Raw genomic sequence first — 144179 nt, forward strand, 5'->3', positions numbered from 1 at the left:
TTGGTACTTTTCTACTTACAGTTATCAAGTCAAAGTCCCTCCAGTTCCACTTTGCAGTCATGGAGAAAGAGGATTTTTAAATGCCTGCATCTTGTTGAGTCACTGGAGAAAACCAGTTTGGCTTTAACATTGCCTATAGGCTGTTAATGGTTTTCTGAAGAGCATTAAGTCCCCCTCTCTCTCCCTCCCCCTCCTCTTTTTGGTTATTCCTTTAAATATTACAATCCCTGTTTCCTGCCTATGCCCCTATACTTCTTCAGCAGCAGCATAGGGTTTACCCTCATAGCCTCAATACTAGCTACAGAGTTCTTTAGATAAACCAGCTGGACTTTTGGCACCTTTGCAGGGCTATGAAGATCTTAAAACCTTATGTTGCCACAAGACATATTCAAGAAATAAGATCCATTATGAAATTCAAACCACCCTGGCACATATTAATAAAATTCTTCCCTGAGTTCCAAATGAATTTGCTCTCTTTGCATCTTAAAAAAAAATGCAATAAACATTTGCTCAACCATAAAAAGGTGGAATGAATGCAATTAGGCCATTTAAATATCAATCATTTAGACAAACAAAACACACAAGTGCCCAAGTGTTCAGCCAGTCAATTTTATAACCACACAGAAAAGAATAAACTAGGAGTATTTTAATGGAAAAGCAAGCTAATTTGTAGTCTGCTACAACGCAGCACTAAGCTTCTTGGGTATACTGTGATTAGACATGGATTGCAGTAAAATAGCTACCTAGAAGCCACAAACTCTGATGGTATTAGTGAGAAGTCTAACTTTCCCACAGCCACATATAGGAGAAACAATAGTTGTGAAGGGGGAGTGGTGTTAATACTGAAGCTTAATGGGGCAAGACATGTTCATCAGAGAAGTTGGCTTTTGGATTAGCTCCAAACCCATTAAAATCTTCCCAAGAACATTTGAAACCTGACACAGAAGATGTCTCCATATTTTAAAAATGTAGTGCAATCACTGCAAAGTTGTTTGGGCATTTTGGTATCAAGGAATAACGGTAAAGAAACCAGAAAAATGTGTTTCTTCAGAATCCCCTTGATGCCATCTACAGCTAATGTACCAAATGCCATTCTGAATGCTTTGCAGCCACAAGGTGACAAAGTAGCTATCAGTGAGATAAGGCTTGTTCTGCTTGGAGCCGTTCTTGCAGTTACAACAGGGAAGTGATAAATTACAGACTTCAGTGGTCTTTCTGGACGAAAGGAAATGTTTGAGACAGTTACAGCTGAGATTAGCACTTTGGATAAGAGAGTGACAGGAGATGAAAGAAGACCAGAAGCCTGCAAGAAAGATCACAAGATGTAAAAGAAAAGACTAAAATATTCTGCTCATACAAATGCAAATGATCATGGAATAATGAACTGAGCACCTGCAGGACAAAATTAAAGCAAGAAAAAATTGCAAACTGGATAAATTAGCTGGTTTAAAACTACTTGAGTTTTTACTGTGGTCTGTGAATGAAACCTTTTGTTTTCAAATACCATGAAAAGTGTAAAGGAAAAGAAGGAAGTCCAGGAATGGAGATGAATTTTTTTCCTTCTCTAAGGATCTTAAACATACTCTAAGCAAAACCCACATGCTATTAGATTTGGGAATATGTCAAATATGCCTGATTTCTAGAAGGATCCAGAGGCAAAAATTGACTAAAATGAATATCAGGGTAATAGCTTATGAAATAGCTGTGGAGTGTTTGTAAATATAGGTGCAAGTACTTGGCAGTGGGCAGCTCTGTCTGATAGAGTCTGCTTGTTCATGGTAACAGCCTCAATGCCTGCACTGACATTTTGGGCAGAATCCAACTGCCCTTTCCTTGCAGTGTTTCTGCTTTCAGTATGAAGCTAACTTAAGCCATAAACCAGCATGTTGATTTTGAAGTTGTGGGAGGTTTCCATATGCAAAGGACTGGTCTGTCAGTTACTTTAATATAAACACTGTAAGTGTTTTGTAACATATCACAGTGTTTAGTGCTCCTGGTAACGTTCTCAAATGAGTGGTAATACAATCTTTCTTTTAATGAAGCTGAGTCTATCTTCAAATAAGAACATTAACTTGGAGATTTAGCTTGAATCTGTGGCTAGCAGACTCTTGAGGTATTTCCTAATAAAATGATCAATTTTTCTATGCAGTAATACATTGTGTGGAAAATCAGATTTTGTAGATGTGTGCTGGATGAAACAATGGAAGCTTCAGAGGCATAATCTGCCCGTGCTTCCAAGGGAGACTCTTTCAGCTTTAAGGATGCCAATGGTTAAGCAGGAATGTAGACAAAGAGAAAAACTTAGGGCCCAGCTGCTTTCCTGGCAGGACGAATGCATTAGATATTGTGCACCAACACAAATTGTGCTGGTTGAGTGTACCAACACAGCTTGCTACTTATTGATCTGTCTGGTAACAGAAAGTTAATCGTTGCTTGGGAGGTTTTGGGGATATATGAATTTGTGAGAAGCTTGTTGTATTTTTTCACATCCCCAGGAATCTAAGAAAAAGCTACCATTGAAAAATATAACTTAATTCTTCCTCTTCCAGAGAAGACCTGGTAAATATGACAGTCTACATTCCAAACACAACGGCAAAGAAAAATACTTCCCCAGTTCTCATCACTTGGTGAGTGGAAGAGTTAGAAATAGGTCATGATTTTTGGGTATTGGGATTTGACAGTATCGTTGGAGATAAGATGCAGAATACATCTGCTGAGTTGAGAAATACCATTCCACTGAGGAAAATCTCAGGCTTTGAGACCAGGTCTTTTATATCAGTCTCAAAGTCATTCTATGGCTGGAGAAATTTCAGGGATTTTGAGTTCTAGTCACATGCCTTAACCACAAAACTTCAAGTGTGTGGTCCTATGGCATCTCATCCCCTTGAATCACTGCTTTTTTATCTGCTTAACTGGACAGATGAAGATATTGAAAACTTTATTAATGTTAACAACACGCTTTCAAAGGAAGACTGTGACCTTCCAGTTGAATTATAGTTGTGAGTATCTCTTCTCCAGATTATTGCATTTAATTTGGTCAGTGTGTGTTCAAACATAACTTGGTCAATATTCTGTGTGCAGCTCTTGGAGATCCCAATTGCAATTGTTTCTTTGCTTACTTTGGTACCTCACAGCTACACAGTGATATTTTCCTTTAACAAGATAATCTAGTTAAAGGTAATTTAGTAAGTAATCATGAACATGGCTGGGTCTGGGTTGAATAGTCAAGCAATCCTTCAAGTCAAGGCAGGTTTTGATAATTTTTACTAATCTTGTGGACTTCTGCTTGATTTACAAATGGATGTAAATGCCAGAAGAATATGAAGAAATGCAAGAATAAAGAATAATCACTGGCACTTGCTCAATGACCATCTTGAAAAAATATTGATGAATTATTGATTTCTTATTGACCTGCCAACAGTAGCTTTTCAATTTAGTTCTGCACAGACAAAAAAAAGGTGGTTACCTCATGTTGAGAAGACTACATCTCAGACATTAAGCCATAGGCTTGGCTTCAGGATGTTTTTCATAGGCTGTGGTTGTTCCTACACTGTTCCAGTAAAGAAATAACCTATTCTGCCAGCTTCCTGGGTGGTGATTTCAATGATAGAGACTTTCATAGGATTACCTTCTCAAATTTTTTTATTTTATTCATACTTTGTCTGTGTGTCATCCTGTGAATGTCATTTTTTCCCACCTGAAATGTGTCCCCTCTTTCTAAAATTTCTTTGAACAATAGTTTGTAGATAATGTCTTTGAACTCTAAATCCAGCTTATTGGGAAGCTTTAGCAAGGTCTAGAGGACATAAATGCAAATGGAAAAAAGATAGGATTCCAGGAAGCTTTACATCATTTAGTGGTATTTTGGGACCTAAGAATTCCTGTTAGAAATACAATCTCTTTCTTGGATATTCATGTCAGGATTAGTATTGAACCCCGAATTGATGGGAGCTGTTCAGTGCACAGGAGTCTGTAAGGTTATAAAATCAGAATGCTTGATTACAAAGAAATAAAAAATGCTCTTACATGAAAAGGATTTTGTTTACAGGCCGTGAAAAATGTAAGGTTTCCTTTAGCTCTGCACAGATTGTTGAGCATTTATCAGGCTTGCCTCCATGCTTATTTATACTGAGACTTTGCAGCAGCAACTATTTAATTTATAGCAAAACATAATAGGAATGGCAAAAGAAACTTTGGAAAACAAAAGTAACTGTGTGTGTTTTTATATATCTCCTCAATTAGCTACATCCCTTATAAAACAGCCGCTGCATTTCTGCTTCTTTACTGCAATGAGGATGCCCTGGACTTTCTTCTCATGTCACTTCTGCACAAGATGATTTAAAGTTTATTGACTTATTTGTGTAATTTCATGCTGGGAATAGACTTTATATCAGTGTTTGGGAATGTGTTTGGTAATTGTGAAAATATTCTTCCTCCACTGCTTCCTTGCTTGAATATGTAACACCATTAGAGGCTGTAAAACAGAGGGCTGTGCTAGACAGCAAAAGACAAGTTTATGGAAAGGGGACAGCACCAGATACCAGCTGTGAAGGCTCCCTTGTATCTGTCTTCTGCTCCTGCTATAAAACTAACTGCCTTTTCCAAGGGTGAGAAGTAATTCACAGTCCTTACAATAGATTAATTTCTACTGACTCAAGAGTTTTCTTATAAAAGACGAATTCTAAAAGAAATGTCTACCTCACTGGGTAACACGATTTGTTCCTAATCACTATTTTGTGATACAAATAGGTAGATGTTCAGATATTCTTCTATATCTAGAAAGAAATTTCCCAGTTAATGAATCACAGAACAAGTAATTCAACAAGATAATTGGCCAGGTAATAATTACATTAATTTAAGTAAAATAGAAAGGGCATAGTAGCTTCAGTTAAACTGCAATTCACTTGCACAAACCAATTCCTGCACTGAGGAAAGAGCCAATATTTGCATTTGAACTCGCTGGATAAAGGGTCGGTTTATAATTACACTATTTAACATATGCAGATCAGACTACAGAAGATTCTGCATTGAAACTCAATGAGAAGAAATGAAAATTCCATGTCTGAATATACAGTCTGACTGTATGATTACCAATAAGTTTCTCTGTATGACAAAAATAGATCTTAATCACTTTAAAGCCTTGAATAATTTAAAGCATTACGCCAATAGAAGGGATAGCCAACAAATCATCACTTGTCTCAAAAAGATGTGGAGCACTCTTAGCCTCTTAACACTACTGAGAAATGTCATTAGCTGAGAGCTTTTCACTTTGAAAGTCAGAGGTAAAGCTCTTACTTTATTCATGTGCACCCTTCAGCTCTTACGTGACAGAGTGAGCACTAAGCATCTGAAGTTGATAGGTTCTGACCCTGGTAGGATGGAGACTAAGCTAATACCACTGAGCTAATCTGGAGAGCTACAGCCAAGCTGATGAGAGCCGTGACAAGAGCATTGTGTTACCACTGTGAATAACTGAACAACTAATTTTCTTCCACAGCCGCAACAAAAGAGTGCTTAACGTAAAATTGCCCAGGGATGAATTGGCAACATCCCCAAAAAGCAAATGCTTATGGGTCAGATTCCTGTATGCATAGCTCCACATCAGTGCTAGGCCTGTTCTTTGGAACCTTATCTTCCCAAAGAAACAGCAGCATAGTCTTTAACACTTCTGTATGGTGTTTTGCATTCAGGACTTAAAAATTCCCACAGGGTCAGATGTGATCAGGAAAGGCTTATCTGCACCGTGCCTGGTTTGATACCTGCTGGCTTGCTAATTATCAAGGAACTAAATGCCCATTTGGACTCCTTGTTATTTACTTTAAATGCAATACATTCAACATTATCTGGTATCTCCTGTGCCTACTCAAAAACACATTAGTTGCAGCCATTTCACCTTTTTTTACCATCTCTTAACACTGTAAGACTTTTGTGCCACGGCCTGTACTTTTGGCATCACAGGCAAGGTGACAGTGATTCCTGTTATTGTCCTTCCCCAGCACATATCCCCTAGCTGCCTACACAATTCATAGAAAGGCCTTTTTATAGTTGTCTGTGTAGTTTTTTGGCTTATATCCCTTATGCTATAACTTTCTGTGTCTGTCACAAGCTGGAACTTTCTTGAAAGACTTCAGGGGAAATTTTCAAGCTGTGTGCAAGAGCAAAACTAGGAAAGCTATATTATTTTGCTCATGTTAAAAAACCCTCCTGTGCCTTTTTCCTTGAGTTGCTCTAGTTCACCTAGCCTTTGGAGAAGAACTTGAAATCTAGAGATGCAAAGGGCTTTGTAGCGTAAGAGAGCGTGGACTTCAGCTGAATCAGCTAAGTCTCAAATTTGCATTTTGCACATGTTGTGTAGAGACTTGCTAGAACCTTGTAGCCAAACCACTTTGTGCTTTGGGTATCCTCTTGTCACATTTTCTCTGCTGCACCTGGCTGAACCTGAATCAGATCCTAGAGATATTTTCTGTGAGTTGCCAAAGACCCCCTTTCCCAGAACAGAGGTCTGGAAGTGTCCCCTTCTTGTCACTGAGTTTTGCTCCAGTTATTTCAGGTAACACATTCATATAAGTTCCTTTACAAACCATTATTAATGTTCTTAAAAACAACTTAAAACCAGGATGTTTTGGGTCTCTGATGCTGCTATTTGCAGCAGGTACCTCTTATGGGTAAAAATCTCCCTTTTTTACCAACCTTACTAAGATTCATAGCTGGTTTATTCCTCTCCCTCCCCCGCTTTTTTTTTTTTGTTCTATATGAAGTATGCTTCAATGTAAATCTCTTTTTGCACCTTTTTTTTTCCCCCCATGTGATAGACTCTCCATGTACTTTTTGTCCTTTGCAGCCCAAATCTATATTTTCTGTACACAGGTATGACTTCAGATTGGAGGGGGACTTCAGATAGTCTGTCTGTGTCAGATATTATTCAGCATTTTTCTTAGAACTTGAATGATGGAAGAAGAAGTACACATATTAAGCAGAGATTTGACAGTAGAAAAACAAAAGGTTCTGTAACACATTATCCAAGGAGAATGAGCCATCTTGACTGTAGGAGATCTCAGAAGAATTTTTGTTTTTAATAGTTGTCAGTTAGGAATAATGTTTCCCAGATCTGAATAGATTTGGGAGATGTAGAATTCACATGGATTTCAGATAGCCATTGCTGGCCAATTAATAGCAGTGTCTTTTTTCTGTTCCCAAAAGAATATCCTTCCTCTTAGTGTTAGGTGTCTTCATCTGATCCCTTTTATTCACTTATCGCCATTATTTCAGATAATTTCTTAATATCCTTAGCTTACTGAATGATATAGAAATCCTTTTGCGTCTCCCAATTTTGTGTGACTAGAAACTGTATTAGCACACTCCCTGCTTTTACACTGAGATGACTAAGATAAATATTAAATAAGATCAAACCAGGACAAACAATCAAGAAACTCTGCTGTATTAAAATACATCTAGAATGAGCACATAGTCTGTTTTTTGTTCTTTGTTTTTTTTTTTCTTAATATGTTCTTTCTAACAGCATTACAGTTTTTGTACAAGAGCTACATTTTCTCCCATATAAGTGATAATTTCCCATGTGGTGCTGTACTTTGCTGTAATCCAAACAGACTGACAAGCTTCTTTCCCCTTGTGTAGAAAAGCAGTTATTTTATTAAGTGAAAGTGTCAGGATAGTCTTACCAGATCTATTTGGTAAATCTACGTAATACTCTGCCTTCTGCATTTTGATTTTCTGCCTTTTCTTTTCAAAGTTAATCTTTCCTCTGAAATCTGTATGGCTTCCTTTCTGCACCATTGAAGTAAGCATAACAAATCTCTCCTGCATCTTTTAACTTTCCCCTGTAACTGTAGGGGTTTCTATATGATGACTACCACTGATGCCAGCTTTTTGTATACATCAAGTCAAATTAAGCAACCTATTGTTTCATTTGTTATCCTTTTCAGAACCCTCATAATGACGAACCTCCTCCATATGAAAGCGTTAGCCTCTGAGTTTTCCTTCCATCTTGGATGCAGAAATCTCATTTTATTTTGTCATTATTGCTAGGCAGTCTTTCTATGTTATATTGATTTGAGTCTATCCATATCTTTGCTCCACAGCTGCCAAGCTTTTTCTTCCTCTTTCCTGCCCTTCTTCTTTTCTGTATGGCTGACAAGTCTTTTATTTATATTTTTTAAATCTAATTTGTAATGTGCATGTCAGTCTAAATTTTGTACCCTTTCATACTATTGTCTGTGCAATCTTAGGTCTGTCTTTGCTGATCAGTGTTTTTTCCTTCATTCTTTGTCAGCCCTTCATATTTCCTTATTTTACTTGATGTTTTGCATACTGTGATGTTTTGCTCACCTGTTTTGTATCTGTTTTTATAATGTTCTCATTACTGCTATGAAATCTGAAAAAATAGTACCATCTGATAAAAAGGCATTTCTATTAAAAGATATTATACTGTGCACTATGGATTTGTCAAAGTGTCTTTAAAAGGTGCACTAACAAAGCTGAAATGCTGAATTTTTACATGTCATTGCAGAAGAGAAAAATATTTTAAAGTTTCTCACCTACTGCTGCTTTACTTTTGAATACACCTCTCCAGTTCATTAAAAAAGTGAATATTTTATTTTTCAAAATTATATAGAAGGGCATCAAGTTTTGTTCAAAGGAAAGAAGAAAGAGGCAGAAATATTCCAAATTAATTTTTCGTCTACTCCCTTGCAGTCAGAAAATCTCACTTAAAAGTCTGTGTTGATTTTCCATGTCCTCTACAGATGAGCACTGTGGCTGTAAGAGGACACATGACCCCTAAATGCTTATTGTGGATAGCTGGCAACATACAAGGCTCTAAATGTTTCCTGGTATTTTAAAGGTTTGTACTGGCTTATCAGCAAGGCTCTGTATTGTAATGTGGCTGTGTTTTGCAACCTGACTGGTGAGCCAGAAAATTCCAGAATTTTCTGGCTGTTTCAGAGCCAGAATGGCCATTTCAGGGTATTGGTAGTGGATAGGCCAATACTAAATAATTAGATAAAGATGCTAATTGAAATGCTCTCCACTGGCAAGAAATGAATCTTGGGCTTAAAAAATACAAAGTACTTTGAAAATGTGGAATGGTATAAGGTTGTCAGAAATAAAAGCTGAAACTAAGTGTATTTCCCTGTCAGGTAATGTACTGTATAAGATCTAAGTCTTTATAAACTTCTAAATCTAAATGAAAAAGTGTCTGAAGATGCTTAAAATTAGCAGTATTTCAAAACAATTTTTTTCAAAATATAGCAACTCATAAATAAGATCAAATTACTATTACATATTAAACTGTGATCATGTTTATAATCATGGAGGGTAACACTATTTCAGCTTAACCAAAACTTTTATTCTGTTTTCAGTATGCTGCTTAATTGCTTAATTAAGGCTTCTATTAGTATTTTAGAAAGACATATAATTTCACTAAATGCTGATATACTTCAGTATAAAAATTAAAAATTGCATTTAATGATTTTCTTTTAAAATGTTTTTGTTTTTTGATAAATACAGCAAAACTATGGCCTCAGTTTGTGAAGGATTTCAGGTTTGTCTTCAGATTGACTTTACTGTGTTGTGAATATGTACTTGAAAGTCAGTTGAGGCAAAATGTTTTACTAATAGATGGCTGAGAAAAGGTTGATATTGTGAATTAATCATCAAAGGGAGCATCTTATGATTCTGTTCCAGTGTTCACTATTGCAGTACCGGCTCGCCTTCTACACCCAACTGATGGCAGGCCTGAAGGATCACGTTTAATATTTTCCTTTCAGGAATGAAGTTCTTGAGGTCATGGGCACTGGATGTTTATTCTAAAAATGTGAGTAATGTGGTTTTATTGTTGCTGATGTTGATTTATCTTTGTTGGCTGGATGGCTAGAGTTTTTCTGTAGGAAGAGTGTTACTGCTTTGAGTATCATTGTTCAGAGAAGAGGACATAGAACAAGCACCTTCTCTACTTAATTGTGCAGTTCTTTCCAAGTCACTGGCTCTTTCTTATTCCTTGGTCACTTGAGGTGCAAAAGTGGATCAAATAAAATTCTTTTCAATAAGTGAGTGTATTAAAGTTAAGCCATCATGGATAAAAGGAAAAAATAGAAAGGAGTATGTGAGTGCTGCATTATTTAATGTGGATTCATTTCTGGGGCATGACTTTCAGAAGACTCTTGAGGCTTCAGTGCTGTTTGGATAGGTTTTGAGTACTGTATAAAACCATGTATTTCATCTTCTCATTCCTCAGGAAACCACAGGGTCATACTGGAATGTCACAACAGCCATTTATTTCTTATTTATCAGTGCATGTGTTCTTGTATTGAATTACTTGTACTTTTATTTCATTTCACAACTCAGTTTCTGAGATTCAGACTAATCATGATGGCTCTTAGTGACTATTTCCTCCTGCAAAATTCTTTGAGCTTTCCTATCCCATGAGGCAAACAGAAGTTACAGCAATTTGCATTCAGGAATAATATTACCTGTAATTTTCTAAAATGCTGTTTTAACATGGCCAAATTTCTGGGTGACTAACTGTGAAATTACTGCTTTTTTATAAATGCTTAATTTCAGCCCATAATGGAAAACCATTATAGAGTGCCCAAAGGCTGATATGGTAAGTGGTTTTCAGAGCTTTTCATTTGATAACAATTTTTGTTGAATTAGTTATAGGATATATAAAGAAATAGTAAAAAGTTGCTCTAGTCTGCCAGAAACTTTGCTTATGCATCAGAAAATCATGAAAGCTGTGCCTTCATTCCAATTGGCAGAAGATGTCCAGCCTAAACTGCCAACTGAATAAACAAATTTTGCCAGAAGGTTAAATTGCTGATCGTTTATCTGAAAGATTATTTGGCCTTTGTGTCTTACTACTTGCTAAGTGACACAGAAACAAATACCAGTGTGGAAAATTGTCTTATTTTTAAACATGGAATGAATATTTTAGGATGGTGGACTTGCTCAGTGAGAAAATGTACTTCAGGATGGGAGAGAGAGGAACTGTCAGCACTTAAGGGATAAAGGACTCCATTATTTTGCTTCCCTTTCCTGTAGCTGTCTGGTTTTATGCCTACCAAGGTCCTGAGCACCCTAGAGCTAGAACTCTCACTTCCTGAAATGTTTTGTATGCCTTTATTTTGAAGACTATTAGAAGCCAATATCCTTGCTTTACTCAAGGCTAAGCTGTATTTCTATGCCAAAGCATCCTTGCGAAGTCTGAGTGAATTGATGGACTGAGCCAACTCTAAAAACACTGGCAAGCTGAATCCCGAATTAGGAACAAAAAGGTAATAAATTGTTCATGTAAAGCCATGTTCCCAGAAGAAGAATATTCCTCTTTGACTTAGCTTACCTTAGCATGCTTACCTGAGTTGAGTTCAGAAAAGGGTGGAATTTTCTTTCAAGATAATGTGTCTCTATTAAAATATCAATTGCAAAATCCTGCTGACAGTATGTGCTGTCAGTAGATACTAATGTCTTCAGGAACTCAGTATTACATTCATGGCATTTAAAAACCTGCTTCAATGCATTAGGCTGAACAGGGTTAGCAGAAGCAAGTATGGATTACATTTCTAAAAAATATATTAATACAAAATGTTGAAGCTTGTTACTGCGTGGCAAACCAAATTGTGGTTCCTCCAAGGTCAGTGGGTATTCTTATCAATAGCTTGGAGGAATTCTCCAGACATCATAAATGTTAAGACTTTCTTTTCACTACACCAGTATTAGAAATCCTTAATTTTATGTTAATTTACCAAAAAACATCACTCAAAATTAAAATTTGGAAGTTGGACTTTTTAGGTCCATCAACAGCCATTGCTTTGAGTGTCTAAATATCGACTTATTGACACAGCTAATTCCTCCACCCCAGTATCAGGGACTCAGAGTACACGTGATCTGCCTTCTGATAATGTGCCTTGGTCCATGGTTGGAATCAAACCCAGTTCACATCCAAAGGACTTGAATCTAAGAATCTAAGCCACCCAGAAAAGAGCAGATATGTGGTGAGAAATTGGATAAGAGAGGTGACAAAGCTTTGATTCCTGGTTGCCACCAGCAAGAATTGAAGCATGCCTTAGTCTGCATGAATCAAGCCTCTCACTGTGCCTCCAGCAGTGCTCCGATGGGGCATGAAATGTCATCACACAGGAAGGGCTCTTCCTACCCCAGTGTGAAACCTGTAGGCTGAGAGCATTAGTTATGGGCGTTTTCTGGAGGGAAGCATTGTCATATGGTATGCAGATCGAGTCTTCTGCCACACTTTAATCCTCTCAACACCGAGGGCATTTAAATATAGGATTTTTTTCCTCATGCTAGTCTTGAATTTTTTCATACTTAGTTACTTAGAAGTCAGCTGAGACCAGAAGTTCTTCAGGGCTTCAGGAGGTGATAAAGACCCTAACAATACCAGGACAATACACTTTTTAGAAGAAAACACTGTTGTTTGTTTTTTTTTTTCATTGAGTTCTGGCCCTGAAATGCAGGAATGTTGTCTAAAGACCGCAGATATGTGAAAACCTCCATACTTCTAAAATGAACCCAAAACTCTGTTGCAATAGTTAAACCTAAATAAGCTTTTTTTTTCTTTTATCTTGACACCTGGTCCCATCCAGGTTAAAACAGATGTATTTACCAGAAGTGTGTGAATATAGGTTCAGAACTATTTTACATCATGTGTTCTGCCTCAAACAGTAACTAATTCAGCAAGTCCTGCTGTACAGTACTGCAAGATCACTGGAATCTCTTCTGGCCTTGTAGTGAATGAATGTATGGTTTCATGCCAGGAATAAGCTATTAATTTGGACTACTACTCTGAACATCCTTTGTCTCTTTACCTGACTAAAACAGTGAAAATGTCTCTTTAGTCTGAAGACCAGGAAAACACAGAGTAGTAATCAATATAGATGTGTATTATTACAGTGTCCCCTTGGCAGGATATATCAAATTCATTGAAGATCTTTTAAAGTATTCCCAAATATTCTCCTAATAATTTATGAAAATTACTTTCTTGTAAAATGCTGCTTTAAGCAGGGAAAAAACCCTACACCATTGGAAGCTCAATGCTATGAAAACAGCATCAATTTTCTTGATGAATTCATAGTTCAGAAGTAATTTGGTGTGAGTCTTCAATTCTGACGGTACATGTGACTTTGGCTAGATGCCTGGATATAGGCAGTGAGTAAACACAAAGTGGTGGAAATTATGTTGATCTCTTATGTTCCGTGTGCTAAGACAAATAATAGAAATACTTAAATATAGCTGCCAAAGCTATCTGTAATAAAAGTACAAGAAAAAGAAACCAAAAAAACCACCACCACCAACAACAACCAGAAAAACCCACCAAACCCCCAAAAAAACCCAAAACCAAAACAGCAGTCCCTAAATTGAAGAACCATTGATCATTGTGGGCTGCAGTAAATCTGCTGGTATTAAAATTTCCTGGAATGGGATGCCAAGGATTAAAACAAATAACTCTACGGTTTGTTAGGCCTTCTTTTTGAAGGTCTTGCCAGCCATATAGAAGAATTAAGAAAGGTCTTAGGATGCACACAAAATTTGTATTGGTCTCAATATCAAATGCACATGAAAAGACATTGGACACATATGAAGAGAGATAGGAGAGCAAGTGTGAAGTTAGATCCTTGTAACCATTTTTCTTCACCTTATTATCTAAGTAGTCTTGAGTTGGCTGTCAGGTAAAAAAACCTGCTAAAAAGATAATGCAGATATACAGTAGCTGGTGCACAGGGAGACATGAAAACAAATATTAGAAAGTGTGCAAAAAGCCTCCTTAAAAGCTTTTCTATCTCCTGAGGTTTTAAGAAGAGAATCAATTCAAATGCCTCTCCACTCTGTAAACATGGGAGAAAATAGTGGAAAATAGTTACATCTAATGCATTTTGATATTGTACATCATGTTAGTGTCTTTTAAAAGGCTGATGGCAAATTTCACAGATTTTAACAACAGTGCCTGTGGTTTTCTGTGAGACTCAATTTAGAATTTTTTAAAAAGTTTTTGCTTTTCTTTTGTTTTTGTTTTTAAGGAACGAAAGGACAAAGGCTGTGTTCACTAATGTTCTACATTTTCTCTTTAAATGCTGTACAAAATGTTGGTTTAATTTCTGTACCTGGTCTCATCAGGCAAATGCATTTCTTAATAAACATTCTTGTTTTCTTACCTCAGAGGTGCTGACCTTTTCGGGGTAACAGCAGTTTTATGTTATTGTAATTTTTTGGTTTTGAATGAAATCATTGCTTCCTTGCTTTGGACAGATTGTCAGGGTTTGTTTTATAGTCCATCATATCACTTTTTCCCTGTCTGACTTCAGTGAATTTCCCCTCACAAAGCAGCATATACCTCTACAGCTCTTCATATGCTTTTAAAATGAAGACACCATGGAAATCGGTCAGCATGTATGAGGAGAAGGGGGATAAAATGCCACAGAGAGTTCAACTCTACTTATTACAGTAGAAATCTGCATCTGTAGGAAGTAGGTCCACACATTTGTTTGACAAGTGAAGGCTGCTTTAGGAATCATTGACCAGAATATGGTTGAGAAATACTCAAATAACAATTTTGAGTTTTCTGTTCATCCAGCAAGGGTTGCCAAAAGCTACATCAAAGTTTTCATAGTCTATCCTGCAAAGCCTCAAGCTTAACTTTATGATTTTGAAAATCTTTAAAAATCCTTGAAAAATTCTTGGAAACCATTAATTTATATCTAGGAGTACTTAACATACAAGGCTTGCAACCCTTACAATAATTTACCCTTCTTCTTCCCACTTGAATGAATCTATGCAATTTTCTTTAATTCCTGATACAACCTCAGTAGACAAACTCATTGATCTTTCCCTCTAAAGAGATCTTGCTAGCTTAGAGTTCATAAAACTTGAGAAACACAGATTGCTTCAAATTATGTGCTTATTAACATTAACAGTCATTTTGCTGTGATACTGTGTAGTCTCCCAGTTCCATTCAATACATCTGGAGTGAATCATTAGCCTGCATGAGTTTTTATTAACTTTAATAGCAATGTTTTCCTCTCTTATTTCTTTGCAGGTTTTTAATTCATAGGTGTCTCCTGTCTAGAATTTCTACTTCACACACTACAATTCATATATCTGTAAAGAAATGCTGCATCCACTTCATGTTATTGTAAAGGATATATGATTCTTCAGTCTCTATTTTTCTGTTAATTTATCTAATTTTGATATCTGATTGAACCTTTCTTCTCGTGTATTCATTTTTTCTTAAAAACATCTTGCAAGGACCTTTTTCTATACCTTTTATTTGAACTTCCAAACCTAGCACATTATGTTCACTGACTCTTTTACCCACAACAGTATTCCTACTTGCAAAGAAATGTGCTGACACAGGTGCAATTTGTCTCATATACAGGAAGAATGAGGTGATCCATTGCTCTTCCCTTATACCTATTTTTGCATGTGTATAATTGCATCTACCTTGAAAAACAGATTGTTTGGTTTTCAAATGAGTATTTTTAAACCTTCAGAAGATACAAAGAATGCTTGAAAAGAAATTGAAGTTGTAACTTATGTCTTAAATTCTGTGATTCATTGTTGATCAAATCTTTCTGTAGTACTAAGGACGGCTTGTAAATTATGATCTCATTATAAGTAAGGTTGAAATATTTAATGTCAGCCAGTGCATCTCCTTAAAAAGCACTATACTTAGTAACTATTGTAATTATGCCAGGAGACATAAGAGAAGAGATTAGTGCAACAAGTGACCTAGCTTTAATTATGTCATAGGAATCTGTAATTGCAAAATTATCCACTGTGTTATGAATGTTCACTAACATAATATTCAGGTCACTCATCATTTGTAACACTTCATGAAGTAAGCAGTTATTTTTTCCAGTGTACAAATATCAAGTCCATTAGTTTTAATAAGTGCCTCACTTGCAATCCTGAGAGCTGTATATTTAAGCATAGTAAAAAATGCCTTCAGCTGTGACTGAAAAACATGTATTATAACAGACAGTGTTTGACTGCCAGCTTTCTAAATCTTGGTACTGGCCATACCTAGAAAGATTTAGAGGTCAAGTTTGAGTTAAGAACTCAGAACTGCACAAAAATGCCTGCAAACTACTCTAAAATAGATATGGACAATACGTCCCAGATTTCTTTCTTTCCAGATAGATTGTGTGCATCTATGTTCATCCATCCATCCATCCATCCATCCATCCATCCATCCATCCATCCATCCATCCATCCATCCATCCATCCATCCATCCATCCACCCATCCATGCCAATCTATCTCACAGTATTTTAATATTGTATCTTCAAGACTTAGGTCAACCTGAAAATTAAAAAGACCCCCAAAACACAGCAAACTGAATGAAAATGGAAAACTTGATAATAATCTGTGTGGGGGATTTTTTTTCTGTCCTGTAGGAAATGTTATTATTCAGAAGGATAAGGAACAGGTCTGGTTCTTTTGTTCTCTTAACTGCACTGAGCTATTGTCAAAATGAATAAAACCTCCAAATTTGCCTTGTGGATAAATCAGCTGCAACAGTAGCTTTCCTTTGAGTTCCTTGGTGTTTTCTCTCAGCGTCTACATCTGGGGGCACCTGCTGGACTGACTCAAAAAAACAGTGCGTGGTGCTTCTCCAGATCAAATAATGGCTAAGGTGTTATTATAACAGATAGAATTTCCCAGGTATTTTGTATCCCTTGCCTTTTTGCTGACTGGTATTTACCTTCATGTGTTGCTTGTTACTGTAATTTTCATTCAAAGTCTTGAGAATAGGGAATTCATTAACACATGGGAATTGAGCCAGGCACACTGTGAATCTTTCCTCTAGGTACCCTGTGAAGACAAGCAATAACATCTGTATTGTGAAATCTCAAATGAAAGAGGGCTTAAAAAAACCAAAATATGCTAGGTCTGAAAACTGGACATGCTTCAAGGTTGTATTGCCCAATTATTATCCTAATAAAAACTACATTCAGTGTGAGAAGAGAATAATTCTGTGCAAATATTTTCCTTCACTGAAAACTCTCCACCAACTAGTACTATTGTACTGGATAAAGGTGCAATTCCTCTTGCCCAACTTAGACTCTGTAATAGGTGTCTGGTGTAAGAAAGTCATTTAGACTCCCTGTACAGCTGAGAAAAGTTGAGATAGAGAAGAAACTTTAGAGAATAACTCATGTACCTTAGACAGGTTGAAATGAATTGCTTCTGAAAACACATCTTTCTTTCAAGTAACTGTAATGGAAACCTCAGTTTCTCCTTATTGTCTGTATGGTCATCCTGCTGACACTGGGCTTAGACTGGATGCCCAACTTTCAGGTAGCTGGTACGTCCGATGAACACCACCTGTATTATCTTTAGCACGGAAGTCTCTCTTGCCCTTCCTAAATAGCTCCTTACAAAAAGTCCAGCCATGAGTTTCAAAAATTTTTAAACAAAGTTATGAAATTTTCAATGATTTATATGAAAACAGGGTTAGACAAGGGCTGAATTTTGCTGAAAACATCATTCATGATGCTCATGCTGCACATCTGCTGGCTTTTTTTGGAGACTACAGAGGTGGTTTTTCAACCTCATCTGCTTGCTTCTTGTTTCCTGAATTTCCTGAATGTAAGTTCTGCCTAGTGAGGTTTTCTAGGGGTGGGAAAATAAAACATTTTGTCACACCAAACATAGGCTTAAGCTTTCTCAGTATTGTTAGCTGTTGAGAGCGATACCCTGCACTGAATTGTCAGGGAAAACAGTTTTAGAAGCGTTACCTAGAGCAGTGACTTCTCCTTTCCCATTTACTATTACCAAAGGAATTGTCTTTGCTAGCATTTCTAGGGTGTAATTTCCATGCTGTTGCTGTTTTTTCTTGCAGCCTGGGCCTAATTTCCAGTTTATATTTCATTTTCATTATCTCTTATGTTACGGTTTATTTTGGAGGCTTTGTCATTGATAAGAAATTCAGGGAAGAGAATATGACCTAATGGAAGCCTTTTGGTACCTGAAAGGGCATCACAGAAGAGCTGGAGAGGAATTTTTTACGAGGGCATGTAGAGATAGGACAAGGAGAAATGGCTCTAAACTGGCAGGGAGTAGGTTTAGATCAGATACAAATAAGAAATCCTTTATTGTGAGGGTGGTGAGGCACTGGAACATGTCGCCCAGAGAAGCTGTGGATGCTCCACCCCTGGAAGTGTTAAATGCCAGGTTTGGTGGGGTTTTGAGCAATATGGTCTAGTCAAAAGTGTCCCTGCCTATGGAACTGGATGATCTTATGTCCCTTCCAACCCAAACCATTCTACAGCTCTATCATTTCGATATTTTAACTAAGCTGTAAATTATTTTTCTATCTCTAATGCTATTCCTCTGTAATGAATCAGTCCCTAAAAGACTGCCACAGATCCCTTAATATCCACAGTGGCTAGTTTTCCATCTTATAAGTGAAAATACTACATAGCTTGGTTCAGATGATAATAAGTAAGATAACATGCTATGTTCCAGTGAAATTATTTTATATAATTGTATGCTGCTCTTAAATGATATAAAATGCATAAATGAAATTTATTATATGCTAATGAAGTGACTTACAAAAAGAATTGCTGTAAATTAAGAAATTTCTGTGTTTTATATATTTTATGAATAGAGTGCAGAAAACTGATGTTACTACAGTTTCTGTGTTTGACTTGTACTGATCTAGGGCAAATTAATTCCTGGTATAGTGCCATTAATTTCATGGGAGTTACATCAGAGATATGAACTCATTTAGTTATTCCTAGCACCATCTGGAAATTTATCATGCCACAGCAATGTTTCACCTGCTGAAGACATGTTCATCCTTTTTGTTTAGTATGGAAAGACAGGGATTAAAAATTGAAGATCATTTTAGCTTGCTCTATATCATCTTAAACTCCTTTGTAGGCTTTGTTATGTTTGGATGACAAGATGTGAATTTAAACAATATTTAAATAAATGTAATAGTGTAATCAAGAAGGGACCAAATAGGTCTCAGGAGGCAAACCATTTTCATGAATATAAACATAACCCTTTTTGCAGGGAGTAGATCTGCAGAAGTGGCATTTCTTTTGGTGTGTGCACATAGTTGTCTCTGCCTGTCCTTCCTGACACAAATTTGTATCTCTGTTTTAGCGCTGGCATGTTGGAACCTCACTCAGAGGACCAGAAAGATCTGTATCACAAAGTTCAGCTCAATTCTATCATGGCTTACGACACTGGAAAATTCTGCTAGAAATGTCAGAAACTTCATATTATCTTCTGTTTGTTTAGAAAGTTGTGTTGTTTTTTTCTCATTATTTTTATTGGCATTGTGTCCAGAAATGTATTTTTAAGTGATAAGAAATCCTTGTCTAGTTTTGAAACTATGCTTTATCCTTGTGGAAACATAAAATGACAGCCTAAGCTATTTTCTTTCTTCCCAGCCTCCTCCAGAGCACAGACAGGAATTATGCTTGTAATGACTTCTGATTTCTTGTTTTCTGTTCAGAAATGCACTGAATATACACAGGCCCAGCCATGTCAAAACCTCAGGTAGCTCAAGACCAAAGGTCCAGACACAATAGGAATAGGAACAAAGCTGTGACTACCCAGCATATGGAGATATTTGCATGCTATGTGTGCATCTTCATAACTGTGTAACAGGTAGCTCTGTGTTACACACAGCGACAACACTCCAGAGCTGGTGAATTAAAAAAAGAAAAGTTTAAAAAAAAATCAATGAACAAGTTTAATTGATTGAATACGACAGCCCAGCTTTAATGTGACATCCTTAAGAACTTCATGCAGGTGCAGAGCATAAGTCTATGTGTTGTCCCATCTGGAAAAGTGACCCTTCTGTGCTTTAAGTACCTTCTTGTCTGTGTTTCCCATGCAGAGAGCATTGCTGGACTGGGCAGCATGCCCAGCAGGGCCCTCCTGCCATGAGCCCCTCAGACAGACAGCCGCCCCCAAGGGGAGAGCCGCGGTGCCCGCTGGGGAGCGATGGAGCACAGCACTGACAGCACCATCGTCATCCTCACTCTCGTGGAGTCACATAAAGCAGGGCTAGAATTTTTGTTAAACCTAACAGCTTCACTGAAATGCAAATATTGAGGTGAGACAGTAAGTGTTTACTGTAAATTCACTGGTAATGTAATTTCATAACCCTGCCTGAAGGTTCCTATCCTTAGGGGTTCATTTTTTTTGCCTATTAGGCCCTTGTTGTTAGCATCTGGTTTGTGTTTACAAAACCAACAGTATTCCTCAAAACTGTTCATCTTTGAAATGAAATGGAAATATTGCTGTGTAGTTCACTGAAAATTACCCCCTAGGAAAATTTATATACAGAAATTTTTAGTAATTATAGTTTATTTTTGTTCAGACAGGACACAGTTAAGGAAATAAAGATTGTTTTTTTCAATGAATTTTTAATTTAAGTAAGTTGATCATGTAGTTATCTGATGCTAGGATGATGAAGTTAGATAGTCCCATAGATGTGTGTATTTATATAAAGAAAGAATTCATGCAGCATAAACCAGATAATTTATCTTTGTTGCAGTCAGCTTGGTAGACATGTTGCCTCTGGAATGCAAATAACCACCAATTTTTAGGTAGTGAGAATGGAATGCACTGTACTTAGAAATACTCAGAATTTCTTTTCAAGGACAGTAAAAGCATCAAAATGTCTAAGGGGTCACTAATAGCATAAAAAACCTCAACTTCCCCCCAGACTGATAAGCAAAAACACCCCTCTAACCAAAATACCCTATTTGAAATTGAGTTCTTTACAAGAGATTATGAAAAATATCAGTGGACCCAGTGAATCAGGAAAAGTGCATTTAGATGTATGGATGTAAAAATAAATCCAAAGAATAAAGGAGGAGGAGGGAATTGAAAAGCAAATCTGAATTTTAAAACAGATTCTGGTAAGTACATCTTCCCCAGCTGTCAGTGCTGTAATGTTTTTTTTTTTATTTGCACTTAAAGAGATGCTGAAGAGGAAACTCTGTCCATTGCAGGGATCCTTGACATATGATTGACATGGTATCACATTGTATAAACTAATAGTAGCCAGAGAGGTGATTGATAAGTCAGATCCCCTCCTATCACCCCAAATTCACTGCTGCTATGCCTTAATTTCTTTGCTCCACTTCTGAAGCTTGTGATCCACAGAATTTTACTTCTCTGTTTGCAGGTGGAGGGCATATGCTGTAGGGACTCCTTATATCAAAGAAGCAAAGCACTGTGGGGAGCCAGTTTCTGAGGTAATATTTAACATGAGCTCTGCTCCCCACAGTACTCATGTTTTGTGGTAAGCATAGAATTGCTTCTTGTTGATGCTGGGGAAGGAGAACATTTGTCCTAGGTGCTTATCAATTGGTAATCCTCATTGTCCTACACCTTGCCTTATCTGAAAGACACAATCTATCTTTCGGGCTTTGACATGTCAAAAGTCAGCAGTGTCTTCTGACTGTTCACATGGCAGCATATGGTTGTATTTAATTTTTACCACTCTTCAACCAGTGATTTCTAATGTAACATTTTTCCATTTTGAATGATACGGCATATTTGACACTAGAGACAAATTTCAATGCCCAAGACTGCAGTAGAAAAGCAAGATTTTTGGAAGATTATGCTGTCACACATCCATCAAGACCATTTTCTGTCTTTCTTCCTCTGTTGTCCAACGGCTGAACTGCTGGCAGTCAGAATATGTTTTACCAGGAGCTCTACAGGAGGTAAAGCTGAGTCATGTGAAAGTGTACCTATAGCAGAATCCTGGCTGCATTTACCCAAAGCATGAAAATCTGCAAATGAAGCCTCTAAAGATGAGGTACTAAAGGGTTTTACATTGCTGACATTCATCAAAGGCTGCAGGCATTGTGCCATCTCTCTTCTCCACAGAGAAATAAAACTCTAACAGCTTTCTGAATTCACTTTCAAGAATATGCAAGGCTCCACAATAGAGTAGTGAATTCATGATCTTACCATCTTCACCAAAAACTTATCTAATATCCAGACTTTGGACACTACATATAGCCCAAGAGAAAGGGTATTCTTTGTTCAAGAGGATGTTCCTGTGCAGAAATAAGCCTGGTTCAGAGTGAAGAAAGTAGTCTAGGTAGTACACAGTAGATTGCAGTAACTATCATGTCTTCCTCCTCTCATGTGAATAGGTCTGGAATTTTTACTTTCTGCAAGTGTATCAGCCCAAGATCCCATCTAGATCGCTGCAACCTCCTGGTAGCCTTTCTGATCGTGGCTACTTTGAAAGAATTCAGCTGCCCCTTTAAAAGCCTTCTTTACCTGCTGGGGTGGTAACCGAGATGAAGAGCACAGACCACAACTGCAGAATGTATAGGTGCATGGGTACTGATCTGGGAGCATTAGGAATGAGGCATACAATTCAAGAGCAAAGGTTTTTTGTTCCTGTTGTGTGGAAAAAGAGCATCCAAGGTTCCTAAATACTCATGGTCAAAAGGAGCAACAAAAGTCGGGGGTTCACAAAAACTCACAAAGTGTTTTTAGTAAATTACTTGGCATTTAAAGGGGTATATTAGTTGCTGACCTACTATATAAGCACAGGGCAGAGAAAAAGAAAGATATTAATTAAAGGGAAGACAGAGAAAGAGGAAAAAAAAAAGAGAAAGAAAAGAAAGAGAAAGAAAAAAAAAAAAGAAGGAAGCAAATAAGCTCCAGTTCTGGTTCCAGCCTTGATCCAGTTGATGGGATGTCCAGGGTCCTGGTGGCTCTGCCCAGGCTTGGTTGGGTTACCTCTTTACAGACAGGTTTTCCCCCCTTGGAAGATGTGTTTATCTTTCTAGGCAAATTAGTTGCTATGCACAGTCTTTTCTTTCAGACTTTTTTGGAAATGGGTCAGAAGGGCTTCGGGGGTCTTGGGTGGTTTTGATCCCCCCCTGAAGTCCATGCTCACTTCCCAGCCTCATTCCTGCACTTGCACTGTACTGTATTGTGCTTATCCCCAGGAATTAGAACAAGGAGTTTGTCCTGGACAAGTGCTGCCCTACTTCTGCATGGCCCCCTTTTCCAGCCACATCTTATTCTTTCCTGCCATGTGTTACTAGCAGCATTCTTTGTCTGCTGTTATCAACAATCCTTGGTTGGCTCCACAGCTGTCCAGCTATCAGTGTTTGAGACATTAGCTCCTTATCTTCTGGGCTGCCACACTGACATAGGGAGGAAAGAGACAACACCTTGGTTACTTTCTTATACAAGCTTCAAGATTTGTGTGGCTTTATAAATTTGTCAGCGAGTATGTGTACTCCCAAACCTGTGTAGCATTGTCTTGATGAGTTTCCATCACTTTGGACAGGTGAAAAAAACCCCAAACACAATAAACAAGCCCAGATACAATTTATTGTTGCTGAAGGATTTATTTCATTGATATTGTCAGTGTGTCTCATCTGTCCCCTTTGCAGCCTGAAAAGTTTCTGTAGTGAATTACAGACTCAAATTAATTACTCAAAATTCCTTCTCGACTGATGTTTCGACCATTGCAAACACAGAAGGAGAGGGAGAAAGTGAGATCTGCAGAAAAAAATCTGTAGAAACAGACCAAAGAAACTAGCTTGGGCAAACAGAGCTTCAGCACTGGAAAATCCAAATCAAAGACTTTTCATGTGTGGATGACAATTTAACAGTCATTAAAACAAAGTCACTTTAACAAAGGTCAGTGAAATATTTCATCTGGTGTAAATAAACTCTGATGGCTGTGAGTTTATAATAATTACTTATCTTTGTTAACTAAACGTGGCCTCTGCTTCTGAAGCATTACTCAAGTTTTGGAAAGTAAAAAGAATGAGCAGCAAATGTAATGTCTTTTCTTGTGAGATCATTTTCACTATGCACCTTCTCCCACAGAAAAAAAAAATAAAAATAACAGCCTAGTCTGTCTTTATTCCCCAGGGTTATACTTCCACATGAAGAAAGGACTCTGAGGAAACCATTCCGAGCTTTCACTGGAATTTCCAGGACATCTGGCCTCTGATCAGCTATGGCCATATCCTCAATCTTCTCGAGATAGATACTCTGTTCAGGACTGGATTCACACAGACTTTTTGAGTATTTTAGCTTAGTCCATTTCCAAAGCAGGCACTGTTGAGAAGTCTGAGGATGAAGCTACCAATGTTTTGAAAAGATGCTTTGTGCTTCACCATGATGCATAAATAAAAAAATTGTTTCTGTACTGCAGTGCTTGATGCTGGGCTTTTGAAAGAGGAGTAGTGAGGTGGGTGTTTCCAGCCCAGCTGACCTGTTCTTCAGAAGCACTGCCTCCAAACACTCCAAACAGCTCTGCTGGTGCAGGGCTGTCTTGTGCTTGCTGATGCCACAGAGTAGTGATGATACTTTATTTATATTCATAGGGTCCTCTGGAAATTTAGAAGAAATTGCAAATTGTAGATCCTTCTGAATGTTGTATCACTTTTGCACTATGGCATACAGACCTTAGGGCTCCCTGCGATTGCCCTGCTCTGTTCATGTGAGACAAGTTTTCCATGATAAAGATGCCCATATGACCCAGCAGCAGGGAGTTGTGCAGCTCTGATCCCTCTCTCTTTTCTCAGCTGCAGGGCAGGGGCATCCCAAGCTGTATTGGCAGTGCTCAGCACCTGGCTCAGCTGCTCATGGTGAGCCTTTGCTTTAAAAGCACTTATCTGCAGTGATAAAATCATACACCACCGGTGCTCTTAGTGCAGTGCTAAACATCTATTAACACTGACAGTCGAGTAATGAGGTGACTGCAATAATTAATTTCCATGTTTCCATTGAGCTATGCTCTGGAGGATTGTTACACTGATTCTTTGTGAACATCTGAGCATGGGGAGAGGGGGAAGAAAGGAAGTTCCATGTTTCAGCACTTCCACCTTTCTGCTAGACATTGCCAAAAAGCCACTGTCTTTGGAATGCTTCCCTGTTTTCAAGTCCAGAAATCTGATATAGTGTTATTTCATGGTTTGCTGAACACAGGGAGAATTGCTACCAGCAGTGGGTTTTTGCAAAATCGGTGTAACACGCACTTGATTTCATGCTGTTTCAGAAGCCAGTGAAATAGCTTCACTCTTTCTCTGTTTCATGATGGCAAGTCATTAGTAATGTTACCAGGAGACCAAAATATAGTTGGAATAGGCATTGAATATTAAGATGAATATATCTAATGTTTCATTACATGTTGGGTCTTTTTCCCAGTAAAATAATAGCCTTAAATAATACTGCAACTTTTTTTTTTAAAAAATCCAAACTCATTAAAAATGAGTGATTGTTCTAAAGACAAGAGACAAAAACCAGGTTTTCCCAAAAGGCAGGCTTTTGTCAGTCCCAGCATTTCTGTTTATTGACTTACACTTGGAATCACTGCTCTGGTTAAGGGTGTAGGAGGCTGCCCCAGTTCAATAAGGAGCTTTAGGCTGAAGAATAGTCTGTGTTGGTAACAGTAACTTACAACAGAAACCATTAAACAGACACAGCCAAAGGGTAGTGGTCTCAATGTTTTTGGAAAGCACTGGATCTGAATCTTGTGTACATGGGTATAGTTCCACTGAAAATAATGCAGTTGTATCAGTTTATGATGAGATTTGCATCTACTGCTTTCAATAGACCAGTGAGAATTTAAAGTGGGCTTGGGAATCATCTTTTCTTCTTTCAGCTGCTGACAGAAAGGCAAGAGAGGTCTTGGGAAATGGGATTTACATGGGGAGTGACAGAATTTATCTGCTCAGTACAACTGTGTGCAGAAGAAGCTCCTAAAGGAGCAGTGACAGCACTAGCTGTCACACCCAGGGCAAAATGCCACAACCACACAACATCCAGAGATAGCATGGCTGGATTGGGTTAGGGTGGCTCTACTGGGTCTGAATGCAAACAAAAGGTTAAAGTTAATTTCCAAGCACCCCAGAGACAGTCATACTCTAGTATAAAGAAAGTCTTGATAAACAAAAAATCAACTCCAAAATAAAAAATAACCATAAAGCTGCTTCTGCAACTCTGAAATTAAATTAATCCAGTCAATACTTGTATTGAATGTGATACTACAGAAAAGTATACTGAAAAGTAATTAATTATCCGACTTTCTCTACCAATCATTATTGTAGCGGTGCTGCTTAAAGCCTTTAAAGTGATGGCACTCTGCTGTGCCAGGTGCTAGAGCAATGTGTAAGAGACAGAGTGTGCCTTTAAGATCTTTGCCACAGCTGTGAGTGAAGTCCAAAAGCAGATGGATGACAGCTGAGATGGATGCCTGGGGAACTGATCCTCCATTTCACCTCCAAGGCCAGAGGTCTGGATCAGCCTCACTGTGCTACTGCCCCTGAAGCATACTGCACTCTTCTGCAGACCTTCTTCCCAAGCGTGCCTATTCCCAGGCAGGCTTGTATGCGAATTTCTAATCTGGTAGATAAGTGAAGAGAGAGAAGAGAAAATCAGCTTGTCTACAATTTGCTTCGGTTTTCCGTGGCTCCAGTGCCTTCTTCAGCCAACAGTAACTTGCAAATTCTGTTTGCAAAGGCTGACTAAGCAGCTTCTGGAGACAGCTATGCAGGAGCTAAGGAGAAACCTTTCCAGTCAGTGTGATCTCAGTCATGTTTTCTAACAGCATCCTTTGAAAGCAATATGTCCAGAATTTAAATCACTTGCTGAAGGCCACTACTCCACCAACAGAGGTGCAGCAATAGGTCTGAACTCATGGCACCAAAATCCAAAAGGTAGTTTAGCAGATTTTTGGGAGTGACAAGTAAAAATCTCCACGGATTTATTTAAAATCCTAAAAAATAAGTCTAGATGTAGATGGCAAGACAAACTGATGCATCGGAAAATATTGGCTCTCTGGCATATAGGACAAATCAACACCTTTCAGAGGCTTGTTGGCTACCACACCTGGCAGGTAACATGTACATTGCTTTTTCCTTTTAAATATTTGTTTTGCAAAACCAGAGAAATGGGATCTACCAGCTGCAGAGAGCATTCATGACATGATTTACTGCAAATAAATCTTAAGGGCAAAATTAATGCCTGGCCCCTGGTGTGGTAATCTTGCAATCAATTTTGGTGAGGTCACTCCACCTTTTTCAGTCTGCTCTCTGTCTGCTAAACAGCTTCCTATGGAGAATGTCTTTCAATGCTACATTTGTTTATGTCATGACTCTGCAGAATCTGAATTTCAAACGGTCATTGAATTTCACACCCAGATTGAAGCACTGTAGCCTGACACAAGTTTTAGCTTCATTGCTGCCAAATCCTCCAAACTGTCAAGAAGCCAAGAAGTAATATAGGAGGAACAAGCCAAGAAGTAACATAGCAAGCAAAAGTAAAATTCAGCCCAATCAATGCCTTAATTTGTTCTGGTATAGATCCACCAAAAAACTTTGCTGGCTCTAAATAAGGGAGGTGTAGACAGTCATTGTCAAAGACATTAAAAGCAGAACAAAATACATATTTACCACATGTTTATTACTACAGTTTGGGATTTTTTTAATAGCTTCATAGAACAGTGCTTGCAGACTGCATTCTGGTTACAGAACCAATTTTTCTTATACAGTTATCTCCCTACTTCCCTCTTCGGTACCTCAAGAGATTTTTCAGAGCATGTTTATCTACATGTAATTTTCTTTTTAAAAGAGAAAATGGTTTTTGGGGCTTTTTTCCCCTGTAAATTTTTTGGTGAAGCCTATCTTGAAGTTCCTCTCAAATTTCAGTTTTGCAGTGTTTCTTTTTTCTCTAATTCCTAAATTAAACATCATATCTCACCTCAGTCTCCTACTTCCCCTCTTTCAATCCTTTTGTTAGCAAATGCCTCTGTAAAAGCCATCTGCAAATGAGGAGATGCACAAAAATAATGTCAGCCCTCAATTGTTCAAGAGGGCAATTTATATTTTCTTGTAAGAGCAGAAAAATGAGGGGTTTTTTGGTTAATAATTCAAAGTGAGCAGTCCTGTAAATAGCTGGGAAGAAAATCTCTGTGTTCATTTTATCATTAAAGATTTAATTCAGTGGTTGGAAGCTAGTGGAGAGCCTGGGTCAAAAACTGGTCTGGTGCATCTGGGGAAAAGTCCAGAGGACAGATAAAAAGCCACATATAGTGTGCCTGCTCTCATCTTATAATCTATTTATCTCTGGTTAATGCACTAAGAGGAGCATGTCCCTCCAATATCTAGGGAAAGAGGAGAAAACATAGAGTTGAGCCCAGAACAACAGCTATTATCAGGCTCAAGCTAGATGTAGGATCCCACTGAGCAAAAGGTAAGTGATTAGACAATGTCCAGGGAGTTGTCTAACAGGCAGCCAATTACAAGCAGCACCATCTGGCCACCCCTGCAGTCAGTCTCTACCTTATGTTTTAAGGCTGTACCTTAAACTTCTGTCCCTTGTGGTTTTCAGAGTGGTTCCAAGTAGCTGATGGAATTAGTGGATCATCTGTTGGAATCATCACTGACTCCTTAGCAAAAAGGACTGTCTGTACATTTTGTATGGACGAATTAGCCTGCAGGAAGATCCATTCATTGTAGCAACCATCTCTTTGAAATTGGCATTTACTAGACACTTGGAATATTTGAGTGGGAAAAGTGATCTTTGGCTTTAAGAGTTGAGGTAAAAAAAATCTGACACTGTACCTTACTATTGTTTGTGCAAACCATCTGCCAGCAGAGCCTGCAAGGCTAGGAAGATAAATCTAAACTTTGTGCTACTCCCACTGCACCCCTTCCTGCCCCTTCCCCAGCTACTTAAACAACGATGCTTCTTCTCTCTCTTTTGGTACTGTCATCCAACACCAAGTAATAATTTGGCTTCTTTGCATTTGATTTGGCTGTTTTCTGCCACTCCTTTGTCCTAATATACTGGAGTGTGCTTCGGGACAAACCTGTGAGCAATTAGGCAGAACTCAGATGTCTCCAAGTGCAGAGCTGGAGAACTCAGTTATGATCAGAAAAACTCTGGTGATAGTAAAGCGGTTGGTAGCATAAGCTACCAAATTTAGCTTCAGTCTTCTGATAGCTTTGATTCTAATATTCACTTAAAAAAAAAAACAAACCTATTCAAGAGGATGAATAAATCAATTGATAAACTGGTCACCAAAAAAAAATAATCAGCTAAGATTTAACAGCAGACAGATTGTTTTCACACCCATGGCAATTGTTACATGACTGCAAAAAATTCAGCATTGAAAAGGAAACAATCCTTTCCATACCTTCTGCTGATTTATGCCTTTGAACCACAGCCTGGCTCTCAGTGCAGTGAATAAAGAGAAGGAAGAAAAGGGGTAAGAAAGGGCAGGTGGTGAGCTCTGCCAAGCGCAAAGCTTGTGACACCAGAGGGCAATGTTCTCTTGTTATATTGGTTGTGGTACAAAACCACAAGCCTGAAAAAATCTGCATCACCAGCAAAAGCTCTTTTTAAAAAAGAACACACTTTTGAAAAACTGTGGAAGTTTACTGCATTGTGTGCTGAGATAGACTATCAGTTCTGAAGCTTTGCAAGACATACAGGTACTGTGTCAATTTTTATATTGGCTCACGTGTGCAATGTCAGCAGACATGCAGTGTCAGGAAAGCTGAAAATCTCAATCACATCTGTGCTCTGGGTGAACACGGTATAACAAATTTATGTTCACTTTATTCTTTGAGTTCACAATAAAAAGATCACAAATCCTTCTTTGGCTGAAATGGAAAGCAATTGCTTGTGTAGCCACTTATAAAAATTAAGGTTCTAATAAATTAATAAGCATAAGTGACATTGAATGAAAAGTTAAAGAGTCAGTAATGCTATGCTTTTCTTTAATAAGAGTATCAAAACAAGCATGCCCCCTTTTCCCTTGTGCCATTTCTACAGTGGTCTATTAGCTTCTCCCTTCCCTCCAAATAAAATGAGACAGCACTGTTGGCTGCCTGATCAGGGCTGTGCTGGAGCTTGTTGGAGCCCTGGGAAGGTTCATGTGCCCGGGTGGAACTGGGGCCCCAGGCAATGGACAGCCCTTCTGTGCAGGCCCACTCTGGTACAGCTCCACTGTCTGGGCTGTTCATGTCTATTTGAGCTTCTTTATGCAGGATGTGAGGGGCAATTTGTCTGTAACTGGGTAATTAGATCTGTTTAGTGAAAAAACATCTTGTGCAGAAATTAAAGGTAAATCAGAAAGAAGTTATGAATGGCCTCAGGCAGGTGTGAGGGCAGTATCTCTAAAACATGATTTAAACATGGCAGTGCCAAGTGCTAATTTGCTGGTTTCTGTTTGTTACCTGCTGAACCAGAAGCAGACACCTAAAAATGGTGCTTACAAAGTTTTAAAGGGTTAGATTTTTCTGAAGGGGCAAGACCAGGAATATGGAAATTCACAGAATTACAGAATAAGCTGAGTTGGAAGGGATCCACAAGATTCATCAAGTCTAACTCCTGACCCTGCACACACATTGTGCGCCCAAGAGTGTTCTCCAAACACTTCTTGAACTCTGCCAGGCTGATGCTGCGACTGCTTCCCTGGGGAGCTGTTCCAGTGCCCAGCCACCCTCTGAGTGAAGAACCTTTTCCTAATATCCAACCTAAACCTCCCCTGACACAACTTCAGGCCATTCCCTCAGGTCCTGTCACTGGCACCACAGAGAAGAGATCAGTGCCTGTCCCTCCTCTTCCCCTCAGGAAGAAGTTGCAACTGCAGTGAGGTCTCCCTCAGTCTCCTCTTCTCCAGGCTGAACAGACCAAGTGACCTCAGCTGTTCTCATACAGCTTCTCCTCAAGGCCCTTCACCATCTTACAGCTCTGCTCTGGACACTCTCTAATAGCTTTTATATCTTTCTTATATTGCGGGGCCCAAAACTGCACACAGGACTTGAGGTGAGGCCACACCAGTGCAGAGCAAAGTGGGACATGCTGGCTGTGACCAATGAATGCACTGTCCTTCAGGTGCTTTTTGGTATCTCCCAGAGTAACCTTGGGATGGATCTGGCTGCATCCTGAAAGACCTTAAACTTTCTTCCCCTTCTGGGGATGCCCCAAGTGCTTTGGGCAAAAGTAGGATAGACATTGAGGAGGCAGAGAAAAGGCAAGACAAAGCCCAGAGGAGAGGGGCAAAGGTGCTTGAAGGTGTTCAATGGCTTGTGCCCAGAGAATACCGCCATGGGTATGGCTGCTCAGCTCCAGAAAACAGAGCTAAGAGGCAAACCAGAGGAATTGTATCTTGAAGTGGAGAAGGTGATGAGGTGTGATGGTTCGGTATTTCTCCTGGTGAAAGAACCAAAGGGCATCCAGAAGAAGCAGCTGGTAATGAACTCAAAGTCAACAAGGTTTTCATATATATTGTGACTGCTAGAATCTTACTTTGATATGTGGAAAGCAATGCGGTACAGTAAGAACTATTTAACAAATAGATGATGCCTTTTCCTCAATGATCCATTAACCACAAAACTGTGGAGCTGGGATAGTGGGAAAGCAGAACAGTGAGCTTTTCTTGTTTCTGTCCTCTTCCCTAGGTACCTGCTATGGCACCCTGATGGCAACAGCCCTGCAGGAGCAGGACTGCTGATTTGAGCTGGTAGAGGTAAAGCTTATGAATTTAATTTTACTTGTTCTTGCTTTTCCACTTTGTACTGGATAATGTCATTCTCTGATTTTATACAGGGAACACAGGGACAATATGCATAACTTAGAGGTTAGAGGTTAAGTTACTTGGATCTTCTGCCTCCCCCTGCCATCCACAGCCCCATCAAGCACATATTATCACTTTGTCTTCATTATCACATTATCTTCTGGGGGACTTAAAATATCTTCTTATGGCTTTTGAACCTTACTGACCTCGCTTGTGTGCAGGGATTATGTAGGAAACTTTGAAAGAAACACTAATTAAAACTCTGCAGATAAATGGAAAGGGGGATAAAATGTGGTAAGGCTTGGTCAGAGGCACATTGTGTCAGGCTATCCTGATGCCTGTCTAGTCAAAGATTGATAAGAATCTTCATTCATGTTTCTAGAAAAAAAAGGAAAGCTGTGATTCTGTAGACAAAAGCAGTAGATCAAATCTATCTGACCTTGAGCAAAGCAACTGATGCAGTGTCACATGGGAAATTATCAGCTAAAATGGTGAAGATGGAGATTATTACAGGAACTGAGATGTGGTAAGGAGCACTCTAAATGAGAGATGACAATGAGTCATGCTGTGAGGCAAATGATCAAGCTGAAAGAGGTTACTAGACAATTTTCTCAAGGACTCTCTGGACAAAGTTTGTTTATTATTTCTAATAAAGTCCCTGGCATAAAAGACAGGAGCATGAAAATTAAATTGACTGACACATATAGGAATCATCCGTGGCATATGCAGTATCAGAATTTGTACACTGACATGGTGTGATCTTGAGGGCAACAAGGGTAGAAATGGGTACAGCAGGACACAGGCTAAAGACACATGTCTTGGGGCTAATAGCATGGTTCTGTGCTAGGGAAAGGACATTTGGGAAAACATCTTTAACTTCAAGAAGTCAAAAGAATTTGGCTTAGTTAGGAATGTAAGATGATGTCTCGAATGGGGCTGGAGAGGGTGGTTCTCTCCCATATGCCTGTCCCAGAGGACACTGCTGGAAACTGAAGAACTAGTTAGCCCAAATGAGGTACTTATGATAAAATTATTTGGGATGAATCAGCCATAATTCAGTTGCAGCTGCAAAAAGTAAATATTTCTGAAGGTGGAGAGTATGGAGTCATATTCTAGAAGGAAAAGTAAGGAGAGGAGAATAAAAAGAAATCTCATTTTAAGATTCATCATACAATAATGTCAGCATCAATGACTGAAACTGGACTCAGTTGCTCAAAGCACTCATCCACTCCTTCCATCTTTGCAATCAGTTGGTTATAGGCAGTCTTGCTTTTATTCAAAGCATACTGAATTCTTTCAGTCAGATTGAGCAGGTTGAATGGAGAGAGTTGCTAATGTTGACACATTAACTAAGATACACACCGAAATAGGAATTCAATCAGGTCTCATACCACCCTTGGAATAATAAATAAATGGAGAAAGACAGAATTTTCATTCTTTTCATTTCTCCTTCCAAATTCTTATTCCTGCCTCTTGGTGTTGTGTTTTTGCTTTCATGCCACACTGAGATAAAAGGTGCACCAAGTGTCAGAGAGTGTAAGGGTGGACAGATTGCTTCTGCTAGCCCATGTGACCCTTGGCATTTTTCAAGGCTGTGTGGTACATCTCTTATACTACCTTATCTTATAATGTCTCATGTGTAAGGAAACTTTCCCGTCTGACTGTTCAGAGGGCACTCTGGTAGCCACACTCTCACCACCAGGGACTGCACTGCTGGGACTGAAGCCCCGTCTCAGTGGGTAGCTTGGTGAGCCCATGGATGCCCTGCTTGGCTCCCTGCATACATCCTCCACAGTCACACAGTCAGATCAGATTTTGTTGTTGGCTGGGTTTCTCTTGCATCCTTAAAGCAATTCTTGATGCAGTAACACAGGAACAGCTCAAGCTGAGTGCCTCCAGGAAGGGATACCAAATAAAGTAACCCCTGGGTTTAATGCCTTCATAGTCTGTGCACATGAAAGTCTGGGCTCTTCCTGCTGAGTGCTCAGCTTCTGCTGTGTCTCTCTCAGTCCGGTCACCTGGCTTTGCCACAGGTCTCTGTGCACTTTTTTTGTGCAAAGGGTCCAGTTCATGGCCTCTTGCCTGGGGCTCCTGCCACCCAGAGCTCAATCTGCAGCTTGCACGCTGTGCTGCCTGCACTGAATGTGTTCCTCAGCCTCTCATCTAGCACCAATGACCTGCAGGGCTTTTCATGTCCCTCAGAAGAAGAATTTGATTATTTCTATACAGCACAGAATATCAAAATCATTGTAGCTGCTTTTCATGTTTAAGAACTGTCCTTAAGTTGATTTATGTCCCTAAAATATTTCATTCAAAGTTATTCAGTGCTGCTGGCATATTTGAGACTAAGAACTTTTCATATCATATACTTATTATTCCTGCTAATCTGTAGTTTGTTAATCACAAATTATATACAGTGACACACACACACAGACACACACACACAGACACACACACATATATATGATATATAATAGGTATTTTGTTGTTGCTGTTGTTTCCTTGCTAGATGGCTCACAGACCATCCAAACACTTTGAAAGAAACTACTGACCACTTCCCAAACAGATGCTTCTGTGACTGGGTAGGGTTTTGTGACAAATTTAATTTTCTCAACTACTTTTGACCACAGAAGTGTTCTGCAGACCAGTGTTCACTGAAAATGGCTGGTGCTGTGCTGCAGGTAAAACTGGAAATGGCCCTGCATTTTAGTTTGAATATACTGCTGATAGCAGATTTAGTCAAAACTTTTAATCATCAGCTTTGGTCACTCTTAATCTTTTCAGCTCATGAGCCACTTCTAGAAATTGCTCCCTTGTGCGGAGAGTGGTCACAATTGCTGCTGGCCTGGGTAATTGCTATGTTGTATCTGACAATCATGATATGTGACCCTCATTACACCAACTTCCACTGGAGATAGTCACAGCACACAGTGAGACAAAGAAAGGGTACCTGACTTTCCCATATCTGTACAAAGTGTGTGTATGTGTGTGTTCTATGCAGACTAACGTGCACACCTACAGATACAAGTTAATCTAATTCTTCATTGTTCTCAAACTGTGGGCGTGATTAACACATTCAAAATGAGAATCTTGTTTTTTTAGTCTTACATGTGTACAGCAGAACTAGGGACAATAGAAGAAAATTACATCAAGTGCTGCTTTGCTGCATCTCCCAGGACCTCAGGAAAAAAGCCCTGCAAGGATATAGACACAGCTTCTTGTTGTGCAGGCATTCAGAACAATACTGCATACCATCTGCTGAAATATAGTAACAAGACTACATGGCACGCTTCCATGTGATTTTTGTTTATTCCAAACACTGTAGAAAAACCAGAATCCTTTGAGGAATGGGAAGAATAAAGAAGCAGTAGATATTCTGTGTGAGAAAAGCAAGATTTTCTCTATAAGCAAATGTAAGAAGGAAAGCAAATGGGAAAATGAGCTGAGAAAAGTGGTTGGAATTCCTGAGTATGGATGATTTTCCCCTTCTTTATGTAAAATTTTTAGCTGACTAGTATATTTAAAGCCTCCATGGGATATTGTCATAGTAAAGATAACCACTGAATTTAAAGATGGAGGGCTGAATGAAAATTCCCCCCAGTATATATTCTCTTGGACTGTCTGTTTGCAAACCTTAGTCCCATGTGGAATCCAAGCAAGGTGACTTCAGAGACCACCCGAAATCCTTCTTAGCAGTCACATTTGTGAACTGTGTACCTGCTTTCTGTCTGTTCCCTTAGTGGCTTATTACTTGCTGCTTGCTTTAGGTGCTCCTTAATTTCACAGATAACTGCATCTGCATGTGTAAAGTTTTACAAGAAATCTGCTCCTGACTGTGCCCAGAATGGCAAACGAAGGGTTGAGCACCTAGGTCCCAAAAGTTAAGTGAGATGCTAAGGGCACACAAGATGCAGTTATGAAAGGTTTTCCCTACATGTAGGTGGTGGCATCACTGAAGTCTCAGTTTATTTGAGAGCAGCCAACTGGCTATGCACTGTCACAGGACAAGGGAATGGTTCCACTGCCCTTGGCCGGGAGAAGTGTCAGTGATACCATGGGACTGCCGTGTCAACTACATGTGTATTTTGCCACAAAAAACAGTGGCTTGACAATTGAGGGGGTGAGGAGAGGTGGCTTTTTTCTCACACAGTTACTAACCTGCAGTACTACAGCTCTGCTGCCTTTATTGCTGCCCTGGAGATTCGGGGGGTGGGATGTGTCTGACTGTGCTGCTTTTAGCTCTGCCCCAGGTGCTTAGAGCCCACAGTAGGTACTCCTGGCGGTACAGCTTCAGGTGAGGATTTGATTGCAGGTGTCTCTCAGATGGTTGTAGGACGAGGTAGCACAAAAGGAGGAATTAATTTAAACATCTCTTGCCAATGTAGAATAATCCCCACTGCAAAGATATTGAAATGGAGGAGTAACATTCCAGGAGCCGATTTTTCTCCCTTATTCCTTCTGTTTTCTCTCCTAGTGTTCACTTTGTTGCTATATCCTTTAGTTGTTCTCATCTCCTCCTCCCTTACCATAATCCCTGGTGCAATATCCCTGGTGTTACATGCTTGAGAGTGTGACAGAGGATACTGCTGATTCCAGAATCAATCTCCTAGATGCATAAAATCCTGTAGCCATGTGTATATTGGCTGTCTGTACTAGCCACAACAGAGACCACACCAGGAGCAGAGCAAGAAAGCATCTAGGTGTTTAAGGATGTTTCAACTAACCAGAGCATATTTTCACTGTGAACAGAAGGAAAACTATTATTTTAAATCTCCCCAGAAAATATGGTTTTATTTGCAAGATTGCATAGTAACCATTAATCATGTTTTTCCTCCAACTCTTACCTGTGGGGATATACCTCTCAACAAACAACAACTGAAGCTTTCTTTGTTCTCTCATGATCTTGAGAGGCTGCAAAATGCCAAGCTTTCAGATGGCACCACTGTAAAGTCTCTGTTCTATTTGCCTTTATTTCAGTGTCTACAAGCAAAGGTTTGTGTTTATGAGAATTTATGGTTTATTCTAGGCTTCTTCTCATTATCTTAGTATCTTGTTACTTGGACACAAAGCACTAGAGATAGGACCTACAGAAAAAATGTGCAGTATGAAAAGGGAGATCTTTTTTCTTGAGAATGTTCAAATCTTGGAATATGTGGATAGCAGGTTTTTGTTCCCTGCTGGAGGGGGTACTGACTCCTTGACACAATTCATGGAGGAATTAAGCAGAGTCATGAGGCTAATATTGCCTGGTAATGGGGAAGTCATTATCACAACATATGAGCTGCTGGCAGTGGGTCTCACTACAATTGCCATCAGATCTAGGAATGTGCTCTGCAGGCCCTCCTTTTCAGTGAGGATGCTGTTTGTTTTCTCTGCTGGTTTCTTGCTTTGTTTTTTCTCCTTTTTCCTTGCCTTAAGACCTCTTTGGAATAAACAGTGACATGCCAGAAACTTTTCTTACCACAATCATACTTATAATAAAGATAGATGGCACTGAGGATCAAAAATGATGGAGCAGAACAGACAGTGGGATCATTAAGTTTGGGTTGAGAGCTGGGCAGGATGCTGCGCCTGTGGGCTGAGGCATTGAGGTGTGCAGCAAAACTGTTAACCGTGATATCCGACATTTCATCTTGAATCTTTTAGTCTATAAATGTTTGATCCAGTATATTTATCAACTCACAAAAGATCAAATACTGCTTGGTAATTAATTTGGCAAAGAGCAGGAATCCATCAATAACTTCAGTGTGTGAATATATATGTTTGTTATCGCTGTTTCTCAGAATAAAGTCACTTTGACAAGATTGATGCAGTCCTTGATCTTAAATATGAAATCTTAACTATAAAGATACTAATCTGGAAATAAGAATAAGTAAACAACAAGAAATTAAAATACAATGTAAAATTATTTTCTTATTTCTATAATTTTATTTTTGTGACCTGAAAGTATTGAAAAGCTGATTACTTTGCTAATGGTGCTGTGAGAGTTTCTTATTAGTGCAAACAGGAATTATAGTCCTAGACATTTTGTGCCTTTGGAAATATTCTCTTTCTCTACTTTGGAGCTCAGTAATAATGAGTAATTTTCTATATATGCCATAGTACAGTAATTGTGCTGTTCTGAGTCTGTTATGTTCAGATTAGATTAAACAGAGAAAATTGGTTCTTATCATAATGTTTCATTAAAATTTTAGAAGTAGGATAATACCAAATGAGAATTTGACTTTATTATCTGCAGAAATATGAAGACAGTTACATTTATGCTATTTATCATATCCAATTAGACTGTGCTTATGAAAACAGAAGAAGGGTTAGTCTTCAGTGTGACTTTTCACCAACATATGTGATGTTTTGTCATACAGACTGCCGGCTGGCAGCCTGTGTATCTCTGAGGTCAGGTTAAGCATCAGCTGGAGAGCTCATGTTATGCATACCTACTACTGGCAGTAACAAATCTCACTCCTAAAGAATTATATTGCTTTTTGTGTCTTTTTTTTGATGCTGCTGCAGCTGACTTTAAAGTCAGGGGAAGATTAGCCATTCATTTCACAGCCAGGAATGCCAGACTCTCAAAGTGTACTTTGATTTGTTCTTAGATCTGCCTCATAAGTATGAATTTCCACACTTACCCAAACCAGTCTGGAAAACTCTTGGAAGGAGAGTGCTGTGTTGTAACGATAGCTCTCACTTCTGAAAGCGAGAGGGAAGAAGCCCAAGGGATCACTCTTGGACAACAGCTCTGCCGTCTTTGCACAGCAGCAAATCTGTTAAGCAATTAAACATACATCCTTTCATCTGTGATGTGCTTTCATGTGATCTTAAATTTCATAAACTGCCAAATTAAGAATTCAATAGTAAGTGGTAAATTGCAGTCCTTATTTTAACAACCAACAATTAGTCTAGCAAGTGATGGGGTTTGATCTGCCGAAGCAAATTTGGACATTAACAAAAAAATAGTAAGATAAAATATTGGTCATAATGAGCCTCAGCTCAGAGATTTGTTTATTGTACTGCTAGTAAAAAATCTTTAGGTGATGGTAATGCTACAGTTTGGTAGTCCTAGACTGGTCTACAGGAAGCCAGGTCTCTCCCATGGTCATTATTCTCAGTAGAATGAACAAGAAAAAGCAGGAATGTTTTTCCATGGCTGTGTGGGCTTTGGCTCAGCCTGCCATGCAGCAAGAAGCTCATTTGATGTTCCAGTCTGAAGCCAGGTTTTCTGTTGGGCCTCATTTTTCTTCTGTCCCAGCCTAAAGGTTTTAGCATGTGTAGAGCTAAAGGACTCCTTTCATTAGCTCCTCACCCCCACAAATCCCGGTGGCCCAATTGGTCTCAGTCTCAGTGATCAACCAGTACTTCCCTCAATACACACCCTACCAAAAAACCCCCAAAAAACCCCAAAAACATAAAAACAAAACAAAATATCCCCAAAACCAAAACCAAACCAACCAAATGAAAAACCAACCCCAACAAATCCACAACAAAAACCCCTCAGTTCTGGAAGAGTAGACAGCTCCCTATGTGGTGTGTTATGATTATAGCTCCTTTAGATCTGTATGTTTCACAAAAACAACATTTTGCACTGCACAATAACAGTTTATGATAAGTTCTGCTAGTACTGAACAGGAGAAACACATCCTGCTATCCTGATATAAAATGACCCCATCAATGATAAACTTAATCTGTTAGAAGTTACTTACCTGCAGGGTAAAATACCTAAGATGTAAACATTTTCTTCCAAGAAGACTTCTAATAAAATGATATGTCAGAAATGTACCTAAGTAATTTTAAACACTATAAGGAAATGAGTTATTTATTAATTTTTGCTGGCACATTCCCTTTTTGTGAATGTTAACAGTAGGATATACAGTTCTCTGCATGAGAAAAAATACCTGTCCTTGCTTACTACTCTTTTCCCCCTTTCTTGGAGAATGATCTAACATTTGTAGAACAGATATTCTTGTGCATCCTTGAAGGAAGGTGGGCAGGAAAGAAAGAACCACCAAATTATGTGCATGTGTCATCACCAGAAAAATATCTTTTTAATAAAGAGACTCTGTATTGCCATTTAAAACTATAACCTTCAGCTTAGACTTACATCTTCATGACATCAAGGGATGCATTAAATATGTTACCACTAAAATATAGAGCACTAGTGAGGTTATCAAATGTACTGAAACTCAGTTTGGAGTCATGGAACTTTAATACAAGAAAGATATTTTTATCCTTTACGGGGAATAGAGATTGGAAAATTTTTCATATTTTTAAAAAAATTAGGCCAATAGGAGAAACATCCCTTAATTATAGTGACATTACATCTAATGGCTCTACTAAATCCCCTCTGGTTTCAAAAGTATAAATCACTTAGGTTGAGTTAACAGGACAAACTAATTACACTGCTCTCTCAGTTTTCAGCACAACCTGTTGATAAACCCTCACTGAATTGAATCTTGTTTCAGCTACACAGTTATAGTTTATACAAGCTATATTTTTCCCAATCCACCAATATTCACGAACTTTACTATTTTAGTAAGCAATTCAACTATCTGAAAGCCATCAGTGACATTTTGAAGGTGCCATATAAATAATTGGCTCATCTCACTTGCTTTCACCACATTTTTGTACTTTTTTTGTGTCTCTGAATCTGGTTTTTGGCTTCCTCATTCTCATCACTTCATGTCAGATGCACCTTGGCCCTGATGTGAGCTGCAGGTCACCTCTTCATCCTGCCTGCACCACCCAGGGCAGAGCAGCCCACTGTGTATAAAGTACCAGGAAGGCTCAGGATGTGCAAGAAGGCAGGAAGGCCCATCCAGCCCAAGTGAATGGATGCTCCCACTCCTGCTGGAGAAGAAGTGGGAGCAGAGCTGCCTGGCTTGGCTGTACTGGTGGCATCCAGATGGCAGATTTTTCCAGATTGACTTCTCATTCCTGTTATAAGCAATTATCAGAGACTGCTCTGTTTTTCAACACAGGTTGGAGGGTTAGGAGTTAAATTGTTGTGATTCTCTGCATATAAAAAAAATCTAATTTATTTTTTCTATCAATGAATCTCATAGGTAGTGAATGGCACCCATCTTCTTACATATCTGACCATTGTGTACATTTGGTTGAAGTCTTCTGGAAACACAACACACTTTAAAATTTTTTTTGTTTTCTAAACATATTTAGTTAAAATTATTATTTAGTATCAGCTTCATAAGGGAGCTTGCAAAGTTTAATCTTAGGCTCCATTGCAATTGAAAATGTTGGTATAAACATTGGTATAGCATCTCTAAGGTGAGATTTTTGTGATTATCATTCTACATGACTATATGAAAAGGAATTTAGCTTCAAAATGCCATTATGAATCATGAAACTAAACAAAAAGAAAGCAATCCAGTTTTGCACTAGAAAATCAGGTATAAAACAACAAAAAATCCAGGATTAGCTGTGGACATGTTTTAGTTTATCATAGTGCAAAACACAGAAGTGTGATGTACTTAGTAACATACATAATCCTGCCGCCTTCAGTGAGACTCTTGCAAAGAGTGAATTCTGATTCCACCAATACAGGGGTTGTTAGCATTTCATATACCAAAGCTCTAATAAACACATTTGTACAGGTTCTTGGGATTAAAAAAATTTTTATATCACAGTGATCTAAAATCTGTCTTGCCCAGAGAATCTGTTGGAGTTTTGTGGACAGAGAAAAATTCATTTAAATATTACAAATAACTTGTAAGCAATCATTTCTATCTATAAATAAAATTAATCTTAATAGACGAAAAGGATTTTTATTAGTATTTTTATAATATGGATACACCTACTATTTTGACATCCACTCATTCCACCAGTCTCTTCCTTATTCTTTTTCTTCATCCTTCACCCGTTATGAAACCTTCTCCTGGACTCCTGACACCCCTTTTTAATAAAGTTTTGATTGTTTGTTTTCATAGGCATAACTCTGGACATTCTCACTACTCTGACTCCTGTACAAAGGTTAATCTCTTCTGTAAACACTTCAGCTCTTTCACTCACCTCCTCCCTACACAACACCACATCCAACCACACACCAGTAGTTCCTGACTTTTTATGGCTCCCATCTCCAAATTATCAGCTGTTTTCAGCCACAAGTATGATTACAAAGTTGAGTCCTTATTGATATATGGATACAGCTTTTATGTTAGTGTTTAAATGCTATATAAATGTCCTGTTCATTGAACACAAGTTATCCCTAAGCAGCTGTGCACATCCTTTTAACTCTGCATCAGGCTGTGCAAATGTGATTTTCAGAAGAATGGTGTACAGAATGACAATATTCCTGACTCATTGATAAAGTACTTGTGTTTTTTGTTATCATACTGATACCAGATATAGGAAACACCCTCATCTCTGAGGGCTTGGAGGCATAGGCAGTGAAATGCTTTAGGTGAAGCTCAGCAGCAGCAGGAGGAACAGCCCCTGGCAATGCCAGCGCTGCAAGGAGCTGCAGGGACAGCTCCACTTGGCCAACTCCAAGCAGACTCCCAAGCACAGGGAGGAGCACAGGCACTGAAGATTTTTTGCAGTGATGTGGTGGCTGCTTGGAAACTGTCCTTGAGCTAAACGGGAGCTCCAGTCAGGCAGAAGTGCAACCCTTTGTAAGAGGTGACCAAAGTCTCGGAGGACTGAGTTTGTCCTGTGTGACTCAAAAATGTAACACTGTTTCTCTTCCAGCTCACTAACTCTGTCACATTGCCCTTTTTCCTATTTGGCACCTAAAAAGTTCACTGCCAGAGCACTGCTACAAACTTAGCATGTCATTTTTTCACTTGGTTCACAGGTTTTTACGTTTCTGTGGTGTTTCACACAGATCACCTGGATAAGATGCCTGAAACAGCTCTTGATCATATGATTAGCAAATCTTAGTCTACTTAAATATTTCATCTAATTAAATATTTTGTTGTCTGCACCATTAGAAAGTTTTTAATATTTTTTTATTTTCCAGTAGACAAAAATAGGACCTGGAGGAAAACCAAAATAAATTTTATTTAGATAACGTATCTAAATTATATTCTACCTCAGTTTTATTGCACATTTATGTTAGTTAACATGTTTAAATATTAGGCTCTTAAGAGCAACAGAAAACCAAACACTTGAATATTTCCATGTTCTTCCCTCTCTTTGCTATGGGGCTACAGACTAAATATGAGCAGAACTTGTAAGTAATTTTATTCCCCTGGGAAAGTTCATTCTTCCTGGAAAATGTTTCCTTCACTGAAAAATGGTGTCAACTCCCATTTGACCTTAGTTTGAATAGGAAAGGTAGAAAAATCAAAGTTTTCAAGCTGTGTTTTCCAGCAGTGATGGTGTCCTGTTGGTGCCTTGGGACTGAGGGACTGTGTGAGCTGCAGAGCACTGCCTTGCTCAGGCTGGCATTGAAGACATTCAGGAGCAGGATTACATGTATAAGACTAGGACAAACTAGAAATGCTCGTGAACCTGTGCCTCTGTACAGGTAATATCTCTTTTCCAGCTGTACCTTCAAGTAATGAGACCCATGGGACAGAATTGCGTTATCATCTGGTACTGCTACTGTCTGGTGCTTTAATAATAATTCACAAGATGATTTTCTTATCCTTTTAATGAGGTGTTATGTCTCTTTTTAATGTACATACAGTGCTTTTGTTCCAGACATTATGAAATACCAAAAAACAGCCTAAAGTATTGTCATTAGAAGAGATACAATTAACAAATAAGAAAGGAAATGAACGGCCTGCAAGTTTTGAATCTGAGAGAATACAAAACCCATTGTGTGCAGGAGTGACAAGGCAGTGTCAGAGCACAGGAATGACAGCAGAGCCACTCGTGTACCTGAAAGCATGCTTGTGAGACTGCAGTAGCTCATTCCATAAGAAGTGAGTGTCTGCATTGAACTTAGGATTCTGAGAAAGATGAGAAATCCTTTTTGACATGTTAGATGGGTGTCTCAGGCTTTAGGGTGAAAAGTTGCATTTGTAAGATTAAAACTTACAGCCCTCTTAGAGGCACTGAAGTGAATTACGATGACTTTTACAGGTCTCTGTCACAACTCTGTTGATCTTTTGTCAGTTTAATTGCTGACTTTAATAAACTGGCTTGTAAGAGGTTTCTTTTGTTCTCAAATATTATTTTCTCTTTCAGCTCTGATCATTAATTGCTGTAAACAGCAATAAATAAAAATCAAAATTAATTACAACCCAAAAGAGTTAATAGTTTGACTTATGTAATCAGGCTCATGATTGCACAACAAACTGCTGGCAGTCTCTGGTTCTTCATGGAAAGGTCTGTGAATTCCAAATGTTATTGCAATGCCTATTTGTTAGAAAATATTTACTGTCTATCCTCACAATTAATTGATTTTCTGCTGCTTATTCTACAAAGATTATGATTGTTGCTTGTGATGTAAAACATCATTTGGGAGTTTACTCACTGAGAGTAAACATAGTTATAGAAAATTATGCGTAAAGATAACTAGTGCCACAGAAATGCCGCACTGAAAATTCAGAGCCCATTCTTTGCTATCTAATCACTATAGACAGATTTAGACTTAATTCGAAAGTCTTCTGCTGCATCTGACTCTGGAGCTTGTGTCCATATGAAGGGATGGAGAGTGAGCGTGTGAGCAGATTTAGATGTAAGTAAGTCACAGCCTGCAAAGCATTTGCTTGGCTAGCTCTGCCATTACCAGCATCTAATTAATGCATTTACAGGAGCAGTGACCTCTGAAGAAAACGTAAACTGAAAAAGCAGAGTACCTCTATTAGGGTTTACTGACTTCCATGAGTTCTGGTTTAGGCAGACCAGGAGTATGCGGATACAGCAGGGTAAGATCCAGGCTATTGTGGAGAGCAGGGTAAGATCCAGGCTCTTGTGGGCATCTCTGCGTGCCTGGATCCTGGGAATAATTACTCATATGCAGAGTCACTGCCTGACTTGTGGACATTGGGTCTGGTATCTCAAATCCTGGACCGGTGGTAGGATTATTTTCAAAACAGGGGCCTATAGCTCTGTGTTTTAAATTTGTCCTGATTAACCTCTGAATTTGCAAGTTGAATTACCTGCTTTTCCCTTTCTGCAGCCATTATCAAGCCAATCACCACAATGCCCAGGCTGCAAGTGTAATGTGTTATGGGGAAAGGGTCTCACCTTGCACAGGTCGAGTACTTTCAAGATCCCTATTGAGGGAAGTACTTAGCACCTCACTGGTGTATTGCTAGTTGTTTTGCATTCTGTGATGAGAGTGACCTCCGTTAAGGACTGAGTAATGTCATTTTAAGATTTTGACTCTATATTTAGAGGTTAACTCAGATAGTTCTCCTAAGTGCTTTAATTAAACTGTTATTCTTAAAACATAATTTGCAGCGGGTTAGCTACAGTGGACTCTTTCCATTGCAGAGAAATCTTCAAGGTGGAAAGAATAATAGTGAAAATGACCTCGACTTTCTCCTTTTGAGTGCAGTGGTTGGTGTCTGGCTGCTGCATGGGGCCACCACTGAGTACAGCCAGAACTCAACACAATGCAATTCTCTGAGGGAAAATAACTCCATTCTGTTAAGCGCAGGCATTGTGTGTGCTTTTCTGCAGAATGAACAGCTCCTTGTTGGATTCTGCTAGAGAAACACCTTTTCTTAGAAATAATGTCATTTGCCCCCTCATTTCACTTTTAAAATCTTATTTGCAGTGAAAACTGGAAACTTTATTTTTTGAAAACACTGAAACTTTTAATCAAAGAAAAGACAACGAACAAAAAGAAAAATAGAATCAAAGCTGAAATATTTTAATGGTTGTTTTATCTCTTTTTGGTTTAAAAAAATGCTTTCTCCCTTGAGACAGACTTTCAGAAAAAAAATGTGAACAGAACCATCACTTACCTTAAAAATATAGGATGGTGACAGCAATCTTAGGCTTTACTCTATAACAGTAATTTAACAACACTGACACTCTCCTGCTGATTCACTGCTGATATGGTCTTGCTACTATGCAATTGTCTCAAGCTCAAAGCAGAGGAAAAGTTTGAGGCTTTGAGGACTGCATCATGGTGTGACAAGTCGTCTCTTTTGGTGCTGGTATTCTGCAGAAGGCCTACTGCACCTGGAAGCCTTCGGTCAGCTGGCTAGAGGAATATTTGGGTGTGTAACCATTAAAGACAGCCCTATGTCACTGGAAAACTGAAATTTACCCATGAAGACAAGGCTCATCTCTAACTTGTAGAGTTAGGTGTTTGCCTTTGAACTCCTTCTCACAAAACAAAAGGCTAATTTTCATAAGGCACAGGATAGACAAAAAAATAAGTATAGAGACTGGTACTGTACCCTTGGTGCCTGTGCCCACTTGGATACCACCATGCAGGTAGAAATATGTACAGAGTAATAAATGGTTAAACTTTAGTTTGTTTCCAAATTAATTTTGCTTCACTAGAATGTTTTCTCTATTAGGCATGGTTCTTTGAAACCAGGGCTTTATCCAGGAGAATGTTATCAGAGTTTGTTGGACTGGAAATCAAAAGAAGTGAGAGAACACTATAAATTATTAGATTATTTTTCTTTTATTTATTCTTTTTTGAAGGTATCAAACTTCTTCTGAAACAATTCCAAAACTCCTGAAATGGAATTTTCATAGGTCAATAACAGGAAATTTACAACTAATTAACTTTGGGGCAAAGAAGAAGGCAACTATTTTCTAGTATTTGATTTGTTAAAAAATAATGTGGTGAAGGAAAACTTGATAGAAATTATTTTGATTTCTTGTGTTTTATACTTTTCTGGGCTATTTTCTGATAGAAAAAAAATCTTTCTTACCCATTCAGACAACATCTTGCATAACTGTTATTTTGATAATCATACCTGGGTATGAAAACTGTTGTTACAAACCCAATGTTTTTATGGATTCCTTATTCAGCATTTTGTTCTATTGGATTCTTTCCTGTGTTTTCACTGACTGTGTTATTGTGTATGATTTAAATTTATCTCTGCTTATGCACAAAGATAGCAGAAGGTGTCTTGGCAAATGAATAAGAACTAGTCCATCACAGTACTCACTGAATAAGATACCCATGAAGATGTGTTCAGAGAATGGCAGCAGGGAAGAGCTGGGACATGATCACTGAAATCAGAGACAAATGAGCTGCTGGAAACTGATGAGAATCAAGGACTGTGGGGAAACATGCAGCGCAGGAGTGAGAGATATTCAAACCAGAGATAAGCAGGAGGATAGATACCCTCTGTGCTCACCACAGTGGAATCTAGGTGTCAAAAGCGAAAAAAAAAAACAAACCAAAAAACAACTAATGTGGATTATTAACTAAGAAAAGTACTATCAAATATTTGCAGTCAAACACTCAGGGTAAAATGAGTTTAATGAAAGAAGATTTGAATGGTTTGTTATTCCACATGCATTTCTACTGATGCTTATGAACAAAATGTTCTGTTTTAATAAACCAATGCCAAATAAGTTCTCCTACAGTCTTCAGGAGGGCTGACTAACAAGTTAGTATTCATACATGATGTATATTTTTGTCTTAAAATTTGTTTCCACAAATAATTTCCAGACTTCACTCTTGAATTTTGTTTTGTTCAGAAGAGAGGAATGACTGAGCTTAAAATTTGCCATAGATACATATGGCCCTGCCTATGAAAAATTTTGTGTCTTCATCCAATGGTAACTAATATAAGGGTTAACAGCACCTCAACTTATTGCTACAGGAGCAATCCAGGAATATCCCAATAGCAAAAGTCTTCAGGCAAACTTCGCCACTCATTGCTTTATCTCCCGCATGCAGCTATTGCTGATTTTTTCCCTTCCATCAGTCAGGTGAAGTATCCCATGCAAGTATGACTTTGCCTGCTCCTGGACATGGATCACTGTGATCTCAGGGGTTCTATGTTTGTGACTAAATGTGAGCATCTGCAATACAGGACTTACAGCTAGACTTGTCACTTAATACTCAATGGAGTTTATCTAGTTTATATAGTCAGTAATGTATCTAATGCAATCCATCTTATCCTAAAGTCAATGTCTGTGTTTTCTGAATGAATCATGCTCTTACTCTAAGGACATCAGCCTTGTTGCAGATCCCTACACTGCCATTTAAAAAAGATTAATTCTACAGTAAGATTTCATTGTATCACAAAACTGATCTATACACCTATTCATACCGCTCTTAAAACCCTGTTATGGGCAAACAGGGAACACAGCTGACATATAGACAGAATAATTTATTGTTAGTCTCATTAAATTCTTGACACGTAAAACAAATAGCTGTTATTAGCCCAGACACAATAATAAGAAGAACAGTCATAGTCTACAGGAACACAGGAAAAAACCCAAAGAAACCCACCTTATTATCAACACCTTATTAACCTTATTAACAACACCTTATTAAAATATTTAATTGAAGAACCCTAAAAACCTGCAAAGGCCAAATTTCCTCTCACCTACCTGGTTGTTTCACTATTGTTATGGTTACTCCTTCTCTGAGTCACCATGTCACAGCTTCAGAGTTCTTCCCGAAGGGGCTGAGGATATCAAGGGTCATTGATGCCCTGGAGATATTGCCCACAAGGGGTTTGATACTGGTCACAGTGACACCTTCTTTCTTGGTGCTGCAGTCTCCTAAGGGTTATTAATCTCTTGTTTCCTGGCATGACATATATGTATGTATATGCTCTTTCCTTTCCTTGCTTGTCAATTTGGTTTCAGTTTTCTTTGCTGCCCCTGATTTGCAAGGCTGCGCTCCTGCCGTGACCAGTGACAGCCGCTGTGATTTGTGTTTGCTGTAGGGGAGCTCTGATATCTACTGGTGTTGCTGCTCTTCCACAGCTTGTTTTATTCTAGAATTTCTGCCACAGAATGCAGCTACGGGTATTGTTATTAACAATAACCATTAACCACGTCGTTGCACAAGATTAAATGAAATCAAAATCAATTTAGGGAACAGTTACATAGTTGCCAGACAATTGCTATCACAGTTTAAACAAGTTAAACCCAGCTCAAGACAAGTCAACATCAGTCCTGCAGTCTATTACCACTACTAATGGCAATTTGCATTTCACGTGCTACAAAAGGGAGCCCAGGGTTGCAGGTGGAGTGGGGGTGAAACGTGGCTGCAGGAATATAAACTGCAATGAGAGCTATTGTGAAATGTCTTGGCTGTGCAAAGACTTGTGTAGGGCTCATGCTACAGCTGGGGTCGGAGTTAGGATGTTGTTCATTTTTAGTACATGTGTATAATTCAGTGGCAGCACAGCACTGAGCATGTCCACGGTTGAGAGTCCCTTGCCTTTGTGCAGCTTTGTTTTCTGGAGCAGTGCCAACCATGTAAATTCTTCACAGAAAAATATACCAAAAAATTCAGTGGGGTCAGCCTCTTCTAAAATGTCCTTGTCAAGGTTATTGAACACCAGCCAAGCCTTTCCTCTTTAATCAGTAGAAGCTGCCATTTGAGTTATGATTGTAACCTTTGCTTTACTGTGTTCAACTCCCAGTGGAATCCCATAGAAACTGTGTTAGATCCATGGGAAATTTATGTTACAATTCTTTTGGTTAAGCTTTGCTTCTTTTGGTTAAGCTTTGTTTCTTTAGGTTCTTGCTCTCTTGCATTTTAACCTCAAAATAGAAAATTATTATCCCATTTTATCTCATTCATTGTAACAGTAATTTCATCAACACTCTTATTTTTTATCTAATAGTTATAATTTAGATTTCTTCTTGCTCTAGCCAATTGCTTTTGTGAATTTGAAAAATACTGCCTGCATCTTTAATTCTCCTTGCAATAGCTATTGGCTTAAGAAATTTTCAGGAGAAATTTTTTTTGACATAAAGAAAAATCAAATCTGTTGTGAGTTTGCCAGAGTGTACAGAAAAATGTATCCCTCAAATAATACCATTCCCAAATGAGCCAAGACATTTTATTTTAGTATTTTTAGGTGCATATTTTAATTTTTTTTTCTGTTCAGAACAACTAAGAGCATTGAAATTTCTCTCAATGTAAACAGTACTGTCAATGGTGTGTAAAAGTAATAACTTAAGACAACAGCTCTCAAGCAGCTCTCAGAAGAGTCTTTGTAGCATATTTTTTATAGTCCACAACAGTCACCACATGATTCTCTTCTGTTTTATATTTCAAAAAGTAGCACTCATCTCAGGGAAGAAAGAAGCAACTGGATATCTTAGAGACAAGGGTCATCAGTGGGGCTGAGGTTCCATGAGTCATCAGCAACATATCACTTAAAGGGAAGAGAACCAAACAGGACTAGTATCCTAACTTTTTCCTGGCTTGACAAGTTTTGAAAAAAATGAACGCAAATATTTATAAAAGAAAAAAAAGTGCCACAAAGAATCATTGTATCATTAAAGACAACGAAAATGCATTGAAGCATTTTCTCGAGTCACAGATTAGTCTAAGCTATGAGAAACACTGGACAGGGTGAGGCATATGACAGTTCCCCCATTAAAAAAAAAATACAACAAACAAAACCCCTTTAGAAATGCTTAACATTTTTGCAATCCAAATAGAAAGACGTGCATCCACCTGAATACCTTCCAGTATACTCTGGTGTGTCAAAAATAAAGCCCTTTGAAATCATGCTCACAGGTGTTTCAGATTTAGATTTCTCTAAGTTTCTGTGTGAATTGTTAATCATAATACTTTCTACTATTTGCGAGAAGATATTTTGCTGTCACACAGACAGCATGAGTGACAGGTTTTTCTCCCACCTCTTTATATGTATAATGAATTGTTTCATTGCACACATAAAAAGGAGAAAATTTAGAGTTAGTTATCATTTCCAGACTGTGCTTTATCTATTTTTCACACAGTAGAAAATGATCCCATATCTTACTGCAATAGTTTCTAGTTCTAACTTATTTTTATTTTTTTTCAACATAGAGTATTTTATTTAAATCTGTCTTAGACCATGCTGTCAGTGGGTTTGGTTTTCTTTGTTTATTTGGTTGATAGGGTTGGAGGTTTTTTTTGTTTGGTTTTTGTTTGGTTTTGGTTTTTTGGTTTTTTGTTTGTTTTTTGTTTTTTGTTTGTTTGGGTTTTTGGTTTTGCTTTGTTTTATGGGATTTTTGGTTTTTTTCTGTATGCTTGCTTTTTGTTTTGGTTTCTTTTTCAATCTGGTCTAAATGAAATGTTTCTGGAAAACTGGAATTTAAATTCGAAGATTTGTGCTTTATTTTTAAGAATAAATGTAGGTTCTCAGTATCTCCATTAAGCATATGATATCTTTCTTGAGTATATCATCAAGTCAAGGGAAAATTTGTGCTTTGAATTTAAGTGGAGAAAAATGTATCAAAACTAAGGCAGAAACCCATCTGGAACTCTAAGATGTTAAAATACAAAGAAGTATTGACTATTGCAGAAGCTACATACACTGAAATGATTTCAACTTTTTTAATACTCCCACTGTTCTGAATTACTTTGTCCATTATTTATGAACTTCTTATTCATAGGTGGTGAGTTAAGGTTACCCTTTTATTGTTTAGTTTGGTGAGTAATGGACTTTGTCTCATACTCCTGCTGCAATCCCAGAAGCATGTGGAGGGAAAATGATATTTCAAATTTTTTTTCTCCTTTTTTCTTATATTTCACTCTCATTCACCACTGCTTTATGTTTTGCATAGCTAATAATAATTACACCTGTGCACCATGGGAACTTAAAATTTTGCACCAGAGCAAGAGAGTAACAGGTACAAATGATGGGAAAAAAAAATGAAAACCAAAAAAAGCACAACAAACTCCCAGAAACATTGGGCTTCAGCCTGATTTGTTTTTCACTATTTCTCCATTGTCTTCTGGTGCAACTGCTGCAGCTACCAGAACCCCTTAACATTCCGTAATTTTCCAACTGATATGAAGAAGAGTCTCATCTCTTGTCCCTCTTAAAAAAGATGATGGAGAAAGTATATAAAATGTGCTCTAACAAGTTACTTCAAAGAATCATCTAAAACTAGTGCCCTTTTGCTAGAAATTGAGTGAGGCTAGGTGCTTCTGAAGAAGATGTAAGAAACACAAGATAATGATGAACCATCTTGTTATAATGACCAATTAGTAGCTGGCTTGTGAACCTAAGCAGCAAGGTTGGTATTCAATCATATTTTTTTCAACACCTTTTTTTTCATATTGCTTTTCCCACTACTTTGTTTCTCTACAGCAGCAGTGACTGTGCTCATTATCTTCAGAAATGCCTATTGTTCTGACCCTTGAGAAATTCTTGGCCTTACTTCATCAAAGAAATATATTTATTGGCTAGTTATGAAGTATGTTAAAGTGGCAGGTTTTTTTCTCAGTTTGTCCCATGCTGGTTAATTAAGTGACAAAATTCAGTGAAAAGTAGTCAGAGGGAATGCTATACAGTATCAGGAACATCAGGAAACTCAGGAATAGACAAGCTAGAGGACATTTCTTCATATTATCCAAATATTTCCACATTTCGATACTGAAATCATATAATCACTGTCATAAACTTCAACTTTTATGCCTCTGAACTCACACAGGGATGCTGTTCTCACTTTTATGCTTGTGAGTAGAAACTGGCTTCACATTTCTAATGTAATTTTTTTTTTGTGGGGGGGTTTGGTTTTTTTTTGTTTTAAATTCTGTTTTGCTCTCAGACAATCTTGCAAAATGCTCTTGGATCCTCACTCAGTCTTTGACTTACTAAACAAATTGAGCTTTCCTAGCCTCTCGTCAAAAGATCATATACAAAGTTTATCTTTGTTTACCTGGTTAGAAAATGGTTTGTGGTAGGAACTGTGGATTTGTGCAAAATTCTGGTTAAAGCTTTATCAACATCTAACAAAATATTTCAATCACATCCACACATCTACTAGAAACAGCTTTTTAAAATAGAGTCTTCCTCTTTATCATTTTCCAGTAAGTTTATTCTTTGTGTTCTCATTGACATTATTTTGATGTCTGCAGGCCTGAAACTGTTTTGTCTCTTTTTGTTCAAGATTCAAATTTTGCATAGTTTTTTTAAAAAGTATCTATCCTAATAAAATTCTAGGTGCCCTCTCAATAGTTTCTTGATACAGTTAACTTTACATTTCTCTTCTTTAATTAAAGTTTTCTCTATTGCCTGAAAGAATATTAATTACAGATATACCCTTATTGTTTCATTTTGTTTAGATCAAGTTAATCACAGATCATTCTGACTGAATTAAGTCAATTCATCATTGACTTAATTTTCTATAGCCTTTTTTCCTTCAGTGGCCTCATTACTTTAGGTAACCAAATTTTTATTTCTTTTCAGCTAGTACCTGGTAGGAAAATATCTCATCTTATTATCTCCAGGCACATTTGCACCCAAATTACTATAATTTCTGTCTCTATACCTGGAAAGTTAGATTCTCACAAAAAAGAAAAGATTGATACTTTATTTCTTAAATTCTATTGCAGATATTTTCATCCATAAAGTAGTTCAATCCTGGGAATTCTGTACTAGAGTCCTTAACTTTGCTTTAGCAGATCAGAAATATTCCACTAAAGATTAGCTGTGGCTCTGCACCTTCCTCATTCTGGCATGATCATTCTTGTTCTCTTGCAGCTGAAATCTGGCACTAGCTTTTCTCATTGGCATGAACTGGATTCTTTCCCTCTCCCACTGCGATCCATTTCATCCTGAAGTCCAGATTCAAGCCCTCAAGTTTCAGTCTTATGGGCTCACTGAATGTCATCTTTTCTACAGCAATGAGCTTTGAAAGCACAGTGAGACCAAATTCAGATTCAGAAGCCAGGAATGTTGCATTTCCTATAGATCATTATTTCTCCAACACTTTCTATTTAATGTCATGTCTTCTTTTTATCACTCCCAAATCATGGCCAATGCCAAATAGGACTAGAAGTGATATCAAGTGATATTTTCATTATCAAGTGATATTTTCATTACAGCTGGGATCAATTATTATGGCTCATTATTTTCAGATATGTTACCTTGTCTTATTATAAAACGCTAGGTCATGTGAATGCTCCTGCTCCAGTGATTCCTAGAGAACATTGACTATCTAATATTCTATTCCATTATTTTTCATCATTATTTTCACTTAGAGTTCTTTAATTTATATTTTCCCTAAACAACAGTTCTTTGTGCCTGACTGCTGCCTTACGCTCCAGCAGCTAGCTCTCCCTTGCTGTTCCAGCACATAAAAAATCAATAGAGGTTCCACAAGGGTAGCTCATGCTACAGAGACTTTGCAAATCCTCACTTTTCCAGTCAAAATTCTCAGAAAGCAGAGTTCATGTCAGAGGTAAGGACTAGGACTAGCCTCACAGCTGCAAAGCAGTCTTCCAATTAATTTGTGCTACACTTATCACCGTGGTACATGAACACCTTGCATGCTCCCTCTGTAGATTTTTAAAGACCTATTTTACTTTGAATTGAATTGGAGAAAATACACTTGGCTTAGCTGTTAATTGTTGACAGACAAGACAAAAAAGTAGGTGAAGCAGATATAATGGGGGCACAACGTAATGTTATCTGGCTAAGGATTTTAGGAATGGTCCCTAATAAATGTGTACTCTCTCATTGAAGAACTGTTGGGAAGAAGGTTTCCCTTTTTCTGCCAAAGGAGGACTAGGCATGTGATCAAAGAGGACCCACATATTTTATTAAAGTAGTGTAACAAGCCAAATCTTTCAATTTTTCAAGGAAAATAAAAAGAACTATCATTACAAGTGTGAGAACTGCTGGTTAAAGCAAAAAAATTGGGGACAAGAGACATGGATTCTCTTCCTGTTGTCAATACAGCAGGCAGCTATGACTTCAGACTTTACCATTTATGGTCTGGTTTGTAGAGATCCCATTCACTTTATCTGGAGCAGTTATGCTCAACACCTTTGAAAATAGGCTTGCTAATTTTTACATGCTCTAATTTCCCTATTGCAAGATGAGGAAGAAAATAAGAAGATCCAATTCATGGTTTGTAAAGAGTGCTGGAAGAGGCTCTCCAGAGAAGTGTCACGCCAAGCCTGACAGAGTTCAGGAAGTATTTGGAAAATGCTCCTGGTCACATGGTGTGACTCTTGGGGAGGGGGTCTGTGCAAGGCCAGGAGTTGGACTCCATGATCCTTGTGGGTCCCTTCCAACTCAGGATACTCTCTGACTCTGTGAAAAGTCATAGCAACTACTCTGGAAAAGCTGCCCTTGCTGAGCTGAGCTACATATAACAGATGCAATATTCTAAGAATGATATAATGCCATACCCCTCCCTTCACTGATCTTGCCCTTGCCCTTGGAGTTTTCCAGGCTATAGCCTCTTCAATCCTCTGAATTGAAAGGTCCTTGATGTACTCTGCTGCAAATAGCAGGATCTCATGAAGCAGGTTTTAAAACAACAAATCAGTCTGCAATGGCTGCTCATTTCATTAAACTGTTAAATGTTTCAGGCTGTAAAATTTTTTATATTTCACAAGCCTTGCTTTTGGAGCTTTCAAGTTCCTGATTTGCAGGGAGAAGCTAGTATTCCTGTCCTAAAGCACTTGTGTAATATTAAGCTGATAAAATTGCTTTAGCTTTAATCATATATAAAAAGATAGATCATTCATCCCTATGTGCTGACTGGAAGAAATATCAACCCATCATTTGTGAAACAATATTTGTTAGCAGATTATCTATTAGTCCACAATTAACTTATTCAATTTAGGATCTGAATTCAATCTTACACTGTAAATAAGAGACAAAAATACTTTTTGTATTGGTATTTTCACAGAAATATTTTGTGGAGATTCTTTGCTGTAAGCTTCCCTATTTTGCAGGATTGTATTTACCTTGTTATGTGCTGGCACAGCACAAAACATTTAACTTTTTCAATCTCTGCAGCAGAAGCATGTTTTATATAGCATGGTGTCTTCCAGCTATCCGCTTTTCTTCTAGCTTTGCTGGGTACATCTTCCCTGATAGAGGAAGACAAGGGAAACCATCATATTGCCATCAAATTTCAGAGACCTGGTGCAGCTGGGTAGTTGCTGTCTCTCTGCAGGTTGTTTCCAACCAAGCCCCTGTCATTTTGCCACAAGTGGGCAGTAATTAACTGATAATTGAAATCTCAAGAATGTCAGCTTGCTCAGTCCTGGCTGAGAGCAGTAACCCTCAGCCTGCCCTTCCTCACTATCTGCTCTAGGAAGGAATCTGGCAGTTAGTGCCAATTTGCTCCGACATTCCTACAGAAAGTGATTTAATGTCTGCAGGGCAGTTTGGGAAGGTGCATGTTTCTGATTGAGGCTCAGCACAGAGTGACACCCAAAGCAACACCTTCCTTTCAGAGCCACTGCTATCACTGGTTCAAGCCTTGTATTCTGCTCCCAACAACTTAAATAAGAAACTTAAAAAAATATTTTATGTAACAAGATATTTGCAATATTGAAATTACTGCAGTTCTTACAAAGATAAAAAGCTCCAACAGAACAAATTTAAGCAAGCCAATTTGTCTTAAGTATGATTGACAAGGCTTTGGGGCCAATGTTGCATGGTGTTAGTATTTCTTTTTATTGCACTTGTTATCTTAAATAATGGAGTGTTTGCTTCCATTAAGCTGGATGATGTATAAAACCAATATCTTTTTAAGTCCAGGTTCTTGTCTTTTTCATTGTGGGAATATTGCCACCGTGCTGTTCTGGAAAATTGAGAATGGTTTTACCTCACTTCAGTCTCTTTTTAAACTAGGAGGTGACTTATGACTATCTCACATGACAGGTAATACTTTATAATAAAAAGTGATATGTAAACATGACATGCCTCCCTTGGCACATGCCAGCCAGGTGAATTAAATGCTAAGAGAAGTTTGTCTTATTTCAAATTAGTGCCTCTTGAAATGTGCTGACAGCAGGCATTGAAAGCTTCCAGAGTCCAGGCAGGGAGACAGAAGAACTGGAGTATGTGAGAACTGAACCTGGAAGATGACTGAGCTATGAGTGGCTGCAAAACTGTTTCTAGTAAGCCAAAATATATGTAGTCCCATTATGGAAAAAATTAGAACTCTCATGATGGTGGGAGACCTCAGTTTGGAGATTTATCCAGAAGGAAGGTCAAGGCCAGGAATAATTTCTTTCCCCTGGCCAAGCAGTGTCCACTTAGCCTCTGCAGGAACAATAACTTTTTTCCTCATCCTGTTATGGACATTTCTCTGTCACTGCTTTGCTTATGATGGTGTCAGCTGCCAAAACAGCCATCTGAAGCAGTCTGTGCACAGCCCGCACACACAGAGACAGGACACTTGAGGTGGGACCTTTCTTACCTCCTGAGGCTGCCTACATTCTCTCTCAGCCCACACAGGCCTGGGTGCATCTGGACCCCATAGGCTCCTGGAAAATGTTCCAGCAGCTGGCTGGTTTCCAAAGCTCTTCTCTGCATTGCCAGGTCCAGTGTGATCAAAAAATTCTCAGCACATCCAGAAATCAAAACAATGCTATTCTGTAGTCCCTCCCCACTGCAACCCCATGTCTCATTTGCTCTTCTGACCACCTCTGCTCGCTGAGCAGATGTCTTCAGTGATCTGTTCATGATGATGCAGCCAGTGTACTACAATTTTGCTTGGAAATAGGAAGTAACAACAGATGGTGCAAAGAAGGTAAGAGAATTATCTGCCATTAAAGGGAACAGGGCCCAAGACCAGCAAATGTGCCTCCTTTCCTTTCCTTTCCTTTCCTTTCCTTTCCTTTCCTTTCCTTTCCTTTCCTTTCCTTTCCTTTCCTTTCCTTTCCTTTCCTTTCCTTTCCTTTTTCCTTTCCTTTTCCTTTCCTTTTCCTTTCCTTTCCTTTCCTTTCCTTTCCCTTTTCCCTTTCCTTTCCTTTCCCTTTCCTTTCCTTTCCTTTCCTTTCCCTTTCCCTTTCCCTTTCCTTTTTCCTTTCCTTTTCCCTTTCCCTTTCCCTTTCCCTTTCCTTTTTCCCTTTCCCTTTTCCCTTTCCCTTTCCTTTCCCTTTCCCTTTCCCTTTCCCTTTCCCTTTCCCTTTCCCTTTCCCTTCCTTTCCCCTTTCTCTCTTTTTTCCTTTCTTCTACTCCTTTTTCCCCTTTTCCCTTCCTCCCCTTCCTTTCTATCTTCCTTCTCCTTTTCCCTTTTCCTTTATCTCCTTTTTTTACCTTTTTTTTAATTTGAAAGAAAGAAAGTCCAGGGAATTGTGAAGCCAAACACGTGGTGCAGAAATAGACAACCAGATGACAACAGGTTAGGATTAAGGAAACACTGGAAGGAAACAAAGATGTTCAGATGAAACCAGAGGGAAAAAATGAAAAAAAAAAGAAAAAATAATGTAAAAGCAAAAAAAAGTTTTAAATGTATATAGGCAGATTCTGTGCAATTTCAGGTGGCTACTCAGGAAAATGAACAAGTAATTGAAAGCAGAAATGAAATTGCAAAGGATCACAGGATTTCAAATTAAGTGAACAAATAGTATGAGGGAGGGGTACAGACCATACAATACAATAGGTTGAATTGGCAGACAGCTTATAAGAGTGGCTCTGAGTGAATGACCCTTCATCTTCTGTGACAAATTGACGATAATGCCAGCATTTCATAGTCATTTCACTTTTATTATCACCAAAAGTTTAGGCCAGTATTCTATTACCTTGAATGTCTTTATGGTGTCAAGATAAGCTGGGCAAGTAATGAACTTGATGACAAATTTGCTGACTCCAAAGAAGAGGGTGAGAGAACAAGGTAAGACATTTAGAATTATCAGAAATTTAAGCAAATAAAATAATAAAAATTATTCAAATAATGCATTTGGAATTGAACAGAAAATATTTCATTTTGTTTTGAATAATTTTTGATATTTCTAAAAATTTTTCCCAAAAACTGTATGTCAATACAGAGAGCAGCAATGCTATTTCAAGAGATCACTATTTTACATTTTAAAATATCAAAAGTTAATGACAATTTTGAAGCAAAAAATTTTTACCGATGAACAGCTTTCCTCCTGTTTCAGAAAATATTGCCTCTTTCAGTTGTCCTGGGCAGCAGTTGTTCCTGATTTGGATCATAACCTGGATTCAAAATGTGTTGGTTGTTTGTATATTCCCTGGAAATATCTCTGCCAAATTCGGTGTCAGAAGTCCAAGCTGTACCTAGGCCCTGAAGCCTCAATTTTCATGACAATGACTAGGATGTGACTGAGTCTGTCAATACACAAATCTGTGGCACAGCTATAGTAAAAATAAGTAGGAACAAATTAAAGTTGAGAGAATTCAATTAATCAAAATAAGCCAGCAGCTCCTATGGTGACTGTATTAGTATTATATTCAGTTTTCTGTATTCTTCTTCCCTCCCAAATAAACCCACTGCTTAAACTTGTGTTTGCCACATGCTCTACAACATGAAAAAGCATTTTTTGCTTCAGAATTCTGCATATTAAGAGGCAAGGTTAGTTGTGGGACAACAGCTCTTAGGCACTACCCTGCATCCAAGATTTAAAGCAAGATCCTGATTCCCTGTTCTACCCTTCTTCCTCAGCTTCCTTATGAAGGTGCTTTCCCTGGAAGTGTTGCTTCCTACTCATTGCCAATGAGTACAAGGTTTTACTCTGCAAATGGACATCAGCTCCTGTGATTTGACAGATGACTGTCAAAGACACTCAGGAACATGAGGAGAAAGTGATATAGAATATAATGAGATCATGTAAAATTTAATACAGCATATCAAATGTAATGTTTTTAAAATTCATATATTTAACTGGCAGCCAAATGCAGTTCTTTCTAGGGAGGTGATATGTGCTCCTGGCTTTTGCTTTTCTTATGAAAACTTTCAGTCACATTCTGCATCAGCCGGGGTTTATGCTTAGCTTTATCAGGCAGACCAGTCAGCACTGAATGGCATTAATGTCATCTTGGGGTAATGAAAGTGTAGATAACTATCTCAGAGACTGGTTGGGAAAAAAATACTGATTCAAGTAGCTGAAGGCTCTATTGGCCACATAATTCACATTTCTCATAGAGGAAGTTATGCTTTATAAATTGTTTTAGACTTTCTTACTGATGAAACAGCAAGAATTTTGTTGCTGATGGGCACAGGAAGCAGTAATAAATAGCCATGGGTGCATACACAGGAAAGAAAAATGGTTTGCAATTTACCAACAGATAAAAGGAATCAAAATGTAGCCCTGGATGTTTTGCAAGTTACAGCACTGTTAATGGAGAAAAGTGTGTCTTCTGTGTGACAATGATAACATGAATGATAATACAGAAGATCATTCACCCCTTCTGCACTAGGTATGTGCTGCTTGCTGTAGCTGTGGAAGCCATTCCCTGATGACAGACCACAATGAAGTGGAATAATTTCTAATGAAACAAATCTTGTCAACCTTCATGGGGATTTGACACTTTTTGGTCCTTGGGGCATTCAAGAAATGTACTACTTCTAGTGGTAGGTCCCCTGTTCACTGCTACACCACAGCACAGCTGATAAATCACTTTATAAATGGGCATCTTAGATGTTCTGCTGTGCTGGCCAGAGTACCTGGGCTCAAGGGATGCCTCACGACAAACTGTTTCAAACTTTTGGTTGAAAAGACAATAAGAAAACAGGGTAAAGCCCTTTCCTTCCTTTCCTTTTTGAACCATGTTTAAGCAATTATAAAACCAAAGGTAACATTTACACAGGCTTCATGTCTTTTTGGGAAAAATGGTGTACAAGACTAGTCTTCCCCCTCCCCTCATCACAGTCAAAATAATGTGACCAGCATGACAAATATACTCCTTGACTGCTGATAAATCATTGTTAATTGTTTGTTAAGCTATGACCCCATACTTTCATGAAAAGCAGCCCAGGAGCAGTTGCTGCTGTGTAGTTGAAGGGGGCCAATATGTATAAAGTATCCACCAAGAAGAACTTGCTGAGAATTCAACCATTGTCAGTCTTCCTTATTTTGATTACTGGGATGTTTATATATTTATGTACACCGTTATGTATATTTATATTTATAGTTTCAGAGTTGGGGTGATCTGTGATACTTTCTAAGTAAACAGTGGCTCAAGCAATAAGCCAGAGAGCTGGTGAGGACAGGGAATCAGAGAATTTCTTGAGGGAATTTTTGTGAGAAAGGCCTCTATTATATTTAGGGACAAGACTTGCCACGATAAGCTTGAGTTTGCTAAAAAATGTGCACACTGACACAGAGGTAATACAAACGTTGTTGGAAAGGTGGATTACAAGCCTCAGCCAGAGCCAGATCAATAATTCAAAACTTTCAAACTGTTGAGAAAGGTGCCAGGTATGTCACCTGGTGTGTGCAAGTGAGTAAGAGAGGAAGAGGAGCATACAGAGTGAATGGTGAATGCTGGAGACTGTCTTGCCGGAGAACAAACCTGTCCAGTCTGACACGTGAAGTGGAATTGATTTCAGTACACCCTTCTATGGTATGAATGAGTGTCAGTCAGAAGGTGAAACCCAGACAAGGGAGAACAGGGTTAGTTTCCCAAGGTTTTGGGAATTAATAACTTCATTGGGAGGTCTGTGGGTTAGTGCACAGAAAGTGCAGTGTTAAAGCCCTGATTTGTGCCAACTCCTGAGAACGTTCTCTGGTGGATGAACTGTTGAGCACAGATGCAAGGAGAGGTATGTATGGTTTTTCTTTGTTCCCTGAAATGGGGTGGTCACTACCATGCTTGGTTGAGCCAGTCAGGAGTGGCCATCATTGCCTTCTCTTTCCTTGCACTTTCCATGCAGACCCTCATCAGCATCTTCTCAGCTCCTGTATCCAGGATGTACAGATTCAATGGCTGTAGGTTTCCCATGACACAGTATGTGCAAGATATATACCCAGGGAAGACACCCTGTTAGCCCAAGCACTTGGGGTGGCAGATTCCTCCCCAGAAAGAGAAATGGCTGAGAGACCTACTTTGGGATGTAGGTGTCACTGGGATAGCTCTGGCATGAAACCCCGAGTGACATTTTTATTAACTGTCTCTGATTCCCAGGAGACTTCCCTTCTGATCCTGGGCAGGTCCTATATGCCACATATCACCCAGTTTGCTGTGCCCAGCTTATGATTATGTGGCCACTCAGAATTTGTTGACTAAAAGTATGGCCAAAAAGAGATGAATTCTGCCCACCATTCCATGTTTCAAGATACCGTCCTTGTTTGTGAATTGTGCAAGGCAGAGTCAGAAAGAGTAGGAGGCCTGTGCAGCTCTATCCAGCTCCCCATTGTACTCATAGAGCAGCAGCCTGGGTGACTCGCTGCTCATCATCTTAGACCTTGCTGTTCTAAGTGACCCAATGAGATGATTAATGACTTTATTTTATTTGCTGAAAAATTATCAGACTCAAATTTATACAGAGCTGGGTGGAGAACCTCTGAAGTTGGCCAAAACAATTTTGACAGGATTCCAAAGAAAAGAAAGGCACCTTTGAATCTTTCAGAAAAATAGTATTCTTCACATCTGCTGCATTAACTATTTAGCATCAATTTCTGGTGCCAAAGGCAAGGTCTGGAGGAACAGGCAGGTGCTACCCTAGGCAGAGTGTGAGAGATGAGATTCCACCACAGTTGCTATGTATGGAAAAGATTTAGTGCTGCAGATTTTTACTGTTCTAGTTTTCCCAGAAAACAAGGGCACATTTTAATTTATTCATTCAATTATTTGCTTCTTTATTATTATACACGGAATAAAGTTTGGAAAGTTTGTAATGTACTGTATAAGGCAGATAAGCCCAAGAGAGAAAACATTAATTTTTTTCCCTGTGATTGCATGGTTTACAGGTTTGCTAGGTTTAGGAATAGAACTCTGTAGTAATTGGAGATGGTGGCCTGGAGACAGTATCCAGATCTAAAGGGCTCTAAATCTCTGCAAAAATGGTTACAGGATATTTCCAGGAAAGAATCTCTGTGACTCATAATTTTCACCTAACTATCTACCAGTAGACATGTTGAAAGGAGGGTATCAGCCCAAACTGACTTCTCTGGCCCAGGCTGAGAATTTTCCAGGTACGTGAACAGTTAAAATTTTTCAGAAACTTCAAAGAAGGGCTCCATAAGACCTGGCAGACTTTACAGTGCTAAATTCAAAATTGCCCTGTCTCCAAGCAGACATAGACTAAATGACTTAACATTAATGTACCATACTAATGAATATGCCTTTCAGATAATGACACAGGCAGTGTCTCATATATTCTTTCAAATAAAATGCAATACATCTCAGAAAGGTGTTTGAGAATCTGCTCTGCATATTTATTGGCAAGATAGTCTTTCTGGTTCATTTAACTGTTTCATAGGTCTGTAGCATATACTCTTCTTTCCCTTGTCCTCCTCCCTACCCACTTGAAAGCTGACTTGCTAAGTAACCATTTTTCAATATTGTAATATTTACTTTTTTAAAGTAGTCTTGCACAATTGATTGCCTGGCTTCTCATTTTGCATTTCAGCGTGACACATGCATAGTTTTACTTTTTATCCCTTATAGGATTTTGCATATGTTTTTGAGGGGGAAAAAAAGAGACATTTATAATTCAGGCTAAATAAAATGTTTAGTGAGGACAAAGAGACAGTTACTACTATCAGAATCTTGTAACTCACAGTTATGGTATCAGGAAGCAGCCAACATTTACATCTACCTCTGTCTAGGATGTATTTGGTGCTGGGTGTGAGGGTGTCCTTGCATTATGGAAAATAAAGCTCTGAGTTGGTTCAAGGTCACTGTTGCTGAGAGCACAGGCATTCAAGAAGCTGAGTGGGTGATAAAGTTTGACTTCTAGAACTTTCACATTTATAACACAAAGACAGCTGTTCTAAGCCTGCTGTTATGTGTCTTCAGACTGTCACAGCTACAGCTATAACAGTCACATCTTGTTCTCTATCCTCATGAGAGGAGATGACCACAGTAGCACTTGTGCCATGCTGTATTGTGCAATTACATCTAAGCAGGTTATTGCAGGTATCAGAAATCATCTGATTGCGGCAGCATGAAGATCCACTCAGGTTAATTTCTCCTGCTTCCTAGTAACTTCCTTGGAGAGAAAATGGAGTCCACATGGTGCTCTGCTTTTCAGCAAGCAGGCTGGTTTGGAGCTCGTGTGGATATCCATCCCGGCAGTGTGCTCCAGAAAACCCTGTGGGCAAAGCCCCTACCTGCAGCAGAGGCAGACAAGCACACACTGAGACATGCAAGGAGAAGTGCACCCAGCAGGGCGAGGATGTGAGACCACTGAGGGGCCCCCTTGTACATGGGAGATAGGGGCAAACTGGGTGTGCTCTGCAGAGGCTCACCAAGATGGTGGGATCCAGACTGCTTGCCCTGAGAGCAGAGGCCTGGTAATATGGGTTCAGGTACCCTGGAGAAGATTTTAGTGGGGGGTTCACAGCAGCCTCCCAGTCTCTACCAGTAGGGTGTGATGGTGTCAGGCTGTTCACAGAGGTGCCTGGGGAGAGGACAAAGGATAATGGGTATAAAGTTGAAACAGAAGTTCAAAGAGATAAGCTTTTTCATCCTGAGGTCAACCAAGGACAGGAATATGCTGCCAGGGGATGTTGTGTGACCTCCATCCTTGCAAGATTCTACAGCAAAACCAGCCTATGTCAACAAGAAGGCTCTGATAATGAAGCCTAGGGTGCAACTTATGTTTTCACATGACACACCACATACAGTAATTTCCTCATCTTTCTGAATGATCCACAAGATACACTAATTTCCTCATATTTCCACAATGCAGTCCATCATCATCCAGCTGCTTGCCTGTTCATTTTATATCTTTTGTCACATTTCCCATACACAATCTTTCTCATTAGGATATGTGTTGGAATTATTTCATTCTCTTTTGACTCACTTACAGCCTGATATTTCTTTTTCTGTGGCTAGGTTAGATAACTATTTGAACTTTCTCTGTAACCCTTTGATACCTGTTTGATGATGATTAACAACTAACTAGGCTGTATATCTTACTCCCAAATGTTCTCTTTAGAGAGAAAATGCTCGTTTTAATGTTAGAAATGAAAGAGATACCAGAACCCCGTATTAACAAAGACTAAAAAAAGTGCCTCGATGACTCCTGTGACCCAGGAGCAGTGTGTAGTTTTAAGGTTGCTGGTTTGACATAAATTAGCAGCACAGCAGTTTTGCATTACCTGTTGTTCCCTCCATACAGCTTCTGTCTCAGCCCAAGACCTTAAGACACAAAAATCCTTCAAAAAGCACAAGGCCCTTTTCATTTTGTGTCAATTGTGAATGTCAGGAATTGCTGTATATGGAGATTCAGACATCATTTTCCTTTTTTCTTCTCTGGATAGCAAGACACACTCTCAGAGAAGCCTTGGCTGGTGTAAGAAGAATATCCGTTTCCAACTCAGCTTTCACAGCTGCATGGTTTTCCACCAGACTAAAACAGGAGGTCACAGTGCCAGAACTAGTGTTCACTGCAAGGTGCTCTGACAGTACAAGTTACAAGTAGTTCTGAGAATAACCTTTGCCTGTGAACGAGGCTTCTTCATCTTTAACTATTTGACCCACTGTCTCTTTTCTATCATTAATATATATATTTTCACCATGAAACAACCCTTGTGTCCTTGTCTGTGTGTGGCTGAGAGTCTTCTAGATTCTTCCCGACTGTATTTTATAACAATGCACTTGAGAAAGGACTCTGACCACTGTAAACTTGGCAATGTTTGAGTATATTCAACACTAGACATGTCAACATTCAATGATTTAGTATGAGCACTTTTCAAGAATAAAGGCAGTAAAATGCAGATAATTGGATTTAAAAGTGGCTTTGACTTTACAGCCATATAATAGACTTGCTAAAATCTACTGTTGGTAAGGTGATATCTCTTTTGTTTGGAGCTAAAGACATCCTGTTTTCCTCAACCATTAAGGGAATGAAGGGCTCAAATCACTGAAAGTTCAGTGGCTACATAAGTCATGTTTATTTTCCCTGGAAGGGAGTCTCTGATATTCACTCAGTGGAAATGGGAAAAAAAAAAAGGGAAAGGAGCAGAATATCATTTTCATGTCACAGTAGCATAATGAATGAGACAAGCCATCCACTTCACAAGGATTGGGCACTCTTGATGTAGGCAATCCATGAATCTCTTTCATTGTGTTTGTCAGCAATCATTTTAAGGGCTTCTTTCTCAATTCACAGGTTGTGGTTATTAGTAACCTCATAGCTGTGCTGCAGATGTCATTGAGGCTTATTCCTCAGAGCTGTGTCATCAATCATGGCTTTCACATACTGGAGCAGAATAATCCATACCATTTTTTCTCCCCAGAAAGCATGACTTCAGTAACTAAATGGAAAATGTAAGATATAATCATCATGCCCATGCACAAACCACATTGACTTGGCTGCTTAAACTGACACAAGGCAGCGACATTTTTGGTAATGCTGTACATTTCTCTGAGAATTACCCTGTATACACGAGAAGAAAAGGCAACCACAGCTCTGAGTTACATACAGGAGTTGCTGCTGATGCTGCTGACATTGGAATTGCCATAAGCTTTTCCCAGATACCACTCTTCATGAGGCAGGCTGCAGTGTCACTCCCCCAAGTGTTGCCTCACTGTTAAAACATCTCACATAGTCAGAGCTGTTCAAATGTATATGAAGAAACTAATACTGAGGATTTGTGATGGTTGAAGTTTTGTTTCAGGGCAAGGAGGTTTCTTGTTTTTGAAAAAGTTCTTCTTAATTAAAGCACAAGAGGTATTTCACACATTTCAGCAAGAAAATGTCTGTAATCTCACTACTGAAAACGTCTTAGCTAGTATGCAGTTCTCAGCTCTAAGGCGGAAGACGAGGAGTCTAAAGTTTTCTCTAAAATATGGTGTAAGTGTGGTAAAATACGATATGCTTTTTTATATAATTAGTTCTAAATGTGTGCATGCACATTTTCTAATTATGATATTTCCAATCCAGGAGGCTTTGTAAGTGCGTTACAAGCATGGTGAACAATCAACTTCTTCCCTGGAATGAGTTGCATCTTAGTAGTGAATCTCATAAATTTAATCAGTAGGCACATATATCAGAGTGGTGATTTATACCTCAGATGTTCATCAATGACACCCTACATTTGCTGCTTGTTTGCAGAATAGATGGAGTATTGTGGATCTGTGCAATTGCAAACTGAGCTCTCCACTTTACCCTCCCTGCCAAATACTCTTTTTCAGCCTGAGCATAATTCTTCTGTGCTTTGATTCTGTATTTAGCAGAAAAATACAGCTCTGATGAGCTCTTCCTGAAGTTACTGCTGCAGCTCTCCTCATCCACTTAAACCATCCCCACAGACTCTGTCAAAAAGCAGAATCTGCCCTGATGTGTAAGCTTGGGGCATGAGATTCTGATCTTGCCTCGTGTCACCCACTTAGTTTAATTTTTGGTTCTCTAAAGCTTGAATAGAGTAAATCAGCTGACATCTCAAGTGGGAAAACAGTCTTGTAGGAGAATGTATGGATATTTGTCCTCTGTTCTTCCAAGAATAGTGGAGGAAATGGACTCCCCTTATAGAATGTAAGCCTAAACACAAGAGCGGAGTCAGACATGTAGATGGGGGACAAGTCTGTCTGCTGCTCGTCACCATTTCTGACGAAGCAGGTATTGTCAGACCACCTTCTCTCACCTCCTTTGGTAGTTTCTCCAACTTGGGAAATATTTCCTGCTGCTGATAAGCTATTTGAAAGAGCACTGTGGTGGAAAGCTATTCAAAGTAGGAGTAGGAGTGTAGGAGTGCAGTTGCACATAAGTACAACATGCCATGCTCTGTTCCTGTCCCATTGGACCATAATGGTGGCAGCATCCTGAGGCTGCTTGTAAAGAGAGCATTGACTTTGAACAAGTTTTAGGCATTCAGGTCCTTCTTTGATAATTTTCTGGCTGCTAACAGCTATCCTTATGCAGTCAAAACAGCCAAGATTTTTTCTCTGCCTGACCCTTTTCTTTGGCAGGTCTGATTTCCTCCTATTATTCCGTGCGCCCGGAAAGCATGCATGCATTCCATCCTTGCTTTCCTGTACAGAGGTGCCATCCATTGCTCTATCTGTTCTTCCACGTTCCTGATGGAACTCACCTATTTTGAAAACAGCAAATGTGTTGAAAAGATCAGATCCCAAATGGGATCATGAATGAGGAGCAAAAATTTCAAATTGAAATGTTGGCTGTTGGAGAAAAATTTGGATGCCTGGATAAAAGTAGTTGTGTTTTCTGCAGTGCTAAGGACTTGGAGCTCTCGGAGCTCCCATTAAAATCCAAACCAGGAGCTGTTAAGACGACTATATTTTAATGCCCTTGGAATTTCACAGGCGAGCATAAATACATGACACTGCCTGATGTTCAAGTGTAGCAAAATTCCCCAAGTTTCGTAGCCCTATTACCAAAGAGAGGAAGTATAAATCTTTAATTTCATTGCCTTGTTTAGCCATGTAAGGCCCATGAAGATATTGACTCTATCACTGTTTTTTTTTTTTTTTTTTTTCTTTTGCCACAGGGATATTCCCATTCATTCTTGCAGAATCACCCCTTAAAATGCTCACAGCTTTTATTCTAATGAATATTCTTTCTTCACTTGTGGAAGCATTACAAGGGTCTATAAGTGATGCAACAGCACAACGGGGAACAACATCACTTTCAAGTTCAATGTGAATTGTCATATGCTAAAATAACTAATGTCCCCAGAGACAGCTGGATTTGCTCCCTCTACTCAGTACATTAGGCCCATCAGATAATTCACATATACTTTGTACAACATTACACTGATGACATTAGAAAAATGTGAACTATCAAATAATTCCTTGAAGCACCTGTCAAAACAAAAGAACTTGATGGAATATTTTAAATATTCTTGGATTAGTTGCTAAAATGCCAATTTTCAGACTTTCAGCTCGTTTTTTCCCCCTTTTTTCCTCTTCCACAGACTAAAACTTTCTTATGCATATAATTCCTTTGGTTTTATTGAGAAATGAAACAGTCCAGTGCAAAGTAACAGAAGTAAATCTGGCTGTATTCTTCCCAGCTTCTCTCCACTAGACCAGCTTTGTGGAAGCTTGTACTGCAAAACAGTACTTCCACTCCATGAAAACTTTACTTCGTGTGCTCTAGAAACAGCTGTGGAGAGGATCTCTTGTGTAGCTCACTCATTACTAGTTCTTCTGTGGTTTTCTTAGATTATTAAATGCAGGATTTTTTGCTGTTCCTTCATACGCTGAAAGGCAACTTATTTTCTCCAAAATGTTCTGTGGAACATGGCACCATAGAAGAGAAATAATTTCAGTTGGCTGAAGAGATAGGAAATTGGCAGAAAAGTAATTGAATGCGTCTTAAAATTCGAGGAAAAGAGATTCTTGGTGCAGGGAAAGGTTTTTTTTTTTTTAATAGCAATAAACTGCAATAGCTCAGATGCAGAAGGTCTCTGTGTTTTGGAGAAGGCAAAGCTCAAGCATTGCAGGAAGGTGAGACAGGTGTATCTTTTATGGCAATTTAGATTATATTTAGATCTGTAGCTTTAGAGCATGGATCTTTCAAAAAATCTGGGGAATTGTCACCTGCCAACTTGCAACTTGTAGTATCTCTTTCATTTATCTTAGCACCTTGCTATGTGACACTTCTGAAGGTGTATGGGGTACAAGTCTCTTCATGAGGCACAAGTCAAAGTTTTTTATCCACTCACCTTGGATACCCACTGTTGAACAGGAACTCTGAGCTTGATTTTCACAAATGCTGATATTATGAAAATTGGATCTACAAAATTATAAAAGGGCTGAAGACAAGTGCTCAAATGTTTAGATATAGGACTTTGTGAGTATTTATTTTGAGTGACTAGAAGTCAACATAGTGTATACAAATATCGCTGCCATATCATAAAGCTCAATATTTTTATGTTTTGTGGGGTACATAATGATGACTTACATAGAAATATGTTCCTCAAAAGAAAAGCAAAATCCTCAGAGACATGTAAGATACTATAACCTCTGATCTGAGTGTTTGATACCTTTTCTCTTCTGTTTAAATATCTTTGTCTCATATAAATTACAAATCAATACTCTAACCACAAGAGATTCATCAGTCTTATCTTCTGCTTGGCACATACTAAAATGATCACTATTATCACTTGTAACAAATACTTGGTGTTAATTAAAGTACCTTTTCAGGTCATTTCTTCATGGCCTATGACCTAAGATTAATGGCTACAGCTCACTAGACCATTGTTAAAGATTGTTTTCTCCATTCTGAGGAATGATAAAAATTTAATTAATTATATCTTGATTAATGAATTGGAGTAGAACATGATGTTAGTGGGGGGTTCGTTTCCTCCTATAGAAAACAAAAGTTTTGGGTTTTGTTCCTAACAGTATTTGCTAGCTAATAATGAGATATCAGTATTCAAAATACAATATTTGAAATGTTCAGATGAAACTGATCAGACTTACATTGTATTATGTAGCATTTTATATTTTATATATATATATATATACACACATGTGTATAATATTATATATAATGTATATATAGATATACATTTAGCCTCTAGGAAGGTATGACCTGCGTTTAAAAGGAAGACAGGACAAAATAAAGAACTCATTCTTTGGTACTGACTGACTTGGACATTTTCATCATGTTGCTTCCACATTCTCTCCTCACCTGCCATTTTGGCAGAATGTTTGACAGAATGGTGTATGGCTTGTGCTGTATTATTTGACAAATATTTGTGTTATAAGCACATACCCTACTTTATATTATTTGCATAAAGAGTAAAGCTAATTATTGAGCTGTTTTAATAAAGTTTTCATGTCTCTAAAAACCACAGTTTTCCACAAAATTTTAGAATAACTGAAACTATTCAGAATCCTTGGTGTATCTATGAAAATGCTTATTGTTTAGTATTAGAGCCCAAATTTGGAACTAATCATAGTGCTTTGACAAACAGAGTTCTGGCTGACTGACACAATGCTCCTTAACAATAAAAGGTTTTGTGAGAAAAGATACATAGGGTCATTTGGAAAATCAGGGACTTCTAAGATCCTGAAATTAGATACAAATAAAACTATGCTTCATATAATCACGTGTTATAAGGAAAGAGTTCTTGAAATTAGTGTGGTGCTGGGCTAGGATGCTGCTCAGTTGAAACTGGGAATGTTTTAGTTTCTGATATTTTATGTGTCAATAATCCGTGATGTACAGTGAAACTAATGGCTGACTGTTCTTTCTTGCTTTGCTCTTTTTTCCCACAATGTCATTTTGCATTATCTGGCTGATTTGCATGGATTCTTACTTCTCAGAGGTAAGGACCTGCATGTTGTCATCCTTTTCTTTTTTGTTGGAGGGAGAATTGGCAGAGGGCAAGCTGTGCAACTCTGTTGGCTTTTGAAGGGTGCTACGGACAGCTGGATTGAAACCCAAACCTTGCCTTGAATCTCAATCTAGTTTGTCACTTCAAGTACCTAGTGGGAGAAACATTTGCCAAGATGGCACTGGAAGCTCTTTGGATTCCTTATTTTTAAGGTAGAAATGTGCTGATTCCAGATACTCCAGGTACTCTATTTGTCTGGTGTAAATAGACCAGCAAAGTTGAGTTCTTTAATCCAATACCTATTGTGGTTTCTTTTCTTCTAGACTGTGCAAAGAGGACAAATGATTGTGTCAACTCAATGCAGGCATGCCAAATGCAGTCAGTGTCTCTGTGAAGCCTTCGAGAATACCCAACAATTGCTCAGCCTGAACGAAGAAACTCAATCACAGACAACCCAATCTTGTCTATGTAGGAGTACTTCTATTTCTCAGGACAAACTTGCCTGGATTTTGGGAGGTAAATGCCGTGTTTTCAGGGCTCTGAATATTTAAAGAGCAGCAGGCTGTGCACACATCCAAAAAAGACTGATTTGTTTGGAAAACCAGAGAGCTTTTTCATGGTCCAAGCTGCTTCTTGTTACGTCCCTGGTTATAATGTCACATTGATTACTGGGTCTGAACTAGACCAGAAGCCTTTACCAGGAAGACAGCAGCTAACCCATTTTCTTTTACATTTTTTCAGGCTTAAATTAGAGGAATCTGAATACTTAGTTATTTCATACCTCACACAATCACATACAGACATGGAATAATTATCTTTCAAAACACAGAAGAGCATATTTCCCTTTTATTAAACTTTAGTTTTTATCTTATAAAACATATATTCTTGAATTCCAGCAATGTTTCACACTGGCGAGAACTGACAGATGATACAAAGGGGTTTTTATGTTGGGTAAAACTTTTTACTTGTTTTCTATAGTTTAATTTTTCCTGCATTTAATTATATTAATGTCTGTCTGTCCATCTCTATTGGAGTCTGCTCGTAGAAAACCAGTTCTTCTAACGAGGAGGTAAAGCTATCAGTTTGATTAATCAGAAGTACTCATTCTTTTACTCACACTATAGTTGTTGAAAAATATTAATATATTTTTCATATATATATATATATATATATATATATATATATATATATATATATATATAATATATATAGTTGGGAGAAAAATATTCAGAAGAACCCAACCTTTTATTACATGTTGCCTGTGTGTGTTGAAAGGGGAAAAGGAGAAAGGTGCTGCCTGGGGCAGTGGTATGGGGACAAGAGGGTGCAGTCCTGCTCTGAGCTGCGGAGTGCCAGGATGCAGAGGGTGGGCTTGTGATGGGGGAGAGCTGGGAACTGGTACAGAGAGGGCCCTTTGAGGGGGAAAACAAAAATAGAAAAATGTGACAAACCTATTCATGTGTTAATTTGCATTGAATGACTATGATGCAGATTTTTTTTCTTGGTTTTTTTAGTGTATCATGAACCTTTCCATTAATATCTTTCCAATGGATTATCTGATATCTAATTTTTTTCCTTCAAAATAATTATCTAATACCTAATTTCTTTCCATAAGGGCGAACTCCTTGTGATGCCATCAAAAAGGACACAATCAGAAAGTACCAAATAGCTCATGTGAGCTGCATGAAGAGCAGACATTTGATACTGTTAGAAGGGAGAAGTGCAAGACATAGGTCCTTCAACAGAGCCAGGTGTGGTGTGTAGGTATCTTTGCAGATGGGTACCTGTGGGCATCTGAAAGAGAGAGAGATGAACAGAGAGAAATATGTGGATATACTTCTGGGTAGAGGACATATTCCGAAGTAATAATAATGCTGTTTTCTAGAAATGGTTTTGCCTGTCCTCCATATTGCCTCTGCATAAAAGGATTTGATGAGGCTTATTTTACTATGGATAAACTTGTGGGTAAAAAAAAAGTCTTCAAATGCAAGAACTACATTTTGCAATCATAAAGCCAACAATCAGTAATAATAAGCCTAGAAAAGTAATTTTATGCGCCTAGATCTTTGGTATTAATTGTATGCCCAATTTTGCAAACAATTTCTGAACCTATTTTTAAGGTTTATCACTGAATTTCCTTTGTCATGTGGCTCGTCCTTTTTATGTATTTCTTCATCACTTTACTTATAAAAACAATTCCAGTCATTGGTTTTGAAGAGAGATGCAGGCACTGCATTCTGAAAATAAGGAATATGTATCTTTCTCCATCTTGATGTAATACAAATGATAAATAATATTTAAAAAGCCAAGTTTCAAAGTAGAGATTTCCATCTAGATCTCTCTAATCTCCTTTTTGTCAACTCTATCACCTCGTAAAATAAGGAGCAGGAAGTAGAGTGTGATGCAACAGGCAAAGCAAATTTGTATTGGTGTGTTGAATGTCCTATTAAGTGCCTTGTACTGCCTTGTCAAATCGAATCAAAACTCTTGATCCTGTGCATTCTGGATGAGTGATTTGATTTTAGGCAAATTTGGCACTCATATTTGTGCTTTAAACTAGATGTGGCATAAGATGTTCATGTTTTGATCACTGCTTCAGTAAACACAAAGGGTTTTTTTAGTATTTTACGAGTAAGACAGAGTCACAAGATTGTACTTGACTTGCAAAACAACAAAATAAATCATACAAGAAAGTCAGCATTCAATAAATTATGCACTTCACATCAAGCTGTGTCGACATCTTAAATGAAGTATAGCTTAAAGATAAGGTGTTAAAAGGGAAAATTATAGATGTACAGTGAGTTTCTTTAAAACTATCACTTATCCGCATTCCATCACTGTAGCTGTCATTTTCTCTTTTGGGTTTTAGTTTTCTTTCTACATTTTTTGGCCTAAAGTGTCTGAATTATGACAGAAACTTCCATATTATGAATAATTCTTGATAAATGCAAAAGGAGATGAAATCTCTATAAACTCAATGAATATTTAAGGTCACATATATAATATTAGCTCTGACAGATTGTTAAACCTGAGGGCTCTTTTTGAACTGAAAGGAGTTTCATAGAAAACCTGGGATTTTCTCTAAGTATATATTGCATGTCATACATTCATATTACAAAATTCCTGTTTCTGACAAGCACATGTTCACTTTTCCTCGCTGCAGCCCCAGTCTGATTCACAGCGCTCCTGTTCTTTTTACCCTCTCACCCTACAAGATGATACCATAAGCCATACACTTTCTACTTTCACTACTGGGCTATCACTTCAAAAGGGCTGTTTTGAGTTTCCAAGAAAGTTTACAGCTGAAATATGTGAGAAGAAGTTCCAATAAAGAGGAAATCTCAGAAAATTCAGGGTTTGCATTTGCTTTGGAACAGCATATAAAACTTCACTTATCCAGTTCATGTGTACAGTACACAAAGGCGAGCCATTTGCTCCATTAACAAATGTCAATTCTCCCAATTGTTGGCATTTCCTGCTTTCTTTCAGGGTGGAATCAGGAAATGTGAATATTATGAAAATATTTATAATAACTGCAAGAGGCTAATAATTATCTTCAAAGCAACTGAAGTCAGGAAATTCAGGCTTAAGCTTCCAAAACTGACCTAAGATCTGACGCTTATTTCCACCCTCTATCAGCCTCCTTACAATACAGAGACTGAATCACATATCAAGGCATCACAGATGTTTGAGCCATTTTACTCAATGCCAGGATGAATGCTGGACACAGTTTTTTTTTCACAACGAACTGCATGTTTTCTCTGTAAAGGCATAAAATGGGAAGAGGGATGTAGAAGTGGTTAATACTTGCTGTGTGACAGAGATTCAGTAGATTATACTGTGAGTTTTGGCCAGTAAATGGCCAAAAGTTTACAGCTCTAAGCTGTGTTTATAACTTTTTTCCTTTTTAACTTTGTTTCCCTGATATTGAAGAAAACGGCAGGATTCTGGTCTCATGATGATACCTTAGAGTAGGAGCTGTGTGAGAAAGCCTGGATTGTACATGGGGACTGAAAACTGATAATTTACAGACTTGAGAAACTTAGTTATAACTGTTAAAATTAAAAAGAATCCCAGACATACAAACTTCGGTTCATCAAGTAGCCTAAAAGCCCATTCAGTTCTCTATTGTTTTTCTGAATATACACTTACAACATTATCTACACCTGAATTTTAATTTATTAGTATGCAAAAACTTGCAAATATTGGATTTTTACCTACTAGTTCTTGCTAAAAGGGTAGAGATGTCATGCAGTAAAGTACAAGGAAACTTAAATCAGATTTTTAAGTAGCTAAGCTTAAATTGTGTGGCTTATTTGACAAATTTTGCTTGCTTCACTGGTTTTCATTGCAACCTGTATTGTCTTAGGGGCACCTTGCAGTTCTGCAGGCCATGGTTCACTGCCCCAAGAGGCCTGAGAAGCTTTCTATTGAATTAAACAAAGAGTGAATCAGAGCCAAGAAATACACCATATCTTTGATTGAATTTATGAACCTTGCAGTGACTTGATGAAGCTGTCAAACATGTAGATATTTTTTGAGAAATTACTCAAAATTCACAACTGAATCTTCATGAGATTAACTAATGTGACAGCAAAGGGAAAGGTGCTTAAGGGACTATTTTAAATAAGTCATCGTCACATAAGTGTTCCTGCATGTATTTTACAAACTCCAAGCTCTATCCTTAAAAGCTTCCTGCAAGTGAGATCTGCTTTTAGTGGTTTTTGCTGACTTAAATGCAGCTTTGAAATAACCTAAGTAAACCATTGATTCTTTTTATCCACATAGTATATTCCTATCTAAGGGCATGAAACTTGCTATTCTGTAAGATTTATCTTTGTTCTGTGTCTGAGGAGAACTTAAAGATTCATTATTATTAGAAATACAAGACATATGTTAAATGAAAGACAAGTTTTGCTGCATAACTGTTTGAAGTTCATTTATGGTTATGATGGGAGATTTTAAGGAGCAGTTTCTGAAATATGGAGCATGAAAGAAGGATGTCTGCAATCCTTCCTGAGACTCTACTGACTGTATACTGAATATCACAAAATATGAAGAAAAAGCATATTTTAGTACTGCATGAATTCAGGCACATAGGAGAAATAATTCCCTTTAATCCTTTGATGTTCTAGGGGTCAGAACATGTTTTTTAATTTCTGTGGAAACCTTTGAAATTTTAGTGATTTATATTAGTCAAAACTCAGAAATATTTTGATCATGAAATATTTCTTAGTGGTTCTAGTAGTCTGAACTGTATTGCTCAGGTTCTCCCTAGTCAGGCTGCATCTTCCCTCATGCATCATAATTCCTCAGTGAAACCAAAATGTTCTTCATTTTCACATAAAGTTAAGTTGTAGGATCTTCAGTTTCCTTCTTCTCAGATAAAGTTTGTGGTATTCTAAACTCTTCTTTAGTACTACTCTTGGTTCACAGAACCTACTGGCAACTGCATAAGATAACTTTTGTTGTGTGATTGAAAAATAATCCACAAATGTGGTTGGGGTTCATTTTCCATTTTCTGCTGCTGGGCTCAAGTGCCTTCTTTGGAATACAGGCAATTTACCTCTAGCCTGAACTAATAATTATTTATTTTTGTCCTATGGTCCAATTCCAGTCCTTATTATTCTACTTAGCATTAATTTAGCCTTTCGAATATCCAATGTATATATATCTCATTTATTGAATTTTTTCTTTTATGCTTACCCTTATTTTTATAGTTCAACGGAGAACAGCCTTTCAATTTACACATCCAAAAACATTTTTTATAATGCAAAGTTATATCTAAAACTCTCTGTAATTGTTTGAAAACAGAACATCCAAGAGACAACTAGTTGATGAGACAAAATTCATTGCTTTGGCACAGAAGAAGAACAGATTACCAGGCACATGATTTTACTAGTTTTTAGCTTTGTTAGTCTTGTCTCTGTGAATTGTTCTCAAGGCAACTGAAGAAATACAATTCAGCTTTTCCTTCTGCTCAAATCATCTTCCTATTAGAACTTTATTTCCATATTTGAGGCTGAATGGGACCATGAATCAACTAAGTCCTTTCTCTCCAGGTTCTTAAGGAGATTTCTTTGTCATATCTTTCTTTTATTGTTGGTGTATAAAATACAAATTGTAAGTAGAAAATTGTGAGGTAATTCCCTTAGAGAGCCCTGGGCACCTGCTGCCTGAATGCCTCTCATTCTATCCCAGGAAAGATTGCTAGATTACAAATCTTTCCCTCACGCTGGACATAGAGCTAAATTGCCCAGCAGGAGACATCTCTATGATCCTTGAAAAATCTGCCAATATAGGGTGGCATTTCTCACGTGCCATGCCCTGCCACCATGGTGAGAGGACCTATTGCCAATAAGCTTGACATGCTCATGCAGGCTGAGAGCTCAATCACTGCACATTTCTGACTCATTTCTTAGTATAATCCCATTTTACCAATTCACATACAAGCCCCAAAACAGCAAAGGAAATGCAGTGTCCTGTCTTCACTGGCATGTTAGGAGACAGCTACTTCACCAGATTCCAAAGAGTTCCTTCAGCTAGCTCAACAGTGTGAAGCAGACCAAAGAATGCTCTGGAATTTTTGTGGTGAATACTCTTACTGCAGTTACTCTTTCTTGCCGTCTCTTACTGCAATTTCAAGAGGTTAACTGGGATACAGTCAAATATTGCTACCTCCCACCAGATTCCTGAGTAGTGCAGAGAGAGACGATAACCATAGTGTTTCTTAAAAACACTGTCTATTAATTTTCTTAGCTTTTGCTGGGGAAATGGAAACAGGCTTTGCTAGAGCATGCCTTTTAATGTAGATAAGGAAAATTGTTCAAACTTTCCCACATTTCTCTATGATCACCTTTTCCCTGTTGTCAGTGGAATTGGTGGTGCGGCTTTCTATCCTTTGTCTCCCCACTGTAGAGATTGCTTTCACCTACAAGTTAAGTAGTGGGTACAGAGAGTTCTGTTCTGTCCTCCCTGTGCCCCCACCCTTGCAACCCTCTATCTCATGGACTGAAAGCAACATAGTTGCTGTAAAAAGTCTTACTGCACTTCAGACCTTGCTGTGTCTGACTTTTACACTACACTGACAAAATGCTGAGTTTTCACAATTACTCTCTTTTGAGCAATTGCTGTGTAAGTTATCAGTTCAAATGAAGAGTGGCAGACACTGTGTGAGGTAGAACTGCCATGATGATAATGAGCAAGGGTGCAAAGTCAATGGACTCAGACAGGCAGAGCTCAGAGACTCAACTCATTAGTGTACTTCTAACCTCCAAATCATTTCAACTCCATCAAATCATCCTTTCATCTCCATCCCTAGGGGCTGTGATATATGTGAGACATTAAAGATAAGGCCTCAGGACTTCTGGTATCCTTGACAGCATTAGGAGGTAGATCTTTTCACTCCTTTCTCTTGGTTCTGCTCATTCTATTTCTGGGAATCTTTTTGTGGAACTTTTGCACCCCAGATTATGAGCTTTGGAATACAAAATACAAATTCTCCTATGTTGTTTAAGAATTGTTGAATAAGGAACTACTAATGTACATGAGAAAGGAGAGCAAAATAGAAGTGTCCCTCCCAAGGACACTGCTCACTCAGTGAAGAATTGTCAAAAATAAAAATATAATTTTATACTCAAGTTTTCAATAAGGAGAACTATTGACTGAGAAAACAAGAAATCTCAAATGACTAACAATGACCATCATGGTCCAGTCTTTCTCCAGGTATGATTATACTGAAATTAACTGATTTATTAGACACCAATTTAATGGTATGGCCCAGAGAAATGCACTAATGATCTGTCAGCACTTTTTCTAGGGCTAACAAATATAGTAAATACTTTGCAACAGCAATTGCATTAGTTCATTAATTACTTCAGTACTTTGTGAAGAATTTTTAGGGCTGGAGAGTAGAATGAGGTGGCAGAGCCCTATGAATGCTGAAGAGAAATTATTGCAATCTAAATGAAAAAATAACTGATCTTTTTCATTTAGACTTATATGCAGTCAGCTTTTCTGATAGTTGGTCTGAAGTGCCAATTGCTGTGCTTATCTGTTGTTTGTTCTTTGGAAGTGTAGATAAAGTATCTTAAAAAAAAGTCTGCTCCTTTTCTTTTTATTCTTGATAATTTTGATTTCTGCAAAAATAAGTATTTGTTAAGCCTAACACTGTGAGTAAGCTCTTCTAGGCCAAAGGGAAGTGTTTGAATTTTGTCAGAAGTACTGAAATCTGGACAGTTTCCGAAATCTGCCCTCTTCTGGATCCTCTTCCCTTTTATTTTCAAAAGGTATGAATATTTGTGTGGGGTCTACTGGCAATACACACCTGACTAGCTGCGGAAGATGGGAATCCATGGAAGTACTTATTGCAGTAGGTACAGGCATTTAGCTTTGTGCATTGCAGAGAGAGCTGAACTAATTGCTCTCAGAGCACTTGTGTGCCAGAACCTTCTAGAACCTTCTGATCATCTGATGTTCTGCTCCAGCTGAGTTATCCAAACTCAGGAACTGCACTAATGTACCTACTTTTGGTTGTTGAGCTGGCTTGAAGAAATGCAAAATTATACTTGCATATAATATTCTGCTTGGACACGTGCAAGGTTCACCTCATATGGGTCTGACTACACAAAAAACCCCAAACATGATACTAATATCAATTCTGTTTAATCATCTAGTGTATTGGATTTGATAAGGCCTGAAATGATTCCTGTATGAATATTTATAATAGGACTATCATTATGAAATTGTAAAAAATATGTTTTTATTGCATGACAAGTATAACCTATTGTCATATAGAACTAACAGGTATTTCCTTACATGTGAAATTCCATAATGCATGTGCTATAGTGCTACATTATTGATTTATGCTGGAATCAAAGCATCCAGTATCACATAATAGATTACAAAGTCTGTCATACAGAGAGCTGAGATTAATGCATTGAGCAGTACTATAACCATTGGTGTTTAAGATCTTGTGGTTATTTTAAAAGAGCTGTTGCATTTGTCGTTGGTCAAAATTGACAGCTACATCAAATTAAGTGTATCAGCAAATAGACAGAAGGAAGTTAAACTGCAAGGAGACTTAAAGAGGTCAGAATAGTACAGTGCAGGAACATGACATATATTTTGTGTAAAATACCAAGGAAGAAAAAAAAACATCAAAAATTTGAAGGTGGATTTCCTGAAAAAAACAGGGAACATCTGAAGATGATAAAAATAACCAAAACACGAGACAGATGTTCTGGATTCCATGTAGAGCCTCAGAGGAAACAGGGTAGCTTTCGTAGCTCTGGTGAGTCATTGTGCAGAATAAAGCATGATCTTTTGTTTTCATGTCGTTGGAAATATTAAAGAAACTGTGAAAATATAAAAATATAAACAAAAATTATCTAGGAGACATTAAGTCAAGATTCTGATGTAAGAGATTTGAAAAAACTTAAGTAATGTGAGTGTTTACTTCCCAATGGCTTTAGGACAGAGATATGGGTCAAATGCACATTTAATTCAGTAAAACACTACAGTGGACTTAATTTTGAACATGGAGCTCAAGCAGACCTCTTTTCTTTAGACATTGATTTTCCAATTCTCCAAAATACTGGGTAATTACAGAATTTAAGCATACAGGATAATTTTCACATTTGAAAGACTTTCCTAAGTTGCAACCTATTAAGAGAGAAAAAAATTATGAGAAGGAAATCTTTGTGCAGTGGGAGATATATGGAATAACAGATATTTGGGAAATGTTATTTACCTTGTTTGCTTTATTTCACTTTGGTGTAAATAATGATTCAAAATGGAAGACCTTTATAGTACACCTTAAAATATATTTCAGTTCTTGGACTTGCTGGGATCTAAATCCCTGTGTGGGAAAAGAACAAATGGGAAAACTGTTCTTCCACTGATCCTTCCACCTGCATTTGTTTCATTGAAAACTCTGGCGAAATAGAAAATTTAGCTTTTCATTCTGTTAAAAAAAAAGTGTTCCTTTCACTGTCTTTTTCACCTTCATTTTGTTTCACCTTTTGGTTTTTTTTTGGTTGGTTTGTGGGTTGGTGTTTCAATGCAGTGGATATAACCAGGATGACTGATGATTGGGAAAATTAGGCTTCAGCAGTGCAGTCATAAGGAGTTTCCATCTGTAATCTGCCATTCTCATACTGGACAGCAAAAATGCCTCAACTTCCGCCCCTGTGTATGCACAGTCCTGAGCACTACATAGCAGAAAGGAAGATGCATCTTGTGGAGTCAAAATAATATAGTACTTTCCATCTATAAGAGAGTTAGCAGCAGAGAATATTTGCCATGGGGAGAAATACAAACAAATATTTTCTTAGTTTGGGAACTTAAGAAAATATTCATGTGTGCAGGTGAAGTTAAGAACAAATAATTAGTAACCTCACCTAAACACAGAGGCTGAGGTTGGCAGGTCTTGAGTGCCCAGCACAGCCCAGATGGACCAGTTTTAATTTACCTCCTATACCTGTCTTTTCTTCCTGGCTGTGTGAAATGCTGTCTGGTAAATTTCTGAAGACTTCTCTAGCAATGCTGACTGTGAGGTTTCCAAAGGGTTCTTCTGACACAGCCTAATATTCCCTTGTTTGTTGCCTCAGCGCTCTTACCCTTTCTATATTCATCTGTACTTCACTGTGATATTTTTCGAAGGACTCCTAGGGCTTTGAATCTCCTGATGGCTTTTTTATCATTGAGGAAAATCCAGCACTGGTTTCTGAAAATGCTCAAGACTGTGAGTCCAAAAGATTGCATAGCCTTTCTTTAAATTCAGAAGTCATGGGAGAGGTTTCCCCAGGTATGTTACAAAACCACCTTTTCCAATATATGATCAGGAATGTGAGGTGTACTGATCTGATCCTTGAGAAATCTACCATTTACTAAAATCCTGGAAGCCTTATGGGAAAAGCTATAAATGCCATTTCAAACTGTGCTTGATGTTTCAGGTGGTTTTCTCCATTTCACCTATAAATGGGAACAAATTATTCAAGAGGTGAAGAGTGGAAAATAACCTCAAACATCAGTTTAAGTAGTTTAAGAGGTGCAAGAGAAATTTTAATTAAATCTTGATGATTATGTGAAGATTGTTTTGGTGAGCTGGAAGCAAACTGAATTTTACTTCATGTTAAATTTTAATTTGTTTTGTCTGCTGTTCTTTCACTACAATTTCGGTGGCTTCACAGGCTATCACAACACTTGGAGATTAGGAGTAGAAGGACTAAAATACAGAAGGACTAAAATATAGTTTCTTCCTGGGTGGCTTAGATACTTAAGCACAGATTTGTAGATGTTTCAAGACTTCAGATCCAGCCCAGCAAAAGGACTTTTGTGACTAACTTTTACCAGAATTCACCAGAGTTAGAAAGATGTCTGACTAGCTTGGGTGGTAAGCATCATGAGCATAATTCATGGTGCGTTGTAATGAAGACCATGCTCCCAAGTGATTTAATCCAATATTCATGCCATTTTATGCAAGTTTACCTTCAATGGAGCATCTGCAATATGAAGACATGTCACTGTATGCAGGAATGATAAAAAATCTGGGACCTTCTGCTTCTTGGGGCTCTCTCTGAAGTCAAGAAGAAGCCATAGCAGCTAGCTTGAACATTTGATATTCTGAATAGAGCACTTTGGTGCTTTGGAAATATTTTACTCTGCACCAAAATAAATTTAAAAAAAAAGACAATCTTACTGGGAAATGATCAGATTTAACAAACCAGTTTGAATGCATTTATCCTGGCAGGCTGGTGAACCTTATTTGTCTGCTTTATTTTTAAGGGCTTCCTCATCCCTATTCTCTTCTTGCCAGCAGTTCAAACAGTGAGTAGGAACACCTTGTTCTGGAAGCTGCTTTCCAAAGTACTTGTTGGAGAGCACACAACAAAAATATTTTACCACATGTGAAAACAAATATCTCTGAATAGCAATTACAAACAATTACTTAGCTTTTTGAAACGTTATAGTTGTGTATCTGTTTGTTTTTTCTCTCCTTTCAGATACTCAGTTATAATTTGTTAAACTCAATCAAATAATTTTAGAAAACATAATAAACATTTAATATGCATCAAAGCCATCTGGAAATGCTCTGCACTGCACACAGAAACAGTGGGATTCATCTATGCATATTCAGCATTGGAGGTTTTCACTCTCTAACTTTTACATTAGCAACACAAATAACCTGGGTTGAGAACGTGCTTAAGCAAAAGAAACTAATCAGTGTAAGCCTTTTAGAGGTTGGGCATTTGAAAATCCTATGAAGCATCCCTATCCTCTCTGACATTTAACTTCCAGTGAACACCTAACCCCATTTTCAGATCCATCTCAGCTGTTTGGGAGACCTAATGCAAGTGCCCAGGTCAGAGATGATGACAGAGTCATGAGCTGGTCACATGCCCAGCTGAGGCCAGTGCTGATTAGTGTCAGACTATTTAAAATACAGCAAAATTTTTTGGTGTGTTTTATATGCAACACATACACAATTACTAGGATTGAGTTAAAGCAGGTGATCAGCGCAGGAAAATGAAAACCCTGAGAGGGGAACATGATTCAGGGTCTTAAAAGATGCAAGTACTGCCAGGACTGCTTAGGTCAAGCACTGTTGGTCTTGATTGATAATTTTTGGTGCTGGAAAAAATCATGCATATTATCATACATACCCCAAAAGAGTGGGCAATACCACAAGTATGCTCAGAAGGGCTTTGGTCTTCTGTGTCAATTCTGACACAGGAGAGGAGGAGGGGGAGTAAAGGTAGACCAGAGTTTTCTGTTTCAACAAATCTTTCTTTCCTCTTCATTTCTCAACAGAGTCTTTCCCTGGAAAGAAGGATGGAGAGTACCAAAGTACTTGTTTTATATACTCTAGGACTGATGGGTTTCTATGCTTGAAAATGATTGTATTGATAATACAATCAGCCTCCCTCAAAATTCTGGAACTCAGTGCCTGAGGTGTCTCACCTTCACATGTGAAGAAATAATTCCTACTGCAAAGAACTTGTAGCAGAAGAGGAAATAAATGTAAAATACTCTATTTGGACAAAAAGAATCCCTCTTAACTTATACAAAATAGAATATAATTAAAAGGAAGTTCGCATAGATTCACATAAAATTTGTTGAAGTAAACCCCCTTATGTTCATGGAAGGCTTCACCTTAACTATCTCTAGGTGAGGTCTGAGGCATTTTGGAGATGTGGAAAAGGGAGGAAGTCCCATTCAGTGCTGGGCATAGGTGCAGCAAGCTGTGTCTAACTGCCCCTGTCTGTCTGTCTGTCTGTCTGCTGCAGCAGGGGCTTTACCACATCCTCTCACCCTAGGTTTTCTTTCATGCTTATTGTGACCTGTTACTGCTTGAGTAATGTAGAGTGCAAGACATCTGCTGAAACAACCTGAGGCTTGAAAAGGTCTACAGTTCTCCTGTAAGAGCGTGACTTCACAGCTGTTGAAACAAGTTTCCCACATTTTTTGCTTCATAGTTTCTACAAATTAAAATACCTCCACTAATATTTGCTCATTACATGAGTAATTGCTGGTTTCCTTGGGTTAGCCTATCTGTTAATAGGCTGGATAATTCACCTGCTGTGTCCAAACACTGCTATGATGGTTCAAACACTGTGGTATACTTTGTGCTACAGAAACATATTGCAGCAAGAAAATTTGCCTACATTCAACTATGGTTCAGTCAACAGATCCTCACAGGTACCAATAATTTGTTGGCATGTCGTAATATTACAATGTAAGAAAAAAAATCCTTTTATTTTTTAAGTGGTGATTGTCACAATAGATTGAACATGCAGGATTCCAAAATACGAGCAGAGTTATTCTGTGACAGATCATCTCAGCGCACGTAGCAAAATATTACATATCTAACAAGAATTTATGAGCACAGCCCTTTCATGAGGCTTAACTGCATTTCACCGGCACTGAAAGCTGGGATGAAGGAAGAAAGTATTAGCAGTCAGAGCTTTTTCTGCAATTTGTCGTGCATGTCAACACAGGGAAAGACAGGCTTGAGCTGGCGGTGACAGCGCAATTGAACAGATAGCATGAGACATGCCCTTCACTCTGCTGACATGCACTCAGCATACGTCAGAGCACACTCAGTAAAGCAATTTCTGTCCTTGAGCATTCCCAGGGAAGGGACGTGCTTCTCACCCTGCACCTGTGCTTCTCTCCAGGCTCTGGCTCCTGATTAACACAACGAGAGCAGCGCTCGCAGCTCCTGTCTTTGCCCGTGCTGGATCTATAGTGCGAGATGAAAAACATTCTCAATTCATATGAGTAATGAACATTACAAATTAGACTCAGATCAATTATTAAATGAAGATTATTATGAAATATTAAGAGGAATCTATTATACATAATGTATTTGTCACAGATTAAAAACCAGCATTCGACTAATATCTTTTTCTGCCTGATAATATATTTGGATATTTAACATATTTAAAGAGAGTGCAAAAAAGTGGGAGGAAGGTGCATCTATTAAAACAAGAAATGGATTTGCTAATGGCTTCTGCAAAAAGGAGTTTTCTTCTGTCTTGGGTATAATTTGTCTCTGGTCTCTGGTGAGGACACGCAGACCCATCATCTCAAGCCTTTGTATCATTGTTATCATTACTTACTGCGAAGACCCTACTTTATTGTGCATGCTCTAGGAGAAGAAAAATTTTGATTTAATGTGTAGCCCTGTCAATTGTGTGCAAGTCCTGTTGATTAAAGAGTGCTTTTGTACTAACAAAATGAAGTTGCTGTTCAGCTGGGAGTTCATCATGACAGAAGGTACAAGCAGCAGAGTCACTAGTTCCCTGAGCCTCTTCTAAAGCCCTGCTGTGCTGAGCTATTTTGCATTGCATCGGATGATTCAGTGGTGCAGCTTTGTGTCCATGCTTGATGTGGTGAGGACATGATGCTTCTACAAAACCTCATTAAATTGTTCTCAGGACTAGAGATGGTTGAAAAAAAAGAGGAATCTTTGATAGAGCAGTTCTTCCATCAGAAAATACTGGCGCCAGAAATGAGACAACCTGTGGAGATTTGTTAGTTCCTGTAGGAATCAGGCCAAAGAGCAGGATGCCTGCTTCTTCCTGAACCTTCCTGATACCCCAGGTGGTGATAACACTTCTGTCTTACCTGACACCCCCCCCTTTCCTCCTGGGTTGGACGTCTCCTGACCTCAAAGCTGGGGTGCAGCTTTCCCAGAGTGCCAGGATCAAGGAGGACACACTGGCTTCTCCATCCTGATGGCTGAGCCCAGGAGGAGTGGCTGGGGAAGGAGAAAGGGACAGGTGAAAGGGCAATGGCCATGAGGTTCCAGGGCACTGTGGTTCTCCAGCAGAAAGGGGTGGGAGGCTGCTGGGTTGCTTGTGTGCTGTGACACAGGCAGGGAAGGAGTAGAAAAGAAGTTGAAATATGGGATGCAGGGAGAGGCTGCTGGTCCTTTGCTCCATGCAATGGAGTGTCCAGAGTGTGGGGCATGAAGCAGGAAGCCCATGGGGTGGACAGAGGGAAAGATTATATTTAGCTACAAGAAAAAAAGCAAATTATTCAGCAACCTGTCCTTTAAGGTTGTTTCCATAATAACACCTGTTTGAAAATTGGTCCATTTCAGGATTTTGCCTTTTTGCCAATACTTAGAAGGGAATCTGAAAAAGCACGAGTCATTTTGTTTTTCAGCAGGATGGACTTTTCCTATTTAACTCTGCTGCTCCAGTGTTAACAGTTTATGTTTGGATTTTGTTTTTAATTTGGCAACCTCTCATTACAACAGCCTCTGTCATCCAAGAAGCCATCACATCCCTTGTGTGCTAATATATGAAGACATTTTGGTTCTACAAGACATAGGGCTGCATCCTGCAGTTATCCTGGATAATTATCCTGGAGAAAGGAAAATTTTGAAGCCCTTGTGGTCTATTTTGTCTGTTCTAGAAGGAATATCTCACTCAGGCTTCAGTTCCAAGCTATTATTGGCTGAAAGCAATAATAAAGATACTCAAAGAACATTATTATATAATATTAATATTATATAAAATATATGAACTGGAAATTATTTAATGTTATAAATATTATATAATATTTATATATTAAATGATATTCCTTTAATATATTTATAAACTGAAAGACAACAGATTTTTAAGCAATAGTAAATGATTAAAATATTTTTTAAATCTTTCCTAGAGCATGAAAGATCTTCTTTGAAGCCTTTTACATCTCTTGAGTAAATATGTGCAGTTATAATCAGAGAGTTTTGTTAAACATGTATTATGTAACCAAAAACCTGGAAAAACTCCAATGCCGTTTCTCTCTATTGTGTAAATATGTAATTAGGCAAGGTTTTTTCCAGTTCTTTTGCTGATTATATTTTCCTCAGTCATGCAAGAATGGGATTTTTCTGCACTCAGACATACCATGGTCCGAGCTCTACAAGTCCTGACGTGGTGTCCTACCTTTCCACTCCCATTTACTAATTCTCTGTAAGTCTCCTTCTTTTAAATGGGGCAAACCCCATTTGAGATCTGACATAAAATATCAATCTAAGAGATGGTTAGGTACTCATAGCAGTGCTCAGAATAGGGATGAAAGCTAATATTTTTCCATCACTTGTGGCCAGTGAGAGTGGAATAGGTCACAAGACCAGAGGATTCAGATCATGAGCATGCTTCTGGTACGCAGCTATGTGGTACCTCTTTGCACAATCCCTCTTCTGTGAGAGTGCCAGACACAATAAGTGCTGTGTACGTGGAAAACACAGAAGTTGTAGGTCCTGCCCCTTGCAGCACTTATTTGTGGACAAAAGTTCTGTCCTGAGCTCTACCAGCCCTGATGGCTAGTGAGGAATGCTGAGCTGGACAGGCTGGATGAGTAAAACTTGCCCTGACTACCAACATATGCCCTACTTATCTGAAGCTTAATTTATACCTTCCAAGGGAACTTGGTTCGGTTGTGAACCTTGCAATGTTAGGTTGGACTTGAAGATCCTAGAAGTCTTTTTGAACCTTAATGATTCTATGATTCTTTTTTTTGCATTGACTCGAAAAAAGTAGACATTTTTGTGCAAGCTTTGTGACACTCCTGATAGCGTGTCTAGGGGTAGGAAAAACTGACAAAGATGATTGATAGGAGCATATCAGCACAGGACAGGTATCAGTTTGGTTTAATTCTGACACAAATCTCTTGTGATTTTGCCAAGAGCTTTCTAACAGTGGATTTTCATGTTTAGAATTAATTTTGAAGACAAGTGAGTAATTTTGAGGATTCATGGGGCTTGGACAGCATTTTTATTATTTCTGGCTTTGATTGTATTTCCCTGAGAATATGTCTCACTTTGAAAGACCCTTACCATTCATAAGGCAGAAAGAGCTTTTTAAAAACATAATTAACATTTTAGTGAACTTCTGAAATAATTCAGGCATGTATGAGCCACTGATGACTCAGTGGAAGGGAATTTCTCACCACTCACCACTGAAACAGAGCTGGGTGCTGGTACCACACTGAATTTCAAATTCTTGTCGTTAGACTGGTTGTCATTCTTATTTCAGTTACCCCATAAATAAACTATAATGCTACTTTTCGTGATGAATATAATATTAATATCATTCCGCTTACTGAAGATCAAGAAGTTAGAAAACATTATATATATGCTTTGAAAACTCAGAGCTGATGCTTCAGAGAACTGCAGAAAATTAAGACTTATCTTAGCAATAAAATTGATCTTTAAAAACAAAATTATTCAGTTTGCAGAGATTCGAGGTAATTCAGAGATACAGCAGCAATTTTTCTTTAAGAGAAAACTATCTGCCTCTAACCTATTGCAATTTTTTGAGCATATAAAAATAATGGCAGTCTGTGGGAAAAAGGTCAATATAAATTGTGAATATTTTTTAAAAAGCCAATAATAATGTTCATTTAAAAACTCTATGAAGTGATCCCATGGTGAGAAATGTACCCTCAATGCCTTTAAAACAGCTCAGCTGTGAAAAAATATGAGCATAGTCCATTTTTTTAATTGTGGAAAGTTAACATCAGGTGTTACAAGGTGCCCTATGGGATCAATTGTTTAATTATCAATTTTACTAATGGAAAAATGCTATAAATCTATTACATTAAGTATTACAAGTGTGAAGCAAAGCAGTAGTGGGGCTGAAAAGAAAAATTCTGAAAGTTTCCTGAGACACAAAATTATTTCAACTAATCAGTGCAACTGACGACTGAAAGTCATCAGGTCTTAAAAACCAAGAGAACAGAATTTTCCAGCCTTGATTCACTGTTGATGTCTGCCCATTGTCACGTACAATGATAGTCTCATTTCTCTTATTTGTCCCAGAGCAGCTTTAAGTAATCCACAGTTTTGGGATTTCAAGAACAATTTATAATCCTTTATTTTGAGAAATGGGTTTTCAGAAAGCTGTGATTAGATAAGGTTGGATTTTCATTCTCCCACTTCACATTCTGGCTCAGCTTTTTGGGTGAACCTGTAGGTACACATGTATGACAGGACAGGGAAGCAAAGCCAGGGCAGAAATATCACAAACTGGGGCTTCCCAGCTGCACCCAACTGCACAGCAGTGGCTGGATATCAAAGTATTTGCAAAGGAATCATACTAAAAAATAATAAAATCCAAACAAGTTAAAAGAGAAGGGAAAAGACAAAATGATTTGCTCATCTTTCTGTGGTGCACATTTTTGAAGCCCAGGGAAGAAGGGTGTTCCAGGTGTTGTGGACTGAATTCCTTGGAGGATCCCTGTCCATCCCATCTACTATCTTCATTTTTTCATAATCAATATAACCCTCCTGTCAGGGAAAGTGAGGAACTGTTTGACTGAAAAAGCTGCCCTGCATTAACAGCCACGAGAACTTAAGGCAGTTTTTTAAATTGAACTGAACAATTCACATTAAAATAACAGGATGGCATTTCCCCAGAGAGGGGAAAATCAAAGCCTGATCTGTCATAACTAATAAAATTTGAACTTTATCAGTCAAACAGTGAGCAAAGACCTCAGGGGAAGGGAATTAATGGGATTTATTAACATGTTGCCGTTGCCTGAACATGTGCAGCAAGTTCACTATACAGCTGTTCAATTAAAACGTGCCACAGCACCTTTGGAAAGTGATGCTTTTTGTTCTATTTTCTTACCTGTAAAAACTTCAAAAGAAAAAGAAATCATAAATTGCGCTGAAAATAAGCCTGCTCATTAAGAAAGGCTGAAATGATGTGCATAAATGAGCTCTCACCTCATCTTTATTCATATTTGGAGTGAAAACATATGTGTGATTTGAGGAAATACAGAAAACTGCAGCTGATTAAATGATTGTGGGGTTTTTTTCTCTCATAATTATTGTTTCACAGTATTCAAAGGTCATGCCATACCAGAGCTATTTTTGCTAATACAAAATGTGTGAATATGTTTGGTTTTTTTTTCCAAAAGCAGCAACAACAAAAGCCAACTTATAATAAAAATTGTTGCATAAATGTACCTCTGCATCTTAATTATTCTGTTGTCAAATGAAAACAGGATTTAGATGACAGGACAAGAGGAAATGACATCAAGTTGCATCAGGGTATTTTTCTATTAGATATTAGGAAAAAATTCTTTATGTAAAAGGTTCTAAAGCATTAGAACAGGTTGCCTAGGGAAATGGTGGAGTCACCATCCTGGAAGTGCTCAAGAAACCCTTGTGGGTGTGGTGCTTGAGGACATGGTTAAATGGTGATCATGGTGGTGCTGCAGGGGTTGATGGTTAAGCTTTATGATCTTGAGGATCTTTTTCGACCTTAACGATTCTATGACTCTCTGAAATGCTCCAAAATGCAGCAAAATACACCAGAAATGCCTGATTTATATGAATTCATGTAAAAAATTATCTCCTAACCCTTTGGTCTCCTTCCTTGCCCTTAAAGGGGCCAATCCTACATGCAGGTACCAATCTTTATGCCTGCAAACAGCCTGGAGAATTTTAGCATGTTCCTGCAGGTAAAGCTGAGGGCTTTTTATGAAATGCTGTAAATAAAAGGCTAAAAATGATCATTTACTTAGTTCTCTTAGGAGAAAATTATGTTATTCACAGCTTCTAATCAGCTTAAAGTTGTAGCAACTTATAGAATATCAAATGAAATAAATTCTCACTGTGTTCTGTCATGTAGCATGTATCAGAAAAAATCTGTTTCTCTGTCAGGAAGAGCTTTTGGTTCCTGTCAGTCACAGGAGGGAGGCGTTGGTGCTTTGCTCTCCCTGCCATGTCTCTGAGGCCCCACTACAGCTTCTGGCAGCACCTGCTCCTGATTGAGGGGCCTGGGTGAGCTTCACCTTGCTGCCAGATGCACTGGCAAGACATCTGGAAAGCAGATGTTGTAAGTTTTGAAGAGGGTAGCAGATGGTGGTGTGCTCCTTTGCCCAAACATCAGGAATATGTGAGATAGGCAGGTACTTCACCTCTTCCAGCTCTGAAATAGCCCTGACTTCACCCACAAAATACAGCGCTCCTTTTGACATTTGTGGTTTCCAAAAGGTCACTGCAATAACTGAAGTTGCTGCCATTCACTTTTTAGGATTAAATCTCATGTCCCCTGTCCCTCCCCCGCCCAGGGTGCCCAACCCCACAGCCAGGTCTGTCTGTCCATGCAGGGTCCAGCCCCAGCCCTGATGTTTCCTGCAGCAACGCCCCAGGCTGGCACAACCCGCTGAGTAGGCTCCTGGCACTGTTGTGTTCCACCAGAACACCAAAATCAAGGAAAAGGAAATTCAAGCCTAAGGAGATGAAATTCCCAGAAACTGGCACACAACAGTGGAACTCACAGGAGGTCAAAAAATAGTTCTGTCTTCTGCCATTACCAACACTTCATACAAGCCACATATTTAAGCTGAATTTTCCTTCAATGCTAAAATAAATACTGCACACATCACATCATCCCTCCACATTGCCACTCACCCACATGAACCTTATTAGGGACAAATCTGTTACCCCAAGCAAGAGTTAACTGAATAAAGCAAAATTAGTTTAAATGCTACTTGAATAAACTGAGAAAAGAGGTTAACAGACGTACTGATTTTTTTTCTGTTGTGAAGTGGTGGGATGCTGCCCATATTTGCATGTAAATAGCTAGCTCCTTTGTACAGATACTGGGGTTTTATTGACCTCAAAGAAAATGCTGTTGGTTAGAGCTGTGGAAAAGAAGTGAATTATAATAATATAGAAATACTCTGAAAAAAGGAAATCTATCTCCAAAAGCCCAAGTTTCATCATAATGATGTAAAATTACATCTGTAATTAAATGTAGACAATGTGATCCCAGAAAGAAAGTAAAAAAAAATTGATACTCCTTATAAAGACAATTTGAAAATTGATGAGAGAATTGAAGTATCAACCCATTGCCTGTAACAAAGATAAATATAAGCGCAGTGTATTTTTAATTGGAACAGCACATTCAGGATGGAAACAGGGTAGATCCTTACTGGAACAAGAAAGAAATTATAGCTTAAATAAAACACAGATGGCAAGCTATGTATTAAGAGTCTTAGTAGTGCATGTCTTACCATGGTATCAACTAACTAATTAGGATTGTTTTAAAATCATGCCTGCATTTAGTTCCAATATTTATTTCAACTTTATTTAATAATTTCAAATTATCTGTACTAATCAATTTGTGCAAAACACATATTAGGAAATATATGAAAAAGAGGAAAGGCTTCCGTATAAATATTTTTTTGATGCATCACAATCATTTTGTGACCTTTTTTCCCATGCTTTGTGTGTGTTTCCCATGGGATTCTCCAGTCGCCTTATTTTTTAATCATTTTTGTACTGAACCAACATAACCTAGATTTGAATAAGAGCAGATGTTTGGGCTGTAGCATTCTCCTACCTGTTCCTTTTTTTATTATTTTGGGCTGAGATATTGGATGTTTTATTTCAGAAATTTATCCTCATCACAAGACAGCTTTTATTTCCCATCTTCTCTGTCTCTTCCATGTAGGATCACAGTAATGCATTTGGATTTGTTTGTAATTCTTAATGACAGTTTAATGAAAAAAATCATGCAAATAGCAATTGAGTATTTGTGCAGCATAATACAGCTATTTCTATAATCCTTCAGGACTCCATTACAGCCAAATTGCCAGATAGGTTTTACCAGGGGAGTGCCTTAATGCTCCTACAGAGGATAAAATATTAAATTTTCAGGACTATTCTGTTATGTCAGAAACTTTGGCATTGGAACGGGTGACATGCAAAACATTTTCTAACTCTACTTTTTGCATTGATTTTGATACTAATTATAAAAAAAATTGAGAAATGGGCTAAGAGTTGATGAAAATGGAGATGGAGTCCAAACAACACCACAGCAATGTGGGCTGTAGGGCTGAAGGGATTGCAGGAGTGTGAGAAGGCAGCAAGATGGGAGATGGTGAGAGCAGAGGGTCCTGTGAGCTCACAGTGCCAGTGGGACTGCTGAGCCAAGTGGACATTGTTCACTATTAGCAGGAATCATTCAAAAGTAAGGTGTTTTTTAGATCAAGTTTATAATGGGGGAAGGTTTGTGTGTGTGTGTGTGTTGTATTATTCTGAGACCTTCTGTAGTTCAAAGGACAATTACTGCATAAGGACTTTATGGCAACGACATATTACAATGTCACCATAATATTTCTTATATATTTTTGACACTCATGAAATTTGCAGTGCGCTATAATTCTGCACTCACTTTCAGGTATTTCATTCATTTTGGTGAATTTCATTCACAGAACCTAGAAAGAAAAAGCCATGTGCTCCCAGCTGTTTTAAATATAGCAAGTGTAGACTGATTAAAAACACCTTTTTTGTGAAGTTCCCTACACATTTTATGTAAGCTGCATATAAAAACCAGTTTCCACACACAGGAAACAGGAGTTTTTTGGGGGAAAAATGAAATCAGAGAGTTCCCTGAAGTCCTGGCATCCAGGAAATGGCAGTCCTGTGATTTGCTGCCTCCCAAGCCGCCTTTTGATAGAGCACTGTCTGGAGTGAGAGGTCTTCATACCTGTGAACCTCCAGGCTCTCTTGCAGCTAGGCAGGTTGGGCTCTTGATGTCATGAATCCTTCTTTCCATCTTGATCCTCTCTGCCTTCTTAAAGCAAAATTTTAAATGGTAATAACCCTTGAAAATCTTCACCCTTACAGTGCAAATATATTCACACACTCTTAAGCTTGTTTGCAATGCAGAGCAAAAATACCAGCGGGTCATCTGAAAGGTGAAAAAAAATGTTTTACAGTGTTGTTTGCTCTATAGAAAGAATTCAAGTGGGTTCTTTTTTCCTACCACCTTTTAAATAAACTTCTTGGTGCCTCTTAAAATTATTTGAACTATAACTATGAGTAGTATTGCTTAATACATCACACATTAAGGAAAAAGAACTTATGTGAAAACACAGATCCATTTAGATTGTGCTTTCACACATCAGAAAAATTATTTTAAAAGCTTCTTGAGCCTCTTCTGAGAATTGACTGGATTCCCAAATCACTTTTCTCAGAAGTGCAATCAAAAGCTCTTAAGAACAAGATACAGTCTAATTGGCATACTTAAAAAGCTTAATTGTGACTAGGAGACAGCAGTTGATTTTAAGGATATGGTTTCAAAGAAAGAATTTCTTTTCTTCAAAACCATTACAATGGTTAGTTATGTCTTTGAAAACCCCATCAAAACTTTAACAGTTCATCTTCAAACTTGGGTTTTTGAAAATTAAAATGTTCTGTTGTCCCAGAAGATATAAATTACTAATGTTTAACTCAGCAGGTGTAAAAAATCTTTCTTCTTTGTGTATTCTTGAATGTTTCATAGCCAGGTTTCAGGACAGAACTGGTGTTCTTGTTTTCCATTAATAGCAGCCTTGAGAATAGGACAGAAAGTGTCGGTCTTCTGGCTGTGCTAGTGTGTCCATACGCAGTCAGAAATGCACATTTATGTCTGTGACTGGAGCTGTGCACAGAGACTCGTGGTGCTGTTTCTGGCATTGTTTTTCTGTAAAGTCAGATCTTCCTTTTGCCACAGGAAGCCTCCATCTCAGCTACCTTCAGCTATATAAAGATCAGGAGTCTTGTCTACGGGAGCCAAGAGAGGCAGCCGTCTGTCTCACCAGTAGGTGAGTGAGTGTCAAGGCACTTCCCAGGGATAAGCCATCCTTGCCCTCTCTCATGGGTAGGAGTGGGAACAGAAACCAACGTGTTTGTGTTTGTGATGCAAGACCCAGATTGGTCTCATACAGTTCCTCCAGGCTGCAGGTGCTTCATAACTGTACCTGTCCTGCTGAATCATGAAGGGCTGTCATGGTTAAAGATCTATTGGAAGTTATGCCCTAATATTTACAAAAAAAATGAAAGTTGGAGGTGTATTACTCTCAGGTAAAGACTTTTAATTTGCAAATCCCCTGAAACATCTCTTGTGCATCCCTGTATGTGGATGTTCAGTCCACTGTCAATGAGTAGGTTTGTTTGCTTTCATTATCTTTACCAGACCCATGAGAAGTAGCCTAGAGAGCTGCTCAAGGACCCATAGATTGATGGTTTAAAAAGCCCTCTTTTTTAACAAAACCAATATTTTGGTGACCTCTGTTTCCTCAGTTTCTGTGATTCAGTTATGCTGGATTTTGTTTTTGATGCAAGTGATTTTCCACAGCATAAATGGAGGGAAGTCTTGTGTGGAATACAGGCACAACCAAGACAAATATATGTGGCAGGTTCTAAGATAAAATGGGCTAGGCTAACACATAAAAAGAAGATTCTAAATATTTTTTGTCACACTGGAAGGTGGGCAGAAAGAGATTTTGTGAATTATGAACCTCTGAACAGACAACAGCTCACTGGAATAGCTGAGAATTTTGAGATGTGGAAGAAGAAAAATAGTGACAAATATCATAGAATGAAAGAGGTATAGTAAGGTTTGTGAGATTACATTAGATTTACTTTGTCAAATAAACATCATAAATCATAATGTGTGAAGGGACACTGAAGGTTTCCCACCCAGGCAGATCCATTTTTCCCCTTGCATATTTTTCTAACTTTAGGGAAGTCCTTGAATAGTCATTTCAGTGCTCTGGACTTATTAGAAGATTTTCCACCTATCCAGTTTAATTTTTCCGTATTCTATATATCTTTCTTAGCAAAATTTTTTTCTTTCTTCCCTTACCTAAGACTAAACATCCCTTTTCCAACAATGGCTGGTTTTTGTAGCCTTTATGCTCCTCCAGTACAAAAAATATCAAGATTAGTTCTCTGTCTCTTATAAAAATGGCATTTCACAAATTCACAGATGCTTTCTAATGCTATTCCTAAACAAAATTTCACTTTAAGCAAAAACAATATTTTGCTTGAAGACCTACAATATCAAAAAAGGGGGAGGAAGGAATTTACAGGAGGAATTGAGGCTTTCAATTTATGAAGAACAATTTTAAAGAAGAACATGAAAAGAGTTTAGGCATTTTTCACAAATTGAATAAGAAAATCATGAAACTTATGAAACTTTGGAGAACATAATAAAAATCTATTTCAGGATAACCTTCTTGTTCAGTTTTCATATAACTTGAATAGCAGTCAAACACAAATTGGGAGGAGGAAATGTATCAGATTAGAGACCTTTAAAGATCTTTTTCCTGGATCATAAGCCTCTTCCTAGAATTTGCAGTTATTACAATATGTTAAATATTAGTTATTACTTAAAATTAGTTATTACTTGTGGACTACATGACATTTTTTGGAGGCAATTATTTATCTTCCTTGTCACTAACACAGGAAATATTTGATGTACTAAACAAGAGGTGCATTCTGTCCCATAGGTGTCCTCTTTAGTTGCACAAAAATGCTTTATTTATTCAGTTGCTCTGGTAAACAGGTCTATCATAACCTGTAATATCTGAAAAAAGTAATCAAGAGAAGTAAGAGAGGTGTCCCTCAAAAATTTGCAAGATACCTTCAGAATATATAGGATGAAACTTTGCAGACACACACACATATATAGCCTTTCCAAGGGTTTGTGAAAATTTCCCCCTATGATCTTTTCCTACCTTTTGTAAGAATGGAAGGAAAAAAAGATTGGAAGATCACCAGAGACAGAATGAGATATGCCAGGTATAAGGAGCATATCCCAGGGTGACTTGCTAGGGAGAAGTGAGGAAGAAACTTTTAGGAAATGCTGGCAAATTATAAATTTCCATAGCATGGAAAAGAAGGTAGAGGAGCATTGCTTTGAGTGAGTGTTCTGTTTTAAAGCTATATTAAATCCTTTCAGTTAATAGGTTATCAAGGACACATTCAGTAATTGTCTCTTCAGGTAGTAAAGCACACAGCATAATGACTGGGAGAACTGGATCCCAGGGACAGGCAGCTGGGTTTTGGGTTCTAGCTCTTAAGGGAGGCTAAATAATTTTGTTTCACACCTGAAAGACCCCAAGACAGTATCAGATTTTTTGAACCCCAATGATTTGAAGAATTGGGAATCTAGTGGCTGCTGGACCTTGGAATAAAGAGAATTTTGAAAATATCACATTAAAATATTTTGCGATCATAGTTGTGAGTTTGCTTGTGGTTTTGGGGTTTTTTTTGTATTTTCAGAGCAAAATTCAACTAAATTCATATTAGCAGAGCATTTCAATGACACCAGTTAGGGCTTCAGCAGCCTGCTCTGGTGAAGACTCTGTTGGGCTTTGAAGCAAACTCAGTGCCCTAAAGTGCACTACTGAGCATGGCCTTCACAGCACCGTGTGGCTCCAGGGGCTGCTTGAGGATGAACCCTTGAATTTAGCATGTGGGAGGAAAGAAGGATGTCCTCACTGCCTTCAAGCTAAATCTCAGGTTCTGTTGCCAAACCTTGGTAAGAATTGACAGGAGGTGCTTCTTGCTGGGGAGGCTGACATTTCAACTCACAGCTTCTCCTGGAAGTATCAGGTGGGAAGGAATTCTCTTCACCTGGGGTTGTTAAAAGCAACACCAGCTGCAGCATGGTGGATTGTCCTTCATCTTGACAGGAAGTGCAGGGCATTGACACAGGGGTCTGTGACTGCTCTAGTCCTCTGCAATGGAGAAACTGCAACCACATTTTCTTGACTTGTTGGCTTTTTAAAAAATTTGGGCTCTGCCTGAAAAAACACACTTTTCTTTTATTTGTAGATGTGATTCCACAAATTAGAATAACGTGTCTAATTTGGAAAAAATCATCAGTTATAAGATCATTAAAACAGGAAAAAAAAAAGAGTTTTTTTCAGGTCCTGAATATTAATGTGAAAAAACAAACTATTAGTATATGAGCAAAGGGTGAATATATTTTTCAAGTGGTTGAACAAAGTTAGTAGCACTTTGGTAATTAAGCAGTTTAGTCAGTTAAGTCACTGCTTTATTATGATAGCTGTTACATGATATTAATTCTCACTCAGCAAACTCATTTGTTTGCCCTTTTTTTTCCTTAAACCACCCAAAAATTCTGTAAAGACCCACTGCATGAGTATATCCAGAAAAAAGGCATTCCAGCTCTTTCTTTTATTGTTCAATGTAATCTGCACGTGTTTGTACCTCCTTCTGAAACATGTGCACTAAAAATATTTGGAAAGTTCTGTGACTTTTCTTGAAGAACCAGCCCTATTTTGCCCTGAATTTTTGAAACTGGTGGTACCTCATCAGATGTGAGATTATGGGTGGTAGTGAGGCTCCCGGTAGGAGGATAAAGGCTGGGTATGACATGGGAGGACACAGATGTACTTCTCATTGCAGGAGGTTCTCTCTCCTCTTTGGACCCCACTTGCTGTCCACTACCCCACCTGTTTCAAACTGTGACATGTAGAGAGCTCTGTGAAGAATTCAGTAGAAAGCTGGTCAGTAAGTAAACTTTGTTTCCGTGGAAGATTAAAGAAAAAAAATGCTAGTGTGGAAAAATGTTTTAATTGAAAAAATGAAACGTTTTTCAGCAGTGACATATAGACAACTTGATTTTGATTTTGAATTTTTAAAGAAAGTATGAAACATTTATTTTTTTGGAAATATGTTTTACATTCTTTTAAAACAAGAGTAAAACTGTGCATTTGCTTCAACTTTGAAATAAGCAGAAGTTTCTAGCTTTGAAAGTTCTATAAACAAGAGCACTGAAACTCAGATATTACTACAAAGTCCAGTTCAGGTGTGGGAGACTGAGAGAGGAGCTGAGTGACTCAGGCTAGTCCCTTGCTCCAGATCCTATGTGACAGAAATCATGCCTAGTGGTGGTAGCATTTCATCAGATTTAAGAGGCAGAAGCATTTTTTCTAGTCTGGGGATGTCATGGAATTCAATGGCTTATATGGAAAATAAATCCAATAAGCTCCTAAGATGTAGCATCCTGAAAATATATTCAAATAAATTATGAATTTAAATGAATTTGCATAAGGCATTCTGTTGAATAGGCAGCAGAAGTGCTGGTTTTTCTGGTGAGGTATAAGAACTGATGTAATAAACATTAATTATTAGCAGGGAAAAGTCTGAAAGCAAGAGTTTCTAAAGCACTTGGCAGTGACCCAGGTCAGCAGACATTGAAGTTATTGGAAAATTCTTTCACTGTGCTCACTAGTTAGGCCCACACTGAGTGCTTTTAAACATCTCCTGTAGTTTGATCTATTAGAGGCAATGTTTATGCATCATCAGTGCAAACACACAGCACATTTTCAGTGAAAACCTTAATTTAAAGAAAGGGCAATTCAGATTTTCCCATTTCACCCTTTTGGGCTGGATAATTATGATAATTTAAACAATTAGCAAGCTGAGCTTGCTCAAAATTAAATAAAAACAACACCCACTGTTGGTTATGAAAGTATTCTCTTAAGCTTTTTTTGTTTATTTCTTCACTATTTCACATAATGTTATCAAGTGGCATCAAATCAGAAAGCATAGCAGAAATACTGAAATTCAGTGATGACTATAATATTTTACTGTCATATAGCTCTTATATATAATATAATAACAATCATATCATATCATATCATATCATATCATATCATATCATATCATATCATCATATCATATCATATCATACCATATCATATCATGTCAAAAAGTATTTAATATCAAAAAGATAGTCCCTTACTAAAGCCTTTTTAGGATGGACATTATAATTAAGGCACAGCTCAGAGTAGTAGAACCAAACAAAATTTTAAATTTACCTCAGTGTCCTTGATTGAAAAAAACCCGAAACGTAAAAACAAAACCAAGAAAAGTAATATTTACAATGTATTAGAACCAAGAGTTGTGAAAAATGCCTACAAAATTTAAGCTATTTTTTCTTTATATACATATTACTAAAGATTGTAAAATCTTTTTAAGCATCAATAATTGTTTAACAGAGATTATCTAAAGACTTTGCCATTTCAGCTTTGCTACTAAGTTAATTAGTACTTGAGGTTTTTAAATGTCTATGATGACAATTTCAGCCAAGCCTTGAAAATAAACTCCATGAAATAAAAGAGAAAATATACACAGTAAAGTAGCCAGGACATCGAACAGAAAAATAAAAATTTCTAAAGTTTTATGGGATAGCCATTTCATGTACAATGTCCTCATCAATGGGTTATTGTACTTACTCACCTGGACAGCTCCCTGTATTTTTATTTTAAGAACAAATAAAGAGGTTGTAAGGAGTTTTCAAAGGAAAAAAAAGGAAAGACCCAATGAACAAAAAGAAAATTTGAAACAGCCTGAGTACACAATAATGGTCAAGAATCGCATTTCAACATTTCACAACACTACTACAAACCCCCGAACCAAAGCAAAGGCAAAACAAAAAACACCACCAAAAAAAAAAAAAAGAGAGAAAGAGAAAAAGAAAAAAAGATGTCACAGGGTCAGCAAGGAAAAAGGAAGGTGTAAAGAAGTAAAGTGAGCCCAACCTTCTGTTGGAAGGGTAGCGAGGGTTAATGCTGCTGTCTGAGCCAGGAAGATGCTGCTTGATGTTTAGATGCTGACAGTACATTTCCTCTTTTCTGGGATTCAGATTTTGCTGCACTGATCATCTGTAATGGGGTGTGGGAATGAAATTGCTCCTGATCTCTGGTGATGTGAATGCTACTAACACAACATTTAAAGGCACTACTCATAAGATAAGGTAATTTTAGAGATGTCTCCTGCAGATACCCAGAAATGCAATGAAGCATTAAATCTTTCTTCACTTCTCAGTGCTTCCCACAGGGGTACCAAATTTTCTTCATAAAGTGATTTTAAAAAAATCCCTCTAGGAAGTCTGTCAGGAAGATGGTGATTTTTTGTTTGGTTGGTTGGTTGGAGGGTTTTTTTGGTGGTTTTTTTGTTATTTTAGAGTGGAAAAAATGTCAAAATGTTTTCACTCAAAAGCAGGGCATGGATCTCCCTGATGACAATTAAATTGTCAATTAAAACATTTATTCTCATTTCCTAGACCGAATGACTTTCCCAGATAGCTGCCTTTTTCCTTGCCACACCAGTCCATACCCACATTTCTTTGATTTCCATATGCAGGCGGCGTGTCAGGCCATTCCTTCAATGGCTTTTCCATAAATCAGTAGTGTCAGGGGATATAAATTGTGACAATCATGTGATGTCTGGATTTACACAAAAAGGAGCTTGCATGGGACAGACCCATATTACACCATGGAGCCCTGTGCAAAATAACTGAGGTAGCCTTGAGGGAAAATTTCAGTGTCCTTAAATGCTCGTCAAAACATAACTCCTGTGGTCAGAATAAATAGATGTATAAAAGACTTTCAGCCACTCTTCCTTGGATCACTCACTATGAGGCAGTACTCCTTTACATAATGCCTAGAAATTTTACAATATGCTGATGAATGGGAAATTTAAACAGATTATAAATTAAATCAAATAAATTTGTAACAGTAAACATGGCATAAAATATCTTTATTTTAATACCTTTATTAATCCCACGCTGTGAATGCCAGTGAAATAATATCCAAACACAATAACTCCTTTCTCTTACTGGCTCTTTGCTACATCTTCCTCTTTAGACGCACAGAAAAAAAAATCTTAAAAGGTAACTGGATTTAGTTCAACCAATGTTATTTGCTACTTATTTCTGTTTGCTGGTTCTCATCTGACCCCAGATCATGGCCTAGATCCATGAGTCCTGGTACTTCAGCGGACCAGAGAAATAGCTGAAAAAAGTGGGTGGGATCAGAGGAAGAGGAAGCCAAGTTGGAAATGTCCTGCTGTTGTTTCAGCCATGCTCCAATGGGGAAGACACAGAAGTGAGGAGCTCTGTCAGAGTCTTCTGAGGTAGAAACAGCAGGTTTGGTTCTAATTCTCCAACAAGCCGTAAGAAGCTGATTTGGACTTGGTCCTATTGAAAATAAAAAACAAACAAAAAGCCCCAGATTTTGTTCACTCCCTATCTCTGTCACATCCCTGAAAATTGCAACTGCAAACTATTGGTTTCTGATCTCTTCTAATTTCACAACTCACATCTTGGTAAAATACCCAGTTCTTTCTCTTCTTGAACAGGTTTTTTTCCCTGCCCCAATCCCCTTCTCTTGCCAGAGACATTAGCTGTTGAAAAGTTTCCTTGAAAAGTTTCATATTATTATGCAGTGTTTAACATAATAGCAATAGATTTTCCTGCTGTGTATTGCAGTACTGGAAAACACTTAAATATTGTCCGTGAAGCTGAACCTTTTTATAATCAGCCCTTCTGTTCTCTTTAGTGACTCAAAATAATTCCTGTATTGAGCCAGCTAATATCCTCCTGTTTAAGTGTTTCTGAAAGCACTTCAGTTGTGTGCACACCAAGGCTTATTCCAGGCTTTCCTCTTCCATCCCTGTCATTCAATGTTCCAGTCCAATGGTTTTTCCATTTCTGTTTCCAGTGAGCTCATTTTCAAGTTCCAAGTCACTACTTACATTTATATTCTCTATTCATTTCTTTCATTTCCATTTCTTTCTTTCTTTTCTTTTTTTTTTCTTTTTTTTGTATGTCATGATTCATATTATCGTTGCCACTATCTTTCAATTTGCAATCTCCATCCCAGGTTTCTTTATTCTATGGATCTGGAAGATGTAAGATGAGTACCTTGATTTCTGTAATCAAATTGTTACCTTTTTTTTTTCCTTTTTCAAAATAGAGTATTTTCTCTTTTTTTTTTTTTTTAATAAAAGATAAAGAATTCCCATACATAAAGTTGCTTAGAAAAGCGAGTCTGTTGACTTATTTTTCTATATTAAAGTTTTAAGCTAAACATCATCCATAGATGAAAGATGAGGTGTGTACAGCCCATATTTTCTTAAATGTCAGTTTCCTAACTCAGCTTGAAGTCAAAAGTATTTTTTGAATGAGTTTCTTTGCTATTTATGGTGCATCCTGAATGAATATAGATCTGTAACTCTAATAAATTAGTATTCAGGTTTCATTTCCAGACCAATTGGAGAGGACAATTATTACTTTCCTAGGAGAACAGGGGAAAATGGCAGCTATATTACAGTTAGTTTGCAGTCTGCTTTTCCATGAGATATCTTGAAGGTACAACAAATGTTTCAAACACTAAAGACCCATGGCATTACCTGCTCTGAGTCAATTTTAACAACTAGGATTTAGCTCATAAAAAAAATTAAGCAAAGGCAGAAGGCTGAGTCAAGCACAAAGGAGGGAGTGCTGGGAGCACATTTCAAAGTGAGAGGATGTCAAGGGAGGAGGACAGATAAGAGCATAATGGATTGCCCATGACTGATAATAAATCATATGTGCATGTTACATCTGCCAGAATAGGCTAATGGTTGTACTTGTTTCAAAACCCAAAGGCCAGAGCAAAGCTTTCCTCAGAATCTACTTTATTATGTATATCTATGCCCAAGTTTAGAAATTAAGTAGTATTGTTTTTCTTCTAGGTCATGAAAATAGCCCTCTTGAGTTTGGATGATTGAGCATTCTGGAAGAGCTGAAGTGCTTCAAATCAGAAAAAAAATCTTGCATTGCGCTGATAATGCAAGATCACACCTCTTGAAGTCTTACTTGTTTATGCACAAGGATTTCCGTCCCAGGAAACAGTTGGATGATCAGGTTTAAAACCATGTAGCATGAGAGTTCCAGGAGTTATCTGCTATGAATAGATTATCCACTGTGTTTAACTTGTTTGTTTGGGAATGGACCATGAAGCGTACAAAGATATTTGCTATTCAGAACTGTTCACAAAATAATGACTAAATCACTGAATATAAATCTTATATCTATGAACATTTCACTGCAGACTGTCTGTTTGTAATACGTGGTTGGTCACTTGAAACACGAGTCCTTGTTCAGCTTCTTCAGATGGCAGAAATATTTCTGTTGTAATACAAGTAATAAAGAACCAAAGTTCTGCCTCAGAGGGTACTCTACATGTTTAAAATCAGTAGTTATTTACTGTTCATAGCTTTAAGTCCATTCATTCCATGCCCTTCAAAAGATAATGATGATGATGACGACGATGATGATGATAATAAAAATGATAATATGCTTCTTGTGTTTTGCCAAAAAGGTATATAGTCTCAGCACAAAGTGCTGGTAGACGTTAACTCTAATCCTCAGGCCTCTGCTGCTGGGGGGCAGTGTTATTTGTTATTTCTAAGCTATAGTGCTAAAGAAAGGTAGGATGAATTAATTTCTTCACAGAAGCAATGGTTTGGGCCCGTTTTGTCCTTCTTCTGACACCTTTCTCCTATGGGCTCCAACCCTAGGGGCTCACCACTCCACATGGCTGGCAGAGGGAGGAGACCATTCCACAGCAATGCTTTCATGCTTACTGCATGTCCCTGCTTAACCCTGTAGTCCACAGGATGACAACAGGAGGAGAGCCACAGAGCATTACATTGCTCCTGAAACTGGGATTGGGGCTGGGAAGGGATGCTTTTCCTGCTTGCAAAGGTTGAGAACATTTAGCTGGTGGAAGAACTTGGTAGAGTTATTCATCACTGAAGGCAGTCATCAGACTAGACATAAGACATGGAGAATATGTTTTTTATAGTCATAAAATCAATCCTCAAAAATATGCAGTTCTACTGCAAATATTTATGTAAAGTGCTTAGTGTTCATTTTGTGTACTGTTTATGTTCCTCTGTTTCTTAACGTCACTCACTGAAATTTCCCCTGAGACAGAGATGCATTTTTTTTTCCAGGATGAATTTGTACAAAAAAGTCTGAATGCAGAATGGAGGTTTGGGTTGGAGTTTTTTGTTTGTTTGTTTGTTCATTTGTTTTGGTTTCTTTGGTTTGTTTTCTTTTTTTTTGTGAGGGGGGTGGGAGGGCCTGGGAGGGGGGGGAAGTCTGATCTGAAGTAGTGGATTTTGCTTTATAGTTGAGAATCACCTCATATTCACAGCCCTGTGAGAAGAAGGTTGCTGTCCTACATGAGGTCAGCAGCTGCTGGTTCAGCAGGCAGAGGTCCACTGAGGTATCTGCAGGAATGCTGCAGGAACTGAGACCTATCCTGCCCCATGATGGGGGATGCAGAATCAGTACCAGGGCCAGTGTGTTGGGTGTTTGAATGCATGATACTTATGGCTGGGGATACTCAGGATATCTAGGAAGGAAGGGTCACCCTTTGGATCAGTCCCTTCTCTCTCATTTCCTGAAATAAGACACAAAAAGGAGGAAGTGTGTTCCCTGTGTGTAACATCCAGTTTTATTAAATTGCTGTATTTCTGTAATTTTTCGCCATGGCATGTTGATAATAACTAAATAATGCCATATGTATTTCCTATGAAAATGCATCAACCAATCCTAAGGAAATAAGAGAGTCAGGAGTTCCCTGAACCCTTTTTGAGTGGCTGATCTGTAAGGTTGCAATACCCAGTTGCATGCTACTTTACATTTTAGAGCATCAGGTAGATTGTGGTTTGTAGTAGTCAACAACATCCTGGCAGTTTTCTCAAGTTGTTATATACATACTTACACATACCTGTAGGATTAAAAAGCAGCTAAAATGGAGGAGCAGTCCCACAGTTCATTTCTGTTATGCAGGCAGGAGTCCTGCCTACAGGGATGATTTAGTAAGCAAAATGTTTGGTATTTTTCTATCAGTACCTATTCAGGTGTTAGTGAAGACATTGGAGTAACTCCTCAACATTTTCTGCTGGCTGAGCCATTGGGCTGACACAGCCTATGTACTACAAAATGCAATTTTATTCAAGAATATCTATATAAAAATATGATTCTAGAACAAAAGTGGATATACAGATGAGAAGGCTCACCCAGCACAGATTTCTCATCTACATTTTTTTCCTTCTCTTCTGTTTTTTTTCCCCACATAGGAAGTCATCAGAGTTATATTTTTCCTGATTAACACATTTCTTCATCAACTATAATTGCAACCATTAAATTAGATTGCCTCCTGTTAATCTTCCACTGCTTCAATCCTATTATGCAGAAAAATAATGTAAACTGTCAGCGTGAGAGGATGCAAGTGCCAATCTTGAAACTGGAGAAAAATATTGTTTAAATAAAAATCTTTCCATCATAGTGAATTTTAAAGCAATACAGAGATGGCATTTTCTTAAACCAGAAGAAATATTCATAAAAAATAGAAATCCTTTCATTAACAGGAAGAAATAAACATCATATCAAAGCTGATGGAATTCTTGCATGCATCATTTGTATAGCTCATCAGATAGCTTAGAATAAAAGGTACCCTCAGGCAAGGAGTCGAAGAAGCAAATAGTCTTAATTTATATCTCAATATAAAGTTTATAAGCCTACATAAAAAAGTAGGTACTGAAACATTAAGTCCCAACAGTCTAGCCAGTCTGATTAATATCTCTTTGAACAGAACTTACATTAAGATAGAGACAGCTGGGTTTAAAACACAAAGTCTGGCACAGCTGCCAGGCTTGGCACATAATGGAGGTGGAAGACTTCGTTTAGAGCTAACTTATGTTAAAGTGCCATATTAATCTTTCAGGGAGTTTCAAGGATCTCATGATCTGAGAAAACTTACTTACTTTTGCAGTACTGAAACATTCTATACATCCTCTTCTGATTCTTTGAAGACTTTGTCAAAGATTGATTAGAGCTGCAGCATGTTCAGAAAAATACTGCATTTTTAAATTTTAAAATAAATTATAAACTGTCCATAGTTTTCTAGTGTATAGATAAAACCTGTGACCCTTGAACTTAATAATTAATCTTCAGTGCCATAGTAGTCCATGGTCAATGAATTATTTTTTGACATTTGAGAAAGTAAGGGAAAAAAGGCTTATTACCAGAATAAGTGGAATTACATTAGCTTTGAAGTAAAGAGCAAGATATTAATATTTATTGAAATCTGTTTGTTTATTACCTAATTTCTAGGATGTCTTAGGAACACTATCATTGGTAGATCTTAAGAATTGGTTGTTCAGACAGAAAACATGTGGCTGGAATGCCAGAAGGAAAAGAAAAAATAAATTAAAAGAGTACTTTATAAATTAGACAGAGTACTTCCATAAATCCCCAGCTCATACATTTTCATTCCAAGGTTTCTCCATCAGTTTTTTATAGGATGATTTTTTTCCTCCCATAGGTTATCATGAAGGTATTCTCAGAATTCTTTCAGACTCCCATTTGTAACAATTATTATTACAACAAGTATTTTCCCTGCAACAGAAAAAATTCTCATTATATTTTTTTCAGGTTTATTTAGGCTATTGCAACATTTGCAGTCCTCCTTTCCTTGGGGCAGTACCTTGGCCATTCTCCAGCTGTGGCCTGCAGGGATTAGTTGATATCCACTGCCAGCACAATCATTTCTGTTTTCAAAGGGGTGGAAAGAAGCTTAACTGTGCAGTTTGTTTTTTTGACCTTACTTTTCTGCATATCTGATTTCAGTAGTCACCCTCAGCACATTCTGCTGCTGAGAGCAGTGAGCAACATTAACTCCGTGCTCCTGAGTTTAGGAGAGGTGCACTCAGGAGTGGGGATGTTTCAGAGGAGGAGGCCCCTGAGCTGTGGGTAGGGACACGTGGGATGGCAGGTCTGCAGCTCTGCTCTTGCAGGCTAACCTTGGCCAGCCAAGGACTTGGGGAGCATTTGGAGGGAGGCTCAGGGCATGCCTGTGGTCTGCAATGCAGTGCTGTGGTCACACATCTCCGTCTGGCTGTGCGCAAAACTTCCATGATGTAAAATATAACTGACAGTATTTGGAAAAGAGAGTCATTGTGCTGCCAGCGGAGCAGGAACGACTTTAACAGCTGAGGATGACAAGTAATGTAGAGCTCACTATAACAGAATGGTTTATATCAGCAGGGAGGCGTGCCTTCAAAGGTAAGGAGTACAGAAAACAGGAAAATGGGAAAGGCAACAAGGAAGAATTGTTGGATGACAAGAAAATAGGAAAGAAAAGAGACATAGAAATGCAAATCAGCTAGGAAAGTGCTCATGGGGAAGAAAGGATGGAAAGAATTTGGAGACGATTCACAAAGATGCTGAAGGAAACTAAAGTGAAAATAACCTAAGTGATTCAGAGAAAGTGTAAAAAATTCTAAGTGAGTTTGAGCAGCCACTGAAAAGAGATGCAAGGAAACTGACTGCCTGTGTTCCTGCAGGGGTGGGTGATAAGGGGGACCAACAAATTTGGGGTCAGGACCCAGCATCCCCATGGATCAGACACAACAGCAGAATCCTTGTGTTCTTCCAGGCACTCCTTGGACCTCAATCCTTCCAACCTAAGCTGACATAGGAAAAGGCAAAGATATTGCTTCAAGTACACGAATGAGTCAGGCCCAGCTGAGTTCCCTCCATTTGTGAATGTGATCTGTCACAAGAAGGAAAGGCCTGCTGGCACCAGGGGGATGAGACATCACTGAGGTCTGAGGAGATCTCCCACTCCCTCCAGTGCTGCCCTCAGACCACTTGCTTTTTATACTCAATTTTCAGTTATGTTGTCACTCTGGCAGTGGCGACATCTGTATGGCATGTGGCTTTTTAACTGATGACAAAAGGCTTGTCAGAAGAGGATAATGCATTTTTTTCCAAGGAATTCCCATTTTGTGTCTTTTTCTCTCAGTCTGTCATATCTAGTTCAAAACTACCTACTTCAGAGTCTAAGCAGAAGGTGTATTATTAATTCTATGAAATATTTTCTAAAGTAGTTTATGTGCATATTTGTATGTGGAGTGTGGGGGCTAATTAAATTAAAATTATATCATAAGTTTAGTGGTAAAAGTTATTATATATTTGCAATCTAAATACAGAGCAGTTTAATGAGAATTGAAAAGCTGTTAGTGTATCATAGAGTGAAACATTATAGATAATCACCATTTTGTCTCATTTCCCATCACTGTCTAAAAAATACAATGACAGAATTGCTTGTATGACAGTCTCAAAAACTTTTTGCTAAAAGGAGTTATCTGTTCAGATTTGATTGAGCTGGTGATGAGGAGAGAGATTTCTTTCTCTCATCCCCAAACCTTTACATTCTATCATCTCTACAAGCCACGAAAATTCTTCTGGTGGACAGACAAGTCTTCAACATGTCCTCAGGTGCTTTCTGAGATAAGATGGAGATGAAAAGTAGAAGAGCATCTGTGTACTGGGTGATAAGAATGAAACAACTGTGACACTCTGATTTACAGAATATCCAAGATACAAGTGAAGTAATTTTTCTTTGTTTCTTTAAAAGAAATGAAGCTTTGCACTAGTCAATTTTGGACTCTTAAATGCGGTTTGTCAGAATGAGATGCAAGTGCAATGAGACTGCCACAAGATTAAACAACTGAGCAGTACAGAAATTTTCCAAAATATGGATAACTGCATACAATTTGATGTTTTGCATCAGCTTTCAAATGTTTTGAACAGCATCTTCATGGTCACAGTATTCATGAGAGAACTGCTATCTACTGGAGAAATATTTCAGGTAACCTTAAGATGGCAACTCAGTTATTTCTGTACTTGTTACATCTTTAGTAATGACCTCGCTGTTTAAGCCCAGCCTATTTTGAAGGGAGAGCAAAGACACAGCTGGTCCTGAAGCTTCTCAGGTCTACATGGTAAAGCCTAAAATGGGGAGTCCCTTTGAACCATTGCTTTATACTGGTAAATCAATGTCAATGTATGGAAGAGAGTGATTTTGTCAATAAAAGGAGAAAGGTCCCAGCTGAGGCCATGCTAGGGCCTATTTGCTACTGATGGAAGTTGAAAAGCAGAGTGAAATGTCTCACCAGTGCCTGCCAGTGGACTGTGCCAAACCCTTGTTAGGAATGAGCCTGCACACCCCAGCAGCACATCCTGCTCCCTGCTTGCTAAAGAAGTGCCAACAGGTTTCAAAATAAAGACACTGGTGTTGAGTGGACCACAGCATGTTTTTCTTTTCCATCATCACCCACAAGGGGAGGACTAATGATGTTGTTGCTTCTGTTGGCAATATTAGACTTTGCGCTGATCTTGTGACACATACAGAAAGGGCTTCCGTGGAGCTTCACTCCTCTCCCTGCTCCTGAAGAAAAACTGCAAAATGGTCCTTGAACCTCAGCATCTTCCACTTTATTACTAGGCTTGAAATTAGAGGAAATAAACCACACAGTACAAAATTTTTTGTGGTGTAAATGCATGTTTAAAAAACCCGAAAAACCAAACAAACTGAATTTTTTCTAGTCTTGTTGATGTTTTAGCCATGGAAAGGGAAAGACTGAAAAGAAGCACTGACAAATCACTCATTGCAAAACTGGAACTGCTCAGAAAATTTGTACATGTAGCTATTTTAAAACTACCAACAGAGCGATGACATCTTGGAACGAATGCCTAGAGAGTTAGAAAGCATAGAGTAAATTAATTTCAGATGGATGACAGACATATTTTTTAGAAAAGCTTAAGTGGGTTAGAAATCTAAATCTTCCTTTCAGACATGACTAAAGGCACTCAGAGAGACAGTTTCCTTCAAAGTGTGACTTGATTGCCTGAATCACAGACACCCTTTGAAAACTGCTTAAATGTAAGACGGTTTTCTTTGTAAAGTAGAAATGTGAGAAACTGAGATAGCCCTACATGAGGAAGTTTTTAAGGAGCTTTACTGGGTATTGTTGAGATGAGACTTCAAGAAAATAGAGTTCTTCGAAACCTCAAGGCTTGGCTAAAGTGTCTTGTGCTGTTGACTGACATGTCTGTTGTTCATTTTCCCAGATGAACAGCAGTAAAGATAACAGGAACAGATGAAAAGATGAGAGTCATTAACCAAAGTAGATTCTGTTTAGGTTTCACAACTAAGCAATAAGGAAATTTGCCCAGAAATGCAAGCAAAACCTACACTTGTATAGCAATTTATCCTATAATGTTCTAAAAAAAAAAGGGATATTCATAAAAGGGTTGTGTATCTCTCTTGCTAAAACATGTGGGGGCATCTTACAACAGTCAGGAGCATTTCCAGGGAAATTCTTCCAGTAGGAAGTGCTGTGTGCCCTCTGGTTTCTCATCTGTTCCTGTGCTCTTTGGTCTCTCATCTCTGACATGGAAAACAAACTGGTTTAAGTTCAGTTAATTTAGTTACTAAAGAATGAGTTATTCTCCAGGTTCCAGAGATATTGATATATTTTCACATTTTACAGGCTAAGAACATTTGTTCACAAACTGCAAACTCTGTTACCCCTCAGTTTGCCATTACCTTATGTCTCAAATCTCTAGATTTTGTGGCAACCCTCTGATACAGATTTAGGATAAGGATTGCTCTGATCCCAGCATCACAGGCACACAGTCTGAACAATGTTAGAATTAGTTATCAGTAATGTACAAATCTTGATGTGCTTCACAAAAGCAAATTAAAATTAACTTTACTTTATGAACTTATATTCTCTATATAGAGCAGAATTTTGCTTTTCATGCAGTTACACCTAACACACTATGTTAGAATCTCTGCTGGAAAATGAGTCTTTGGCATTAATTTGGGAGTTTTTGTGTAAGGATTAGAACAACACGGCACAAGGAACAATCACATTTCCAATGTTATGCAGTTGGTAATTCCAGTAAGTTATGTCTTGTATGCTTGATTCAACACTCCAGGTGTTTTTTTTGCAGTATTTTTTGAATACCTATGTGTTTTTTGTGAGCATTGGGGTCCTGATCCAGCTGCTACCAAGACACAAAAAGGTATGATATCACAATATATGTAATGAAAATGCTATCAGAATCTTCACAAGTAGTTTCTAAACTTGAATCTCTAGTCAATATTGACAACTTTTTTCTCAGTATTTTCATAGGACTTGAACAGGTTATTTTCAGGAACCATGTTCTGCCAGGAAAATTGTAAGACTATTTTACATACACAAGCATGAATAATTTGGTCACACTGAACAAAGAATATAGAAAAATAAGCTTCATTGATTTTAAGGCAGACATTTTCAATAAAACCAGCCACCCACTGATGTATTTAATCACCTTAGTAAAGAGGATTTGATTTTCTATGGCAACTGAACATCTGTCACATCCAGTAATTTCCAAGATACTATGAATGTTTTGTTCCAAAATGGATGTCCACAGTGACCTTTGAGTGAATATTTGATGTTCCATCTGGTCCAGGTGTGTGCCCCTGCTACTGCATTTGTAACAGATTTCTACCATCCAGATTTTTAAAAGAAAAATTTGTAAGCAATGGCTTTTTCTTTTGAGTGCTCAGGCCCCATCAGCCTCACTGAGCTTAAGATACATTTAGGATAGAGCATACATGCTCTGCTGGATATGACTGCTTTCTCAGTCAGAATGTATGTTAATAAAAGTAACATTTGACATTTTTTTCAGAAAGATCCATCTGGTTTTTTTATCCTCTGAGCCTGTGAAATGCAGAATACCCTGGCTTTCTGTAGCATTTTGCATAACAACGCGAGTCTCCTTAGTGGACTGTGTGGTTTGAATTAGATGATTCTCTCATTCAGACATACCCTGGCTGCAGCTGCTTGCTCCTGAAATAGGCTTCAATAAAGCAGAGTAGCTCCAAATGGATGTGATCTGCAGGTCAGCTCTGTCATTCACCCTGAGGGACACTTCCATAGGGCAATTATTCCTGTGGCTGGGAGCGGTGATGTCTGAGAGCCCCAAGGAGGCTGCTGGAGCTACATCTTCACCTGTGGATGAAGCTGGGTTAGCACTAATCATGCCTCCTTACCATATCTAAAACATACATGCCATACCTTTGTTTAAATGCGTGTGTAAATGTCTTTATGAGATTCTGTCAGAGAGTGATAATCAGCCCTGGAAATTTTAGATTAATAAATCAAATTTGATTTGAGGAGCTAATTTGAATTTTGATGATGCATACATTGATGGCATCAAATAACAATGGAAAAAGAGAAGAAGGAGCTTCTGAATAGTAAAATCTTAGCAAAGGCAGATGTAATACAGAAATGAAAGCTGTTGCATGGCCTTCCTCACTGGCAGGGCTAATTACAGGCTTTAATAATTTTATTTTCCTAAAACTTCTGCTTTCATGTGCAGTTGATTAGGTGAGGGATCAAATCTACATTTATCTAATTTTCAAGTCAAGTATTTGATTTTAGAAAGCCAGAAGGTATAAAAGAGTAAGAAATTATGTTGTCTAACAGGGTGGTGGTCAACAATTTCTTTGGTGGCCCTAGGCACCAAAGCCTTCTTGAATTGTTAAAGGAACTCAGATGCAGGACAGACTGAAATACACTTGGCATCTGGAGAAAGTTAGCATGCTTCAAGAATCACTATATTTTATTGATTTCTAAGCTTTATGAGACTTTTGCTGTTTGTATTAAAAATTGTTTTGTTGTTGTGGTGTCCCACCATAGAGGAGAATTGAATGCCCAAGATTGGTAGATGTCCATGGTCAGCAACAAGTGGCAACAGTCAGAGGATCCTCAAAAACTTAGAATGGTTTTATTAATGAATTACACCCTTGGCATGGAAATTGATATAAGTTAGTTCCTCATTTTTTAGTATAAATACACTTGGATGGATTTTGCTTAAGGGGTAGAGTGAAAGAGAAGAGAGAGAGAAAGAGTAAAGAGAGGTAGAGACAAAGAAAGGAAGAAAGGAAGAGGAAAAAAGATAGAGATCACCAGTTCTAGCTCCAGTGTTGATCCTGCTGTTGTTTTTAAGGTGCTTGAGGCACTGCCCAAGCTTCCTGAGGGTGCCTTTCCATAGATTATTTTCCCCCCACTGGAGCTGGTTCATGCTTCCTAAGCAAATTATTCATCATGTGCAGTTCATTCTTGTCAGCCTTTCAGGAAAAGAGTCAGAAGGCTTCAGGGTCTATGGAAATATTGATCCATGCTACTGAGTCAGCCCTTGGTCAGAAGTCCATGCCCACTTCTCAGCCTCATTCATGTGCTTTTGCTGTGTTGTGCTTATCTCCAGGAGCTAGAACAAGAGTATTTGTCCCAGAAAAGTGTTTCTCTACATCTGTATGGCTCCTTTTCCAGGTGCATCCTGTTCTTTCTCACAGTGTGTTCTTGCCAACAATCATGGACTCTGGCTATCTGGCTATCAGTGTTAGACACATACAGTATAGTGCCTTCTCTTCTGGGCTTTTACAATGGGAAAGAGAAATTCTAAATAAAAATTTGCTATTTGTTAACACTGAATTCTTGGTCTATTTACACTGCTTCTCTGCAGCATAAATTGCATTTAAAAAAAGGTACATAATTATAACAAGAATTCGCACTGAATCCAAATCAGGAATGACTGACATAAAATAAATATTTTGCTTACAAGTCAGTGTTCTTCTAAATTTGTATATTTTGATTAGATTCAGTGCTTAGGTCTCATTTTGAAAAAATGGAGAAGAGTCAATTTTGCTTCCTTTAAATTTTGCTGCAAATTGTTAATGTATGTTTCCATGTCAGAATCTAAAATAGTGCTCTACCAGAAATGCACATTACTTTGATATTAAATGGACAAATTCTGCTCTTGGATATGCATTTCTACTTTCATGTGTAAGATGAGAATTTGATCCACAACTTACAACTGAGCAAAGATAAAAAGTAAAATTTCTAGCCTGATATAATGAGACATGAAGCATTTTTATCTTGGGCCAAATCAAGCATGCTGAATCCAAAATGTAATGCTGCCTTTACAAGACCAGAAAGCCTAGATTTTAGAGACCTTTATGTCCTGTTTTTATGACATATATTAGTACTTGAGTCTGCTGAAAACCCAAGTGTAACTCTCTGCTCTGTTGGGACAGTTTAAAGCTGCTTCATGGATATCAAGTCTTTATGGCTGGATTTGAGGATACCCTATGGTCATTGTTCACACTTTCTCTTGCGGACAGTTTTTCACATGTGTACAGTCATAGCATCTGTGAATTAATTGCTCGTTTATGACTATGTTAAGTACTGGACTGCAAAGCTGTTGGGTCAGTTATCTTTCCCTACATGATTTTATATTTTTATACTTTACATTTTCTACTATATACATTTATTTTACAGCACTTCATAAAAGGCAGCAAATATTTCCTGGGAGAGGGTGGCATGTGGTGCATTGAACAAGGCACGATTCCTCAGGAAACAGTATATTGTCATGTATACTGAAGATTAATGTGTAAATACCAGGAAGAGGTTGAATTAATATTTCAGCCTTATTGGTGAACAACATGGTCCAGTAACAGAAGTTGTATGGAATGCACACATTCACCCCAACTCCCCAATCTCTGATACACATCCATACGTATGGATATCCATAACTCAGATCAGTGAAAAACACATTATGACCACTGCAAGGCTAATTGCTTATTTATCTTCTCCTGCTAGTGTTTCTGTATTTAAACTTGGTTACCCTCATAAAAATCAGGCTTGAAATCTCCATTAACTTTGTATCACATGCTGAAAATGAACAAGCAAACAGGCATATTGTTCAGTCTTCTAGACCTTTCCCTGTTTTTGATGGTTCCTCGGTACTTTCAAATTGGAATGCTCTTTTTTTTATTGCAGTTTCCCCCTCTGTGTTCAAGAGAAAGTTGTTTGACAGGGAAGGAGAGGGACAGTGACAAGGAAGAAGAGGGGCAATGCTTTGCTCAGGAAAAGGGCGGATGTTTCTCAGTCAGAGCCAGTCTCAGAGCTGATGTTCTTCCTTGGTATGCCATTTAAAACAACAAGCACAATTTAATCCTGACCTGAAATAGTGCTCACTGATGAAGGTAACTTTGCGCAAGTGTCTATTAAAAGACCTGACTATGAGAGAGAAGAGATTTTTCTTCTGTACAAATTGTTCCTTCTCCTTTCTACAGTAGTGTAGACCAATTCCAAGAAGCACATTCATGGAATAGCTGTGGTTGGTTTGGGTTTGGGATCGTGGGCAGTCGTTTCATCCTGCCCTGGACTCACAGCACAGCTATCTTCAGCCTTGGGTCTGGTTGAGTGGGCCTTAATTCATTTGAGGGTTTAATAGCTCCAGGGATGGAAATTCAACAACCTCTCTGTATTTTTTTCAGCAATCAGTTCCTCTAAAAGCTAAACTAGGCTGGGATTTTTTCAGTGTGAATACAGAGGTTGTTATGTACCCCTGAAGTCCTGTCTCATATTTTCTGTGAGATCCTCTGGATAATTCCCATTTGCTGCATATTAACTTGACTGATTTTTGCTTTTTTTTTTTTTTCCAAAGGACTTTGTGATTTTTTTTCAATTTTGTCTCTGAAGAACAGGCATAGCCATTTTCACGCCAACTAGTATAAGCCACCTGAGGGAGTCATCTAAACAGAGAATTGCAGTGAGCCCATCTCACATAGTTATTGGAAAAGGATAGCATCTCTAGAAAGTGTTTTTGCCCACCCAGGCTCTGAAAAGTTGGAAACACAAAAAAAAAAAAAAAAAAGAAATATGTAATTAAAATAAGTCTAGACAAAGCATTCCAACTTGAGGAACAGCTGTTTTTCTACTGACAAAAAAACATTCGTTACGTTTGCCTGAATTCACATATTCAATGAATTGCATTTTTCAACAAATTAGAGGTTTAAGGTTTCTGCCCTGCCTGCATTAGTTTTATATAATTAGAGATGAGTTTTTTACAAGTCTGAGGAACTGAATTACCTGTCTGGGTTTTACATTGCAAAGAAATTTAAAATAAATTTAGCTCAAATTTGAGAAAAGCAGATAATTATTTAGGCAGATTATATTTAAGCAGGCAAATAGCTGCCATGCTAAACAAAAGCCACTCACTGTGCTGCAGCTTGCCATGAGAAACCGACCCTCAGGCTAAGGGGCACATTGGCCTCCAAGACATTGGTGTGAGTGAGACAAGGGAGGAGGTGATAGGGGTCACCCCAAAGTCTCCAAAAGATTGAAATATTTTTCTTTCTTCTTAGTGACCCATTCTGCTCCATCTCAGCTGCATGGGAGGCATAAAACATTTTGCTACAATGGGAATTTATACGCAAATGAGTTTCACACTGCATTGAGAAGCAGATTCAAATCCCTGAAGTGCCTGGGAGCCAGGCAGTAGGATCACGTCCCCAATAGCTTTTGGTAAGTGAAATTCCTTAGCATTGGGTTGATGTTGCTAATGCTGTGATTCTCCACATCCAAGGAGGAATGGATTAATTTTTTTCCATAGTTCTCTAGCTTCCCTATCAGAAATGCTAGCCCAAGAGAACCAACGGCACTCATGTGTCACTAATGGGCTGTGTTGATTCACTTTATGTGCAAACAGCAACATTGTTCCACTTCCTCTACTTAGTTCTTCAGTGATACAAAAAAAATGTTTCAGTAAATGAATATTCACTTAAAAATGTTTTTCATGATCGTGTCTAAGTGAATTGCATGTAACATTTGTTCTATGAAATGTGACAACAACACTTCTAGGTATTTTGGTAGAGAAGCCTATGTCTTAGGAACCTTATTAAAGAAAATTGAGTGTTAGGAATTTGAAAACATCACAAGTCCTTTCCCCTAACAGATCAGATGACTGTAGAACTGTAGATATATCTCTCAACCTATGTAAAATGTCCTTTATCAAAATAATTTGTATGAATGTTCTTTGACTTTTTGCATGTCTGCATATATATAGATTTTTGACCTTCAGAGTGGTCATGGCTCATGTGGTGGTTCAACTTCAGTCAGCATAATTTATTAGAAAAGATTAAAAACATAAAGATTCAAAAGTATATTACAACTCTTTGGCTGAATCTGCTCACTGTGAACAAGTTTCAGGGGTTATAAAAACAAGGAGGTTATTGCATTACTCTGTTTCAGTGAAAAAACAAATTCAATTGTAGGAATTATTTAGCTAAGGAAAAATGAAACAGAAAACATCACCAGGCCACTCTATAATACTTTCACACAGCATGTCTGGAAAATTGACTATAATTCTAATGCAAGGCTCTCAGAAGGTTGTAGTAGAATCAAAAATAGCATTGAGAAGAATGATGAAGATGATCACGGACACCAGACAGACTTTGCATGCAGATGGACTAATGAGACTTCTCTGACTGAAAAGAGGTACAGGGATGGTATGGCAGATGACTGTGAATCACAGGTAGGGTGAAGTAGGTAAACAGAAAATGAAGTTATATGGTGCTTGAGCTGCCTTAGTGCTTCTGGATGTGCAATATTGCAGGTCAATATTTGCAGTCCTTTCACTTGAGCTGCCTGGAGCCACACAGGCAGTTTTCACTTGCATTCCTTTACTTTTATGCTGGTACCATTGGTCTCATGCCCCACATCTGCAGGCTTCAACAATGCTGTTTTGTGAATTCTTATGAGAAGCAAAAGGCAGTGGCATGAGAAACATCCCTGCTCAGCCCTCTTCACTCTTGTTTTGCTGATTTTAGTTTATGCTGGGGAAAACCAAGCGAAATCAACAACAAGGCAGCTTAAAACCAATTAAATATTTGATAAACATTACACTGAAATGCATGTGCATGGAGACTAAAAAGCTGATCAGGAGGTATTTCTGATGCCTTGGTAGAGCTCTTCAACCAGTGCTAATAGCATGACAAACAGGAACATCAATAGGGAGTCCAGGCCAATCCCCACAGAAAGTACACAGTATTAGACAGTACTTGGGCAAGAGCAATCAGAAGGACTGGAGATAAAGCAAAGGGAGACTCAAAAATGTGAAAGTTATTCAAAGTTATAAGGTGAGGAGGCAGATGGCTTGAGTTTAAAGTCTTTAAAGACCACAAAGACTTTAAAGATAGAAGGATGGAAAGGAGTAGATATGGATGGGGATGACCCAAACAGCTGTGAGTGCCCACATGGTTTTTGTGGTAAGTTAGAGTCATCTTAATGTCTTGTTAAATCCAGGTCTGAAAGAGAGAGAAGATGCTGCCGTGTTGTGGCTGTGGTATGCCTCCTGTATCTAACATGTTCATCCATGCTTCCAGAGGTGACATTCTTCACTTGCATCCTCAGTGGTAACTGCATGTAAAAAGGACTATGGCAAATATTTTAACTCCAGAATTTTGAGTATTTTCTGGTTGAATGTGAGTTTTGTGACAGTTTACCATAACAGCCCAGGAAGAGACCTGTTTTCCTGTGTTCTTGTGGGAACTAGACTATATTTGTGACAGGTGTCTAGCTTGTCAAAATCATCCAGATGAGCAAAACTGGGATAGAGCCAGCAGGGAATGTTCACTCAGTTTATTTTCCTCTTCAGATCATGTGAAATCTTAGCATGCAGCTAGCACTTTATTGTGTAAGGAAGCAGAAGTAAGTTTAAAACCTGTTCTCCTGATAAACTCACAAATTTGCAACGGCATTTAGAAGTTAACAATTTAATTTATAAACTAAAGCAGCTGTTACTGCTAAAATGAGTTGGACATCTATAATGAGAGGCTAAATTGCCTCTTTGGTTTCTTAGAATACATTCAGCATTTAAGTAGTAGAGAGCTGGTACACCTCAGACAGCCTGATCATTACTAGGCTTACCAGGAGGACCTCAGTTATATGCCCATATTAGCACAGCATTAGCAGGCTTTATGTGTTCAGCAGTTTCTCTGGACAGATAGAGAGTAGGACTTGCAGATGGATGTGAGAGGCTTAAGAGCAAAAGCTCAATTACTTTTGATGAGTTTCTTCCATTCTCTCTGTGGTTGACTGGATCATTACTGAGCAGAACCATCTGCAATTGTATAAATCAGTTTTTATTGATACAGCAGGAGCCATACATCCCAATGAGACTGGGACAGACCATGCATGCCCGTCTGGCATGTGCCTTCTTTACATTTGGCCAGTCTCTGGCAGGGGCAGTGCTTGGCAGCAGTAGCATCTGCTGTGCCAGCAGGCTGGCAGAGAAAAATCCACGTGAGAGCCAGGCAGGGGAAAAAGCTGGAGATCTTACACTGGCTCTCACTCTGTACGAAATTGCCATTTAAATTGTGAGATGCCCAGGACAGTCACCATGAAACAGTCTCACAAGAATCCTGAACTCTAATTGTTTTGAGAAAAGATTGGGAAAATGAGTTGGAAAACTAGGCCATTTACTGAAATGGGCAGCCCAAGGTCATTCAGATAGCAGGATGTTGGAGCATGGCTAATGGGATGTCCCTTCTGAACCTCAAAAGGATCTCCCATGGTGTTGGCTTCATTGTGTATTGGTGTTTCCAGACAGACTCTGGCAGTCTGGGCAGACTCTCTGTGGACAGTGTATGGGTTTTCTTAGATACTGGTGGCTTTGGGTGTTTTCTTACACCAGGCAACACGCTCTGTTTTGAAGGTCCTACCAGTCCCTTACAAAACTCTTGAACACATTAAAAAAAATAGGACAAGGCCTTTGACATTCTAATTTTTTCTGAAAGCTGTTCCACCATAAAGCGGTCTCGGTTTTATTGAAGACATATACAAATGTTTTACTTATTCATTAAGGATATGCTTTAAAGTTTTTCCCCACAGAACTTCTGAAATGCAGATAAAGTGATTGGAAGAGCGTGACTCTGAATGTGCAGAGACCAAAAGAAGAGAAAATGGAATGAGAAGGCATGTTTTGCTCCTTGGAGGCAACAGGGAAAAGGTTTATGTGGTACCAATGGAAAAGACTTTCTTTTATTTTCAGGACACAAGCAGTGTTGAAAGCCAAAACAGAATAGGAGCCAAGGAGTCAAATGTAACAAAGAACTTTCCTGACATGTCTTACAGCGATGCTAAAAGGGAATATGTTAGAAACACATTGTTTAGTAGAAACAATGAACTGTAGCAGAAGGATGTGAGATGAAATTAATGGAAACAGAAGTAATTTCAAAGTCTTCATAGAGAACAAGGATAAATGATCACTGAGCAGGTGATCTGGAAAACATTGCATTTAAAATCTGGGGCTTCTGCAATAACTAACGCAAACAAATTAATCTTATGAATTTAAAAAATCAAATAGTAAATGACATGAGAAGTGCACCAGACAATAATGGGAATAAAGGATTCTCAGGACATTTAAGAGGCACACAGTTACATTGTTTTTCTGCTGTAGGATGTAGCTAGCTCAAAGGTCATTCTCCAATGTCAATTGCTGTTTTATTTTCCTTGATTCCAAGGCAAAACCCCAATACTAATAAAAGCAGCCAATATGAAGACAAAGATGAGAAATCAGAGGCTGTTTTACCTTTGTAAAAATGGGTTGCAGTGAAACCACAGTGTCATTTTGATAAAGTAAGGGAACATCTCAGGGATAAAACCTTTAAATGTATTATTTTGTGCCTGAAATGAGGCAGAGTACATGCTTGCCCACTAAGGCAACACTTAAAGTTCAGTCAAGACAAAACACCAGCAGAATTCCAGAGCAAAGCTGCTCAGAGAGAACCAAGGATATGCATCTTAATTATCCTCATTTCAGTGCCCTTCTAAGCCAATCTTCATTATTACATGCTGGGTACTTTCTAATTTTTACCATTTCAGACAACATGAGGGATGTCTCAAGTAAAAACAGTTTTCTTGTTTGTTTACTTCTTTGGGCTCAACTGCAAGAATAAGGTCATTTTGTCAGGAAACTGAGTTATGAAATTTCCTGTAGATGTCAGGAGTTCATATCATAAGCAGTGACAATCCTTCTCAGAGAATGGAAGATGCAATATCTCTCATAGCCAAAACAAAACCTGTTGTCACTTCAGCTGAAGAACTTGCCCTGTAACCACCGATATTTAGTAAAGCATCCTCTGCTCTTGAGATCGTGGTAGAATTAAAGACTATGTCCATTTGTCACTTAGGCACCCTGAAGTTGTCGTCTCCTGTACAACAGCTGGCATCCTCCACCCCTCTGAGACCCTTTGACACCTTCTGCTTTTTCCTTTGGCTCACCCATCCAAAAACCAAACCCATCTGAACCCTTTGTCTTCTGGACCTGAATGTCCCATGTACTATTTTAAAATACCCAATGACCCCTATGCTGAGTTCCTTTAGCAGTGGTTGCTGCCTTGTGGCATCATCGAAACAGGGACAAATGCTCTGAAATCTACTTGCAGTAGAGATAAGGTGGAGAGAGCAAAAAACTGGGTGTAGAGTTAGTTATGATTACCTATATTAGTAGTGATTACCTATATTCAGAAAGGCTCTATTTATCCTCTGGTTTTATTATGTGATTTTTTTCTCTCATAGTTTCCCAAAGCAAGCATATGAGACTTCTTCCAAGTGTCTGAGAAAGGACATTTGATTCTCTGTGAAATTCCCACAGACAAAGATTTATGAACGGGCAGACAGGCGGAAAAAGGTGAAAAACTTTAAAGGAAGGGATTTTATAAGTACATACACATGTTGTTTACACTCAGAATTTTCTTATTTCTATTTCTCTTGGTGTATTAAAACTGTTTCAGAAAAAATGAGGAAATAAGATTCCTAGATAGGTAAGTATTGTTAACTTGTATTAGAAATATTATTTCTTTTTGTTTATGTTAAAGATCACCAAATTAAGGTTTTAAGACCTGTCTTTAACTGGTTTATGGTTTTAACTTTTGCATGGTTATAATTCTCTCAAAATCAGTTCATGGTAAACCTAAAAAACTGTCTCTTTCTGCCATGGAGATTTGATTTCCTTAAAATTTCTGAGCCAAGATACTCTTGAGCAAAACATTTTGGCTAATGTAGCAAATATATGTAATGTTACTTGATATTATGGCTCAAAATCTATCCAAATTAAATAAAAATACTTTGTTACATCCTACTAGAGAGAAAATTGATTTGACAAAGCTATATTAAACCAATATATCCCTGAATTTGACAAGGAACTGCAAAAATAAGGTCAATATTTTATATCAGCCAAACTATTTTAGAAGCTCCTGAAATAGTGATACTTTTACTTCTAAACCCCCGCTACTAAAGTTTCCAAACTCCTTGTAATTTTGTATTTGCATCACCTTTTGGCAGTATAATGGTTATTGAGACGTTATCAGTAGCAAAACCTGGAATCAGAAAATAACAGTTTCCTGTGGAATTCTATTTTTCTTCAGGTAACAGAAATCCAGTGCTGATATGCCTTGATCAGAAAACAAAACTTTTATTGATGGTAGGTGACAGTGCACCAGGTGATAGTTTTACAACCCTGCATGGTTGATCAACTTCTGGGGTTAGATTTCTACAAAAACATGTTTAACTGCTGTCTTATCAAGTAAATGACAGCATTTGCACAGGTAGATGATTTGAAGAATATTTTTCTTGCAGTTTGAGGGCAGATGAAAATGTCAACTCACCTAGAGGACTAGAAGGAGTATTCACTTATCAAACTGTCAAAGTCAGAAATCCTTTAGTTTACAGCCATCAGAGATCCTTTCATTTACTAAATGCAATGTTTTGTGAGGTTGAAGAGTCCACAGCGTGTGCATGGAGAGAGATTGGATATATTGCTGTAAATTATGGAGTCAATGAATTTATTCACATGAGGAAAGATCATTCAAGTTAGAATAAATAAAAGCACTTGGCCTGGATTTCTTGATCATTTTATCCTTAAATGCCTTTTTTTTAAAATTTAAATAGTACTTACCTCACTTTTAAATCTGGTCACAGAATGTTGGATTTTATTACATAATCATAATTTTGGAATAAAATGAATTAAAGAACAGTTTTGAGCATGAAATACCAGAATGCCAGGGCTGAAATAGTGTCAGCACAAGTTCAATGAATCTCTGAATCTCGCTTTTCTGCTTCATTCCTTTATGTAGGATACACCACTAGATTCTAAATAGCTCAAGTTAAGCTACAGAAATCTCATCATGAGCTTCTACTTCATGCCATTCCTCACCATTCCTCTGGAATTTCCCAAATAACAGGTGAGATGCACTACATAATGCACAAAATTAAGTTTAATAAACAGTTTGTTAGAAAGGACTCAGGGAATAGTTTTCTATCTCATTATTAAAGTCAGAAATGTGTTAAGTTGGAGTCGCTTCTTTAAAAATCTTTAAGAAAAGAACTGCACAGAGACCTTCATAAGGAATAAGATTTACTAACTGGTTTTGTTTAAAATTAATATATATTATTTCAGACATTGCATCTACTACTTTGTTCTTGTGTTAGCTGTATTCTGTGAATATGGTAGATTCTTTATTTTTAGAGCTGATATGGAATTTCTAAAACCTATTTGTTCTCATTTTAAAAACAGGTTAGGATTGGATAGTATCTTCTCAACAGCCCCTGAAATCTGTGCTTTGGGCCCAAAAGTTAAGTTGGCTTGTGGAAAGAAATACAGAGTGATGGCTGAAGCCTACTACATACAATGAAGCATTAAACAATAGAATATTCTTAATGAAGTGTTAAGGAACCGTTTAAGAAAAGTTAGCAATCAGGCTGTAGAAATGCAGTATTTTTAATTATTTGAAAAGATGAATGAAAATTTCAGTTGGGTTTACTTCACTGAAAGAGCATTCATTATTAACATTTACATTTCAACAGGCTACTACATCCTCTTCCTTCCCCATTTCCTGGTCAGATTTTGAGATTAAACACATTAGCATACTCTATCTCTGGAAAGGAAAGGCAGCAGCTGTATTTTGCAATAATTTCTTACTCTCGTTGAATTGCTTATTCAAAATACTGCAACTGCTTTGTAAATTTCATGTGTTAGCTGAGCGTTAGTGAGATAGGGGCAAATTCAACCAGAATTTTAGTGGCAGAGTTTCTTTCTAGATTAAAACAAGGTCCTGGGTATGAATACTTCTGGGTGCAAGAGTCCATCCAATTCCTGCAATTCCACATCAAGACAGCTAGCACAATGATCTCTTTCAAAATGATGTTTCTTAGCTATCTAAGCTCTAGCAACTTTTCAGCAGCAGAGGCACCTTAGTCACAAAGACGCTTGAGGAAAACATTACTGTCATCATTCACCTGGCACAACTGGTTGTTCTTCTGTTGCAGCAGCCTCCACTGTGCTTTAGGGTCTGTCACTCTGGAGAATGGCCAGCCTGACCATGTGCTGTGTGAGAGGGTGCCATCAAGGCTGGATGAGACTCTGCTGAGACTGGTCAGGAAAGCTGAATGGTACTCAATGTCCACTAGTGGGAATGTGATATTGGTCATGGGGGTCGTATGGAAAACTCCAGGGAGACAATTCACACTCTGCAGAGAGACAATCCACACTGCCACAGGAGTCTTGAAGGAAGAACTGAGGTTTGTTGTCAAGGGCAGTAGCACAGGAGCATTGCTTCACGTTGCTTAGGCCTGACTCTACTGAAAAGGACAATTCCTGCCAGCTGAGCTGACTGCAGGTTGTACTGCCACTGGAATGCTTCCTTTGACAGACAGAACCTGTGTTTCCCATGGGTGTTGGGGCAATCTGGCAAATGCAAAAAAACGAGTTTCATCTTCTAAAGGTGGACATTTCTAGCCCTGAAATCAGACAGTATCTCATACCTGTACTGCATTATGAGAAGTTTTTCATTATTCTGTTGGCATACATCAAAAAAATTCTCCATGCTCTCTCTCTACTGATATTGCTAGGGACGATGAACCTCAGGAAACTATTCTTCAAAGTATTTTTGCACATGGAAATATAAAAAAAAAATCAAATATTTGGTATGGTGATTTCCTTGCCTAGACAGTTAGATTTATTACATTATTAATGTGATCAGAAGCTATTCTCATGATATCCACACCAGAAAGACTTGGGAATTTGCACATTATATTAATGTGCACATTATATTTTGAGCTTCTGGACTGAAGCTCATTCCTGGTTGGTGCTACTGAGGTTCTCTCCCAGAACAGATTTTCTGGCTTAGCTCATCCAAATGGAATCCAGGTCTGCCTTCTGAAATTACTCAAATGAAAATGTGTTAGCTGGGAGAATTCTGGGAGATGTGCACCTTTTCTGAACTAAAGCTCCAGTGGAGATACACCAATGAGAAACATGCAGTTCTGTGTTTGGGGGGACTGCTGGGATTATTTTGCAACCAACTAAATTAGAAGAAATTGGCATGTCCTATTTTGTATCACCACTTTCTTGGAATATTTCTTCTACATATAAACTTCTAAGTCTGGGGATGTAACTTCTAATATCTGGGGATGTAACTCTTTCTAATCAGTCAAGTAACAGGTGCATAACTTAAGCAAATAAGCAGAATTTAATTTAATTTGTCCAAAAATGCATTATTTTATGACATATAAGGTCCCACTTCTGAAACAGTAAAGGTATTTGCAAAGTAGGAATAAAACATATTTGAAAAATTGCAGTTTTATGCTGTACCACATACAACAAGAACCAAACATTATCCTGATCTCAACTCCATTAAGCTAGGCTCATTCTCTTACAATACTGATGAGTTGAGCTGACTTATTCTGAGGGTAAATGTAGACTGATGACTTTGAAAAAATACAATGGTATCTAGAGGCACGTCAAAGACATTGGCTTTATTTTCAGAACACAGGTTTAAAAATCTGCTTGTCAGTTTCTGATAGACCAATATAGAACTATTCAGCATTACATCATGAAACAGCAACTTGCCCTATTACTTACAGGGCTACAACTTGGAACAGAATTTTTGTGATATCAAACTCATAGCAGAATGAAGGTGTTATGCCCCAGAATTGTGAAAGATAAAAAAGAATTATTTTTTTTTTACTACATATATTTCTACTTACAGTCCTATTTTCATTTCCATGGGCAGTTGCTGTAGCATCTTGAACTTCTGCTTCCAAACTACAAAACCTCCACAATTTGCTTCAGGTAGCTTAACTTCTATTCAAATACCCCAACCTGCAGTCCTTCCCAAATAAACCTCCCCTAACACCTGTGGATACATAAAATGTCCAGACATACACGCACAGCACACATCCCTCCAAGATTTTTTGGAAAATTTTCCACCATTAAATGTTGAGAGACACAAAGAGTAAGAAAATATTGATAAAAAACTGTTGGCTTTGATAATTGTGAATATAGCAAAAGCCTTTTGACATCTCCCATAAATCATAATTTTCTTTGAATGCATGCTCTATAATACTAATAATCTATATTATTAAAAAGTAGACTCTGCTGACAGTAGTTTATATTAATTTGTAAATGACAATAGGCCCTGTTAAAGGAAAATGGAGTCAAATTTTCCACGGGAAAATTTGACACTTTCTTGGATAGAATAAAAATGGAGAAAAAATTCGTACTAATGATAAGTAGGGTTTTCTTCCCAGTAGTCAAACTCTGAGTGAATTCCTTTTTTTCTTTGTTATGCTTTTCTACTATTTCCAGCAAATCTGCTCAGTTGGCATTTGGATCCCTTCAGAAATGAGCTCCTGACAGCTGTGAGGAGATAGCAATGCAACTTATGTTGTTGTCATTTGTTCCTGCAGTACATCATAGGTGTATTCCCATAGGTATCATCATAAAACGGGATGGCAGTTTGTTTATAGAGAAGCAAACTTGTGTTTGCATTTGATAGGCTGTATTACGAAGGTTGAAAGCTGTTTTAACCCATCTAACATTCTTGAGGATAATGTCTAATTAATACAAGACCAATCAACATTTTGTTTCTGGAGACAAACATTGGAAAATGTTTGTAAGGATGTTTCAATGTGTATTGTCATTAATACTGGTACTGTGCAGATTGAATCAAAGTCAGTCAAATAACATTAGCTACAGTGATCTGTAATAGCACAGGAAGCAGTAATGTGCAGAGAAAGAGCTGCAGTGCTCATCCTCAGGGGAACATTATAGATTTATGTCAATTATACCAGGTAAGAACCTCTCCCATGATGTATGGGTATTACAGAGATATGAAAATTCTGCCCCTGGGCACAAAAGGCAGCATAGCTGCAGAAGCAATTTCGCCCTTACCTCCAGCTGCAAGATGAAGTTTGTTTTTGAAAGACTTTCAATAAAGCAGAAGACTCAAAAATGCATTTTCTGTACTAATTTCAGATCAGACCAGATCAGTACTTCTGCTAAAAACCAAGCTACTGTCATCATTCCTATTTTTCCATACCATGTTTTATCCTCTCAGAGTAACACTAGACCCACACATAGCTCCAAACAAGTGGTCCAGGACTGATCTACCCATTGTTATCAGTTTTGTACTGTATCTTTAGTGTGTGGCTATCAGTCCTTATGGAAAGGTTCTTGACAGATTCTGTTGACTGACAATCAGATGTGTGGTTGTCCAGCTGAGAAAGGTTTTTAAATGGATGCTCATTTACACTGAAAATCTCTTGATCCTGCCCTGGCAAGGAAAATTTGCCTTTCACACTCAACCTAAAGGACCAGGTCATTCAGCATGACTCTAAATATCATTTATGTGTTTAAGTTTGCTCTAGGAAGAAATATGAGACAGTCATCAGCTTTAATTGACCTTTAAAGCTTTGCTTAATTCTGATTTTTACATTAAATCCTATTAAGTTACAGCAAATATGTACCCTGGAACATTGTTGCACTCTTATTGAGAAGGAAATTATTCACAGAAAATTCTCAAGAGATTTGTGCCACAAAGCATCAGATTCATGCCTTATAAGCTGCAGAGACTATACATGTTACTTTGACGATCATTTTCCCTTCTAGCTGGAAACTGCAGATTTTCAGAGAAGCTTCAGAGAAGTGCCTGATTTCAGACAATATTGGACATGATATTGACAACACAATTCTCAAAATTATAAAGATGATTAATACAATTGCATTCACTGCTTTTATTTTTTATTTCTAAGGTTAATTTTCTCACTGAAGATCTATATATTTTCAAATGTCTCCTCAAATTGAGAACATATCCTACCTGGTTTCATCTGCTTTTTTTGTTTATTTTTATAATGATATCTTCTTGACAATAATATTAATGAAAGTTGAAAACATGAAAACATAGAAACCATATTTAATATTTCTAAAGGGAAAATATCTCAAACCCAGGAACCTGTATTAGTTTGCATTTTGCTGCATATTACAGCTAAATCAATAGAATTATTCATCTTTACTCAATTAATTAAATAGGTTTTTTCCAGCGGATAAAACTATATAATTATTTTGTGTGGAAATGTGATAAACAATAAAAATTGGGCAGAAGTATTTCATCTATCAGTTGATATGTGCTCACTTAAATTTCTTCCAGTGTGCTCTGAAAAAAGAGCAGCTTTCCATTTGTTTCAGTGAATTGAGCATGTGGCTCAGCCACTCCAGGGTAAAATAGTGTAAGGTCATGGACTTATTGTGGGGGACTTGAGAAGGGAGATCATTATGGAATCCCCCTGCTAGGAGATTTGAACCAAGCCAAGAAGGGAAACGCTCTCTGTTAATTGGCATATTTTGGAACTGGTGATCTTCTACGTAATCTTAAAATACCTGCCCTTTCCATGTTTTGGTCTGGTTACAATGACTTAAAAAGCTGCTCAGAATACTCACAATGCAAGCATTTAAATGAAATACTCAGGAAGAAAATAGTGACCTGAAATGTAATAGGAAAAATGAGTGGATGGGTGTTATTTAAGCATATAGTTTTAGTGCATCTCATGCATAGTTAACTTCCATTCTTCTTTAATGTTTCATCCAAAGGACAAAAGGGGTAATGCTGGGATAATTCTACAGCCACACATCACCTGCTGACAAGTTTATAACACTAATTTCTTGTGTCTGTGAGTCTCCAAAAGTCACACTGATGAAATAAAGCTTCCTCTTTCTCTGCAGGCTCTGTTGCAATGTATTGTGCTAGGTATATTTGGGCTTGCACATTACAGAATGAAGTCCATTCAGACCTGTACTTACATAGGCAATCAGTTGCAAAGTTTGGGAGGGGGCTACAAGCTCTTTGAGATCTTAAGGAGGGTATCAAGTGCCCGGTAGAGGGATCTGAAACAGTTTTAAACAAGAGCAAACTGTAGTTATCTGGGATTTGGGGTATGGAGAGGGGATGATCTGGGGAATGTCTGCGGAATGAGGTTTTTCAGCCTGTCCAGGTGGCTTAAAATGTCACATTAAAAAGGAAAAAAAAAAAAGGAAAAAGAAAAGCAAGTCCCCATTCTGCAGCCTGGCTGGGGCTGGGGAACTGAGCAATCCATCCACTTTCAGGGAGGCTCAGGCCACACCTCTCCCTTGGGAAAACTGCATTTAAAGATCATGCAAATAACCCTTTCCTGGAGGGTGCATCCTCCTCCCTAGGGCACTACTGCTGCAGCTGCCAGCCTCAGATTTGGAAGTGGGCTGCATTCAACAAGCCCCTGGGCCACACTCACCACCATCTCCTCCCAGAAGGAGACAGACATGGACCAGCTAAGGATAACAGGACAACTGCAGAAGGCAAAGCTAAAATGCTTGCAAATAAACAAAGGAAAGGAAATATGGTACTTTTATTGCAGATCCTGGGTCAGGCGTCCAGCAGGTTTTAAGTGAGTTGGTCCTATTAACTTCCCTATTGATTTTTACAAACTTTAGATCTGGTCCATTGACTTCTGCCTGGTTGCCATGACATACATATCCTAAAGGGCTGGAATGTGAAAAAGGAGTTACCTTAATTGCTTTTGCTCATACCTTCAAGTACAAATATTGCTTCCAGGGTTATATCAAAATCTTTTAAAATAGTAAACTATTCAACACACTTATTATTCTCTGCATGATTTTTTTAAATCTGCTATGAATATGATGCTCTATAATTCACTATTTTGCAATCTTTAACAGGAAGAGAATGGAAAGGAAATTAACTCATGTCAAGTCATGTTTTCATCTAAGTCTCATACATATACTGAGAGAGAAAACAGATTAGCTGTTCCAGAACCCTGCATATTCTTTTTGCATTGTCTTCCATTTTTCTTTTAAAACCTCTGTCCATGAATGTGAAGGACAAATTCATTAAGCTGAGTAAGGCACAATTCCTAAAGATACTTAACATGGAGAATTAGATTTTCTGCTGAACCATGTCTGTGGCTTGTTGTCCTTGTTCCTCTCCAGAGATCATTTTACCAAGAGGTTTCAATCCATAGAAGCCAGGACTTTACTTTTGCATGAACAGGGTCCCTGTCCTGATACCAGAGCATTTCCAGGGAGAGGAAGCAAAAGGTCTGTGTAGATGATTAGACATAAATGCACAATTTTGCACGGAGCTCTGACTGAAGAGCTGATTGTGTAGTGAGAGATGTCTCTCCTTTTCATGGCCTCATCTCCTTTTCTTAATGTTTGTCTCTTGGGATTCTCAGAGGGCTGGCTTTTTTGATAAGAAATATCTGGTAGACTGTGGTACTGGGAGGACACATAGAAAGAAGAGGGGAGTGCAGTTGATTAGCATAAGGAATGTTAAAAACCAACCATGTCATACCTTACTGGGATTTGTGAGCTTTTTCATAAGCAGTATAAAAAACCATCATGGTTCAGGAGTTAGGAGAGTTACTTAAAAATTCAGGGTCCTGGATTCAAACATCTGTTCTGCAAGAGGTTGCTGGCATCATTGCAGGCCTAAATTACTAGTTGTAGACCTAAAACACCGGAAAACTCAACAGGAAATTTTGCTATATTATATTTTAAAAATGAAAAGAGAAATAGTACTTTCATGTCTCCTGCATAGGGATATTGTAAAGCTAACTATATCAGAGACATGGTCCACAATTTCCATGGATGGAAGTGGCAACAGCATCTGTATAAGATTTGGTCCTTACATCTGAGGAAATAGTAGTACTTCCAAGATACATAAGCAAGGATATAAATAAGTTAGTACCTAATTAAGCAGGTAAATGCTAAGGATGTGGTAATTCTGAGAATACCAGAATGCCATTACTTTCTGAAGAGTGATAAAAGCTACAATCTGTCCTTCTTTGGCCCCTCTGTTCTCCACGTAATTTCCCTGCTGGCTGCATGACCTAATTTTTCTTTTTCCTCTCACTCAAATCTTTTCGCAAATTTCCATGTGAATCTTTTAGCTCATTTTCCACTGTATTTCATTCTCTTGAGCTTCCTGGGTTTGTAACTCAAAGAAGGAATCCTGCAGTAATTCTGCTGACAGCAACTATTGATGTCTGCACATCAACACAAGCCCAGATTTGTTCCTTTGCAGGCAATGGCTGAGATCAAAACTGGTGCCCCCTGCCACTGTGGTGTTTCAGAGGTGGCTCAGCACATTTCCCTTTCCCTCATTTATCCTCACCCTTCTCTTGTAACATCTAACTAAACGTTTAAAACAGGAACTGTAAAAGCATAGAGGGATGTTGTGGAGGTGCAAGAGTTAGTGATCTCTGATAATTTACCATGTTTCAGAAATGCTGGCTTGTTTTGTTCCCCAAGAGCTCAGTATTTTAGTGAGATCTATCTGGAAAATGAAGCTCCAGAGAGAGGATATGTTTGAAACAAATGTGGTGGGAACATTTATGCAAAGCTATCACATAAGAAAAGAATTGAAACTAAGCGCAAAAAGAAGGTGGAGCACTGCAGCACTCCAACAAATGAGGTCGATCTGGTACAACAGCTAGGTTTCTGCAACAGGAATGAAAGCTGACACCATGGCTGGCTCATGGTACATGTAAAAATTTTATTCTAAACCTTTGTTTTCATTCATTCTGTTTTTATGAAATTTTCCTTTTTAAAAGTGGATTTGTCCATGGTGGCTGTGTGCTAGGAGGGTTTAAAAATATTGTGGAGACACTTTCAAGCGATTTTGGTCCATGCCATCTATGCAGGAATATACAGTCCAGAAAGCACAAAAAGACAGGGTAATATTTTTTAAGAGAATAACACAAAGTGAACTCATGCTGGCAGGCCACTGATATACCTAAGAGGGACTGGACAGACAGACAGGTTCTGGGAGGCAGTTACCATTCCCTCCACCCACCCTGTCACAGACATTTCTTTTATGAAAAATCCTCTTTCAGGATTTTTCCTGCTGAAGCTGAGAGTTTCAGCAACATGATGTAAACAATAGATTATCTGCTACTGTAGAATGCAACAAGTCTCTCTGGATTGGCCCAGCTTGCATGTTTATAATTAATGACCAATCCAGAGCTGAGACCTCTAGGACACAGTCCGAGAGAGCTAGTTTGCTTTTCATTCTTTTACTTTCTATTGTTAAGGAGCTAGCAGCTTCTAGAAACTCTCCTTTCTTTTTCTTTTTAGTATAGTATAGTGTATGTATATATCATAACATAATAAATCAAGCCTTCTGTAATAGAGTCAAAGATCTTGTCTCTTCCTTCACCCAAACACCCTTGTAACCACCGTCACACCATTCTACCACTTTTCCACAAGATATCTTAGGATACTCACATCTTCCCCTCCTTGGGAAGCCAAACTGCCAATCAGAGCCTCAGAGGTGAGAGAGACATTACCCTTTGTCTGGGTTCCTACTATAACTGGCCTGCATTGTGAGCTATTCTTCAAACACCAACTCACACAGGTACTTGAAGGATGTTACCTCCTGAACATTTTCTTAATGCCCTAAAGCAGAAGGAAGGGTTCAGTAGCCCACATAACTTCTTCAGTAAAACAAAAAGACTAGAAATCAGACCAAGCAATTTTAGAGCTACAAGAGCCCCTTTTTCTCCTCCTAAAAAAGAAATAGTGTGAATAGTCAAGAATTTGGACCAATCTAAACTTCCCATATGAATATATATATCCTTTTATCTGGTATGATTTAAATTTCAACCAAAATCTTCAGCTTTCACTTGACAGTGCTCCTGTGAAACATCAAACATATTTGCTTGACTTGGAGGAGGTTGGTAGCATAGTATTCATCTGGTTTGTATTTAAAGGCTAGCTTAAAACTTCTGGAGGCACTTTCATCTCACCATGTATTCATATGTGAATAGACAATTTTAATAATTCATTTTGAGCTTTTCCTGCAAAGGTATTACTGCAGTTCAGAGTCTGTCCTCTTAATTACCTTCTCAGTCTTCACATCGTGGTATTTGGTTGATGATAATTCTCTTGATCCGTGTGAAAGTAATAAGAATTTTTCTACCAGGAAAGTTTTCAGATGTGGACACAGTTCTGGCCCAGGAGAGTCTGCATTTTGCTGATAATATTTTAACTTACGATAGTTCCTGGTACAGAGGTAAAGTGCCAGGGAAAAATGTACTTATTAAAATGCTAACTGAGTGTCTCCTCTGAAGTAATGATAACATCATCAAATTTCAGAACCATTGGGGCAGCTAAAGCTAGAGAATTGATTGACTCTCTTGCAAAGTGGCTCTAATTCAACTAATTAGATGTTGAATGGGTGTTAAAGTTCAGCCAGAGTGATCAATTTCTTTTTCCACAGCTGTACCTTTCTCAGTTAAAGTTTCTGAAAGTTAAAATACACCATATTCACAGATAAAAACATGAAATAGCTTTGTGTTTGAATACCTATTTGTAAAATACTGCACCTGGCCTTTCACAATGAGTACAAGCCCTGGTCATGCTGTTCCATATAGAAGTCCCATGAAATAGGCGAATTTACCAAAACAATTTCCCTAAGGTTTCCAAGACACTAGGTAAGAGCTATATGCCACATGCTGGAAATAAGACCTTTAAATTCTGTGGTCCTAAGGATCTGCTAGCAAGCTTAACTGAAGCCACAAAAATCTTGGCAGGTGTGCTCCAGTGGGTGCCCCCAATTCTGCCTCCCTCCTCAGATTCAAGGCAATATTTAAGTCATGGTCCATTAGAGCACCCCACTGTAGCCATAGCAGAAAGCAGTACAATGGCAGCTGTCTCTAGCACTTTATTGTGGCTCAGGCCAGGCAGAATCCAGCCCTCAGGTTGCAGTCCTATGAGAACTTCTTTGGAGGAAATCCTTTTTAAAGCAGGTGCCTCCCATGGTTGCTTGTCACTTTGCTGCACTGGCACTTTGCTAGAGCAGATGTTAGAGGGCTATGGAGACAAAAAAAAACCCGAACAAACAAAAAACCAAACAAGTGCAGGGTACTTATTCAGCTGGAAATTAACTATTTTCCCTAGCAATGTTGCTTCTCAACTAGGTCTGTTCCCCAGTTCAGGTAACTGTGTGTCGGCATGAGCTGCTGTGCTGGCACCATGGAAGGAGCAGCGTGGGGCTCCCTGGGCTCCTGCAGCTGGCACGGGCAGGCCTGCCAGGGACTGCCACTGCTCCAGGCACCTAATGAGGCAGAACGCTGTCAGCCCTCCTTTCCTAATGGTTACTGAATTACACCTGGAACTAGACATAAAATAAACTATGGAAATAGCTTGAGCAAAAAGATAGAACAACTGAAACAATCAGCAGTGCTTAAACTGCAGAAATGTGGTTTAATCAGAGCTGCATACTGTATCTGCAAGCTGTGGCTGCCAGTGGAGTGGAAAAAATTCAGTGTCCTTATTCCTGACAATGGCTAGCACTAAAGGACATGACAGCTTTCAATTAACTCTGGAAGAGCAGGCAAACTATGAACCTGCAACAATGCAGTCTGAGCAACACAGCAGTGTCTGCAGAGGACGTGTGTACTTACAATTCATTATTAGGCAAAGTGTGAAATAAATTAAATCCTAGGAAGACTTTAATTTTTCTGTCAGAAGGAGAATTGCAGTCTTGCTGTTATAAGGAGAAACAGCAACAAAAAAAGATAAGAGTGCTCCTAAATTGTGAGGGGCATAATCCCATGGAGACAGTACTTGGAGCTCTGGAATTAAGCCAGTAGCATCTTCTGAGCAAAGGCATGGACACTGAAGAAAGGCAGACAGTGTCCTAACCCCAGAGGATGACAGAGAATGCAGAAAACTGCAGAGGGAGACCTGGGGGAGGAAGGCACACAGGTCAGTGTTGGAGCCTGCAGAAAGCAGTGCGGGGAGTGGTACAGTCGAGACACTCGAAGCACTTGGGAAGAGACATGTGAGCAAAGGCAGGGGGCTTTGCTTGACATGTGTGGACTCACAAGCACTGCATGCACAGTAGGTGGTGAAGGAGAGCATTAAAGCTCTTGGAGGATTTCTTCCCCAGAGAAGCAGCTCACTTGATATTTGTCTTGAAAAGAAGAGAAGCACTGTTTATGTCCAAATAACTACATTGGATAAAAATGCATTAGTTAAGCAGCTGCTGGAAACAGTGGAAGTCACAGTAAGAAAAAACAGAAGCACTTGAAGGTAGAAAGGATTTAGCTAAAAGTGACAGAGGGAAGGCTGTTACCCATCAGTGAGTGTTTGAACTGTGTATGAGAAAAGAGTATGGAAAATTTGTAATGGGATCAAGCTAAAACTGTGTCCCTCTTCTACTCTAGACCATCTGATTAGGAACCAGGGAACCACAGCAAGTATGAAGAAGTCTTTTAGGAGGAATTAAGTTCATCTGGGTGCAGAATAGAGCTGAGAGTACACAGAGACCCCAGTCACACTTGTGGGGTGTTAGCACAGGCAATAGTGAAGTGGCATCATTTTCCACAAGATGAGGATGTGACCTCCATTATCTCACAGACATCTGGTGAGGACTGGAAGAAAGTGGAGTGAAGAAAATTAATGGTCATAATGTGGAAAAACAGAAAGCAATTATGCCATTTTTTTTTCTCAAAAGGTAATGTACCACAATAGCACAGAGGGAGTGTTTTAAGGCATTATTGTAATGCCACACAAAGTGCTCTAGAGCACACACTGTATTATTTTGTATATTTACTCTGATGAGCCCCAGCAGAGTATTTAATATTTCTTTTTTTGGCTGGCTTGTTGTAAGAACTAATTCTTGTCCAATGATCCTCATAGTGTCAGAAATCTTTATGTTAATTATATAAAATCCACAACATTGTGCAGAGTCTGTTTGCTTTCTTAAGCATCCAACCACATGTTCAGTCACAGTTGATTGTTCTTTTAAACTCAAGTTCTGCCTTTTACCAATTTGGATCACTGGCTTTGCTTTATTGCTTTGTGAGCCTCTTCTCCATGACTATGTTTTAAAATATAAAGTGACCGGGTAAAAATAATATTGATTTTGATTGTACTTCATTAAACACAAGCAAAAAGATCTTTCCATGCAAATATTTCTATTGTTAATAATGTTACCCAGTTGATTCAGTAATATGTGAAAGTTTTCATTCAAATGAAATTTGCAATTTGTAAGCATGAAAAGAGTTAGTTGAGGCAAGCAGGGCTGAATCTGACAGTCTTCTGACAGAGGTGAGGTGCTGCAAGTCCATGCCTGAGGTCCGGCCAGCGGCAAGACTGACCCAGTAGGGGTAAGCACTCTGGTGCAGGTGTGTGACACACACACACACACACACGCACACGCACACGCACACACACACACACACACACACACACACACACACACACACACACACACACACACACACACACACACAGATTGGCACAGGCAGACACACAGAGCACACACAGCAACACCTCTCACTCCCATCTTTGCCAGCTTTGGATAAAGCTCTGCAAGTGGGAATATATACACATACCTGCATTGTGTATTCCTCCAAGAGATACTTGCCAGACACTAAGCTATATTTCCCCTTGACATTAATATCATTTTGGCGTCTTATAAGAAATATGAGATGGCAGAAACATCAATATTTGGGGTAGGATCTGACACTACATTAGAGGACTGGACAATGGCAAGAGTAAGCATATATATTATAATGAAGTGGAGGAAAAACTAGGGACATGCTAAAGGCTACATTTTAAAATAAGAAATTATTTCCCTTGGCAAAAGATAATGGTCATTTACTGTAGACTCAAAGCTGACCATTTTTTCCTCAGGTACTTGATATCTTCATTACAGAAAATTCTCAGTGTCAGCAGAAATAAGTAATTACATGGTGGTTTCAGGAAAGAATGTATTCCACTCTGCTTTAAGCTTTCTGCCTGTCATCATCTATTTCTAATCGGGGCCTTTGCCACACACCTATGCCCCACACCTATTCCAGTTTCCTGCTACAACAGATTGGGAAATCTGAAGTAAATAGTCAGACACACAGATGCAATTTTAAACACCAGTGTGTGCTTGGGGGCACTGGTTCATTGCTATTGTTCAGATGTCAGGTCTCAGGCTCCCTGAAAAATAAAATGGCCTTGAAAATATAATTCTTTAAAATAATCTCTTTAGGGTTCTCTCAGTTACAAGTCACTAAAACTGAGATAGCCAAGATTTTCTAAGGCTGGATGAGTTCTGCTGCTTTATTACCCCTTCTCTCCCTGCCTCTTGCATAGCTTAACTGAGTTTCTTAGCTTTATCTGCAGATGGGGAATTTCAGTAGAATAGAAGCCATTATTCAAACAAGCCTGAGCATGGCTAGTGTGGAATTGTTAGAGCTGATAACACACAAGACAGTTCTGAGGAGAGGGAAAATGAAAGGTAATTATGCAGTAAACAAGGTTTGGTTTTGTCTGAGCCTGTGGGTTGGTATATTTTCAAGCTACCATTTTGCCTGACTGAAGTTCTCTGATCTTTGCTCTGCTGCTGGAAAAGAATATACCTACCTTGGAGGGCTGTGCCTTTCCCCAAGTGGCCATCAAGCAAGGGTGGAACAGCAGCCAAGCTAAAGCGCCCTGATAAAGAGCTGCTGGTTCCTAGTACAGAACAGATCTCTGACAGAGATGTCCTGCAGCTCTGCCCAAAATTCACTGGATTATAATTCTTTTAAAATGTTCTTTTAAATTGCAGCACCAGTTTTAAAATGCACAAACTGTAGGAAGAGGTTTCACCTTTCTTGAAGTGGCCCTCCCTTGTATTCCTCACTGGTGGCCCTGTGGATGCAGACAGATGGCTTTCTCATCTGGAAGCACAAGGCATAGCTAACCTTATCCTCTCAAATATATCAGTGACATTGTCCTGATGAAAACTTAGGGTTTCCCTTAATAATTGATTTGCCTAAAATTTAGTTGCCCTTCCATCCAGTTGTTTTTATAGTCACCCAGCAAAGGATGTTTGTAAATGCTTTGATTTCCTTCTCTGGAAAGCCTTAATCTTGTTTTCCTTGCTGGCCTGGCACAAAGACAATGGTGGCATTGACCCAGGAATGATCATGAGGAAGAAATTGTGTCTACAAGATGTCACATCAAGGTAACCAAACATTTGGAAGCAAACTCTTGCCTTTGCAGCAACCAAAGCCAGCCCTGCTCTCGTGCCCCAGAGCAGCTATGCAACTATGGCTGCCACACTCTGCTCCCTCCTCTTCCAGACAAATAAACAAAGGTGTCACATTCACATTTTCTGAAAAATTCCTTCACCCAGGATTTTTCTCCTGGGAAGCTGAGAAGCCTCAGAGAAAAAGGGAAACAATAATTATCTTATTTTCTTCTCTGGTTTGCTCATGTGGAATGTGTTTGGAGATTGTTTATCTAACAGGTTATTGTTTCATCGGATTCTGGTGTGAGTGTTTTCACTCATTGGCCAATCAGTACCAAGCTGTGCTGGGACTCTGGAGAGAGTCACAAGTTTTCATTATTACCTTTTTAGCATTCTGTAAATATCTTTTCTGTATTCTTTAGTATAGTATAGTTTAGTATTCTTTAATATAATATAGTATCTTAAAATAATAAATTAGCCTTCTGAGAACAAGGAGTTAGATTCATTCCTTCCTTCCTTTGTCTGGGGGCAATGCAAACACGATGCAAAGGGGTGTTATTTTGCTCTTTTCAGATGAGAGTGGTGGACCTCTCAGTCCTGCCTGGGGGTAATGAAAAAAGTACCCTGTCTCTTCTAAACTGTTGTGCAAAAGCATATCACAGTATATTAGAACTGAATGCTTTTCTCACAGCCTATCCTAGTTTTGAAGATATTTACCTCTTTTTACACAAAACTCAAGTGAACCCTAAAGATAGGCACGTTTTCAAGCCTTCCAGTTTGAGTCAGTTTAAAAGAGCAAGGTACTGTTACTCATAACAGTGCAAAATCTGAGATGCACCACACCAAGAAATAAGAAAATAGAGCTTTAAATAGATATGTTAACTCTGGGCATAAAAAACCCCAGAATGGACCCAATTTAGCCATAAAATGAAACCGTATATCTAAAAGTTTTATACATTTTAATTATATCAGGACCAAATTGTGAGGACAAGTCTTATAGCTATTAGGATCAATTGGGAAATTGGATAGGGCATAAAAGAAGAAGATAATGAATGCCGCTGCATACGGAAATGAACAAAGCTGTAATACTCAGGGAGTAATGGGGAAGATTGCACTTATATTATAGATGAAGGTACTGTTCAGTAGTGATACAAGCCAGTTGTAATGTCATCAAGGAAAGAAAAAGTCATTTCCATTTAGAAACCACACTCTGGTGATTATTTCTTTAGATGTAAAAGAAAAATTTTGTTTCTGGTGCAACTTTATTGGAATTCTTGCTCATAGCTAATCTCTGAACTTTTGTGTGACATGACAGAGGTATTTTGTCACCTATCCTATCATGATTGAAAAAGTGTCTGTAAATAAAATTTCTGTGATAGCTCTACACACAAATACCTACTAGATTTGTTTAACTTGAGGTTCTTTTATCAATAGTGAAAACACTTATTTGGTTTGAAAAGACAGATAATGTTGCAGAAGAAAAGAAACGACATATCTTATAAATGCAAACCATAAATACAAAAAAATTCATAAGAGCACTGATGAAACTGTGAAATCTATAGTGTTCTTGAACTGGTGATATTCTTGTGACCATGTTAATAGCATATAAGTACTTATTAGAGCTCCGTTATTTGAACTTTTGTGTTGACATGGTTGCAAAATCACTTAAGAGATATGTTAATCACTCTTTGTATATGTATTTATATTTATTACATATTTCTTTGCATTGCAGCAGCATAGGTAAAAAAAGTACGCAAAAAATATAGCAGGATGTCTAAGCAGATGTTAACAAAAATGAGCTAGAAAGATCGACAGCAAGAATGATGCTGGGAAATCCCCATTTTAAAAAAGAAAAAGCTGAAAATGGTCTGCCAGATGGAGAAATGGCTTCAGGTATCAACATCCAGCTGATTCATAGAGTGATTAATCAGTAGAAAGTTTAGCAAAATTAAGTACTTTTCATTTGATTGCTTGGTACCAGCTTTCACGTGACAAGTTTGGCTTTTTGGCTTAAGATACTTTTAGTCTTCAGAATGTGGAACAGGAGGGAGGGTATATTTATGAGGATGAGAGAAAATATGAAAGAAAAGAAAATCAGGTGATCAGCATAATCATATGGGAAAATGCCAAATTGCTTTCAGCTTGCTGAGGTGTTGTGCCACAGCATTTTCTTTTTTCTTTTTTTTTTTGTCTTTTTAAACATTAAACAACAACAATTAATTTTTCACATTACCCTACATAAACACAAGCTAAGTAGAAAAATGCTGTAATTGGGATATATATATATATATATACATAAATCCATAAATATCCAGCAAAAAAATGTATGGTAACAAGTCCCAGGAAGTTTTGGTGAATTTTGGTAATGAATATGGCCCTATTTGAAGCTTCATTTTAGAAGAGAGTAATGCAGCCATAAGTGGGAATAGACATGAATAACTGCATTGGTTTGGTAGGTAAATCCAGTGAAACATGTGGCACGACTCCAAACTTGTGTAAAATTTAAGCAGAGCAATGCTGTAAGGAATGAAGCTGATCAGACAACAAAACAGGAGATAAAAAGAGAAAGCTTAAAGTAGCAACTTAGAATAAATTCCTTGATATGGTATTTTTTTCTACAGATTTATATGGAACTCAGTAACTTCTGTGGCTTTGACCTTGGAATCTCCATGGATTTTCAGAGCTTCTAATCATACATGATGGTGTTCACACAGGAGCATTAGATCTGGAAGGCTGGGTTTTCATCTGCATGGAGGCAATTTCACATCACAACAGACATAGAAAGGGAGGAGAAGGCTTATAAGAAAGTGGCTACATATCTGAATTTTCACACTGATAGCCTCAAGAGCAGTGCCCTAAGAACCGATTACTACTGAAGGACTCCAGAATGGACACTATGAATATAGCATAGAAATTGGTCTTTGGGCTGCAAGACTGGGTGGCATGAACATAAAAGTATAGTACAATAGGTATATGTATTATACAAAAAATGTAATACAATAATATAATAAAAATGTATAATATAATAATACAATAGGTATTTGGTTTTTCAATTTCCTCTCTGCAAATCTGTAGACAAGTAATCCTCTAAGTACTTATTTTTGTCTTTAGTTTTTTATTGTCACCACAAAACACTGGGAAGTTTTTGATCATTTATTCAATCAAGGTGCTGTACATTTTTTCCCTAACCAAATTATATTTGTGGAAAGGTCAGAATATAGCTAATTGAACTTCTAAAGAATAATTGGCTTAAAAGACTTAATGACATGAATGGCTTTGGAATTTATCCAAACAGAACAAGCAATTTTAATTTTGCTTATGCTAAGGAACACTGCCATGCCATGGCTAAATCCTATAGAATATCTTGTTCAGATGTGCCATTCCTATATTTTTTGGTGGGAAATGAAAGATGCTGAAGTTCAGTGTTGAGTCAAGAAGAATATCAGTGGTAATGCAGAGGAAAAGGCCTCTCTCTACTTCTAAATTGTGGGGTATCCAGGCAGAGTTTGCACCTTAGGACACTGTAATGTACAAATTTAAACCAGCATCCCTGATATTTGCCCACCAATTTTTGTGCAAATACTTTGTATCTAGCTGTGTATTGGATTTCAGGTTGGTTAACTTTGAATAATTATGCATTGTCTAAAGACACTCATCTGTTGCTCAGTTTAAATAGCAATCTGAAATTATGACAAAATATGTTCTAGGAAATGGTTTCCTCTTTTTATTTCTCTTTTGCTTTGCAAATAATTTTTAAAAGTAGTTGACAGAGAAAGATGATCACATAAATGAGTCCATATTTTCATGACACTTTTTATTAATTAGTAGAGTAACAAAATATAACAATTTTGAGCACTTGCCTGACTCTCATAATATTTTCCCTTCTTAAGTAATTTTGCAATGTGCCCATTGTTTCAAGAGAAGCAATTAACTATCTCTTTTTTAAACTTGGAATGATCCTTGTTCAGAGAAGATGATAGCCTTACTTGTGACAATTTTCCATAGGGTATACGGGAAAAAATGCAGTAGGTTCCAGCAAAAATTCCCCAAAACAATTGCCAAAAGCCTGACATTCACAGCTTTCTTGGTGAAAATTGGCTTTTTCTCTGCAATTTGGGAACTCACTGTATTATTGATGCCTACATTAGACAGAGTGCTGCATGTGCTGCTCCTTTTTTTCTTACCCCTCATCACACAGCTGTGTTTTAAAGTGGTGCCCAGGGAAAAGCAGCATTGCAGGCACTGCCAAAGGAGTCTTGCTTCAGGGCAGTGATACACAAGGTTCCTGCGCCAGGATAGCCCCCGGAGAGTAAAGGCTTACGGTACAGAGGGGTCTGAAGGGATGGATGTGTTTAAGTACTTAGGGGCAAAGGCCAGAAACAGAAAACAGCTTTCTGCCCCTTCTGTATCTGAAAACTCCTTGCAACATGGTGCACATCCACATGGTGATGTGGGACAGGCAGTGCTGGGCCTGCAGGAATGCTCAGAGTTAATTGGACAGCAGCAGTTATGCACGAAGCACTGAGGAAGAAAAGTAAAAATTCCAAAGCAGACACTTGAACAGAATGCACTTTTTCAAGCAGTATTTTTGAGGCATGTTGAGTGCCACAGAGGGGGAAATTAATCTAACAAACTGGTATCCTCAAAACCAGATTCTCCCATGGCTGTTCCTTGTCAGAGCAGCTGGTGCCTGAGTGCCAAAGGGAATGTTTTCTCAGCAGGAACTCCTTAAATGTAAAGAAACCAAGCTTTTTCTGCAGTTTTAACCTCATTAGTCAGTTATTAAGAATCTGGAATATTTGAAGATTCAATCAATGAAGTGAGATAGATAATTTTCCACTGTTCAGGAAAGCTACTAACCAGTATCTCTGGGCTAGATCCCTTATAGGTAGCAGAGATGCTGTGAGAAGGATTCTTGCCCTCCTGGCATTTTCTGATTTACAGGACAGTGAGGACCATCCACCCTACTGCCGAAAGCTCACCCCTGCTTGCCCAAGTCTGCCAAGTCTCAGACCTCCTGAACAGGATGCAGACCTTTGATTCCTGCACCATACTCCCTTGCTGCCATGCCAGACTTTAGTGTGTTCAAGGCATCACAGCACAGCTCCTTCCCAGTCCCAGAGGACTGCACACAAACACCATCCACCTCGCCAGCCAACATCTTTCCCTCAGGTATGCAGGAGCTGGGTCATGGGGAAAGATGGGC

This window comes from Camarhynchus parvulus, chromosome 3 (assembly GCF_901933205.1).
Source record: "Camarhynchus parvulus chromosome 3, STF_HiC, whole genome shotgun sequence".
NCBI lineage: Eukaryota > Metazoa > Chordata > Aves > Passeriformes > Thraupidae > Camarhynchus > Camarhynchus parvulus.